This window comes from Pseudophryne corroboree, chromosome 8 (genome assembly GCF_028390025.1).
Source record: "Pseudophryne corroboree isolate aPseCor3 chromosome 8, aPseCor3.hap2, whole genome shotgun sequence".
Taxonomy (NCBI): domain Eukaryota; kingdom Metazoa; phylum Chordata; class Amphibia; order Anura; family Myobatrachidae; genus Pseudophryne; species Pseudophryne corroboree.
In genome coordinates, this window is record NC_086451.1 from 460,547,805 (window position 1) to 460,691,983 (window position 144,179).

The 144,179-nt window shown below is 46.8% G+C and overlaps 1 pseudogene; it reads right to left on the reverse strand.

The window, feature by feature from the left end:
- Positions 1-104,187: 104,187 nt before the first annotated feature.
- LOC134950169 (5S ribosomal RNA) lies at positions 104,188-104,306 on the reverse strand (annotated as a pseudogene).
- Between the last annotated feature and the right edge of the window lie 39,873 nt (positions 104,307-144,179).

The window sequence follows — 144,179 nt, forward strand, 5'->3', positions numbered from 1 at the left end:
ACCACCTCACCATCAGAATCCTCCTGGTCAATTTCCTCCCCAGCGCCAGCAACACCCATATCCTCCTCATCCTGGTGTACTTCAACACTGACATCTTCAATCTGACTATCAGGAACTGGACTGCGGGTGCTCCTTCCAGCACTTGCAGGGGGCGTGCAAATGGTGGAAGGCGCATGCTCTTCACGTCCAGTGTTGGGAAGGTCAGGCATCGCAACCGACACAATTGGACTCTCCTTGTGGATTTGGGATTTCAAAGAACGCACAGTTCTTTGCGGTGCTTTTGCCAGCTTGAGTCTTTTCAGTTTTCTAGCGAGAGGCTGAGTGCTTCCATCCTCATGTGAAGCTGAACCACTAGCCATGAACATAGGCCAGGGCCTCAGCCGTTCCTTGCCACTCCGTGTGGTAAATGGCATATTGGCAAGTTTACGCTTCTCCTCCGACAATTTTATTTTAGGTTTTGGAGTCCTTTTTTTACTGATATTTGGTGTTTTGGTTTTGACATGCTCTGTACTATGCCATTGGGCATCGGCCTTGGCAGACGACGTTGCTGGCATTTATCGTCTCGGCCATGACTAGTGGCAGCAGCTTCAGCACGAGGTGGAAGTGGATCTTGATCTTTCCCTAATTTTGGAACCTCAACATTTTTGTTCTCCATATTTTAATAGGCACAACTAAAAGGCACCTCAGGTAAACAATGGAGATGGATGGATTGGATACTAGTATACAATTATGGACGGGCTGCCGAGTGCCGACACAGAGGTAGCCACAGCCGTGAACTACCGCACTGTACTGTGTCTGCTGCTAATATATAGACTGGTTGATAAAGAGATAGTATACTCGTAACTAGTATGTATGTATAAAGAAAGAAAAAAAAACCACGGTTAGGTGGTATATACAATTATGGACGGGCTGCCGAGTGCCGACACAGAGGTAGCCACAGCCGTGAACTACCGCACTGTACTGTGTCTGCTGCTAATATATAGACTGGTTGATAAAGAGATAGTATACTCGTAACTAGTATGTATGTATAAAGAAAGAAAAAAAAACCACGGTTAGGTGGTATATACAATTATGGACGGGCTGCCGAGTGCCGACACAGAGGTAGCCACAGCCGTGAACTACCGCACTGTACTGTGTCTGCTGCTAATATATAGACTGGTTGATAAAGAGATAGTATACTCGTAACTAGTATGTATGTATAAAGAAAGAAAAAAAAACCACGGTTAGGTGGTATATACAATTATGGACGGGCTGCCGAGTGCCGACACAGAGGTAGCCACAGCCGTGAACTACCGCACTGTACTGTGTCTGCTGCTAATATATAGACTGGTTGATAAAGAGATAGTATACTCGTAACTAGTATGTATGTATAAAGAAAGAAAAAAAAACCACGGTTAGGTGGTATATACAATTATGGACGGGCTGCCGAGTGCCGACACAGAGGTAGCCACAGCCGTGAACTACCGCACTGTACTGTGTCTGCTGCTAATATATAGACTGGTTGATAAAGAGATAGTATACTCGTAACTAGTATGTATGTATAAAGAAAGAAAAAAAAACCACGGTTAGGTGGTATATACAATTATGGACGGGCTGCCGAGTGCCGACACAGAGGTAGCCACAGCCGTGAACTACCGCACTGTACTGTGTCTGCTGCTAATATAGACTGGTTGATAAAGAGATAGTATACTCGTAACTAGTATGTATGTATAAAGAAAGAAAAAAAAACCACGGTTAGGTGGTATATACAATTATGGACGGGCTGCCGAGTGCCGACACAGAGGTAGCCACAGCCGTGAACTACCGCACTGTACTGTGTCTGCTGCTAATATATAGACTGGTTGATAAAGAGATAGTATACTCGTAACTAGTATGTATGTATAAAGAAAGAAAAAAAAACCACGGTTAGGTGGTATATACAATTATGGACGGGCTGCCGAGTGCCGACACAGAGGTAGCCACAGCCGTGAACTACCGCACTGTACTGTGTCTGCTGCTAATATAGACTGGTTGATAAAGAGATAGTATACTCGTAACTAGTATGTATGTATAAAGAAAGAAAAAAAAACCACGGTTAGGTGGTATATACAATTATGGACGGGCTGCCGAGTGCCGACACAGAGGTAGCCACAGCCGTGAACTACCGCACTGTACTGTGTCTGCTGCTAATATATAGACTGGTTGAAAAAGAGATAGTATACTCGTAACTAGTATGTATGTATAAAGAAAGAAAAAAAAACCACGGTTAGGTGGTATATACAATTATGGACGGGCTGCCGAGTGCCGACACAGAGGTAGCCACAGCCGTGAACTACCGCACTGTACTGTGTCTGCTGCTAATATATAGACTGGTTGATAAAGAGATAGTATACTCGTAACTAGTATGTATGTATAAAGAAAGAAAAAAAAACCACGGTTAGGTGGTATATACAATTATGGACGGGCTGCCGAGTGCCGACACAGAGGTAGCCACAGCCGTGAACTACCGCACTGTACTGTGTCTGCTGCTAATATATAGACTGGTTGATAAAGAGATAGTATACTCGTAACTAGTATGTATGTATAAAGAAAGAAAAAAAAACCACGGTTAGGTGGTATATACAATTATGGACGGGCTGCCGAGTGCCAACACAGAGGTAGCCACAGCCGTGAACTACCGCACTGTACTGTGTCTGCTGCTAATATATAGACTGGTTGATAAAGAGATAGTATACTCGTAACTAGTATGTATGTATAAAGAAAGAAAAAAAAACCACGGTTAGGTGGTATATACAATTATGGACGGGCTGCCGAGTGCCGACACAGAGGTAGCCACAGCCGTGAACTACCGCACTGTACTGTGTCTGCTGCTAATATAGACTGGTTGATAAAGAGATAGTATACTACTAATATTATATATACTGGTGGTCAGGTCACTGGTCACTAGTCACACTGGCAGTGGCACTCCTGCAGCAAAAGTGTGCACTGTTTAATTTTAATATAATATTATGTACTCCTGGCTCCTGCTATAACCTATAACTGGCACTGCAGTAGTGCTCCCCAGTCTCCCCCACAATTATAAGCTGTGTGAGCTGAGCAGTCAGACAGATATATAATATATATAGATGATGCAGCACACTGGCCTGAGCCTGAGCAGTGCACACAGATATGGTATGTGACTGACTGAGTCACTGTGTGTATCGCTTTTTTCAGGCAGAGAACGGATATATTAAATAAACTGCACTGTGTGTCTGGTGGTCACTCACTATATAATATATTATGTACTCCTGGCTCCTGCTATAACCTATAACTGGCACTGCAGTAGTGCTCCCCAGTCTCCCCCACAATTATAAGCTGTGTGAGCTGAGCAGTCAGACAGATATATATAATATTATATATAGATAATAGATGATGCAGCACACTGGCCTGAGCCTGAGCAGTGCACACAGATATGGTATGTGACTGAGTCACTGTGTGCTGTGTATCGCTTTTTTCAGGCAGAGAACGGATTATAAATAAAACTGGTGGTCACTGGTCACTATCAGCAAAACTCTGCACTGTACTGAGTACTCCTAATGCTCCCCAAAATTAGTAAATCAAGTGTCTCTCTAATCTATTCTAAACGGAGAGGACGCCAGCCACGTCCTCTCCCTATCAATCTCAATGCACGTGTGAAAATGGCGGCGACGCGCGGCTCCTTATATAGAATCCGAGTCTCGCGATAGAATCCGAGCCTCGCGAGAATCCGACAGCGTCATGATGACGTTCGGGCGCGCTCGGGTTAACCGAGCAAGGCGGGAAGATCCGAGTCGCTCGGACCCGTGAAAAAAAACATGAAGTTCTGGCGGGTTCGGATTCAGAGAAACCGAACCCGCTCATCTCTAGGTAACAGCAGACCAATATTTAAAAAAGAAAAGGAAGAAAGATTGAGCTGTGAGAAAAAAAAGGTCAGCAAACTCTATTCCATTTGGATCTCTGTTTCTGTGTGAATAGTAAAAGTGTAAATGGTGGCATAAGCGCTGCTTCCCAATGACACCTGTAGTAGGGTGAAAGATTGAAGTTGCGGATGGGGCCTAAAATACCTGCAAGCCTAATGGGCCATCCATGGGTTAAATTGGCCCTGTCCCCTATTTTCAGTTGGATAAACTCCCTGCATAAGTTCGAGGGATGTGCCATAAGTTTCCGTATGTGCAGTAGAGTAGATAGAATCTCTATGTCTGGTTGTGACCTGTAATCTCTGACTAAAGTACTTGTGAAATGTCAGAGCCCAGAACCGTATATAAGTAACACTGCACACCGTAGAAGTCAACATGGTCCCTTCCTTCACAAACTCATTACGGAGATCAACAGAGGCCCCTGGAGAGCCTTGATCTTCTATGACTACTAGAGTGGCCTGCGACAGCAGGAGAGGTTTGACTGACTGTGAGCAGCTTTTGGGGAGAAAGCACCGTCCCGAACCACTGTGTTTGAGTGGTTTGCAGAATTTCAGTGCGGGAGATGAAATTCTGAGGAGGAGCACTGCGGCCGACCTGTGTCCACCATCACCGAGGACAACGTTACTGCCATGCGAGCCATAGTTGAGGTGGATGCCAGGGTGACCATGGCCCAGTTAGAGAAGGAGATAGGTATCTCATCAGGTTCCATCCATTTGATACACCATGAAAAGCTTGGCCTGAGCAAGGTTTCTGCACGCTGAGGCCCATCAGCTGACTCTAGAGCAGAAGGAGGCTCGGGTGACTTGGTCCTGCAACATGCTGGCCAGGTTTGATGGTGGTCACTCAAACTCTATGTGGGAGATCATCAGTGGTGCCCCAGTTGGAGGTGTGCCCCACCAGTGACCTGTAGTGACGTGAGGCAGAGCCTTTCCTGTACTGCTCCAGTGTACTCCAGAGTTTTGACTTTAAAAATTACATGAAAAATATATTATAAATACCTTCCTTGTATTATTCTAATTATTTTTATAGCCAAAACCCTGGAGAAACAAGTTTATGGCAGTGCCCCCCCCCCCCCCCCCCCGCCCCTCACCTGCCTACCTTTTCTGCGCGTCTGATCAAAATTATACTGCTGCACCTTTGTATAATGCACACATGAATCCTTGAGCTCACATATTGTGTGAAAATCTGGATCTGGTACTAGCCAGTGCCTCCACAGCCATTTATCTCACCGCACGTCACTGGCCACCGCAGACGTTCCAACATAATTGTAGCGTGGCCAAGCAGATGGTGGCTGTTATTGTGGCCAAGACTAGTCATGTAGCTACCATACCACTCAGCTACGCACTGCCAGTGGGGACTGGTACACTACTAACCAATGCCTGCCCCAAGTACTGCAAGGCAATTTTCAGGTGCCATCCAAGTACTCGCACTTGTCTTACCCTTCTCCATCATGACAATGCACCTGCCCACAAGACCAGGAAAGCAGTTGATTTTCTGGCTCATGAATGCATCCAGGAGCTTGGTCATCTGCTGGCCGTATGCGACTTCTTTGTGTTCCCACAAATCAAGGTGCGTGGTATTCATTTTGTCACTGGAAGCTGCAGTGGAGACCTTCATCCTGCATGTATACCTTCATATCTGCTTCAGACAGGGTCACCTTAACGTATAGGCACACCGGGCAGCTGCCCAGCACCTCACTGTTGTCTGGTGCCTCCAGAGCTTCTTGGGAGACGTGTAGAGAATGCTGACCAGCTGCTCTGATTGTGAATTACACCCAGTCAGAGTGGCCAGGCAGTATTCTCTAACAGTGAATGTTTGACAGCATGCTGATTGGTGGATGGCTGAAGCTATCCACCAATCAGAGTGCTGACAGCCTATCACTGTATGGAAGCATGTGAATGGATGTGTAGGGGCCAGTGTATTGCTTTGCCCAGCGCCTACAGTGCTGTTAAGGCCGCCCTGGTCCAGCTGTTTCACCAAGTGGTTTGAGTGCATGCAACTTTGCATAGACCCCTCTGGTGAATACGATGAAAAAATTTAATATTCACTTTGTAAATGTGTTTTTTGTGCATCCAGAAACTCATTGCACACTCCTCAAGGCTGCGTTTGTAGGTGCAGCACCACCATGTTTTTGATTACAGGAAACCCAGCTGACGTCATCAGGCCCCGAAAAAAGCCATGTCATGCTTGCGTTTCATGCTCCACTCCTCCATTGCCTGTCAATCACTATGCGAACGCATCCTTCCGGGATGCCATCAAGTAGTATAAGCTTGCGCATGCGCAATGTGATTGCTGCGCATGTGCAGACAGCTGATAATCAACCATCGGCAAATTCACGGCAATAGGAGCGTTCACCTGTGAATACCCCCCTATGTACTATAACACATAACCAATAGGATATACTGTATAGCTGCTCCACAGAAACCGCACTATAAAAGTGATAAGATTCATAGGTGGATGCAAACTGTTAGCAATTCTCTTGTTTGCGCAGTTGGGCGATTATTGGTGTAGTATGCATGCATCTGAGTCGCACTGCGTATTTATCCCGATGGACTTGCAATGGCGACGCTCGCAGTGCTAATTTTGGCACAGTTTAATTGACAGTCAGTGTGCCTTTGTGGAAGGTAACAGGGGTGTGAGTGAAATGCAAGTTTATTGCGACCATTTAGGGGGCGTATCTCAGCCTGCAACTGCGTCGTCATATGCAGTTGAAATGGCTCCGAGGGTCTGTCCAATTTGCGACCAATGGGGCATCTTTGTACACAGGCAACGGATTACAGATGCCGCCGGTCGGTATCTCAATACAAATCTACGCGGCTGTGACTGCATATTTTTGCGGAACCACCGAATACGGATTTGCCTCCGCCCCTGAATCAGACTGTCAGTGTTGCAGGTGCCCCCCTAATAACTAGTACCATAGGCAACTGCCGGTGTTCCCCCTAACACTGGCGCCATCGCTGTGCTCTAGTACATAGCCTGAAAGCTAAGACAGCTTGAGTCTACGTAAAAATAAAAAAGGTATAAACATAACATGCAAAACAATCTAGAAACTCTGCTAAAAAGTGGCTGATTTACTCATTATAATCAGTAGGTTAATTGTCAACATTCAGTTGGCGGCATATACATTATTTTCCAGCTGAAAGGCGCCGCGCTGCAGTGTCAGATCTGGCGTCTGTGGTTTCCTTTTCATTCTCTGCCCAATACACAATGTACAGAAACTATTCAGCTCCAGTATTTTTGTATAAAAGTCATTATCTAGTAATTAAACCATGCAGTATATGAAACAAAGCCTTTTTTTAATCCTCACAATTAAACATAGTCTTGTTAACAGGCGATAATTCATGGAAAGAAGCCTTGTTATTGTGTGTGGAAGAGAAAGGTTACCATCTACAATACATCACCCAAATGAGTAAGTACAGTGGGAAATAATTATACAGTATAGCCACGGAGCATTAATTTACCGCCTTCCTACAAAGGCAACAAGATTATTATTACTATCGTAATGCATATCGCATTACTGGGAATACAATAGATTATCAAATAAATTCAATAATTACATTTAAAAAAAATCTACATATTTCTCCACAATATAAGCAAGTCTCCCCCGAGGCCACCAGCTAATAAACACAGAACATATTTATAAAGATGCCTTCTTCCCTATGTACAGTTATTACAGCCTTGGTTTTAATTGGTTTAGTATGTATTCCTGCTGCCAGACTTGTAGTCGGTGGCAGTGCAGGGCTGCTGACTGCAACGTAAGAATAAAATCTAAAACATTGGGTCCACAGCTACCAGCGAAGGTGGGAAGCCATCTGTATCTACTCCATCAATGGTAAAACTATCTACTATCTATGGATGAACAACATGGTTTATAATCATTCATTGCTGGTTGATGGCCATTCCTGATACTGTAGGTCTGTTTCAGCTGCTTGCTCTCCCCAAATATACAGTACTAGGTACAAAAGCCACGCCTCCAAACAAGTTTATTTTCGCTTTACTCAAGCTTTGCATTAGGGATCAGTGGCAAACGCAGGATTTTCATGGGGGGGTTGCCAGAACTGGGTGGAGCCAAGCACGAAGGTGGGGACTGAGGTGACCCAGTATATGCTGGGTCCGTAAAACTAGTGTGTCTGTGTATATATATATATATATATATATATATATCTACGCATATATATACTGTATATACACCTATATATATATATATATATATATATATATATATACATAGCATATTAAACATGCATATATATATATATATATATACATACAGTACACGTATATATACGCATGTATATATATCATGTGTGTGTGTGTGTTTATATGTATGTATATACATGTGTATATATGTATGCACAAATTGCACATGGATATATATGTACTATAATTAAAATAAAGTAAACTTTTATTAAGCACTTACAAGTGCCACCAGGAAGAGAGCAAGCTGCAGAGGACTATAGACTGCCATTAACAATACTCATGCAGCAAAAAAAAAAAAAAACAATTTTGGTGGAGGGGGGTTTCTGGGTGCTCGGAAACCCACCTGCGTGCGCCACTGGGGATAGCCTATTGGCTGTCCCATAGCAATCTTTTTTGATTGATAGGGGATTGTCGTCTTTTCATTTAATACTGAGAAAAATCAGTAGAATCACACATGCTCAATGGTGGAAGAGACGCCAGGGACCAGGTAAGAAAGATTACCACAAGAAGTGCAATTTTACGATCGATCCTGATGATACATCAAGTCTCCAGGATGAATCCTAAAATCATGATATGATCGATCTTTATGAATGATTGAGTATCATCCCTACTCTGCATTGCCTGCATTTGGGCGAACACCCCTTCACTGAACTGTCCTTATGAGAGTGGAACCCAGTTCCACCTCTTCAGTCATATTTGTAGTTGTGACCTAAATGCATGTGACACTTGCGTGCAACCATTGGCCGAGCATGCGTGGTACAAATTCATCTGTGACATGTTCCATAAACAGGGATATGGTCAACTCTGCATAAGCTCCTTAGAGAGCAACATGGGGGAACTGGAGAATCATGAGCACTTGGCCGAGATGAAGAATGAACCCGAGGTGTTAGAACCTTGTTTGTGGAGCAAAGCTCAAAAAACCTCAGGATGAACTGAGTGCATTGGACTATGAACACCTAAGTAAAAAAACATGTGGACTGCAGCCTGTTCTTACTTACCTGCCTATTGGGCCAATAGCAAAGAAGTCCCAGTTACATCATGTGGCTGTATAGAGGGTTGTGAGAGTGGTGTTGGCCTATGTGGTCTGGAAGTAAACTCACTCTGGACTCCAGCATTGTGCTGCCTGAGTGAGTGACTGTGCCATATTCAAAGGTTTGCTGTATATACATACAGAACCACTGAGGTGTTTGACAGGACCTTTCTACTGGTTTAAGAGTAAACTGCCAAGATAATATCCATCATAGAGCTGAGGCTACAGTATTCCCTCGCCTTGTGCCAAGATTGTCCTCTCCCTGAGCAAGAGAGGAAGGAGGACACTAGTCTGAACAAGTCTCCCGTCTAGTGTGATAACTTGGGAAAAGTGACAGCAAAGCCTTGGAGTAAGGCATTGCCGGAAAGACATTGGAGAGAGAGAGTTAATAGGGAAACCTTTCCAGACTGCTAGGAATTCAATTTATTTTATGGAGCAGATAAATATGGCTTGATGTCAGTACCCATTATGGGGAGACAATAGAACAGCAAGTGGTTCCACAGGTGCTCATTGGTACTTGTAATTCCACATTCTTATTTATGTAGGAAGTATCTTGAAAAGGACAAAGCATGTAAGCAGTATTGAAGAAGATTCTACTTCTACCTTCCATGTGACAGAGATGTTACTGGTCTTACAGACAGAGAGGGGCAGGGGTGCAAATCCCCACCCCTAAATTTCCCTTCAGCACACTAAAAATTACCTGTAACCATGGCTGAACCTATCTGGTAATAGAAATTCAGAGAATTAGTTTACACATGTTTGCAAACGCATGTTTAAGCTGCTGAGCCACTTCACGGCTTCTCTGATATCAGCAGTCCTAACACTACATAATAGCGGTGCCCACATAGGGCCATGTAATTTGTCACAGTAGGCCTCATGATAAAGGCTATTACTAAAAAACATCCAGACAGAGAGCTAACTTACACGGGAGCCACCCCCGGGATCTCCCATTGGCACTACAAGGAACAGCATGCCTTCCAAATACTGCTCCCATTCAAATTACATGGCCCTATGTGGGCACATCTGTATATATATATGAAAAAAGGGGGGATGAGGGATCTATAGCGACCACGGTGTCAGTGCAATAAGTATAAAATTGCCAATTCTATACAATAAAATATATTTATTAACGTACAATTAAGCATAAAAGAGACATTTAAAAAAATGGGACAACAATAAAAACACAACTGAACTAAAAGCACTTAAATGAATCATATAAAACTACAGTAAAAACAAGTATTAAGGTTTGTTCCTTATCTTAAATGAAGTAGGTGAACCTTCACCTACCTCATTTAAGATAAGGAAAAAACCTTAATACTTATATATATATATATATATATATATATATATAGACAACTCTGTTCCATTCAGCGGCACTCGGAGACTTGTGCAATATCATAAAAAGTGCTTTAATAAGTCATAGTGACAATCTGCATATTATTAAAGCACTTTTTATGATATTGCACAAGTCTCCGAGTGCCGCTGAATGGAACAGAGTTGCCTATGGAAATGGATCTCCAGAGGGCACCGGAGCACTACATCACCAGCTAGGTGAGTGCCGATCCGCCCGCAGCAGCTATATATATATATATATATATATATATATATGTATGTATGTATATATATATCAAGGGGGGATGTGGTCAATATGCCAGCTGTCGGGATCCTGGCAGTCGAAATACTGACGCCGTAATCCCAACACCCATCAGAAAAGGTCATGAACCTAGCAGCAGAATCCGGACAGCCGGCATCGCAACAGCCCCCATGGGAGGGTTAGGGTAAGGCTGCGTTGAAGGGATGGTTAGAGTAAGGCTGCAGGGAGGGGAGGGTTAGATTTAGGCAGCGGTGAGGGGGACTTAGGTTTAGGCACCACTGCAGAGAGATTAGGGTTAGACACTAAGGGGGGAGGTTAGGGTTAGGCTGCGGAAAAGGGAGGGTTAGGGTGTATTAGACAGGGAGGAACACCCTTACCTCACCCCTTTTGGGATTGCTGTTGTTGGGATCCCGGCATCTGTATTATGACCGCGGGGATCCCGTGCGTCGGGATTACATACTGAACCCATATAGGGTGTCATCTGTGGTTAATGTGCTTGGCCGGATGGATTGCCGCTTATCTGGAACATCTGTCCTGACGTTCTCAAAGGCAGTGCACCAAACCTGACATGCCGTTATCACTGTACACCTGGACAAGTTGGCGGTGAATGTCAGCAGCTGATGCGCCCTTTAGACGAGGAAACCTGATCACACTGCGCACCTGAATGTGTGACCATGTGTCCGCCAGCCCGCCACCTTACACCTGATGCTGGGACAGTATGGCCAATATGAGGCGCAGTCTAGTGGCCGTGAGGGGAAGCAGCGGTCTACCTGCTCTGGCCTGGCGGGAAGTTAGAAGGACACAGAGAACATTGCACATGTCAGAGGTCTTGTTACATTAATTATTGAACCACCCTGGATTATTATTTAAATGAACATAATATGAAGGGTCGGTATCGGGTGACCGTCGACGGGGATCCCAGCGGTCAGCGTACCGACGCCGGGATCCCGGCCACCAGATTGCCAGCAGGGGAGACGAGCACAACAAAGCTACTTGCGGGCTCCGTAGCTCGCTGCACTCTTCACAGGTTCTATTCCCAATCTACGGGTGTCATGGACACCCACGAGTGGGAATAGTCCCTGTGTGTCGGCTTTCCGTCGGTTGGCATTTCAAGCAGTCAGTATCCCGGCGTCAGTATACTGGTCACCGGGATCCCGACCGCTGGTAACGTGGCTACATCCCAATATGAATAACATTGCAGCTTGGTTATATGTTAACTAGCCACGATTGTGTAGAATGTATAAGGACTTTCTTCATGATATTTCTACTGTATTTTGATTTTCTGCTGTATTCAATTATGCCAGCGGGAAACAAAATGTTCTTCTGTTGCATTAATTATCTGAATCGCCTTTGTTGATTTATTCAGCCACCTTTGCCTCGTGCGTGACCTTCTTACCTGTAAGAGACTTTCTTATTAGCCTTGCAGCAACCTGCCATTTATAGAACGGATAAAGCTTTGATCATATTTGTTGCTGTTTGATTTGTATCACTTCATGCAGCTCTAGAATGTGCCCCCGGGGGTGGCAGAGAGTTTTCAGAAGCCATTGTTCTGGTAGGATTGAGTGAGGCTGAGGACAAGGTCACTGATCTTGCTGTAAGCAGGACGTGAGCGACTATGAAATGTCAGCTCATGACACAGAATATATCACCTTAATTGGCAAGACAAGCGTCGTCATACGTCTATGCGAAGAGGTCACCGCAACCGTAAATGAACGTGCCTAGAAATGTTACTGGGGAAATAATGATATTTTATATGATGACGTACTCGCTTATTAAATGATACCAAATAGAAAATCATATTTCGCAATTAGATGACGTGCAGTATTCTTTGATGTATTAAAAATTGCATTTAGGGATAGAGATGAGCAACACAATTCATTTCCGATTTCTAAGAGGTTGCTTTGCGGTAAAAAAAATAAATGTATTTTTTTGTAATGAAAAGAGAACTAAAAATGAGAATTTGAAAGAAAAGTATATTTTATTTGTAAATAAAAAGAGCTCAGTATAAGAAATTGCTTCTTAATAGATCTCTACTCTGTCCCTCAGCTGGTAACATAAACATCACATTATAAACAACAAAGTCTACAAAATGATGAAAAATGAAGCACAATGGAAATATAATCGATTGTGAACTGAATTTATTAGTACTGTAGCAATGATTACATAATAACAAAGAAAACAATGGTGGGGGGGCAGTGGTATATCTCTCAGAGACAATGAAGACATCTGCCTCAGGGCTCCAGCTGTCAGAGGGGTGCCAAGAAAGAAAGACCAAGGGTGCTGCTGAACTAGAAAAGCTCTCTCTCCACTTATTTCATAGTCATTTGGGGCAGTCACTGCTGACTGCTGTCCAAGCTCAGAAATCCCCCTTGAATACCCCTTTAGCTGAAGAGTCTGAGATGTGTCTCATGACAGATCAAAGTGTGTACAGTAAGCTACAGCTCTGCTGCTGTATCTAATATGAGGAAAGGAGAGCAGAAGTTGGTTTTAAAAAAATGTGCAAATTATTATAATTAAACTTTTAAGGGGAATATTTATCAAAGCTTGGCGAGTGATAAAATTGTGAGAGATAAAGTACTAACCAATCCGCTCCTGACATTTTTCAAACACATCCTGTAAAATGTAAGGCAGAAGCTGATTGGCTGGTACTTTATCTCTCACATTATTAGAAATTAAAGACTTAGGGGGACTTGTATTAAGCAGTGATAAGTGTGGAGAAGGGAGCCAATGGAGAAGTTGTCCATGGCAACCAATCAGCTGCTCTGTAAAATTTTAAAGTATGCAAATATAAATGTTACTGCAATGCTGATTGGTTGCCATGGGCAACTTCTACACTGGTTCACTACTCCACTCTTTTCACTGCTTAGAACATATCCCCCTTACTTTGATAATTATCTCTTCTTTAAAAAAAAACAATGTTTTCAAACTTTTTAGTTTTATTGGCCTTTTTTGGTGTGTTTAACTAGAGATTACTAATAAAAGTTCTTACCATCAGCCACAGCTCACACTAGCAGCAGCAGACCTTGAGATACTATAAGAAGATTGCTGTCACACAGGCAGGCTGTGTTCTCCCCTGCTAGGGGACCAACAAGGGGTTGCAGAGAGTCGACAGCAGGGGTTGCTGAACATTGACAGCGGTCATAGTGACTGCAGCAAATCACTTCCTTGCCCGGAAACTTCTTGGTGTTCCCCAAGTAGGCTGATTTTGAGCTTCAGTGACAAATCTGAAGAATCCAGGGGTTTTGATTTGCAATGCGGGGCAGCAGGAGAATCCACACTGAATCGGGAGTCTCCCGCAGGATGCGGGAGGGTAGGCAATTATGAACTGGAGTAATACCTGTATCTAGGGGATTGAGTGAAAGAGGGTGTGTGAAAGCCTACAAACTATGAGCTTGTGATGCAAGTGTGACTGGTGCACAGATACAAACATGCCTGTCTGGTGACAGGAAAGACATTGTTGTTGTTCAATAATACATGGCACAAGTTATGAATCGATGATGAAGACTAGCCACATATGTATCCAGTTAGATCATATATAACTAGTTTACATCCATTTATTACATTTTTAAAATGCTATTTTTTTTGTTCCCAGTTCCTTGTCACTTCGTTTTGCTGTATGTGACTTATTTAGTGAGTTATATAAAATGTGCTGGGATTTTATAAACAATAGCTAAGTAATGACTGTGATATTTGGCTATGTGCTGTGAAAGGACTGAAATATTTGAGCTTCGTACCGCATAATCGTCTTACTCTGCGTATTTATCTTATGACATTGCTAATGATTTGCTGCGGAGTGTCAAAATATTTGATATATTTGAAATGTAACAGTGTAATTAATCTAGGAGAATGTTACAGCAAATATACTGAAATCATAAGTGATAATATAGCATTTACGGGAAGATGCATTCGTAACAGCATGGATTTGATAGCCAAATAATCTGCGATATTTATAGCTTTCTGGCAAATGGAAACAAATTGGATTTAATAAGTTTGTAATTGGATTCACTTTGAAAATGTTATTTCATAGTTCTGACTTTAGTAAAATACTTATAGATATATTGGTTACATTTATAAAACCGGTTGCACAGGTAATTGTGACATGTCACATGAGACATAATTTCAATCAGATTCTAACGTTCATTTTTCCAGTACACTTTACAATGGTCATACGCTTCCTGATACGCCATATTACCTTTAATCTCAGCAATATAAAACATGACCCAATTTATCAAATTTTTTTGCTATCAAAAACTTGTTATCAGTGATAATTATCTGCTTTGCTTATTTACCATGCCCCCATATTGTCATCGCTATTTGTTTTTCTTTACAACATAGAAATGACAAGTTTATTTAACAATAAGATTAATTCAGCGCAGATAGTAACTGCGGAAGAATGCACACTGATTGCGATCGCCTGTCAATCAGGCAGAGGCGTTCGCAGATGTGAGATGCCATCCCACAGTGTGCCGTGCGGCCGCTGTGTGTGCGTGCGCACACCTCCAAAGGCCCCAGCATGCGAACACTGCTGCAGCAACGTTCCATGCTGAATCGGGCCCTAAGGGTCATGGTGTACACACAATACATACAGTGCATCCGGAAAGTATTCACAGCGCTACACTTTTTCCACATTTTGTTATGTTACAGCCTTATTCCAAAATGGAATAAATTAATTTTTTTCTCTCAAAATTCTACACACAATACCCCATAATGACAACGTGAAAAAAGTTTTTTCTGTTACCTTTACAAATTTATTAAAAAGAAAAAACTAAGAAAACACATGTACTGTACATAAGTATTCACAGCTTTTGCTCAATACTTTGTTGATGCACCTTTGGTAGAAATTACAGCCTCAAGTCTTTTTGAATATGATGCCACAAGCTTGGCACACCTATCTTTGGGCAGTTTCACCCATTCCTCTTTGCAGCACCTCTCAAGCTCCATCGGGTTGGATGGGAAGTGTCGGTGCACAGCCATTTTCAGATATCTCCAGAGATGTTCAATCGGATTCAAGTCTGGGCTCTGGCTGGGCCACTCAAGGACATTCACAGAGTTGTCCTGAAGCCACTCCTTTGATATCTTGGTCGTGTGGTTAGGGTCATTGTCCTGCTGAAAGATGAACCGTCGCCCCAGTCTGAGGTCAAGAGCGCTCTGGAGCAGGTTTTCATCCAGGAAGTCTCTGTACATTGCTGCATTCATCTTTCCCTCTATCCTGACTAGTCTCCCAGTTCATTTTTTTTCCCATCAATCGTTTTTTATTGAAAGTTTAAATTTGTGAATCACGGAAGGATAGGGGGTACAGAAAGAAAGCAAACAGGGGGGGAGGAACAAGAACAAGGAAGGGGGAGTCCAAAATCCAATTTCCATAACAGTTACTGATACATAAAACATAAACAATACAGTATATCATACAAAAAACAAAATAGACAGGCACAGCATGGAATGTCAACAAAAACAAATAACAATGAGGAACTCAATAATTCCAGGTTCTGTGATCAATCTGGATTTGAAAGCAAATTAGCTCCGTCTCGAGATGTTGAATACTCATGCCACCGGAACCATTTTACTAATGGAGAATTAGCTGTAAAGGAGTAGGGTATGCCAGAGGTCTCCATTTGAAAAGCATGGTGGACCTTCCGGACAATTTTTAGGAGCGTAGGAAGAGAGGGACTCTTCCAATCCTGTGCTATTGCCGCCCTCGTAGCAATAAAAAAGTGTCCCACAACATATCGATCTGTATTAGATATATCCTTTGGGTAAATATGTAATAAGGCCAATGAATGCGACTCTGGAAGGGGGGGTGTGGAAAACCTTGGAGGCAAGTGTAAATACCTCCTGCCAGAGCTGGCAGAGTATGGGACATGCCCAGAAAATATGAAAGAGGTTGCCCACCTCTGCACAGCTTCTCCAACATAATTTGGACACTGTAGGCCAGATCCTATGTAGTTTAGTGGGGGTAAAATAAAAGCCATGTAGTAGTTTAAAATGCATTTCGATATGGTTGGTACATTTGGACATAGTATGTGACGAAAGGTAGATCAACTCCCATTGTTGCTGAGTAAATGAACAATTAAGGTCCAATTCCCATTGGAGTTGAGCAGGTGTTTTAGTCCCCCTCCCAGAGCTATACTCCAGAGCATACCAGAATCGTATAGAGCCCTTGGCATTACTAGAGGTGATTTTCACTAAGATGGTGGGGGGCGGCAAGAGCACTGGACCTGAAGATCGTAATGAGCTGGTTATCCAATGGGCAATACGATAGTAGGAAAACATTTAGCTAGTCGGGAGGCCATACTGAGCCTGTAGAGTACCAAATGGAGTAATTGTTGTACCATCTACCATTTCCGAAACGGTGTCAATACCACATGATATCCACCTATAGAGATTCAAATCTGGAATAAGGCCAGAGAGAGCAGACAGTGATAGTATACGAGAAGGGAGATAGACAATTTTAGAAGAAACCACTAATGTGTGAGAGCGGTTTCTGCTGGACCGGAATCCACAAAAGATCAATTAGCGAGGCATGTGCACATAACTGCTTTTCTAGATCTACCCACTGTTTCCTGCCCGCAGGTAAAGACCAGTCACTTATTTGTGCTACAAGGCAAGCAAGTTGGTATTTCTTTAAGTCTGGCACCTCATGCCCTCCAAATCTCCGTGCTCTAGTTAAGCGGCTATACGGGGAGGCTTCTTATTCCAAACGTACTTAAGTATCACAGAATGTATTGGACTAATGACCCACTGTGGGACTAGATAAGGTATCGAGCTAAAAAGATACATCAAGTTAGACAACACCGACATTTTAAATGTTGCTAGTCTACCTAACCATGACACCTCCAACCCTAACCACCTTTGTAAAAGCGCTTCTATGTGTGAGAGTAGTGGGGTGTAATTGATGACTGCAATTTGCATTAGGGAGTTTGGGATATTAATACCTACATATAAAATATAGTCCTTCTTCCAATTATATTTGTAAAATCTCTTAAACATAGATAACCTCTCTGGCGATAAATTAAACGGCAGAGCTTCCGTTTTAGACGTGTTGCTGTAGTGATTGATAATTTCATGAAGGGCCGGTAATGCAGTGTCAGGGTGAGTAACAAACATATGGAGTCATTCCGACCCGTTCGCACGCAGCGGTTTGTCCCTGCGGTGCGAACGGGTCTGGAATACGCATGCACAGCGGCCGCATTGCGCACGCGCGTCGTTGCCCGGCGACAGGGGTCACCGGGTTACATCGCGTCCAATGAAGAAAGCGGTCGCAGAGCCGACTGCAAGAAGATTGACAGAAAGAAGGTGTTCCTGGGCGGATCCGGACCATTGGCAGCCGTTTTCGAGGAGTGGAGAAGAAAACGCAGGCGTGTCCAGGAGAACGGAGGGCGGATGTCTGACGTCAAAGTCGGCTCCAGCATCGCAGAGATCGTTGCACAGGGTAAGTATGTCCAGGGCTGGTCAACTTCTGCTTGAAAATGTTTTAGCTTAGCAGGGCTGCAGAAGCGATCGCAGCCCTGCTAAGCTAAAATACACTCCCCCATAGGCATGGACTAGTTGATCGCAGCAGCAGCAAAAAGTTGCTGGCTGCGATCAACTCGGAATGACAACCATAAGCACATCATCTGCAAACAAGCCAAGCTTATGCAGAGATGGCCCAACCTGTATGCCTGGGAAGGATGAAGATTGGCGTATTGCCAGTGCAAGCGGTTCTATGGTGAGAACATACATGAGGGGTGACAGTGGGCATCCCTTTCTAGTGCCATTTGAGATCTAAAAGGGGGGAGATAGAAAACCATTACTGAACACAACAGCCATTGGGTAGCTATATAATGCTAATATAGAGGACAAGATTGCACCATTGATACCAATTTTCAATAAAATCTCATGGAGGAACCCCCAGTGCAACCTGTCAAATGCTTTTTCAGCATCTAAGGAAAGGAAAACAGCTCCCTCACCCTTGACTGTGATATGTTCAGCAAGGTCAAAAACCCTTTGCGTATTGGGGGTCATTCCGAGTTGATCGCACGCTGCCGATTTTTTCAGCGCAGTGATCAGGTTACTACTGCACATGCAAACAGCATCGTTGCTGGGCAATGCTTCTAGCGACGAATCCATTCGCATGGGTGATTTCAAGGAGATTGACAGGAAGAGGGCGTTTATGGGTGTCAACTGACCGTTTTCTGGGAGTGGTAGGGAAAACGCAGGCGTGTCTAGGCGTTTGCAGGGCGGGCGTCTGACGTCAATTCCGGGACCGGACAGGCTGAAGTGATCGCATGGGCTGAGTAAGTTCAGACCTACTCTGAAACTGCAAAAAACTTTTTAGTCCCGTTCGGCTGCACATGCGATCGGCGACTATGCGTTTGCACGGCTGCAAAAAGGACTAGCGAACGATCAACTCGGAATGAGGGCCATTGTCCGTCGATTGCCTACCGCTGACGAATCCCACCTGATCCGGATGGATAATGTGAGGGATGAGAGGGCATAGCCTGTTTGCGATGAGCTTGGAAAATTTTTTTAGGGCCGTATTGAGCAATGCAATGGGTCTGTAGTTTTGGCATAAGGAGGGGGTCTTTACCTTGCTTAGGGATAGTGATGATACATGCCTGCAGCATTTCTTCAGGTAAAAGAACCACAATCTGTGGCATAGTTGTATAAAGAGGTGAGGGTCGGAAGAAGATTGGTGGCAACTTTTTTATAAAAGGCATTAATGAATCCATCCGGACCAGGGGCCTTCCCTGATGGCAGGGATTTGATAACCAACGCTATTTCCTCTTCCAACCATTGTACATTAAGGGAGTTCAAAGTTTCCGCAGACAGCTTGGGGAGGGGTAGGTCTGACAGGAAGCAAGCTGTTAGAGAGGGAATTGGTTGCACAGTGTCGGGGTCAGATTTTAGATTGTATAGTTGTGCGTAATATTGAGCAAATGCCTCTGCAATATCAGATGGGTTTAGAAGTTTCTGGCCTATCGATGTCTGGATGTATTTGATTTTGTTTCTAACCTGACATAGTCTCAACCTGCGAGCTAAAAATGTACCAGATTTATTACTCAGTGTTTAAAACTTTTGTTGTAGTTTAGAGTTAGCATGTTTCATATGTTGTAAAAACAATGTATGGAGTTGGTTTCTAATGGATACTAGTTCACGTTTCAAAAGACGGGAAGGTTGCGCTCTATTTAAGGACTCCACTTGGAGGAGGAGTCGCTCTAAATCTTCCCGCTGGTTTAAGTACTGTTTCTTAAGTCGGGCACCCGTTTGAATTGTTACTCTACGTAGGACCGCTTTCAAGGCACACCAGTGTGTGGGGATTGACGTGTCGAGGGGAGAGTGGCTAAATAGGTCTCCAAAGCAGTAGCCATGGCAGATGACTCCTCAGGAGAAGTCAATATATATTCTGGGAGTCTCCACGGTCTAGGAGACATAGAAGAGTAATTAAGGTTCTAAGTCCAAGTCACTGCTGCATGGCCAGACCATACTACGGGGCTAATGGTAGATCTAGACGTGTGTTGTAGTGACCACTTGTCTAACAATATCAAGTCAATACGGGAATAGGAATTATGCACATGGGAGAAAAAGGTATAATCCTTAACCATTGCAGACTGTATACGCCAGACATCATATAAATCAAATTCACATAATAAGCGGCTCAGACTATCCTGGGGACATATTCCTCTAAGGGGCTTCGTAGGAGAGAAGGATTTATCGAACTTTTCATCTGGTATCACATTGAAGTCTCCCATAATCAATAAATGGTCTTTTTGAACCTTTTGACCGGATTCAAAGAGTTTCCATAAAGAGTGAATCTGATTGGTATTGGGAGCATATAAGCAGACAAGGGTTGTGACTTTATCTTCTAATTTCCCCACTAAAATTAAATAGCGTCCATCTTTATCTGAAATTTGGGAAATAAGGTCAAAGTGGACTGAGTTGTGAAATAAAATAGCCACTCCTTGTCATTTATGAGGGCCGTTAGCATAGTAACTAGTGGGATAACGTCCATTATAAAAGGCAGGGGGCACCTTGGCTGAGCAATGAGTCTCATGAAAGCCAACTACCCTAGCCTTTGCCCTCTGAAAGGACTCCAAAGCAAGTCGCCTCTTATTAGGTGAATTAAGACCATTAACATTTAACGAATAAAACTTAACCATTGAAAAAAGAAAACTGAACATTTTAGACTGTATCAGCTGAAACATACAAGTGGACTCCATAAGGGAGGGGTGAACCGGGAAAGGACAAAGAAAACAAAAATAGGAAAAGAGAGAGACAGAAGGAAAAAAGGAGGAAAAAAGAAAAGAACTGAAATGGCACAACAATGAGGGCTACAGTGTTTGTCACAAACAAAAACTGGTGACAAAACAAAAACCATCCGGGAAGTGGCCGCTGATGGGTCTCACTCATGCAGTAATATATAAGTATACTAGCATAGAAGCATAAAGAGAGCACACTGAACTAACAATCACAATTAGAACTGGTTACTCATTAAAGAACAGCGTTCAAAAGAAAAACACAGGATATATGAAGTCGGCAGGGGGATCAGGAACGGATCTGCAAACCAAAGATAACACATAACAATATACATCTAGAAATCATAGAGACAGTGTTTCCTCACTCTATCGGTGTTGGGATGGAGACAGCTGATTTTGGTAAGGAGAACACAATGTCCCAGTCCACGAGGAGTTTCACCCCAGCATCAGGGGAAGATATCACATAGGATGATTAGTCATACCTGATGATAAGTTTGACTGGGATATCATTGTCCCGGAGAGCTGCTATAATCGGATGGAAGGAATGTCTCTTAGCCAAAGTGAACGGAGATAAATCAGGGTATATTTGTAGTCCTCCCAACAAGTCGGATCCTTCCACCTGTCTGGCGGCCTTGAGAATGTCCTCCTTAATGTGGAAGAAATGAACCCTCAGCAGGTATCCCTCGGATAAGTAGAAGCAAATCCTCCTTTTGGTTTTGATAAACGGTAAATGCGGTCTACGATTAGATCTTGGGGCGTTTCTTGTGGAAGAAGTTTCTTGAAGAGAGTATTGACATAATCCCTCAACTCCGCCGGCAGAACAGAATCAGGAATGCCCCTGATCTTGAGGTTGTTTCTCCTAGATCTGCTAGTTTTTCACGCATTGAAGACATCTCAGAGTGAGAGGTGAGCAAGTCATTGTGTGACGTCACCAGTTCTTGCATCTTATCCTCCAAATGTTCCATGTGGCCCACAATACCAACCAGGTCAGTCCTGAGGGACTGGATTGAGGAGTCCAGCCCAGAAAGTATATCAGTGCGGAAGGCAGTAAACATTTTGAACGGGTGGTCTTCAGTATGCCGGCGGTCGGGCTCCGGCGACCAGCATACCGGCGCCGGGAGCCCGACAGCCGGCATACCGACACTTATTCTCCCTCGTGGGGTCCACGACCCCCCCTGGAGGGAGAATAAAATAGTGTGGTGCGCGTAGCGCGCCACCGTGCCCGTAGCGTGGCGAGCGCAGTGAGCCCGCAAGGGGCTCATTTGCGCTCGCCACACTGTCGGTAAGCCGGCGGTCGGGCTCCCGGCGCCGGTATGCTGGTCGCCGGGAGCCTGACCGCCGGCATATCGTAGTGAACCCATTTTGAACATAGACTGAGTGGTGAGGGGGGCCTGCGGATCGAAATCCATCCCCAAATCAGTTGGAGTTTACGGGGCAGAAGATTTGGATGAAGCCAAGGCAGTCATGTGGAGGCTGTTGAGATGGAGGCAGAGGATTTTGAATTGGAGGACTTAGGGAAATGTACAGGAACCAGTAGGCGGGGGTTTTACTGCCACGTCTTGTCGGCATATCACTCACTGGAATCCTATGTAATGAAGGGATCCCTTGATGGGGAGGAAAAGCGTACAATAGAGGTGCCAAGCAGGGGGTATCTGTAGCAATAGGGAGGAAGCACACTTTCTGAATCCTGACCAGAGGTGAGACACCTGCACAAAACAATAGGAGCACAGCTGTACCCGCATCTAGGATGGCTGATGCCTATGGCTCTATCCCCTTCAGCTACGGTACCTGAACTCTGACTCTCCAGTTGAAAGGATCCAGGGAGCACAGGTGGAGGGCTGCTGGCCTGGAGAGTATACATAGCCTGCCAGGGTGCGTGAGTGGGACCTGCGGGTCAGCTGGGAGTATAGCAGGCCATCTCCACCGATCCCAGAAGCGCAGCCCGGGTCCACGTCCCGATAGAGGGCCCCAGCCTCCGGCATCTGTGAGGCCACGGCTGGCAGTGCGGCTGGGGCTGGAGCTGAGAGCGGACAGGGAGGAACCTGGCACTAGATGCTAGGGGATGGGGGAGGCGGGAGCTCCATCTACGCTTCCGCAACCGAGGATCCGGAGCCCCGCGCCATCCACGGAGCCCGGCCGGGAGCAGCCTGTCACTTGAGGCCGCGGCTTCATCCGAAAATGTAGGCCCCGACTCCCGGAAGCCGAAAACTGGGTCCCATCGCTCCACAAATAGCGCCCTCAACAGTAGAGAGGGCCCCAGCAGTGATGCCAGCGAGTTAGTAAATAGTAGTGCAGGGGAATAAGGATATTAGGGGCACTACAGCAGGAGCTCAGAGATCTGCAATCTACCCCATTAGCCAGTCAGGCCACACCCCCTAGTCTCCCAGTTCCTGCCACTGAAAAACTTCCCCACAGCATGAAGCTGCCACCACTATGCTTCACTGTAGGGACGGTACTGGCCTGGTGATGAGCGGTGCCTGGTTTCCTCCAAACATGATGCCTGGCATTCACGTCAAAGAGTTCAATATTGTTCTCATCAGACCAGATAATTTTGTTTCTCATGTACTGAGAATCCTTTAGGTGCATTTTGGCAAACTCCACGCAAGCTGCCATGTGCTTTTTACTAAGGAGTGGCTTCCGTCTGGCCACTCTAACATACAGGCCTGATTGGTGCATTGCTGTAGAGATGGTTGTCCTTCTGGGAGGTTCTCCTCTCTCCACAGAGGAATGCCGTAGCTCTGACAAAGTGACCATCGCGTTCTTGGTCACCTCCCTGACTAGGGCCCTTCTCGCCCGATCGCTCAGTTTAGCCGGTCGGCCAGGTCTAGGAAGAGTCCTGGTGGTTCCGAACTTTTTCCATTTACAGATGATGGAGGCCTCTGTGCTCATTGGGACCTTCAAAGCAGCAGATATTTCTCTGTACCCTTCCCCAGATTTGTGCCTTGAGACAATCCTGTCTCGGAGGTCTAGAGACAATTCTTTTGACTTCATGCTTGGTTTGTGCTAAGACATGCACTGTCAAGTGTAGGACCTTACTGTATATAGACAGGTGCGTGCCTTTCCAAATCATGTCCAATCAACTGAATTTACCACAGGTGAACTCCAATTAAGCTGTGGGAACATCTCAAGGATGATTAGTGGAAACACGATGCACCTGAGCTCAATTTTGAGCTTCATGGCAAAGGCCGTGAATACTTATGTACATGTGATTTCTTAGTTTTTTATTTTTAATAAATTTGAAAAATCACAAAAAAAAACTTTTTCACGTTGTCATTATGGGGTATTGTGTGTAGAAGTTTGAGGGGAAAAAATAAATGTATTCCATTTTGGAATAAGGCTGTAACATAACAAAATGTGGAAAAAGTGAAGCTCTGTGAATACTTTCCGGATGCACTGTACATGTAAAATGCTTAAGTAACAAATGTTAACAATAGTAATAAGATATGCACAACACTGTGCTAAAATGAGCACACACTTACAAACCTAAAGAAAAGTGTTATTTTGTCAATTGTAATAAGCTAATTTATGTAATTAGGCATGCAGCACACAAACAGGATTCCCTGCCTCAGCTGCCTGTGATTCTGCAATTATTAGCTTGACCATCGGAATTTTTGCTGCTGCCATCAGTATTTCCACAGTCTCGCAGAAATTGCGTACCCATCCCACTGACACGCCCCCTCCACTACTTTTTATCGTTACAGATACCTATGTACGATCACAAAAACCAGACTTAGCATGTGCTCGCTGTCTTTTGTTTGGTTGTGTTACGCACTATGCTGATAATCACTCATTGGGAGTCATTCTGACCCGATCGCACGCTGCAGTTTAACGCAACAGTGCAATCGGGTCAGTACTGCGCATGCGCCGTTGCCACAGTGCGCCGGTGCATGCCAGACAGCCGAAGGCCGTCGTTGCCTAGTGATCGCCTCTGCCTGATTGACTAGCCCTGTGCTGGGCGTCCCCCCGCATGTCTGACTGCCTGATCGTAGCTGTGCTAATTTTAGCACAGCTACGATCAACTCGGAATGACCCCCCTTTTGCAGTAATTCGAATTTGTAGCTTATGCTGAATGAGGCCCGTTAGCCCCACTATAGCTCCTTGTGCTGATTCATGCTCGCCAGGTTCGCTGTCTGTTAAATAGTGCTCACCGACGCTGCGGTCCCTGAAGCAGCGGGGACGAGGTATTGGAGCCAGAAAAGAGAGAAGAGAAGGATGGAAGTAGTGCTACTTCTCCCCAGCTCACTCCCTCTTCCAACACACGGCATGCAACAAACACAGACACACGCACACACGGACACACTGACACACACTGACGGCAGAGGATAGATGCCGGAGGCAGGAGGTGCATGGGTACCAGGAGAGGAAGTCCGCTGCAGTGCTGCTACTGTCTTGGCCGCTCTCAACCTGCACCCACTGTGACCACTGCTGCATGTGACGGAAAGCCGCACACGGGCGCATGTGCAGTTTTCACAAATTAACACACCTCTTCATTCGTCAGCTCAGTTTGGACTTTGCAAACAGCGTTGCCAGGGGTTTTAACATTACCGCTCGAAAGCGGCAGCTTCATTGCTGAATTCCACAGCGGGCGGTGATGTTAATTAACTTATAAAAAAAATAACATTGATTAATGGGTCCATTACTCACCTGTTGTTTCCGTACTGTGGAGAATTTAGTTGAACGGAGACGACTAAAGGGCCCTACACACTGGGCGAAAATATTGAAAGATATAAACGATCTCGTTCATTAATTATCGTGATACCGTTCATATCTTTCAGTGTGGAGGCATCAGCGATGAACGATGCGCGGCCCCGGGAATTGGAAATGGGTCCTTCCTGGGTGGGACCCAGCATTGGACCTCTACACACTGCCACCCGGCAATATGCCAAGAGGTTGAAGAAGGACCTGAAGAAGCTTGGGTGTCAACCACACAGAGCCCCACCCCCGAGGTTCTCTAATGTGCCCATACTACTGCTGGGCCCCGCAGCAGCTGATACAGCCATTATTTATCCATACGTGTGACATATACAGATTGTATGATATCATAATTGTGATTCTCTAGTGGGTGTGCAAATACAGATTCTCTAAAACAAATGGCGTTGCACATTTCTCCTGAAAACCCAGGATCGGCTAGTTACTGTGCCCATATATTTATACCTTTGTAAATCCCTTTCTGTGTATAGTTAATGACATTTTGTTTATTTGACATGCTGCCCACTTTGCTTTACCTCATTGCCATTCCAAGCAGACATTTTGTTTGCTGGCGGCTCATTATCTTTAGGTGGGTGTCATCATGCAGAGAGCAATTTAAGGCTGGCAGGGAGAAAACATCAATTCCAGAGGACAATTTAAACATGTACTGTAAGCAGACCATATGGCTCTAGAACACAGCTGTTCTCTACGCATTAACGTACTGCGGATAATAAATTTATTGTCATTTATCAGGCAGTGAAATGTATTATTTAACATTGAATGATGTGACATTACTGGAGAAGATTTATTAGAAATAGAATGATTACAAGTTTTTTGGGCAACCAAAATTGACAAAGCCAAGTCAATAAAAACCCAAAATGACACTAATTATAACTAATGATGAATGGGGGTAATTCCAAGTTGATTGCAGCAGGATATTTTTTAGCAGTTGAGCAAAACCATGTGCACTGCCGGGGGGGCAGATATAACATTTGCAGAGAGAGTTAGATTTGGGTGGGTTATTTTGTTTCTGTGCAGGGTAAATACAGTCTGCTTTATTTTTACACTGCAATTTAGATTGCAGATTGAACTCACCACACCCAAATCTAACTCACTCTGCACATGTTATATCTGCCTCCCCTGCAGTGCACATGGTTTTGCCCAACTGCTAAAAAATTTCCTGCTGCGATCAACTTGGAATTACCCCCAGTGGCAGAAGTTGTAGAAAGCGACTTATTTGAATATTTTTAGAAACTTTTTAGTAGAGACGAGTGAAGTTGCTGCAAAATTTGGCTCAAACTGAGGGGATGATTAAGACCTGGTCACTTCTGAGCATTTTTGCACAGCGGGCAATCAGGTCCTAACTGCGCATGCGTATGCACCGCAATGCGCACGCGTGTCGGCCAACAACAACGACCATCGCTGGTCAGCAACAGGATGGTGCGAAAATTTTATTAGCACGGGCGTTCACTAGGTGATTGACAGGAAGAGGCTGTTTGTGGGTGTTAACTGACCGTTTACTCTCCGGAAAAACGCAGGTGTTCCCAAGCGTTTTCAGGGAGGGTGTCTGACGTCAGCTCCGGCCCCAATCAGCCTCTTCTCATCGCACTGTAGGAGTAAGTTCTGGGCTGCGCAGAGACTGCACAAAGTGGATTTTTGCAGCTCGGTGTACACATGTGATCGCACACTTGCACGGCAAATTTATACTCCCCCTGGGGCGGCGACTATCTGAACGCAGAACAGCAAAGTTAGCAGCCGAGCGATCAAGTCTGACTGTTGCAGTGATTTGGACCGCGCAGGCACGAATTGGTGGCGGCGCAACATTGGTGTTGTGTGGATTTCCACTCCCCAATATTTTTGTAAATTCAACGTCCCATATTTTGTGCAATTAATATATTTTAAATAGAGGTGAAATGGTGACAGTTTCAATTCTTTCTCCTGCGCTGTATAAGCGAGAGATCCTAATGGTACCCAAATTATATCAGCACCAAAATTTAGAGGGAAGGACAATTCCACAGGGGACATCGCAGGTTAAATTGTCACCTAACATGCAACATGTTACAGCCAGATGTGTAATAAGGCAAATATCCAACAGAAAATTGGCTAATCTCTGTTCTTGTCCTAAGAGCTTACATTCTAATTTGAATTAACTAAAATTCTAAAAAAGTTCAGGTGCTGTAATTATTCTGACACAATCACACATCCAGTTTGCTGGATATATAAACGTGGAAACATAGAAGAAAACAGCTGAGGTTTAAAGATTACAATTTGCCTTGGAAAATGATACAATGTAAATGCCAGGAGCGATTCCCTGCGCTGATTGTGGAAGAGACAAAGAAGATTATTATCCAAATATGCTACAGCAGCTTTCCCTCATCAGTCTCTAATAGCAGCTGGGCAGAAACAACACTGCAATGTACGCTGCTTCCATAGAATTCAGTGAATACAGTAGCAGACTAATACATTTTTATTAACCCATTACATATAAAGCTATATAACAAGCATATTAAGTATAACTACTAATATATCGATTTTATTCTACGGGTTCATCCAAGTTCTGGAAACTCTATGGCAATCCTCTGTCTGACAATTGTATGGTATTTGGTCTTTAGGTCGACCCCACTTACGTCAACAGTCATTAGGTCAACCACTATTGGTCGACATGCGTTATGGCGACATGGTCTTTGGGTTAACATGGGGGGTCATTCCGACCCATTCGCACACAGCGGTTTGTCGCTGAAGTGCGAACGTGTCTGGAACGCGCATGCGCGGCGGCCGCACTGCGCGTGCGCGGCATTGCCCGGCAACAGGGGTCGCCGGGTTACGTCCAGGAGTACGAAGAAAGTGGTCGCACAGCCGACCGCAAGAAGATTGACAGAAAGAAGGCGTACCTGGGCGTCACCGGACCGTTGGAGACTGTTTTCGGGGCGTGGAGAAGGAAACGCAGGCGTGTCCAGCAGAACGGAGGGCGGATGTCTGACGTCAAAGCCGGCCCCATCGTCGCACAGGGTAAGTATGTCCAGGCCTAGTCTACTTCTGCTTGAAAAATGTTTAACTTAGCAGAGCTGCACAAGTGATTGCAGTCCTGCTAAGCTAAAATACACTCCCCCATAGGCGGGGACTAGTTGATCGCAGCAGCAGCAAAACGTTGCTACGTGCGATCAACTCGGAATGACCCCCCATAATTCCAAGTGTTTGACTCATGTCTACAGAGCAGGGTTTCGGCATACCTGTAGGTGAATATGTTACTTTATATTCTTTCATGCAAATAGCCATTCTCTATAAAGAAACTGTCAACACAATTAATTGAATACAAGGGTTTTAAATAGACTAATAACAGTAACAATTGCAAAAAATTATGGGGGTGATTCAGACCTGATTGCACGCAGGCGGTTTTTTGCAGTGCTGCGATCAGGTAGTCGCCGCCTACAGGGGGAGGGGGTAATCGCTGGGCTGGGGTGCGAACGCTTGTGCAGAGAGCTGCACAGACAGCAGTCTCTGCACAGCTCAGGACTTACGCAGCCGCTGCGACGATCCGGCCTGAAGCTGACGTCAGGATCCCTACCTTGAAATGGCTGGGCACGCCTGCGTTCGCCAGGACACTCCATAGAAATGGTCAGTTGACACCCACAAATGGTCTCTTCCTGTCAATCTTCTTGCGATCGCCGGTGCGATCGCTTTCTTTGTTAGATCTGTCGCTGTCCGGCGATCCCCGTCGCCGGCGGCCGGCGTGCCTGTGCATTGCGGAGCATACGCATGCGCAGTTCCGACCCGACCACACCGCTGCAAAAGAAGCTAGCGTGCGATCGGGTCTGAATGACCCCCAGTATACTGTTTGTTTTTAGGTTAGTGTGGTCACATTCTTATCAATTGATACAACAATGTACCGCCTGGGTATTTTCATAATTACAGTAGGTCTTTCTTCGGAGATGAACGCAAACTTGATAGTTTTCATACAGTACATCTCTGAATGTTAGAGATAGGGGCTGTGCTGCGCATTCGCCCGTCTCCTTTTACGAGATCTAGAATTGTGTGTGGATCCAGTGTTTTAGTCTTGGTTCTAATTCATCATTGTGTTTTGGTTTTGGCAAAACCACCCTCAATTGTTTTGGTTTGAATTTGGATTTCGGTTCAGTTTAAAGTCAATAAAAAAAAAAAAAATAGAAAGTCATTGATAAAAATCAATAAAAACAGCTAAAATCATGTAATTCCAAAACCCAAAATCTGAATTTAAAATTAAAATTCTGAACTGCGGTAAGATTCAAACCAGCACTCGGTTTGGATGGGCTCTCCTTTGGGGATATGGACCGTGTTTTGGTTAAGAGCCACAAAATTTGGGTGGCTTGAGACTTCTGAAGAGTGAAGAACTGAACCCACATCTCTATCGAGATCGCTCGCAGTCCCCCCTTAGCTGCAGCATTATTGACATTCTCATGATTTGATTGGCTAAAGGCTATTCTATCCACGCCCACTTCAAACCATACCTGCCTATACTCCTACAACAGACGAGAGGCTACCGAACCTTGTGTGGCACACCCGGCTGCCTGGAGTAGCATTCAAGTCTCATGGAGCTAGCCCTAATCTGCCTGGTGCCGCCCACTTCCCCAAAAAAGTAAATATGGGCTGAATTGTGTCATCCCAGTCACGCCCCCACGTCATAATGCCTGTAATTTCGGCACTGTACAGCAGGGGTGGAGCCATGATCACTTTGACATGCCCTTTGCACTGCCCACCTATGCCATGTCACGCCCCCGCGGTGCCTCCTGGACAACAAATAGGCAGAATATGAAAAATGGTTAAAAATACCCTATTTAATTACACGCATATTAATAACGTTATTCAAATATAATGCAGTTACCACTGATAGAGCTAATCAGGTTATTTTTGCAAGATATTAAAATAGTCTTTATTTATTATTCTCTCTTTATTTCTAAGTACAAAAAAAAAGTTAAAATTGGATATTGTGAAATTCTGAGTTTTGTACCTTTCAAAAGTTTCCCTCACTTTGCATTTCTCTGCATCCAAAGTCTGAGCGCTTTAGGCATCTTTGGCAAAGCGGAGGAAAAAAAAAAAGAAAGAAAGAAACAGAAATAAATGATTCCCAGAATACTAGCATGTTATAAAATAAATTGCCTTGTAAATCTCGGTACTTTAAACTTTGCTGTAGTTTTGCATGAAAACAGCTATATTTTGGCTGTAATGTGTAAGTGTTTCACACTAAGCAAAACATCTGAGTGCAATAAAACATGGCAGCAATTCCCGTTCTGAAGGGAAAAACTTGAATAGTGGCTCGAAAATATAGCTAAGCACGTAACCATTCCTAATTTTCTTATGACCGTAAATCTTTCCGGGGCTAAATTACCACCTCCAGTTCTGCAGACAAGACATATGTGCCGAAATAGGACCTCGGAGTGTTGGCCATTTATTCCTTATATGTTCCCCTTAAATCTCAACTGGACAATTGAGAACTATATTTCAAAAACAAATGGTCGCTGGAAACAGTGTTGTTGTGGGTAAAAAATGTATCACAATTCATGGAATGTACAAACTGTTTTGAAAGCTAAGTTACAAGGAACACTTGAGGGATTCGGAGACCCAGTAAATACGAACTGCGGATTGTTATTCTGGTAACAGCGTAGAGACCTTTCTGTGCCGCACAAGTTTCAATTGTTGCCGGTTCTCACGTGTGTTTTGCTAAAAGCAAGATTCCGCTAATGACCGTGCACCATTACTCTGTCTAGTCTTTCATCAAAAACACACGGGAAGACAATGGAACCGTAATGAGGGCCGTGACTGAGGCAGAACTGGGTCACCTGCTCTAAAGCACGGGTATCCTTAAAACCTAGACTGTCAGGTTGACTTATGGAATAGAGTTGGGAAACACTGATTTAAAGAAAGATTTCCTATTACTGCTTTATACAGAAAATCTTTTTTTCCAGCCAATTTACCATAAAAAAAAATCACCGGGATGGCTGAGAGACACTGGTTGGCAGTGGTAAGAGAACTCTTACTGTTTTCCTGACCGGTCCTGGTTCCACTGGCGTGCCAATGCTTTGGGGCAGAGAAGCCTAGTGTGCCCACCTATGGGGCCTGACTCAACTGCACCTTGGTCATAAAGGTTTTTTTTTTACCAGGTTCCCGGACATGCTATCTAAGCCGGGATAATGTGACCTTGGGGAACTGTGTGACATGTGTACTGGAGACAGTACAATGCGGCATATTGTTGACTTGGGGCATAATATGAACTTGGGGTACTGGGCCTCATTCAGATGTGGTTGGAGGTGCTATTGATGCTGCTTGCATGTAAGCAGCAGCGATAGCACTAATATGGTAATGCAGCAGGAGACGTCCTTCCCCAACAATGAAGGCGACACATCTCCGTTTTGAGACAGAGGCAGTTGCTGCCCCCTCCCCACCCCCAAATGGCATCGGACTGATGCCATGGCGTGACCAACATGGCAGACCCATACCGCACATGCACAGTGCGGGTCCAGCGCATGCACCAAGTACCGGATAGGGGGACTTTGTGGCTTGCACTGCAGAAGCATCGGGACCTGAATATGGCCCACTTGTGATAAAAATGTGCTCTAGGGTAACTACTATAGGATGTGATATTACCTTGGGCACCCCTATAGTTCATAAAATGAGCTAGGGCACTACTATGGGGCATAAAATGAACAACTGTCGTGAGGAGAGGTATCTCTCCAGAAGGCGGAAGGGGCCACTTTAAGATGTCACTATGGGGCACACAAAGTTTTGGCTCTGTCCCTGCCTGGTCCCCTGCTCCATGCATGTGAAATTCTTTGCAACAGAGCCGGAGGAAAACGCCAGTCAGGGGACTATTTAAATAGGGGGATGCCCTATCCTCCCCCCCACACCCCCCACACCCCTCCACCCTCCCCCCCCCCCCCCCATCCCCCACCCTCTTCCTCATTCCAAAACATCTGAAGATGGGGCTTTTCACTCAAAGGGGCCTATGATGTTTGAATTGAATTTGTAGGGAACTGGGTTTGCTGGTAGCTTTGTCCATCAGGGTTACAATGATTCACTTTGTACAGTCGCATATAGTATGTAGCCTCATTCACTATCATTTATGCTTAGACTGTATTCCATTTACGGATGTATTGTTATATTAAGGCAAAACAAATTGTTTACACCACTGTATGGTACTTGTCAGTTAATGGAGAACAATTTATGTTTTGTAGCTCTGTAGCATAAATGTCTTTAATGATCATGGCAAATGCAGAAGTTGTTACATTGTAACTCCTCTTGATTGATGTGGATTAATGGTCACGTTGCAGCACAATCCTGATTTGCAGCTGAATATTTGAACATCGATTATATCTCTCGCTCATTTGCACTTATCTCAGGTCCTCGCAGGACGGGAAGAGTTTTTTTTTTTCTCTCAGAGGCATAATTATGTCAGCCGAGAATGATTTTCTGTGTTACGGGCTAGAGAAGACACGCGCGGTTTGGCGACTTCGTTATTTTGTAGCTGTAGAAAAGGAAAAGCAAATTTTATATCCTGCATTCAGTTATTGAAAGCAATCTGTTCCTTTCACTGTGCAAGATTGATTCTCTAACCATCATAAATAAATGCAACATACTGAGGAGAAAATGAGGGGTGTTTGTGGAGCCTCACGCACAGCAAAGAAAAAAGGTGCTGTATCCCGCGGCAACCAATTACACTCTGCTTTCTTTTCAAAAATGATGCTACAAAAATGACAGAATTTTATTAGCTGCTATTGGATGTAGGATCTTCTCCACTATGTGCAGTTTTCATATATATGTCATACAAATAAACAAATAGATAGATAGATAGATAGATAGATAGATAGATAGATAGATAGATAGATAGATAGATAGATAGATATGAAACAATTGTCACAATTAGATTATTTAATATAAAATAAATACATTAAATCAGGATAATATTATTATTACCATTATCAGAACTGTGTCACGGAACATAATCCGTACCCAACAACAAGTGGTAAATAAACTGAAATCGCTGAAAAAGCAGTTTAATCGCATCCATGACCACAACAGGAACAAAAGTGGTGTTGCAAGGCGCAACTGGATGTTTTATGATCAATGTGCATCTATTTTTGGTAGCACTGCACTCACTGACCCCATCAGCCTGTCATCCTCCAGCACAGCCACTCCCTCACCCTTTGTGGTTGCTGATGAGAGTGAGTCCAGCATGGAAAGTACCCAATGTGGGCCACCATCATCATCCCCCGTACTATTCCCAGATGACCCTGACCACCCCGATCTGGACTCATCTGTCAACCAGACTGATGACAATATAGTCGACATCAGTGATGAAGCAGTGATTGTGCAGGAAACAAATGTGGATGCGACACTCCAGCTAAATCCCCCTGTGATGCGCACCAATAGTAAGTATTAGTGATGAACGGGTTCGGTTTCTCGGAAACCGAACCCCCCCGAACTTCACCTTGTTTACACGGGTCCGAGGCAGGTTCAAACCTTCCCGCCTTGCTCGGCTAACCCAAGCGCGCCCGAACGTCATCATCCCGCTGTCGGATTCTCGCGAGATTCGTATTCTATATAAGCATCCGCGCGTCGCCGCCATTTTCACTCGTGCATTGGAGATGATAGGGAGAGGACGTGGCTGGCGTCCTCTCCGTTTATTGTAGAAGACAGTTGATTGGTTGCTTATTGCTTAATTGTAGGGAGGATTGGGGAGCAGCTGTTAGGAGGAGTACAGTGCAGAGTTTTGCTGATAAGTGACCACCAGTTTTTATCCGTTCTCTGCCTGAAAAAAACGCTCCATACCATATCTGTGCTCAGTGTGCTGCATAATATATCTGTGCTGAGTGCTCACACTGCTTAATTGTGGGGACTGGGGAGCAGCTATAGCAGGAGTACAGTGCAGAGTTTTGCTGACAGTGACCACCAGTATACGTTGTCTGCCTGAAAAACACTCCATATCTGTGCTCAGTGTGCTGCTTTATTGTGGGGACTGGGGACCACCAGTATAATTAATATTATATGTCGTCATCCATTAAGTCCATCTACATTCTATATCTGTGGTGCATTTTAGTTTTGCAGTTTGCTGACAGTGTCCACCAGTATACTATATATAGCAGTACGGTAGGCCACTGCTGTACCTACCTCTGTGTCGTCACTCGTCATCCATTAATTATACTATCCATCTACATTCTATACCTGTGGTGCATTTTAGTTTTGCAGTTTGCTGACAGTGTCCACCAGTATACTATATATAGCAGTACGGTAGGCCACTGCTGTACCTACCTCTGTGTCGTCACTCGTCATCCATTAAGTATACTATCCATCTACATTCTATACCTGTGGTGCATTTTAGTTTTGCAGTTTGCTGACAGTGTCCACCAGTATACTATATATAGCAGTACGGTAGGCCACTGCTGTGTACCTACCTCTGTGTCGTCACTCGTCATCCATTAAGTATACTATCCATCTACATTCTATAACTGTGGTGCATTTTAGTTTTGCAGTTTGCTGACAGTGTCCACCAGTATACTATATATAGCAGTACGGTAGGCCACTGCTGTGTACCTACCTCTGTGTCGTCACTCGTCATCCATTAAGTATACTATCCATCTACATTCTATACCTGTGGTGCATTTTAGTTTTGCAGTTTGCTGACAGTGTCCACCAGTATACTATATATAGCAGTACGGTAGGCCACTGCTGTGTACCTACCTCTGTGTCGTCACTCGTCATCCATTAAGTATACTATCCATCTACATTCTATACCTGTGGTGCATTTTAGTTTTGCAGTTTGCTGACAGTGTCCACCAGTATACTATATATAGCAGTACGGTAGGCCACTGCTGTGTACCTACCTCTGTGTCGTCACTCGTCATCCATTAAGTATACTATCCATCTACATTCTATACCTGTGGTGCATTTTAGTTTTGCAGTTTGCTGACAGTGTCCACCAGTATACTATATATAGCAGTACGGTAGGCCACTGCTGTGTACCTACCTCTTTGTCGTCACTCGTCATCCATTCAGTATACTATCCATCTACATTCTATACCTGTGGTGCATTTTAGTTTTGCAGTTTGCTGACAGTGTCCACCAGTTTACTATATATAGCAGTACGGTAGGCCACTGCTGTGTACCTACCTCTGTGTCGTCATTCGTCATCCATTAAGTATACTATCCATCTACATTCTATACCTGTGGTGCATTTTAGTTTTGCAGTTTGCTGACAGTGTCCACCAGTATACTATATATAGCAGTACGGTAGGCCACTGCTGTGTACCTACCTCTGTGTCGTCACTCGTCATCCATTAAGTATACTATCCATCTACATTCTATACCTGTGGTGCATTTCAGTTGTGCGCAGTAAATATAGTAGTAGGCCATTGCTATTGATACTGGCATATAATTCCACACATTAAAAAATGGAGAACAAAAATGTGGAGGATAAAATAGGGAAAGATCAAGATCCACTTCCACCTCGTGCTGAAGCTGCTGCCACTAGTCATGGCTGAGACGATGAAATGCCATCAACGTCGTCTGCCAAGGCCGATGCCCAATGTCATAGTAGAGAGCATGTAAAATCCAAAACACAAAAGTTCAGTAAAATGACCCAAAAATCAAAATTAAAAGCGTCTGAGGAGAAGCGTAAACTTGCCAATATGCCATTTACGACACGGAGTGGCAAGGAACGGCTGAGGCCCTGGCCTATGTTCATGGCTAGTGGTTCAGCTTCACATGAGGATGGAAGCACTCATCCTCTCGCTAGAAAAAAGAAAAGACAAGCTGGCAAAAGCACAGCAAAGAACTGTGCGTTCTTCTAAATCACAAATCCCCAAGGAGAGTCCAATTGTGTCGGTTGCGATGCCTGACCTTCCCAACACTGGACGGGAAGAGCTTGCGCCTTCCACCATTTGCACGCCCCCTGCAAGTGCTGGAAGGAGCACCCGCAGTCCAGTTCCTGATAGTCAAATTGAAGATGTCACTGTTGAAGTACACCAGGATGAGGATATGGGTGTTGCTGGCGCTGGGGAGGAAATTGACAAGGAAGATTCTGATGGTGAGGTGGTTTGTTTAAGTCAGGCACCCGGGGAGACACCTGTTGTCCGTGGGAGGAATATGGCCATTGACATGCCTGGTCAAAATACAAAAAAAATCAGCTCTTCGGTGTGGAATTATTTCAACACAAATGCGGACAACAGGTGTCAAGCCGTGTGTTGCCTTTGTCAAGCTGTAATAAGTAGGGGTAAGGACGTTAACCACCTCGGAACATCCTCCCTTATACGTCACCTGCAGCGCATTCATCATAAGTCAGTGACAAGTTCAAAAACTTTGGGTGACAGCGGAAGCAGTCCACTGACCACTAAATCCATTCCTCTTGTAACCAAGCTCCTGCAAACCACACCACCAACTCCCTCAGTGTCAATTTCCTCCTTACCCAGGAAAGCCAATAGTCCTGCAGGCCATGTCACTGGCAAGTCTGACGAGTCCTCTCCTGCCTGGGATTCCTCCGATGCATCCTTGAGTGTAACGCCTACTGCTGCTGGCGCTGCTGTTGTTGCTGCTGGGAGTCGATCGTCATCCCAGAGGGGAAGTCGGAAGACCACTTGTACTACTTCCAGTAAGCAATTGACTGTCCAACAGTCCTTTGCGAGGAAGATGAAATATCACAGCAGTCATCCGGCTGCAAAGCAGATAACTCAGGCCTTGGCAGCCTGGGTGGTGAGAAACGTGGTTCCAGTATCCATCGTTAATTCAGAGGCAACTATAGACTTGATTGAGGTACTGTGTCCCCGGTACCAAATACCATCTAGGTTCCATTTCTCTAGGCAGGCGATACCGAAAATGTACACAGACCTCAGAAAAAGACTCACCAGTGTCCTAAAAAATGCAGTTGTATCCAATGTCCACTTAACCACGGACATGTGGACAAGTGGAGCAGGGCAGACTCAGGACTATATGACTGTGACAGCCCACTGGGTAGATGTATTGCCTCCCGCAGCAAGAACAGCAGCGGCGGCACCAGTAGCAGCATCTCGCAAACGCCAACTCGTTCCTAGGCAGGCTACGCTTTGTATCACCGCTTTCCAGAATAGTCACACAGCTGACAACCTCTTACGGCAACTGAGGAAGATCATCGCAGAATGGCTTACCCCAATTGGACTCTCCTGGGGATTTGTGACATCGGACAACGCCAGCAATATTGTGCGTGCATTACATCTGGGCAAATTCCATCACGTCCCATGTTTTGCACATACCTTGAATTTGGTGGTGCAGAATTATTTAAAAAACGACAGGGGCGTGCAAGAGATGCTGTCGGTGGCCCGAAGAATTGCGGGCCACTTTCGGCATTCAGGCACCGTGTACAGAAGACTGGAGCACCACCAAACATTCCTGAACCTGCCCTGCCATCATCTGAAGCAAGAGGTGGTAACGAGGTGGAATTCAACCCTCTATATGCTTCAGAGGATGGAGGAGCAGCAAAAGGCCATTCAAGCCTATACATCTGGCCACGATATAGGCAAAGGAGGTGGAATGCACCTGACTCAAGCGCAGTGGAGAATGATTTCAACGTTGTGCAAGGTTCTGCAACCCTTTGAACTTGCCACACGTGAAGTCAGTTCAGACACTGCCAGCCTGAGTCAGGTCATTCCCCTCATCAGGCTTTTGCAGAAGAAGCTGGACACATTGAAGGAGGAGCTAAAACAGAGCGATTCCGCTAGGCATGTGGGACTTGTGGATGGAGCCCTTAATTCGTTTAACCAGGATTCACGGGTGGTCAATCTGTTGAAATCAGAGCACTACATTTTGGCCACCGTGCTCGATCCTAGATTTAAAACCTACGTTGTATCTCTCTTTCCGGCAGACACAAGTTTTATTTTATTTATTATTTATTAGCAGTTTCTTATATAGCGCAGCATATTCCGTTGCGCTTTACAATTAGAACAACAATTATAGAACAAAACTGGGTAAAGACAGACAGACAGACAGAGGTAGGAAGGCCCTGCTCGCGAGCTTACAATCTATAGGGAAATAGGCATTGATACACAAGGATAGATGCTACTTGTCACATAATGGTTCCCCAGGTTGCTAGGTTCTTAATGGGTTGTATATGATATGATCACCCAGCAATGTTGGAAGACAAAATGTGAGTTTATGTGGACTGTACAGAGGGGATGTAACTTGATAGGGAAGCTGTGAAGGTTATGTGTGTGGGTCAGAAATTTGGTAGGCTTGTCTGAAGAGATGAGTTTTCAGAGAACGTTTAAAGGTTTGGAGACTAGAGGAGAGTCTTATTGTGCGTGGGAGTGCATTCCACAGAGTGGGTGAAGCCCGGGTAAAGTCCTGTAATTTTGAGTGGGAACAGGTAATACATGTGGATGAGAGACGCAGATCTTGTGCAGAGCGGAGAGGTCTGGTAGGGAGATATTTTGAGATGAGTGAGGAGATGTATGATGGTGCAGTTTGGTTAATAGCCTTGTATGTAAGTAAAAGTATTTTATATTTGACACGGTAGAATACCGGTAACCAATGGAGGGACTGACAGAGCGGATCAGCAGATGAAGAACGTCTGGCGAGGAAGATTAGCCTCGCAGCTGCATTTAAAATGGATTGAAGTGGTGATAGCCTATGTTTGGGAAGACCAGTAAGGAGACTATTACAATAATCAATGCGGGAGATGATGAGTGCATGAATTAGAGTTTTTGCAGTGTCTTGTGTAAGATAAGGGCGTATTTTGGCCTTGGATATGTTTTTAAGGTGCATGTAACATGATTTAGAGACAGATTGAATGTGTGGAACAAAGGACAGTTCAGAGTCAAGGGTGACACCTAGGCAACGAGCTTGTGGGGTGGGGTGGAAAGTTGCATTGTCAACAGTTATAGAGATATCAGGTTGGTAACTACTCTTAGCTGGTGGGAAAATAATTAATTCGGTTTTGGAAATGTTGAGTTTGAGGTGGCGAGATGACATCCAAGATGAAATGGCAGACAGGCATCCAGTGACACGAGCCAATACTGGTGGTGACAAATCTGGGGAGGATAGGTAGATTTGAGTATCATCAAGTCTGCAGAGGTTCAAAGACCTGCTGGTGAGAAAATTGTCAAGTCAAGCGGAACGTGACCCGTCACCATCTCCTCCTTCACATTCACCCGCAACTGGGGGTGCGAGGAAAAGGCTAAGAATTCCGAGCCCACCCGCTGGCGGTGATGCAGGGCAGTCTGGAGCGAGTGCTGACATCTGGTCCGGGCTGAAGGACCTGCCAACGATTACTGACATGTCGTCTACTGTCACTGCATATGATTCTGTCACCATTGAAAGAATGGTGGAGGATTATATGAGTGACCGCATCCAAGTAGGCACGTCAGACAGTCCGTACGTATACTGGCAGGAAAAAGAGACAATTTGGAGGCCCTTGCACAAACTGGCTTTATTCTACCTAAGTTGCCCTCCCTCCAGTGTGTACTCCGAAAGAGTGTTTAGTGCAGCCGCTCACCTTGTCAGCAATCGGCGTACGAGGTTACTTCCAGAAAATGTGGAGAAGATGATGTTCATTAAAATGAATTATAATCAATTCCTCCGTGGAGACATTCACCAGCAGCAATTGCCTCCAGAAAGTACACGGGGACCTGAGATGGTGGATTCCAGTGGGGACGAATTAATAATCTGTGAGGAGGGGGATGTACACAGTGAAAGGGGTGAGGAATCGGAGGATGATGATGAGGTGGACATCTTGCCTCTGTAGAGCCAGTTTGTGCAAGGAGAGATTGATTGCTTCTTTTTTGGTGGGGGCCCAAACCAACCAGTCATTTCAGTCACAGTCGTGTGGCAGACCCTGTCACTGAAATGATGGGTTCGTTAAAGTGTGCATGTCCTGTTTATACAACATAAGGGTGGGTGGGAGGGCCCAAGGACAATTCCATCTTGCACCTCTTTTTTCTTTCATTTTTCTTTGCATCATGTGCTGTTTGGGGACAATTTTTTTGAAGTGCCATCCTGCCTGACACTGCAGTGCCACTCCTAGATGGGCCAGGTGTTTGTGTCGGCCACTTGTGTCGCTTAGCTTAGTCACACAGCGACCTTGGTGCGCCTCTTTTTTTCTTTGCATCATGTGCTGTTTGGGGACAATTTTTTTGAAGGGCCATCCTGCCTGACACTGCAGTGCCACTCCTAGATGGGCCAGGTGTTTGTGTCGGCCACTTGTGTCGCTTAGCTTAGCCATCCAGCGACCTCGGTGCAAATTTTAGGACTAAAAATAATATTGTGAGGTGTGAGGTGTTCAGAATAAACTGGAAATGAGTGGAAATTATGGTTATTGAGGTTAATAATACTATGGGATCAAAATGACCCCCAAATTCTATGATTTAAGCTGTTTTTTAGGGTTTTTTGAAAAAAACACCCGAATCCAAAACACACCCGAATCCGACAAAAAAATTTCGGTGAGGTTTTGCTAAAACGCGTCCGAATCCAAAACACGGCCGCGGAACCGAACCCAAAACCAAAACACAAAACCCGAAAAATTTCCGGTGCACATCACTAGTAAGTATATGTCTTTGTTTAGCATCATTTATGCATAAAAAAGCCTTATTGCTTTGAACATTAATTCTGCACTATATGACATCGTAACCGCCCACAATTAAGTATATTCTATATAGTTTACAGTGTATCTAGTGAAGGTGGTAGGAGGCCCCAAACGCGTACTAAAACAACACTGCTTGTTCTTATATGCCCTTTTATTCCCCTTGCAGTATATACAGTTCCCAAGAGGAGACGCAGAGTCACCAAAGTGGAGCTTGCTGCACGGGCAATGACCTCTGTACTGGTTGCAGAACTGCGCGACATGGATACCAACATGCAGCACCAGGAGGATGCCCGCCAACTCTGTTTTATAGAGGCAGAAAGAGAGCTGCAGCAATCCTTCATTACACAGATAATGGGACACCAAGAACGCATCTTGTGCCAATACCAAGAGCGGCAGTTTCAGTTCATGGAACGCTTCTTGCCACACAATCAGGGCCACAAATGTACCCACATAACCACCCCAACCAGGCCACCCCTGTCCCAGAGCACAATTATCCTTCATATTCTGTAGGTCACAACTATGCCCCCCCAAACCATAACCCCAACCCCACCCCTAACCCGACTCCTAGCCCTAATATTTCATCTCCAAAATACAAAATCTATAGGCAACTGCCATAGTCTTAGGAATGTATACTAGTCATTATCGTTCACAGTTTTGTGCTGTTATAGGTCACACTTTCCATGTTTGGGTGTGTGTGTGTGTGGGGGGGGGAGGTTGTGTTTGAAAGTGTTTTTTTTAATTTAACGTTTGTATTGTGCTCCATACATGTTGGCATTTTATGCCAAGTAGAAACCTATATATGCCTGTGTATTTAACAGGTTACTTTTGCACTATTAAAAAAAAGTCTAAAGCTTGACAAAACTTTTGTTTATGTACAATTATTTATATTAGGAATCACTTAACATTTCTTTAAGGACGGTACAAATGTTTTCACTGTTTGCCACTCATCTTTGTGACCATTAAAATGGGCATTTCTAATGGTATTCTTCATAAAATTAAGGCCCATCCCGGGTTATGTATGAAAGGTGCAGACCCGGGATGTCTCAGCAAAAAATGCTGGTGTGAAAGGTGCCAACCCGGGAATGTCCCTGCATGAGCCCCTGGCAGAATTCCCGGGTTTTGTCCCTGCATTTCTGGTGTGAAAGGGGTATAAGAGGTGCGGGCAGCGCAGGGCTGGCGGCTAACAGTCTAGCAGCTCTGTGCCGCAGCAGCTTCCACCGATGACGGCAAATTACCTGGTTCTCTGCCATCAATGGTAAAAGTATTTGACATCAGTCATAAACAGTGGGGGCTCCAGGTGTGGGGGCTGCAGCGCAGTCCAAAATTCAAATAGGGGAGCCGCACCAACTGCCAGTGAGTCTCGGCCGGCGATGTTTGGCAGTGTTTGGAGTGGCAGTTGGTGGAAGTTGGTATGGCTCCCCTATTTGAATTTTGTACTGTGCTGCAGCCTCACCTCTGCAACTGCTACTGGTCATAAACCATCGATTGTTTGGAATCATCGATGGACAGTGGCCATCCCTAGTCCAGGTTCTGGAAGAGTTTTTGGAAGTTTCTGCTCATGAGCAGTTGCAAAACATTGCTCAGTCGTCTAGGGGGAGGTCAAACAAAATGTTGGGGTCCTACAGTACCTGGTCCAATGCTAAGTAGCACTGGGCCCCTCCTGGTACCCCTGGCTGGTGTGTGGCATGGGTAAAATGTTTAAATACAGTATAGTGTCCACTACTTTGGCACTACAGGTGCCACCATGCACATGGGTGGCAGTGAATACTGTTACACGCAGTGGCGTAACTAGAAATTTTTCTCCCCCAAGCCAAAAAATTCTTTGGCGCCCCCCCCCCCCCCCCCCCACCCGCCGCATAATTGGGAGCAAGAAAGGGATAAATATGCGCGCGCCTTCGGCGCGCGCTGAAAAAAAAGGGGCGTGGTTTTGTTGGAATGGGCGTGGTTTCTCATAAAGGGGCGTGGTATTGCAGGAAAAGACTACCTATACCCCAGTTTTGCAACCTGCACGCCCAGACGTTAGCCACCACAGAAAAGAAAAATAATCCTGATTCATGCCCCTTACATTATTTGTCATTTTTCCTCCTTATAGTAATGCCCAGTATACATTATGCCACATACTGCAATGGCCCTTAGACATTATTCCACACACAATAATGCACATGACACATTATGCCACACACCATAATGCCCCCGACACATTATGCCACACACCGTAATGCCTGTGACACATTATGCCACACACCGTAATGCCTGTGACACATTATGCCACACACCGTAATGCCCCCGACACATTATGACAGGAATCGCAATGCCCGTTATACATTATGCTATACACTGCAATGCCCCTGATACATTATAGCACATACAATGCCTGTGACACATTATGACACACACCGCAATGACCTTGAGACATTATACCACAATGCCCGTGATATAGTATACCATACACCGTAATGCCTGTGACACATACCGCAATGCCCTGCCCGTTATACCCTATGCCACACACCGCAATGCCCGTTATGTATTATGCCACACTGCAATGACCCTGAGACATTATACCACATACCACAATGCCCGTGATATAGTATACCACACACCGTAATGCCTGACACATTATGACACACACCGCAATGTCCGTGATACATTATGCCACACACCGTAATGCCCATTACACATTAAGTCCTACAGTAAGGCTTCTAATTACTTTTCAATTACCTTCTCGTTGTCAGGGGTTTCATGCACTGGGTGTCATGCTCGTTGCCAGGTGTTTCATGCACTGGGTGTCATGCTCGTTGTCAGGTGTTTCATGCACTGGGTGTCATGCTCGTTGCTAGGAGGTAGTCCTTGTTGCTATGGCTGTGCTCCCAGTGCCACATATGACCCCAGTGCCAGATATTCCCCCACGGTGCCAGGTACTCACATGCCCCCGGTGCCAAATATAGCCCCCCCCCCATGTGCCAGGTACACATATACCCCCCCCAGTGCCACATATGCCCCCAGTGCCAGATATTCCCCCCCAGTGCCACATATGCCCCCAGTGCCAGATATGCCGCCCGTGCCAGATATGCCGCCAGTGCCATATATTCCCCCCAGTGCCACATATGCCCCCAGTGCCAGATATTCCCCCAGTGCCAGATATCCCCCCTAGTGCCAGACATCCCCCCCCCAGTGCCAGACATCCCCCCCCCCAGTGCCATATATGCCCCAGTGCCAGACATCCCCCCCCCCAGTGCCAGATATTCCCCCCAGTGCCAGACATCCCCCCCCCCAGTGCCATATATGCCCCAGTGCCAGACATCCCCCCCCAGTGCCATATATGCCCCAGTGCCAGACACCCCCCCCCAGTGCCAGATATCCCCCCCAGTGCCAGACATCCCCCCCCCCCGGTGCCAGATATCCCCCCCCCCCGTGCCATATATGCCCCAGTGCCAGATATCCCCCCTAGTGCCAGACATCTCCCCCCCAGTGCCATATATGCCCCAGTGCCAGACATCCCCCCCCCAGTGCCAGATATCCCCCCCAGTGCCAGACATCCCCCCCCCAGTGCCATATATGCCCCAGTGCCAGACATCCCCCCCCCAGTGCCAGATATCCCCCCCAGTGCCAGACATCTCCCCCCCAGTGCCATATATGCCCCAGTGCCAGACATCCCCCCCCAGTGCCAGATATTCCTCCCAGTGCCGCCGTCGCCGCCGCCGCTTATTGGAGGGACACGGAGGGCACAGATCGCCTCTCCTGTGTCCCTCCTGCTGCATCATCTCCGGCGGCCGCGGGTCTAATAGGGGGAAGTGCCGTCCGTGAGCCAATTAGAGCTCACGGACGGCACTTCCCCCTATTAGACCCGCGGCCGCCGGAGATGATGCAGGAGGGACACAGGAGAGGCACACGCTGTGCCGTCCGTGTCCCTCCAACAAGCGGCGGCGGGAAGGAGAAAGCAGTCTGACATGCGGGCGCTCGTCCGCATGTCAGTCTGCTGTAATCAGTGGCGCCCCCGCAGCCCCTCGCCCCCAAGCCACCGCGAGGACTGCGGGGGCAGTAGTTACGCCACTGGTTACACGTATTGCCACAAGATCAGGAACTACAAGTGTTTGTCCCCTTTGTATAATAAACTTATGAGCGTGTCCTCAGTCCAATGGGTCATTTATGTGGCCTCTTTGGACTGGAATGAAATAATGGTGCCCCCCTTAGGGGTCTATGTACTAAGCCTTGGAGAGAGGTAAAGTGGAGAAAGACAAAGTACCAACCAACCAGCTCCTAACTGCCATGTTACAGTCTGTGTTTGAAAAATAACAGTTAGGAGCTGGCTGGTTGGTACTTTATCTACATATACTTTATCTCGCTCCAAGTTCTAGTACATAGCCCCTAAGGGGGAGATGTTCTCAGCAGTGAAAAGAGTGGAGAAGTAAGCCAGTGGAGAAGTTGCCCAGAAGTTGTCCTAAAGAAATACTCTTCTACAATCTGCTTCTCATCCTGTTCCAACATAGTCTTTATAGAAGAAAATGAAACTCTCAGAGAATAACAGGTCTACCACCAAGTATAGTAGCTCCCATCAAATAATTAGTATCTTTCTCTTTCCCACTGGCCCCATATGTCTTTCTTTCTCATCTCAGCCCCTTAAACCCCCTATCTCTCTTTCTCATCTCTGTCCACCCCCTGACTCAAGTCTGCCAGTTGTGCTTGATGGGAGCTGCAGGTGAAGGGGATAGCTGGCTCTGGGAACAGTCCTCCTTACATCCATACAGGAATCACCGGGGGAGAAGAGACGCTGTGCACGTGCATGAAACACGATTAACTGCATGTGTGCAAACTTGCACACTGGCCACATCTTATATTTGTGCCCACTTGCATTTGTGGATGCAAGCCAGGGGTCCTCACAAGCAAGATCAGTACATTAGGACCGCTGGGATGCAAGCAAGGGCTGGCTGGGCAGGGGGGCAAGGTGCGATCTGCCCCCTGGGCCAGTGCAATTTAAGTATTCCAGGGCCACCTGATTGCAGATTCCCTGTGAAGAGCTGGGCCACTTACTTGAGTCTGCCCCCCCTGGATGAAACTGCCAGCCAGCCCCTGGTTGCAAGTAAACCAAGCCCCATAGAGATATGGGGTTGGGCATGCATTGGGCATTCTGACAGCTTGCATTTTGATCGCTCGGGATTCCGGCATTGCCATGGTGACCGCCGGGATCCCAAGTTCCGGTCACATGACCACATCTTGAGATATGCTTGATCTGAGTTACACATATCTTTTAGGATATGTATTTTTGCGCACCCTTACGCCTGGTGCCAGTTTCCGAGTTGATGATAAGGATGGATGCATTTTTTAATCTGATATATATGTCAGATATCTTAAGATACATGCAACTTAAAATACAGCCATAGAAACATAATTGTATGGACGCTATTTTGCTTACAGTAGATGCAAAAGTCACAATTTTATGTTAAACACTAAGGGAGTCATTATGACCCGTTTGCTTGCTGCTTTTTGTCGCAGCCGAGCGAACGGGTCCCTAGTGCGCCGGCATCATAGTGCGCCGGCGCATGCCAGTCGGCCAAAGGCCGTAGCAGGGCTACGATCGCCTCTGCCTGATTGACAGGCAGAGGCGATCGCCGGGAGGGGGTGGAACGGAGGCTTCTGGCCGCCGTTTTGTTGGAGCGGTCCGGCCAACGCAGGCGTGGCTGGACCGAATGGGAGCGGGCCGGGCTGCGTGATGTCACACGCAGCCGCTGCGGGCCGGGAGCGATGAGTATCTCCTGGCCAGCACGCTAAAGCTGCGCTGGCCGGGAGCTACTCTTGAAGTGCAAAAGAATCGCCGCTGTGCAATGCCTTTGTACTTCTGCGGGGGGGGGGGGGGGGGGGGGGGGGTGGCACTGACATGCGGGGCGGACTAGCCCTGTGCTGGGTGTCCCCCCGCATGTCAGTGTGAATGATCGTAGCTGTGCTAAATTTAGCACAGCTACGATCAACTCGGAATGACCCCCTAAATCCGGCGTTGTATTATACAAACTATTGTGTGTTTTTTTTACATACTATGTTTATTTTAGATTTAATTGAATCATAAATGGGATTGCGTAACATTCCTGATATTATATACAGTACGCTGCACTACATAACACAATATATTACAGCATTAACTTGCTCTAATGAAACCCTGCAGTCATCGTATTAGCAGTTCATCTCTTTTTTCTATTTGGTCATAATATTTGCTCCCACTGGGTTAATAATGAAACTATAAGTCCTATGGAATAATGTCACTATGAATTATTAGCAGTAATAACTGCAGTATTAAACCATCATTCACCCAGCAGTTTAATTATCCTATCCACAGATATTTTTTATTATTTGTAAATATCTATTTTTTGCAATTGCTTCTCAGTGGAGGAAATACCTCGTTTTACTGGAAAAAGTCATTTATGAAAGTTTCAAATACAGGGTCACGTAGAACTGTTCTAACTGCACGACCGCGCCTGTTGTCCTAGTCATCCACTGGTGTTCAGCCACTTACGTTCTCTTTTTTTGGGAACTGCCCATGGAAAATGTATATGGAGTTACTTTTGGGAAATCTCCAGCACCACTGGAAACACTCATAGTGGAAAGCGTCACCTGCTCAACCCACTACCGTTTTACATAATAAACTGATGGTGAGAATGACAGACAGTGGTCGTAGTGCGTCTAGAAATATGCTCTCCTGTATAAGGTAAGTTTAGAAATAGCTCTCTGCAGGGCGTGGTCTATTTTGTCGACATTGATCATGTGAACATTCGTAATGTCTACACTGATGAAATGTTGAGACAATCAGAATGTCGACAAAAGGCTCCTTCTTGGTCTAGTCGTGACTTCCCGGAACAGTGCTTCTGGTTGAGCATCATTAACCTCTAACACTAACTCTCCCTGTAGTGCCTAACCCTAACCCTCCCCTCCCATAACCGAACAATAACGTCTCCTCCCATAGCCTAACCCTAACCCTCCCCTCCCATAGCTGAACAATACAGTCTCCTCCCATAGCCTAACTCTAATTCTCCCCCTAGTGCCTAACCCTAACCCTCCCCTCCCATAGCTGAACAATACGTCTCCTCCCATAGCCTAACCCTAACTCTCCCCCTAGTGCCTAACTCTAACCCTTCCCTCCCAGAGCCAAACAATACCGTCTCCTGCCATAGCCTAACCCTAACTCTTCCCTTAGTGCCTAACCCTAACCCTCCCCTCCCATAACCGAACAATACCGTCTCCTGCCATAGCCTAACCCTAACTCTTCCCCTAGTGCCTAACTCTAACTCTCCCCCTAGTGCCTAACCCTAACCCTCCCCTCCCATAGCTGAACAATACAGTCTCCTCCCATAGCCTAACCCTAACTCTTCCCCTAGTGCCTAACCCTAACCCTCCCCTCCCATAGCTGAACAATACCGTCTCTTCCCATAGCCTAACCCTAACTCTCCCCCTAGTGCCTAACCCTAACCCTCCCCTCCCATAGCTGAACAATACAGTCTCCTGCAATAGCCTAACCCTAACTCTTCCCTTAGTGCCTAACCCTAACCCTCCCCTCCCATAACCGAACAATACCGTCTCCTGCCATAGCCTAACCCTAACTCTTCCCCTAGTGCCTAACTCTAACTCTCCCCCTAGTGCCTAACCCTAACCCTCCCCTCCCATAGCTGAACAATACGTCTCCTCCCATAGCCTAACCCTAACTCTCCCCTAGTGCCTAACTCTAACCCTTCCATCCCAGAGCCAAACAATACCGTCTCCTGCCATAGCCTAACCCTAACTCTCTCCCTAGTGCCTAACCCTAACCCTCACTTTCCATAGCCAAACAATACCGTCTCCTCCCATAGCCTAACCCTAACTCTCCCCCTAGTGCGTAACACTAAACTTCTATCCTGGAGTCTAACCTTATCCCCTCTAGTGTCTAACCTTAACCCTACCCTCCCATAGCCTAACAATACCCTCTCCTGCCATAGTCCAACCATAACCTTTCCCCTAGTGCCCAATCCTAACTCTCCCCTCCCATAGCCTATCAATACCCTCTACTGCCATAGCCTAACCCTAACCCTTCCCCTAGTGCCTAACCCTAACCCTCACTTTCCATAGACTAACAATACCCTCTCCTGCCATAGACTAACCCTTCCCATAATGCCTAACCCTCCCCTCCCATAGCCTTACCCACACCCACCCCACAGTGCCTAACACTAACCTCCCATCCTGGAGTTTAACCTTAACCCCCCCCCATAGTAACTTACCTTAACCCTCCCCTCCCACAGCCTAAAAATACTCCAACCCCCAGTGCCTAAAACTTAACCCTTGCCTCCTGTAGACTAACCCTCCAACTAGTGCCTACCCCTAACCATCACCTCCCTAGCCTAATCCTAACCTTCTGCTCCTACAGCCTAATCCTAACCCTTCCCTCCTGTAGCCTAATCCTGCCAGTGCCTGCAGAATGTTATTTCACATGTATAAATTTCATATGTCAACACTGTGAACTTCTACAGGTGCTGACATGCTGAATGTCAACATTTCAACAAAGTGGTGTCGACATAATGAATCCCCTTTCAGTAGGGGGCGGGTTTATTTTCCCTGTAGGAGAGTTACATATAGTTTAGCAGGCCCGATTCCTAGGGAATTCAGCCCCGTGTGGAAGAACAGGCTGGGGTTGTATGACATTGTGGCAGGGGGGGGTCACACTATTACATTCCCTGCTAGAGAAACACACAAAGACCAGACAAAAATGTTGTCAATTAAAGCTAGTTGGAACTGTTTTGGGAGGGGCAAAACTGTTCCCCAAAACCAGCATACAGTAGGCTATGAGTGAATTTTCTTGAATCACTTAGCTGGAGTGTGTGTGTGTGTGTGTGTGTGTGTGTGTGTGTGTGTGTGTGTGTGTGTGTGTGTGTGTGTGTGTGTGTGTGTGTGTGTGTGTGGCGCTGTGAGTGCCATTCCATCCTTTACTAACTTCAGTAGTCATTTCATTACTGATATTACTATCAACGTTAAAATGAGTTGTGGTCCTTCCACATTCGGTCCACCCCCAGCCTCCCCTTCCCCCAGATGTCAATCACATTGCGGTTGCATCCATCATGAATGCAATCGCAGTTTGCCAGGTCTCAATGACACCCTTGATCCTTTTACAACATTTTACCTCCCAGTATAGTTCATCATAATTTCCTTTTACTACTACATTTTTTTGACTCTACAGTACAGCATGATCAGTCTCTCTCCTCCTTGGAGTCATATGTTCAGCATTATCCTTTGTACTATATGAATAATTACCTACAGTACCAAGTGTCATTAATATACTTGAGCTTGAACAAGGAAATCCTGATAACAAGGCCTGCAGGTAGAAGGGGGTACGTGTACGGTGGGTTGGAAAGTGTAATAGGCTCTCCGCTCCTTTGAGATAGAAAGAAACGTCCAACAATATTTATTCGTCATTTTCTTCCGTATTTTATTGAAATGTAATATAAACGGTACAAAATCCAATTTCATTTGCCACAATGTATATCCAGCGGAACTGCAGAGAACTGCACTTTTCCAACAAATTGAATTTGTCTCTTCCTATTTCTGTTCTTGTTTAGCGGCTCCCGTACATGGGCGCTTGTTAACCTCGGCTGTAATGTTGCTGTTCAGAATGTTCCCTTCAATTATACCTGTCAGGACCTATTGCGAGGCATCTTCTCAATAATTACTCCCCTGACAGCAATATTTCAGTCTGGAATTTCAACCTATTATCAAATGCAGATCTTCCAGCTATTCCTTACCTTGCCTTGGTAATTAAAATAAAGCTGGGAGCTTTGGGTTATGTTAAGAATGTTTGCTGCGCTCTAAGTGCACCAGGTGAGGACAAGTCACTTACTGTACTGAAATCATTTACCGCTTGTAGTGCGGAATTCTGCAGAACATTGGCCCTCATTCCGAGTTGATCATAGCTGTGCTAAATTTAGCACGGCTACGATCAGTCACACTGACATGCGGGGGGACTCCCAGCACAGGGCTTTCCCGCCCCGCATGTCAGTTCGGCCCCCTCCCGCAGAAGTGCAAAGGCAGCGCACAGCGGCGATGCCTTTGCACTTCAAGAGTAGCTCCCGACCAGCGCAGCTTTAGCGTGCTGACCGGGAGCTACCCATCGCTCCCCGGCCCGCAGCAGCTGCGTGTGACGTCACGCAGCCGCTGCGGCCCGCCCCCCTGCGCTGGCCGGACCGCTCCCATGAAACGGCGGCCAAACGCCGCCGTTCCGCCCCCACCTGCCCAGCGACCGCCTCTGCCTGTCAATCAGACTGAGGCGATCGCATCCCTGCTATGGCCTTCGGCCGTCTGGCATGCACCGGCGCACTACGGCGCAGGCGCATACACAGTAGGGACCCGTTCGCTCGGATGGGGACAAAAAGCAGCGAGCGAACGGGTCAGAATGACCCCCGTAGTGCGGAATTCTGCAGAACATTAAACGGCTGCTCAGTGATTAATATGGAATTATGTCCTAGTTATGGTCAGATTAGGTAGTATAGTAAAATGGACAAATGTCACTGGATGTAAAGGAAAAGTTTGTTTGCAAATATAACCACTATCTCATGAATAATTAGCTGCTATCAACACTCCTATGGGTAGTACAGGATGTAGTCAATTTACCTACAATCAAAACCCGACGGTCAAAATTCCGACAAGGTCAAAGTACCGACATGGTCAAAATACCGACATTTAAAATACAGACAAGGTCAAAATACCGACATTAAAAATGTCAACAGATCAAAAAGTCGACACACGTTTTTCATGATTTTTTTCATCGAAAACCGACTTGTTCATACTTTACCATCCCAGTGGAGCTGGAGGGGGAATATAATAGTGTGCCGAGCGCAGCGTGCCATGCAAGGGGACGCGGTACACTTATACAGTGTCCGTGTCGACCTATGTTGACATATACAAACAAAAACAATGAAAACTTGAGTTGCCCTTTTGACCTGTCGACATTTTAAATGTCGGTATTTTGACCGTGTCGACATTTTAAATGATGGTATTTTGACCTTGTCTGTATTTTGACCATCGGTCAGTTGTTGTTGGTATTTTCACCGTAGGGATTTTGATTGTAGGTATTTCATACTGACACCTAGCAGCTGATTATACATAGAACAGTGATTATAGATGCGTACAAAACCTGTGGGTAAGAAGAACTTGATACAGTGCTGCATATGCTATTAAGGGGTGTAAGTCTCAGTTTTGGAGAATGATAAAGTGGACGGAGATAAAGTACCAGCCAATCAGCTCCTAACTGCCATGTTACAGGGGGCCAGATGTACTAAGCCTGAAAAGTGATAAATATCACAGAGATAAAGTACCAGCCAATCGGCTCCTAACGGTCATTTTTCAAACACAGCCTGTGACATGGCAGTTAGGAGCTGATTGGCTGCTACTTTATCACAGTGATATTTATCACTTTTCAGGCTTAGTACATCTCCCCCAGGGTGAGTTTGAAAAATGTCAGTTAGGAGCTGATTGGCTGGCAGTTTATACCTCTCCACTATATCTCTCTCCAAGGCTCAGTACATAGACACCTAAGTCAGAAAATATCATTGGGGTTATAATACAGTAGGTACAGTAAAATATACACAAAGACATAATAGGGAGGATGTCTTGAAAGCTTCCTTATTTCTTATTATTCTTCCTTTCATCTGTAGGATGAAACATTCTGCAAAACTTTCAAGGGAGCTTTCAAAATTTAGATTTATTAAGCCTTGGAGAGTGATAAATTGCATGTGATAAAGTACCAACAAATCAGCTCCTAACTGTCATTTTTCAAACCAAGCTGATTGGCTGGTACTTTATCACCATGCAATTTATCACTCTCCAAGGCTTGATAAATCTGGGCCTTAGGATAATTTTATAACTTTATTAGTGAAAATATAATAATGCATTTTCCAATGGAGTAATCGTTAAATATCACAAATAGAAACACTGTTAATCAGACTTCGGGGTAAATTTGCTAAAGTGAGGATTTAAATAAGTGTAGGGGTTACCAATGGCAACCAATTGTACTGTGGCTAACATTTATCTGGTACATGCTGGAAAAGGAAAGCTAGAATTTGATTGATTGATTGATTGATTGATTGATTGATTGATATGATATGATTTTGTAAACCTGGCCTTTGGTAAATTAATTTATCCCTTCAACTCTATAAACCAGTGGTTCTCAAACTGTGTGCTGTGGCACCCTGGGGTGCCTCAGGACACTTGATGGGGTGCCACGGGTGGTGGTCCAGGACCAATTAAAAAAAATTGTGGTCAATGTAATAGGCAAAACCAGTGCTGGTGGCTTCCAATCATAACATATGTGGTTAAACAGAAGCAAATCTTGTCCCTCACCACACAACTGAACCTAAGGATGACATATAAACACAATTTACTTAATTTAATATTTCTTTCTAAATTTCTCAATAAGACACTTTTGGCCTTGGGGTGCCATGAAAGTAATTCTGATACTCTAGGGCGCCATGATTCAAAAAAGTTTGGGAACCACTGCTATAAACCCTTATTTTTGTATGTGATTCCTTAGGAATATTAGGGTCAATGATTGGGGCATCACTAGAACTTTGGAAGCCTAATAGAAAACTGATAACATTCCTCACTTCCTCTGTCCTCTCTCCTCGTACCTCATTACTGCCAGGACACGCCTAACTTCCTGCTCGGACAGGAAGTGAGCACCTGAGCTATCTTCCACTTTCATCAGAATTTAGGGGGTAATTCAGATCTGATTGCAACAGCAAATTTGTTAGCTAATGGGCAAAACCATGTGCACTGCAGGTGGGGCAGATGTAACATGTGCAGAGAGAGTTAGATTTGGGTGGGTTATATTGTTTCTGTGCAGGGTAAATACTGGCTGCTTTATTTTTACACTGCAATTTAGATTGCAGATTGAACACACCCCACCCAAACCTAGCTCTCTCTGCACATGTTACATTTGCCCCACCTGCAGTGCACATGGGTTTGCCCATTAGCTAACAAATTTGCTGCTGCGATCAGATCTGAATTAGGCCCTTAATTTGGAGCCCTAGAATGCTGACTGTAGTAGTTCACATCTCTCTGTTGTGTTGGTGGACATACTACAGGGAGTTCACTAAGATCCCTGCTCACCACAGACACATAGAGGGAAGAGGGGTCTGGAGCATGGCGGGTTGGTGTTATAGTAGGTTCAGTAGATGAAGGGCACCCTCAACTACCAGGCCATGTAGCTGCCAGTATCCCTGTTACACCAGTAATTATGTCCTTGGTTAATGAGGACAGATTCCTATAATTACTTCACTGTATTTGCCAAGCAGTAAAGAAGGATGGAATGGCTTACATGCGATATATAGGATGCTATTTTGACACCCCATGCTAATTGCCCACACCTTGGTTGTTGGTGTGGTTCATCAAATCGGCACCATCTAGGTTGACAATGTTTTAGTCGACCACTGAAGTTCGACAGGCAATAGGTCGTCAGGGATGGAAAGTCGACATGGTTCCTAGGTCGACATGTTCTATGTCGACAGTTCACAAGGTCGACATGAGTTTTAAATGTTTTTTTGGTGTTGTTTACTCCGTACAGTGACTGGGAAGCCGAATTAGTGCACCGTGTCCCCTGGTATGGCTCGCTTCGCTCGCCATGCTTCGGGCAAGGTGCCTCGCTCCGCTGCCACTGCACTTGGCACGGGTTACTATTCCCAATTGTAGTCCACGTGGATCGTTACGTATGAAAAAGTTCAAAAAATGAAAGAAAATGTGAAAAACTCATGTCGACCTTGTGAACTGTCGACATAGAACATGTCGACCTAGGAAGCATGTTGACCTTCCATCACTGTCGACCTATTGCCTGTTGACCTATAGTGGTCGACCAAAACATTGTCGACGTAAGCAGTGTCGACTTTCAGACCGGATCCCCTTGGTTGTTACCTATTGCAGCTTAATTATTAGTTTGATTTTTAAAAGGAAACTTTTTTAAATCTAAAGATTTGTTGTGGAAATGACCGTGGAAATTCATGTAACAAAAAAGACTTGAGGCAGGGGCATATTAAGAGAGGACGGAGCCCGTGTGCAATCCCCTTGTAGATATGTCACTGCACTGAGGTGTCCCAACTTACTATAGATTAGAAATGGAAGAACATGACCTGATCAGGTTGCTTCTACAGCAAAACACTCACTTCAGCACTGGAGAGTGGCGATCCATCCACTATCTCTGATGATCCAAACCTGTTGAGCACCACTTGAGGAAGTTCCCCAATTATGTTGATTTCCCCCATTCCAACTTCATCCATTCATCCATTCTGTCACAGTCAGGTAGGAATAGTATTCCAATTCACAATCTGAACCCCGGTGGCAGGAATCAGCAATTACAATATGTGAGCAGTAAGAGGGGAATATGCCTTGCGAGTGGTCACATGACCTCCACCAAAACCCCGCCCCCTCAATATCCCAATGGTCGGCATGCCGACCAACAGGGACTATTTCCACTCGTAGGTATCCACGACACCCAAAGAGTGGGAATAGAGCCCATGGTGACCGCAGGTCGCCACCGAGCCCGCAAGGGGCTTGCTGCACATGCCCCTCCCCGCCGGGATCCTGGCGTCAGTATGCTGCCTGGATCCTGGCGTCGTTATGTGATCAGCCATACTACACCCATGCAGTACTGCTCACCTTTTTCAGAGGCTGTAAAAAGATTCCTCTGGTTCAGTAGATGGCAGTAGCAAACAAATGATTAAGGGTCTATTTACTAAGCCTTCGATGGAGATAAAGTGGATGGAGATAACGTCCCAGCCAACCAGCTCCTAACTGTCATTTTTCAAACACAGCCTGTAACATGGCAGTTAGGAGCTGATTGGCTGGTACTTTATCTCCATCCACGGCTTAGTAAATAGACCCCTTTGTCCAGTAAACAATCCAAATTCTGTGCAAAACTTAACAGTCCTTTCAAAATCCAATAAACAAGCTTGGTCAGTAACAGGTATTCAATCAGTAGAGAGACAGATACAGGATAGAGTCTGGGAGCAAAACGTACAGTAATCACCTAGCAATGAGTGCCAGGTGATTTTCCATTTAAAGTAGAAAGGGGCATGTTAAAGGGCTGGTGATACTTGTGGACAGTGTAAAAGACGTTGAACCATATTGCCTCCCCAGTTTCTCGAAGATAGTACTCTTTATAGCGAAATAAGCATAATGCTGTCGCATGAGAGACCAGAGTGTGACACTTTCATATTACAGCATTGCCCATTCACTTGCCAAGCAAACATACACACAATCATCTAACTCCCATTATTTCTTTGCCAACTTTAACCCAGTTCCCAACTTGCCCATCCTTCCTCCCAGGTTATTATTTTGTCACCTACTGTAGTTCAAAGAAAAAAGTGAAACCATTCAACAAGATATTTCCTTGGCCAAAGTAGGCACCTTCCACCCACTGTCTCCTACAGTCCTAAAACACACTCAGAACATTGTCTTCAGTAACCAAAGATTAAATCCATGCGCTCGTCTCATCATCTCAACCTACAGTTTGCCCCCCTGGTTCCTATTCCTTTCCAACTTCTTCTTTCCCAACCCCTCACAGCATAGTGCCACCTCAACACTGATAAAACCCAAATCTACCCCTCTTCCTGTGATCTCTGCTCTTCTGTCCAATCTCATGAAACCAACTCTCTGTTATCTCCATATGGATGTCCCAATGCTACCTAAAGGTTAGCATGTCCTCTCCCAATCCTGTTGTCTCCACCTTAGAAATAGTGCCAGAATATGCTACTAAAACTCTTATTCACTCTGTCATCATCTCCCGCTTTGACTTATGTAACCTTCTGCTATCTTTTATTTTCCTCACGCAGTTGCTTCTATCTTAAATTCCCTAGCAAAATGAATCTTCCTCTGCTGCACAACTTGGCAACTTGCTAATTTCTACACTGTCTCCCTGAGTGAGTCCTTTAGTATCCAATTCAGATCACCCGCTCTTACATACAAGACACCACCTCCCCTGCATACATCTCAAATCTCTCCTCTTGCCCCCTTACATCTACTTCTGGCAAGCGTCTTGTCTCTGGTAACCACATCTCACACCAGACTGCAAGACTTTTCCCATGCTGCCGTCCAAATATGGAACTCACTACCGTTGCTCATCAGACTCTCTTATGGCCTTAAAATATTTAAACACTCTGAAAGCCTTAGAGCAGGGGTCAGGGAACTTTTGCACCTTTTATCCCAAAATATATTTAGATACGCCGACGTTACCCCCTTGATTTGAAAGAAAGGAAATCATATAATATTGTGCATATACTGTATACTGGTTAACACTGTTTATATGTCATTTCTGAGATACTGTGTATATATATATATATATATATATATATATCTCCTATATATTAGCCCAAGTCTGTGATTCTGTGCCTAGCCGTAACGCCGGGCGGAGTCACAGCAGTGGGCGGAGTCACAGAGCCCGCCCACCACATGTGCAGCAAGTCTCTGCTCCTGCTGCCTGTCTATCTCACACCCCTTCCCCCCTTCCCCCAGCAACTCTGACTCCCCGGCCACGGCGCTGGCCGAACAACAACAGCTGCTGCCACAGGCATAGACATTAGGAGGGTGGCGCAGGAGAAGGCTTCATAGCCCTCCCTGCCCCGCGTACACAGACCCGCCGCCTCCTCCGCACACATCCAGCTGTCCGCTCTCCTGCTGTGACAGGAGCCGAGTGCTGCAGTGACGTCATCTCCTGCAGCACTCGCCTCCTGTCACACAGCCGGCACACACACTCCAGTCTTCGGGGGCTGCCAGCATCTACAGGCAAGCTGGAAACACCCCCGGAGCGAGAGAGAACATACCTGTGAGGCCACGCCCCTTTTACTTTAGGCCACGCCCCGTTTTGCCGTGCGAGGGGGGGGGGCGGGGGAGGAAATGTCATAGTACAGACTGCTCTCCCACACCTGGTGACGCCTCTGGATACTGGACTATTTCACAGCCTGCAGCAGCCACCCACAGCCCCAACGGTGAGTCCCTCCAACCATCCTAGCCACTGTATCTATGTGTGGTCGCCACTTTACACAAGTACACCCCCTCCACTACTTCCCCCCTTTCTTCATCAGCTTCCTCACTGGGGACCCTCCCTACCGCCCCGCGTGTCTCTATCCCCTCCCTACCGCCCCACATCTCTCTGTCCCTTCCCTACCGCCCCGTGTCTCTGTCCCCTCCCTACCGCCCCGTGTCTCTCTGTCCCCTCCCTACTGCCCCACCTCTCTGTCCCCTCCCTACAGCCCCGCGTCTCTCTGTCCCCTCCCTACCGCCCCACATCTCTGTCCCCTCCCTACCGCCCCGCGTCTCTCTGTCCCCTCCCTACCGCCCCACCTCTCTGTCCCCTCCCTACCGCCCCGCGTCTCTCTGTCCCCTCCCTACTGCCCCGCGTCTCTGTATCCCCTCCCTACCGCCCCATGTCTCTGTATCCCCTCCCTATCGCCCCATGTCTCTGTATCCCCTCCCTACCGCCCCATGTCTCTGTATCCCCTCCTCCCTACACCTCTGTATCCCCACCCTACCGCCCCGCTTCTCTCTATCCCCTCCCTACCGCCCTGCGTCTCTCTATCCCCTCCCTACCGCCCCGCGTCTCTGTATCCCCTCCCTACCGCCCCGCGTCTCTCTATCCCCTCCCTACCGCCCCGTGTCTCTCTAGCCCCTCCCTACCGCCCCGCGTCTCTGTATCCCCACCCTACCACCCTGCATCTCTTTATCCCCTCCCTACCGCTCTGTGTCTCTCTATCCCCTCCCTACCGCGTCTCTCTGTCCCCTCCCTACCGCCCGCATCTGTCTGTCCCCTCCCTACCGCCTGCCTCTCTGTCCCATCCCTACCGCCCGCGTCTTTCTGTCCCCTCCCTACCGCTCTGCGTCTCTCTGTCCCCTCCCTACCGCTCTGCGTCTCTCTGTCCCCTCCCTACCGCCCCGCATCTCTGTATCCCCTCCCTACCGCCCCGCCTCTCTCTATCCCCTCCCTACCGCCCGCGTCTCTGTATCCCCTCCCTACCACCTAGCATCTCTGTGTCCCCTCCCTACTGCCCCGCGTCTCTGTATCCCCTCCCTACCGCCCCGCGTCTCTGTATCCCCTCCCTACCGCCTAGCGTCTCCGTGTCCCCTCCCTACCGCCCCCCGTCTCTGTATCCCCTCCTTACCGCCATGCCTCTCTCTATCCCCTCCCTACCGCTCTGCGTCTCTCAATCCCCTTCCTACCTCCCTGCGTCTCTATATCCCCTCCCTATGACCCTGCGTCTATGTGTCCCCTCCCTACCCCCCTGCGTCCCATACAGGGTCCATACCACCGGCTCCTTGATACCTCCCTGACAAACCCTCACCAGGAGGACAGGAGCCGTAACCCCCTGCGGTGCTCACCGTAGATACCGGTATATTGGTGATGCTCCGCTCTGCCGCCTCCTCCCTATCCCTCACTCAGCAAGCGCAGGGCGCAAGCCCAGCACCAAGCAGATGATCGCGCTGCCCATGGCCATTGGCCCTGGGAGCAGCTCCAGCCTGCGCACCCCCCTCCTACTGCACCTTAGGGGGGCGCGCACATAGCGCATGCAGAGGGGGGACTGGTGCACCTGTGGCCGCGTGGAGACATTGCGTGCGCAACATGTCCGCGTTGCTACACCTGAAGGATCAGACGGTGTAGAGAGAGGACACAGCTGCCTCTGTTCCGCATTGTACCAGCACTCCCCTCTGTGTCTAATGACACCATTTACCTCTTCATGCCGGTATGTCTATACCACATGCATCCTTATCCGTGTCCTATATATTGTTACACATAGAATCACATAGTTATAGGTCCTGCACCCCCCCCACCTGCATCCACCGCCACCCCCCTCCACCCACAGCATCTACATACTCCCTGCCTCATCCGCGCACCCCCCGCACCCGCTACATTCTGTACATCGTGCCCTGCAGGCACCGTTATCGCCGTTGCAAGGGCCTACACCCCCTTCACCATCTGAAGCCCTTTCGTCGTGCAATATTTAACCACTAACAAACCTAGGAATGCAGGTAATACTCATACAAATATTGAACCCCAGCAAGGCGTGCAGGGGTTAAGGGGGCGTAGCCACTTTCGACGGTGTGCAGAGCGCCCGTAGGGCGCGATGAAGCGCCTAGTATATATATATATATACAGTATATATATATATATATATATATATATATATGAGAAAAAGTTTGTGTGGGTGGTATTGGCGCTACTCCTCTCCTTAAAGCTTGATAAATGTCCTTTTCCCTCCTCTAGGGTAGTCGGACTTCTTAAAAATGCACTCCCACGTTATAATGGGATGGCAGCCCTTTTCTCCCGTGGTTTGCTGTTCAGGCTAACCAATTTAAATCTAAAAGACAAAAAATAAGAATAGGCGCCTCCTAGTGCATTATCTCACATAAATTGTGGCCTCCACCTATAGTAACACCCCAGTGAATTCAATGTGTACCTTGGATGGTGGAATTCCAACCACCTAATTGAATCGCATGATACCACGTATCTCAATGTGTAATAGGGATACTTTTCATCACAGTAATCCTGGTGGTACTGCTCCCCGGTTTAAACCGGTTGGCCGCTCGGAGGCTCAGGTAGAACAGGAGGATCTAGGAGGAAGCAAGGGGGAGACACAGAGCGAGGTTCGGGTGCCCGGCTCAGCTTGTATCATTACACTCCTGAGGAAGTCCAGGCCATGGGCATCGGACGAAACGCGTTGAGTGTTTACTCGTATGGACGACTACTAACAGATAAGCTGTCTTTTAGTTTTTACATTGTACGGGCAACTATTTTATTATTAGGACCAGTTTTTTGAATAAATGTGTTTAATGTTTACAAAACATATTGCACTATTGGTCCTTTCTGCTTTCATCCCATATATGTCAGGTTTAAACCGGGGAGCAGTACCACAAGGATTACTGTGATGAAAAGTATCCCTATTACACATTGAGATACGTGGTATCATGCGATTCAATTAGGTGGTTGGAATTCCACCATCCAAGGTACACCTTGAATTCACTGGGGTATTACTATAGGTGGAGGTCACAATTTATGTGAGATAATGCACTAGGAGGCACCTATTCTCATTTTTTGTCTTTTATATATATATATATATATATATATATTATTATTTTCGCTAATTCTTTTTTGGCAATGAATGGGTTAATTAACACTTTCTCCCCAAATGGGGGAAGTGGGGGGGGACACGACTTTTAGGAGACAGATGGTCACATCCTCACCTCAGTAATGTCTGTGGGAATTTCCCACTGTTATGTGGCCACTGTCTGATCCTGCGGAACTCCGTCAGCGGTCAGCCACAGAACACTTCAAGTTCTGTGTGTGGGTTGGCGGGCGGCGGGCAGGAGGACAGGACAGTGCAGGAGGACGGCGGGCGGGAGGGAGCGCGGTGTGATGTCAGCACATCACACCGCAGCCAGGAACACAGCACAGGGTGGCCAGGAGCACAGCGCAGGGCGGGCAGGAGGGAGCGCGGTATGACGTCAGCACGTCACATCGTGAGCCGGCCGGTGCTGGACGGGGCTGTGTCTCAGCAGGGCGACCGTCCATTACCCCCAGGAATTTCATTTTTACCCCATTTGGGGTAATTTACCCCTGTTCCCTGATCACTGCCTTAGAGCTTACCTTACTTCCATCTACAGTATTCCATACACACTAATACATCTTCCCAACTGTCTGAGTCTCCACTCTGATCCTTACTTGCTCCAATTGTCTGAGCTGTGTCTTTTTCCAATGACAATCTCAGCTTTCTCCTGAGCAGGACCATCCTAACCGTTCTCTTCACATCTGTTTTTACCGACATTGTACATTCCTGTTTTACACGTGCTCAGTTCTTCCCTAATGTCCTGTGCTACGGAATACTGTGGTGCCTTACAAATCGATGATGATGATGATAATAATAATAATAATTTGCTGAGAGAGCAGCGCTCTGCACTGCCTTCTCTCTCTCGCAATACATGCTAGGCACTAGGACACAGAGTCGTGACCTCCAACTCAATGTGCTGCTGTACTTATGCAGACTGCAGCCATCTTTACTGTTCCCAAACTTTTTTGAATCACTGCGCCATAGAGTATCAAAAATGATTTCACAGCACCCCTAGCCAAAAGTTTATTATTGAGAACTTATGAAAAAAAATATTCAATTATTCAAATTGTGTTTATATGTTATCCTGAGGTGCAGTTAGATCGTGAGGAACAGGATTCACTTCTGTTTATCCACATTTGTTATCACTGGAAGCCACGAGCACTGGTTTTACCATTACCATGACCATAAATAATTTGATTTGGTCCTGGACCCCCCAACCTAGGACACCCTTGCAAGTACCCTGAGGCACCCTAGGGCGTCACAGGACCCAATTTGGGAACCACTGGTATAGAGTGATGTAGTGCTTTGTAGACACATAGTACTTGGTTTCTAGGTGAAATTCCCATTAGTTACTATTAGTCTGTGTTTGAGACCCACTGCTATTATCCCCTACATTACCAGTGTGTTTTTGCATGCCCTGTTACTGATATGTATCAAAGCTTGGAGAGAGATTGAGTGGAGAAAGAACAAATTCCTACCAATCAGCTTCTAACTGTAATTTTACATGTGGTGTTTGAAAAATGACAGAAGCTGATTAGTTGGTACTTTACCTCTCTTTAAGGTTTGAAACATCTCCCCCTCTGTGTGTCCTCACAGTCATTTTTACATCTTTCTTCTTTTTCTTCTTCTTCGTCTTTTTCTTCTTCTTCTTCTTCTTCTCCTCATCCTTCTTCTTTTTCTTCTTCTCCTCATCCTTCTTCTTCTTCTTTTTCTTCTTCTTCTTCTCCTCATCCTTCTTCTTTTTCTTCTTCTCCTCATCCTTCTTCTTCTTCTCCTTCTTCTTCTTCTTCTCCTCATCCTTCTTCTTTTTCTTCTTCTCCTCATCCTTCTTCTTCTTCTTTTTCTTCTTCTTCTTCTCCTCATCCTTCTTCTTTTTCTTCTTCTCCTCATCCTTCTTCTTCTTCTCCTTCTTCTTCTTCGTCTTCTTCTTCTCCTCATCCTTCTTCTTTTTCTTCTTCTCCTCATCCTTCTTCTTCTTCTTCTTCTTCTTCTTCTTCTTCTTCTTCTTCTTCTTCTCCTTCTTCTTCTTTTCCATCTATCCTGCATTTTGTTAAAAACCCGTGACAGCTTAATCAGTCTGTACAGAGGTCTTCTGATTCTCCATGCAGAATTACCTTGTATGATGTAGCATACTTTTATTCCTGTAAAAATATATAACTCTCGGAAGTTGGGTCATGTCAGCAGAAAGTCCAGGAAAGATTCCATTATGACTGAGCACTGTATAAAAAAAAAGTCAGTTCTATCAAAAGAGTATCCGAGGACAAGCCAAGAATCCGAGAGGGGAAAAAAAGGCATCAATATGAGTGTTTACTGTAAATAGAAAATGCAAACTTAGGTTAGCAAAAATGTTTCCAGAAAAAGGCAACAGGAGTATATTTTTCAAACCATATTTGCATTTTTATTGCATGTAAGTTGTTACAAAGTGTTTGACTGTTGGCTCCTATTCGGCATAATATAATACTATTTCGGTGTCATTTTTTTTGCTCACTCTCTGAAGAACCCAACAGGAAATTCAAATCCGTATTGTTGAAAGCCACACAACTCTTTATTGAAAATTAAACTAAGACTTGCGCTGGGCATAAATAGGACATTTCTTAGTCTGTATGCAAAGTTTGTGATTTACATGTTGATGATAGGGCATGTGCCATCACAAAGCAGGCTTAGAATTTCTCTGTAAGTGTGAAATGTTCATACAGAGGTAACAAAATCAATTCTCTGTGGAGAGCTGAATACAAATGCGGTTTTAGACACTTAGCTGAAATTTTCCACAGTTCATAAATACTCTAATGATCCTTTTAGACAAATTAAACTGAAGTGTGACATTAATGAAAGTACTTTAATAAACTGGCAGCGTGATCCACTTTATACATTTTTGTTCCTGGTTTCAGAATATGTAGGTGAGGGGTGAGGTCTTGTAACAGCTTGCTGCAAAGTGGGGGGTGGAATTGTCTTCTGCAGGGCATCCACTTGAGGGCACACTTATGCTTTAAGTTAAGACTGCAAAAGCTCCCTTGTGTGCATTGAGTAAGTGGGTAAGTTAATTACAATAAGAGTGAGTGTCAGACTTGTAGTACTACTGGCACAACTGGAATAACAGTTATAAAGGTAATCTGAATAAAATCTATAAGTAACATAAACATGGCAGTACGGATGGTGTAATGGTTAGCATTACTGCCTCACAGCACTGAGATCATGGGTTTGATTCCCACCATCGCCCTAACGGTGTGGAGTTTGTATATTCTCCCCGTACTTGCGTGGGTTTCCTCCGGGTACTCCGGTTTCCTCCCACAATCCAAAAATATACTTGTAGGTTAACTGGCTCCCAACAAAATTAACCCTAGTGTGAATGTGTGTGTGTGTACATGTGGTAGGGAAAAAAGATTGTAAGCTCCACTGGGGCAGGGACTGATGTGAATGGCCAAGTATTCTCTGTAAAGCGCTGCGGAATGTGTGCGCGATATATAAGTAACTGGTAATAATAATAATGCAGAGTTTCACACACAATATTAAAAGTCGTCATCATGATTTTGTAGCACTGTACAGAGACTGATTTGACATATAGGGAAAGCAGTATATATAGTGCACAGATGCATTTAATGACCAAATCGGAAGGTATACAGACAGGAGTCAGATAATGACCGACATGAAAGTTGTAACTGAGCAGACAGAAGCATATGGTGTGACTGAACATAAGATGGAGAGTGGACAGACACAAGTCAATGGGATCTAGATGATCCTGTATATAAGAGCTTACAATCTACAAAAAAAGGTCAAATACATCAGGTAGATAGTGGACTAGTGGCCAGTGTGAGGAAGAGGAGATTAAAACGTCTGGTGGGGAATGGTTGCTGCATGGTGTGAAGGGCCGAGATGGGACAGAGGCTTACAAGATGTAAAGTCTTGGTGGGGTGGTGGCCTGAACCAGGCATGGTGGTGCAAAGTTCTGAGTGTCAGCCGATGCCTGGTTCCTGTGGGGTGCACATAAAGTGTGGAGGGCCAAGAAAGCCAAGAGGCCTATGAATTGTAAGGGCCAGGTTTTGAGGAGATATGGATGAGCCAAATGTTCAAATGGAGTAAAGGTCCAGCCAAGGCAGCGTCTTGATGCAGAGACCCAGGTGAAAAGGCCAGCAAGGGCCAAGATGGAGTATTTATAGGGCTCTACCATGCCAGTTCTCAAGATGAGCGTAGGGACTGTGCAGCTTTGTAAGCTAAAGATTTGATAACCTTAGCCGAAAAGCACCGGAATATTCACAGTAAGCCAGGGTTATGTATAGAAGACATTGGGGATCTATGTACTAAGCCTTGGAGAGAGATAAAGTGGCCAGAGATAAAGTACCAACCAACCAGCTCCTATTATTTTTCAAATACAACCTATAACATGTCAGTTAAGAGGTGATTGGCTGGTACCTTATCTCCGTCCACCTTATCTTTCTTCAAGGCTTAGTAAATAGACCCCAAATTTCTGGTCTTGGAGGATAGCAAGTGGCATCCTATGTGTAGTCTATTTTACCATGCTGTAGGTGGTATCTCACCACCTGGTATTTGGGCTACCTCAGTCCACTCTTGCCATCTGTCCACACTTATCCTTGGGCTATCTCAGTCCACTCTTACCATCTGTCCACACTTATCCTTGGGCTATCTCAGTCCACTCTTACCATCTGTCCACACTTATCCTTGGGCTATCTCAGTCCACTCTTACCATCTGTCCACACTTATCCTTGGGCTATCTCAGTCCACTCTTACCATCTGTCCACACTTATCCTTGGGCTATCTCAGTCCACTCTTACCATCTGTCCACACTTATCCTTGGGATATCTCAGTCCACTCTTACCATCTGTCCACACTTATCCTTGGGCTATCTCAGTCCACTCTTACCATCTGTCCACACTTATCCTTGGGCTATCTCAGTCCACTCTTAAATTCCGTTAACTCTTACCCATGTGCCACTGTAATTGTTAGGATCTCCTGCTCTGTGCTGCCACGTCGCCATGGCAACCGGGAGGCAAGTGTTAGCGAAGTAACCTGAGCGCAGCTGATACTCCAGTCCGGGTTTTTACTGTGTAGTGGTTACAGGCTCTGTGCACGGCAGGGAATCCGGCGCTGGTTTTGTGCTCACAGTCTGTGAGGTCTGAGTGGGGCGTGGACAGCACCTGCTATATAAACCATCCTCTCAGGCTAGGCAAATGCTGCTGAATCTTTGTTTGTTAGTCAGTTCCAGAGAGTTAGCTAGTACTGTGTGACTTTGTATTTACTTGTTGCTTACTACGAATAGGCCTTTGGATTCGGTACTTCATTCTGCCAATCCGGACCTAGCAGTAAGACTGGAGTCAGTTGTTTGACCTGCTGGGGTTCTTTTGCTATTCTGTGAACCCAGCAGGTTTGCGGCTGTACTCTCAGACCTGCTTGCTTAATCCTCCCTCACTGTGCAGGGCGTCCAGGTGTCAGTTTAGTGGCAGTAAGCTGAACCTGTGCCCTGCAAGTGGGGGTTAGGATTGTGGATACTCTCCTTGTGTCTATATTTCTATCTCTGACCAAGGAGTTTATTCCCACACCCGTTGGTAACCCTTTGGGGTTTTTTCTGTTGCTCTTAGCAACATCATTTCAGGTGCTCCACATGTGAAATCACTACACCTCGCTTCATTGTCCGCTCTATTCCATTTGAGCATTCCTGACACTAGGGAGACACCCAATTCCTGAGCCTTTGGGCTTCTCCGTTCACTTTGTGTTTATTAGTTATTCCATCACCTCCTGTGTATGTTATGTTATACTGTATGTGAGTTCGTTTGCTTCGCTTCCCTCTCTGTTCATACACCGGTATACTCCTGTTAGCACTGGTGTGCGTAACATATTCAGCAGCCCTACTCCTGTTGAAATTTTGTGGGAATATGGAGCATACCCCTCAAAATACTTTGCAACAGGTGGTCGATCAGGTGCAGGTCCTGACTCGACAATTTAATGAGATGTCCATTAAAATGAACACCCCGCAGGCCGCTAGCGGAGCTCCCGCAGCAGCAGCGGCAAGTTCAGGGGTTAAGGAGCCGAAAGTAAATCTCCCGGATCGTTTTTCTGGAGATCGCTCGCAGTTCTTTTGTTTCAAGTAGAGCTGTAAGCTATATTTCAGGCCTAGGCCCCAGTCTTCTGGGTCGGAGATTCAGCGGGTGGGCATGGTGATTTCCTTGCTACAAGGAGACCCACAGGTCTGGGCATATGGGTTACAGCCTGACTGTCCGTCGCTTAAAAGTGTTGATGCTTTTTTTACGGCACTGGGCATTTTGTATGATGACCCTGACAAGATGGCTTCAGCCGAGACTCAGATTACGGTTCTTAAGCAAGGGCGACGGCCAGCTGAGGTTTATAGTGTGGAGTTTCGGAGGTTGGCTCATGATACCCAGTGGAATGACCCAGCCCTGAGAAACCAGTACCGAAGGGGCCTTTCTGACCAGATAAAGGACCAACTGGTACAATATCCCTCTCCTGATAGCTTAGATCAGCTCATGCAGTCATCCATCCGGGTGGATAGACGGCTGAGAGAGCGTAGGCTTTAAAGGGAGACCGCAGTTTCCTTTTTTCCCAAGGGAACCTCAGACTCTGAGGAATATTCCGAGGAGCCTATGCAGATTGGGGCTACCCGCCTCTCCTCGCGTGGGAAGACGCGGAGGAGACAGCAGGGTTTGTGTTTGTACTGTGGGAATAAAGGTCATGTTGTAGTATCATGCCCAGAAAAAACTGAAAACTTCAGGGCCTGAGGGTGATGGGAAATATCCTGTCAGGCCAGAAGTCAGAATTTCCCAAAAAGACTTTTCTCATTCCGGTGACTTTGGAGATCCTCGGTCAAACTGTCAAGACTGAGGCCTTTGTTGACAGTGGGGCCGATGGGGTTTTCATGGACCGTCAATTCGCCCTGGAACACTCTGTTCCCTCAGTACCTTTGGCATCAGAGATTGAGATCTGTGGGTTAAACGGGGAACCATTGTCCCAGGGTAAAATTACCTCCTGCACCAGCCAAATTCCTTTGTTTATTGGAGCCACACACTCTGAAAAATTGTCTTTTTATGTGACTGTCTGTTCTTTTGCCCCATTGGTTTTGGGGTTACCCTGGTTAAGGGCCCATAACCCTCAATTTGACTGGGTCTCTGGGGAGATTCTTAGTTGGGGTAGTGATTGTTTCAGGAGTTGCTTGAGCCTTCCAGTCAGGCTCTCGCAGCTAAGTTTGCCAGGATTGCCAGGATGTTATGCAGATTTTGCGGATGTGTTCTCCAAAAAAGTTGCGGAGGTACTACCTCCCCATCGCCCCTATGACGGTGCCATTGATTTGTTGCCGGATGCTAAGCTTCCCAAGAGCAGGTTGTACTCCCTGTCACTTCCTGAAACTCAGGCTATGGCAGAGTACATTCAGGAGAACTTGGCTAAGGGATTTATCAGACCCTCACAGTCCCCAGTTGGGTCGGGGTTCTTCTTCGTGGGTAAAAAGGACGGTTCGTTGCGACCTGCATCGACTTCAGGGAATTGAACCGTATCACGATTAAAAACTCGTACCCACTGCCTCTCATTTCGGTTTTGTTTGACCAGCTTCGTACTGCCACCATTTTTTCTAAGATTGACCTACGCGGTGCTTACAATCTAATCCGAATAAGAGAGGGGGATGAATGGAAGACTGCCTTTAATACCCACTCAGGGCATTATGAATATTTGGTGATGCCTTTTGGGCTCTCTAATGCCCCGGCAGTCTTCCAGGAATTCATGAACGATGTGCTCAGGGAATATTTGGATAGATTCTTAGTTGTTTATCTAGATGACATCCTAATCTTCTCTCATTCCCTGTAGGAACATCGGAAGCATGTACGCTTAGTCCTCCAGAAACTCAGAGACCACCAGCTTGGGGCGAAGCTGGAGAAGTGTGAGTTTGAAGTCCAGCAAATCGCATTTCTAGGGTATATTATCTCCTCAGAAGGTTTCCAAATGGAGGGTTCTAAGGTACAGGCAGTCCTGGTTTGGGTGCAGCCCACTAGTTTGAAGGCGCTTCAGCGTTTTCTGGGCTTTGCAAATTTTTATAGACGGTTTATCGCTGGATTTTCGTCTATAGTGGCCCCCTTGGTGGCACTCACTAAGAAAGGGGCGGATGTTGCTCACTGGTCTTGTGAGGCCAAAGCGGCCTTTGCCCGTCTCAAAAGGGCATTTGTCTCGGCCAAGGTGCTGCGACACCCAGATCCAGAGCGTCCTTTTGTGGTAGAAGTGGATGCCTCTGAGATAGGTATTGGGGCAGTGCTCTCTCAGATGGGGGTGTCTGATAATCGCCTTCATCCCTGTGCTTACTTTTCCCGTAAATTTTCGTCTGCCGAGATGAATTATGATGTGGGTAACCGGGAATTGTTGGCTATAAAGGATGCACTCGGGGAGTGGAGACACTGGCTTGAGGGGGCTAAGTTTGTGGTCTCAATTCTCACCGACCATAAGAATCTGGCATATTTAGAGTCAGCGAAGCGGCTCAATGCCAGGCAGGCACGATGGGCTTTGTTTTTTGCTCGCTTTAATTTTTTGATAACATATCGTCCTGGGTCAAAAAACATCAAGGCTGATGCACTCTCGCGGAGTTTTGCTCCAGTTCAAGAGACCACCGAGGAGCCATTGCCCATTGTGTCCCCATCATGTATTAAAGTGGGCATTACCCAGGACCTCTTGTCATTAGTCCTTAGAGCACAGGAACAGGCTCCTCCAGACCTTCCGGTAGGTCTCTTGTTTGTGCTTCCTAGGTTAAGACAGCGATTGTTCCTGGAATTCCATGCCAAGAGGTCGGCAGGGCATCCGGGTATTGCCAGAACTCGGGAGTTACTGTCTAGGGCGGTGTGGTGGCCCTCGGTGGCTAGGGATGTGGATCAGTGGGTTCGGGCATGTGACGTTTGTGCCCGAAATAAAACTCCTAGAGGGGTTCCTGTCGGCCCATTACATCCACTCTCTATTCCGTCTAAGCCATGGACCCACATTTCCATGGATTTTGTGGTGGACTTGCCCAAATCCTCGGGGATGACAGCCATTTGGGTTGTCGTTGACAGGTTTTCGAAGATGGCGCATTTCGTTCCACTGGTTGGGTTGCCATCGGCCAGATGCCTGTCTGAGTTATTTATGCAGCATGTTGTGCGCCTCCACGGGTTGCCACTTGATGTGGTCTCTGACCGTGGATCCCAGTTTGTGGCCAAATTCTGGAGGGCATTTTGTTCTGATCTCCAGATTTCTGTGAGCTTGTCGTCAGGCTACCATCCACAGTCTAATGGGCAGACTGAGAGGGTGAACCAGTCCTTGGAGCAGTTCCTCAGGTGTTATGTCTCCAAGTGTCATACTGACTGGGCTGCTCATCTGTCCATGGCGGAGTTTGCCTATAACAACGCGGCTCACTCTGCTACAGGGATCTCTCCCTTCCTTTGTGTGTATGGGCATCATCCTAAGGCCAATTCTTTTGACCCCCTGGATTCCACGCCTGGTGGTTCCTCTGTTGTTTCGGTCCTTAGGGGTATTTGGAGGAAAGTGAAGAAAGCCCTTGTGTCTGTGTCATTAGTGACCAAAAGGGTTTTTGATAAGCGGAGAAGACCCTGCAGCTTCAAATTAGGAGACTTCGTCTGGTTGTCCACCAAGTATTTGAAGTTGAGACAGCCATCTCATAAGTTAGGCCCCCGGTTCATCGGCCCTTATAAGATCACCAGGGTTATCAATCCGGTGGCATTTCAGTTAGATCTGCCCCGTTCATTGGGTATCAATAAAACATTTCATTGTTCCCTTTTAAAACTGGCGGTTAGTAATCTTTCTTCCAGTGGAAGACCTTCTCCTCTTCTGATACGGGGTCAGAGGGAGTTTGTGGTTGAAAGGGTTCTTGACTCCAAGATGGTTCGGGGTCGGCTATCATTTTTGATGCACTGGAAGGGGTATGGCCCGGAGGAGCGGTCGTGGGTGCGCAGTTGTGATCTTCATGCCCCCAGACTGATACGCTCTTTCTTCTCGCAGTTCCCCGATAAACCCGGTGGTAGGGGTTCTTTGACCCCTCGTCAGAGGGGGGGTACTGTTAGGATCTCCTGCTCTGTGCTGCCACGTCACCATGGCAACCGGGAGGCAAGTGTTAGCGAAGTAACCTGAGCGCAGCTGATACTCCGGTCCGGGTTTTTACTGTGTAGTGGTTACAGGCTCTGTGCACGGCAGGGAATCCGGCACTGGTTTTGTGCTCACAGTCTGTGAGGTCTAAATGGGGCGTGGACAGCACCTGCTATATAAACCATCCTCTCAGGCTAGGCAAATGCTGCTGAATCTTTGTTTGTTAGTCAGTTCCAGAGAGTTAGCTAGTACTGTGTGACTTTGTATTTACTTGTTGCTTACTGCGAATAGGCCTTGGGATTCGGTACTTCATTCTGCCAATCCGGACCTAGCAGTAAGACTGGAGTCAGTTGTTTGACCTGCTGGGGTTCTTTTGCTATTTTGTGAACCCAGCAGGTTTGCGGCTGTACTCTCAGACCTGCTTGCTTAATCCTCCCTCACTGTGCAGGGCGTCCAGGTGTCAGTTTAGTGGCAGTAAGCTGAACCTGTGCCCTGCAAGTGGGGGTTAGGATTGTGGATACTCTCCTTGTGTCTATATTTCTATCTCTGACCAAGGAGTTTATTCCCACACCCGTTGGTAACCCTTTGGGGTTTTTTCTGTTGCTCTTAGCAACATCATTTCAGGTGCTCCACATGTGAAATCACTACACCTCGCTTCATTGTCCGCTCTATTCCATTTGAGCATTCCTGACACTAGGGAGACACCCAATTCCTGAGCCTTTGGGCTTCTCCGTTCACTTTGTGTTTATTAGTTATTCCATCACCTCCTGTGTATGTTATGTTATACTGTCTGTGAGTTCGTTTGCTTCGCTTCCCTCTCTGTTCATACACCGGTATACTCCTGTTAGCACTGGTGTGCGTAACAGTAATTCAGTCCACTCTTATCCTTCTAAGGCTTTGAGAAGTGAAGTTAACTGTAAACCTTGAATCACTCTGTTTCTTCACTGTCTCTTTCTCACTCTGCCACTTGGGGGGAGATGTATCAAATTTTGGAGAGAGAATAACTGTCATCTATCTAGCACAGACTATGAAATGAAACTTAGAAGCTGATTGCTTTGGGCAACTTCTCCACTTTATCTCTCTCCAAGGCTTGATACATCTCTCTCCTCTCTCTCTCTCTCTCTCTTATTCCCCTTTCAGACTGACAGAGCCGTGTCACACACGAGAATGTGTTCCCGGACGCATCCCAGGACACAACCAAGGAATGACCCCTTTCACACTGCACTTAGACATGAGAGCGACCCAGGACAGCCCCGTTTACACTGATCCCGGGAAATCCCTGCAAATACATATGTATGTCATTAGAAATGGACATTTTTCTGGCTCACATAGATGAGGTCACAATAGGCAAGTAAAGGGAGGGGTGGGACTTGCTCACAGCATTGCAGCAGTCATGACCAACGGAGTACCAGTGTGTATGCCTGAGCTCGTGATTCTTTCTGCTTTACAGTTGTTTGATGCAGCCAGTGAGAGCATGATGCAGCTTGTCACACTGTGCAGTATACTGCACCTGTATTTTATGAGGAGGAGGAGTGGGCAATTTATGGTGGAGAGGGCTGCTAGTCGCCACCAGTATTTGGGCAGGAGGAGAGGCCTCATATTATCCAGAATAAGTACCATCCTGAGACTGAACATGGGGACCAACCGATCATTGTGGTCCAGAGATCACCGGCACGGAGAAGCCTTTATGAGGACCGTGGAAGCTTAGCAGGATGATGAGTGGATGGCTAACTTCCGTGTCTCTCGTGCAACCTTTAACTACATCCTGGAATAACTTACCCCAGCACTTGACATGCAGACCACCAGGCTTAGGAGACCCATTGAGGCAAGCAGGTGGCTAGCCATTGTATTGTGGTGGTATGCTACCCCGGGAGAGTACCGCTCAGTCTCCTGCTTGTTCGGTGTTGGGATCTCCACGGTCTGTGTCATAGACCACCAGGTGACGCAGGCAATGGTGTCTACCTTATACAAGCGCTTCATATCTTTATCACAAGGACAGCGCTTACAGGATACCATAAAAGGATTTGTGAAGCGAGGCTATCCGCAGTGTGGAGGAGCGATTGATGGGACACACACAGGGGTGTAGCGAGGGTGGCTCCAGTGGAGCGCGAGCTCCGGGTGCCACAAAAGTTAAAGGGCGCGCTGCCAGTAACCACCTTCCTACCTTCCTGTGAGCCACTGTACTGGCAGCTGCAGCGCAGGAGAAGTAGATGTGGCACACACTGACTCGGACTCGGAGACTGTGCAGCAGGGTTACTTTTGTCCTGCAACACCACTATCTGCCTCAGTTGCTGCAGCACCTCTCTCTTTCCTGAAAGCTGTAGCACGTCTCTACTTCAGATGCCGCAGCACCTCTCTCTGTCCTAGCTGCTGCAGCACCATTCTCTGCCCCAGCTTCTGCAGAACCACTCTCTGCCCTGGCTGCTGTAGCACCTCTATCTGCCCCAGCTGCTGCAGCACCTGTATCTGCAGCAGCTGCTGCAGCAGCAGCAACTCTTTCTGCCCCGACTGCTTCGGTGAGAGGTTTTCTGCCTCTCCCTGCCCCGGATGCTTCAGCACTTCTCTCTGCATTGATGCTGCAGTACCTCTCTCTGCCCCTCAGGCAATTCTGGGACATTATTTTCATTGAAGCATAGTGGGATTATCAGGACTGGGATGGCAGTTTTAGGGTATTATTTTCATTAAGGCTTTGTGGCATTATCAAGTCGGGGGGGGGGGGGGGGGGCACACAATTTTGATGCATTATTTTCATTGAGAGTTTGGGGATTTCAGGTCTGTGGGGGATCACATTTAGGGCTTTATTTTCATTGAGGAATTGGGGGGTTGTGAGGTCAGGTCAGTTGGGACATATATATAGTGTTTTTAATTAATTTGAATTAAACAAGTAAATAGTTAAATACAGCTACTTCCATGGCGGCTCTACCTTGGTGTAATGTGTATAAGGGGCTCAACCATAGTGTAATGTGTATAAGGGGCTCTACTGTGTAGCGTAATGTGTATAAGAGGCTCTACTGTGTGGCATAACATGAATAACGGACACTACTGTGCGGTATAATATGAATTGGTACTGTTCTGTGGCCACACACATTCCTAATGAAGCCATACACCTATATTGTTGTTTCAAGCCTTTCGCAAGCACTGACCATATTTTAAACATGGGGCCACCCAAAGGAAACTTTCACCCTGACCTCCAAAAGGATGCAAAATTATGTTGACCTAAAGATCATGCCTAATGTAGTAGCTGCGTGCTGTATATTGCACAACATAAGCAAACTTAAAAATGAACTATTTCTACCTGAGTGGACTGTGCAGGACCCTGAGGTTGGAAACCCATCTGTTGAATGTGCATTTCTTGGTGCTGACACAAACTCCACAAACTCAACAGCAGAAGGAGAAAGAATTGACTGCATAGGAGAGGAATGGGTTAAACATCCTGTGAGGGGGTGTACCCAGAAGTGAGGTAGTACAGCCTTAGGAAAAAGGGGAGGGTGAGGTATATATATAGACTGCAGCGGCCATTTTAGGCCTCTTTGCTGCTTGAATCTCTTTGGGGTAAGTCTGCCTAGCAGATCGTTTTCCCCTTTCATATTTCAAATATTGTGATGGCCTCCAGCCGCCCTCGTCGTTCTGCAGGCGCCCCGGCCCGTTATCAGGCCAGCGAAGCCGAACCCGGGGCCGGGAACTCCGGTGCGGGGGAGGCTGTGTCTGGGCTTGGGGCTACCGCGGGACCGTCGGATGCACGGCGCCGGACGCGCTCATCCGGCGGCACTGCGGTCGCGAGTGAGGCTACTGGCGGCCGCGGTGGGCGGCAGGGAACGGCCCGGAGGTCTGGTATCCTGGAGGGAGGGGACCAACGGTCCTCACCTCCGGGCTCAGCTGCGGGCGTTGGGGCGGCGGTGGCCCGCGGGCGCGCGCTGGCGCGCCTCGCTGGACGCCGCCCGGCTACCGCTACAGTGTCCATCAACCAGTCTCCCCTGCCAGGGCCGCTTGTAGTGGTTACAGTGTCCACCTGCAATGTGTGTATCCTGTGTTCAAATCCTGGTGAGACTAGAAAAATTTTAACGTGTGCGCGCAGCGCTGCCGCATGGATCAATGTCCCCTCATCCCTCCCCGCAACGGAGTAATTCCGGCGGGGCGAGGGGGTCAAATAGGCCTGGCAGTGATCAACCAGGTTTGCGGCGCTTGTCCGCCAGCAGTGTAGGAGGGAGGGACAGCATGGCACCGCGGCCTACACATGAGGCAAGGAGCAGTGCCCTCATCGCCGCAGGGGTCCCTGGGCGGGCAGGCTCGGCAAGCGGGGGGGGGTTTAGGTCCGGGGTGAGGCACCCTGTCAATACGGACCTTTCCCCGCAAGGCCGACCGGTTTGTGGTCCTGATGGGTCATGGCTTCCCGTGCCCATCAGTGGGTCCACACGGCGCGTTCCACCCGCTCGACACCCAGCGGGGGACGCTCCGTCGCCAGGGGGTGCGGATGTAAATCAGGACGCTTTCACTACGGCCCTCGCCACGGTGGTCGCAGCTTTGGGCCCGCTCTCAGCGGCCCCCGACCGCGAGGTCGGGTCAAGGGGGTTTCCTAGCGGAACGGGCGCGGGCTCAGCCGCGCAGAGGGTCGCGCGGGCGTGCCGTGAGCTTGGTGCGGCCGCGGCCCAGCTGCAGCAGCAGCCACGGCTAGGTGGGAATGTGCGTTCACGTAGCACGCCATCGCATGGTAGGGCTAGGCCCTCGCCACTTTCTGTCTCTGGGTCCTTTTCCCCCTTTTTGCCCGCAGTTGATCGGAATGATACGGAGGGAGCGGAATCGGAAGTTGAGGACGTTTCATACATCGCCCCGGATGAATCTGGATCCGATCATTCTACGGCTTCAGGTGAGGCGGAGCAGTCACTGTCGGTCGCGAGTACTTCCTCAAGTTCTCGCAGCTCGTCCTCTTCTTCCTCGTCTTCCTCCTCCTCCCTTTCCTCGGCAGTATCCAACATAAGTAGCACGGCCAAGGCGAGGAAGCAGGCGATCAAATACGCCAAAAAGGCAGCCGGGAGACAGGAGCGGCATAAGAGGCGAAGGCGGGTTAGCAAAGAATCTCGCAAGGCTAGGAAGCGACGCGACTTGCCGGGCGTGGTCCGCTGCGAATATACAGCTGTCATGCGAGGGCTCAGGGATAGCTGCAGCAAAAGCATCCGCAAAGGAGACTTCGTAGATATCTTCGTCTTGACGAAGGGCGCGAAGAAGGAATTCAAGGCAGCTACCGCTAAGGAGGGCATAGGGGCCGAGGCATTTCGCACGTTCGATAATTGGCTTGCAGGGTTCTGGGTTTTCGCGGCTTGTTACCTCGAGGACAGGCCAGACGAGCACATGAACATCATCCGGTACCTGCACCTCGTGCACGACATGCAGCGCACGTCGGCGGATGATGAATGGCGTAGGTATGACGAGGAGTTCAGAGAAAAACAAGATGGGTTGTACATTATGGACTTTGGGTTCAAAGACGTGGAGGTCTGGCTTAGGGTCACCAGGGCTTCGCAGCAGACCACGGAGCCCCGGGGCGCTGGGGCGGACGGACCCCGGGTTGGCCCGTCCGCCCAGGCGCTCGGCGGGGTCGGGGGGTCGGCCAAGCAAGTTAGGTCGGCCTTCCGGACTGGTAAACAGGCAGGAAATAAAGGGTTATGCTTCGCGTTTAACAACGCGGCATGTACATACGGCAAGCAGTGTCGGTTCCGCCACGCTTGCCTGCATTGCGGGGGTTTCCACCCGGCCTCCTCCTGTTTCAAGAATGCTCGGCAGGGTCCCCGCGCTAAACAACCCTATTCGAAGGGAGCTCCCGGCGGGAGTGCTCCGCAGGGCACCAACGCCAGTTAGGATAGAGGCTATGCGAAAATGGCTCAATTGGTATCCGAATAAGGTCGATGCCAGGTTTTTGTTCGAAGGTTTTAGTTTTGGTTTCCGCTTGCCTGTTGCAAGCGAGGTTACAGTTAGGGCGCAGAGGAACCTTCAGTCGGCTAGGTCCTTGCCTTTAGTGTTGCGCGAGAAAGTCGATAAGGAGGTCAGGCTGGGCAGGATGGGGGGGCCTTTTCCTGCTCCCCCCGTGGCTGACCTCGTCATCTCCCCGGTGGGGGTGGTGCCCAAGAAGACACCTGGGGCCTTCCGTCTGATACAGCACCTTTCCTACCCACCGGGGGCCTCGGTAAACGACGCTATACCTCAGGGCCATTGCTCGGTGGTATATCAATCGTTTGACGAGGCGCTTAATTTGGTCCGCAGCTACGGAAATGGGGCCCTCATGGCTAAGATTGACGTCGAATCCGCTTTCAGGTTGCTACCCCTCCATCCGGACTCATTTCGTTTTATGGGATTCCGGATTGGAGCGGAATATTTCATCGACAAATGTTTGCCGATGGGATGTTCCGTTTCATGCTCGTATTTTGAACGTTTTAGCACCTTCCTGCACTGGTGCGTGGAGTCTTCGTCGGGTGGGCACGGAGTTGCCCATTACCTCGATGATTTCCTTTGTACGGGTCCGGCAGGTTCGCCGCGGTGCGGCAACCTGCTTTTCAGTATACGAGCTTTGTTTTGTCACTTCGGAGTGCCAGTTGCCGAAGACAAAACGGAGGGGCCGATCTCTTGCCTGTCATTTCTGGGTATCGAGATCGACACAGTGGCGGGCGAGTGTCGCCTGCCTTTAGACAAGGTGGCTAAGCTTCGCGAGGTCATTGGCCACTTCCTGGGCTCGCGTAAGGTTAAGCTGCGACAGGCGCAATCCTTGCTGGGCATGTTTAACTTTGCTTGTCGGGTCATCCCGATGGGCAGGGTTTTCTGCCGGAAGCTGGAAAGAGCAACCGCGGGATGCGCCCGGCCGCACCACTTTGTAAGGTTGTCAGCCGAGATAAAAAGAGATCTGGCAATCTGGGCCTCGTTCCTGGAAGGTTTTAACGGGGTTCGGATATGGCTAACACCTACGACAGATAGCGCCAGATTGCAGCTTTTCACAGACGCGGCGGGAGCATCCGGTTTTGGATGCTATCTTGAAGGAGCTTGGTGCGCAGCAGCATGGCCAGCGGAGTGGCATCGGGCTGGTCTCACTAGGGACCTGCTGCTCCTGGAGCTTTTTCCCATCATGGTTGCGCTGGAGATTTGGGGCGAGCGGCTAGCGCATCGCAGCATCCTGTTCAGATGCGACAATCTGGGCGTGGTGCATGCGATTAACAACCAGAGGGCTAAATCGCTCGTGGTGCTGAGGGTCCTGGGGCAGTTGCTGCTTACTTGTTTGCGCAGGAACGTGTGGTTCCGTGCGCAGCATGTGCCGGGTCTGGAGAACGGGGTCGCTGATGCGCTATCGCGAGGACACTGGGATAGGTTTTACTTGCTGGCTCCCGAGGCCGATCAACAGGGTTTTCATTGTCCCGGTTATGTCTGGCAGGTCATCGAGCCGGAATGGAAGGGCTAGCGCTGCGGTCGGTCGCGCCATCCACGCTTAAGGCTTACGAACAGGCCTGGAGCGAATGGGAAGACTTTACCAGAGGACGGAAGCAGCGAGGTAAGAGCGGGCAACGGATGATGCTTTCTTTTATTTGGCAGCTTTATGTTTCGGGTAGGTCTAGAGCAGTGGTGTCCCGGTACCTGGCTGGCATTGCGTTTTTCTGCAGAATTAAAGGTGTTCCCGATCTGACAAAAAGCGGGATTCTGCTTAAAGCTATGAAAGGATGGGCGCGCGTTGCACCTACGCCACCAGACAGAAGGAGGCCCATCGATGCAGCAATGTTGCCGGGCATCATTGGGTCGGTGGGAGCCATAGCATCGTCTTTGTTTGAATCGCTGCTTTTCAGATTGGCTTTTTCTATGGCCTACCATGGTGCCTTTAGGATTTCGGAGTTGGTAGCGCCTTCTAAGCGTACGGATTCGCGCATGCTGGTGGGTGACGTGGTGGTGAGTGAGGGGTCCGTGCTGTGCAGACTGCGACGCTCTAAGACGGACCAGGTGGGAAAGGGCCGATGGGTCACCCTGGTCCCGGCATTGGATGAGAACATATGCCCAGTACGGTTGGCGGTACAATATGAAGCAGTAAGGCCCGACTGTCAGGGGTCGTGGTTGATGCACTATAATGGGCTGCCAGTAACTAAGTTCCAATTTCGGTGGATCATGGGTCGCTGTCTGTCGAGCTTGGGCCTTTCCCCCTCCCACTTCGGTACACACTCCTTCCGCATTGGGGCTGCTACGGCGGCAGCGGCAGCGGGTTTTTCGGGAGCCCAGATCCAGGCGGTGGGACGATGGAAGTCGTCCTGTTATAAACGGTACATTCGCCCCGTCGCCTGAGATTCTTTGCATAAACGTAGCTGGCGGCGATAAGTTAGAGTAAGTTAAAGTTTTGCTTGTTTTATGCAAATGTTATGTTCACTATATGTTGGTTCGTTTACCCGTTTGTGATCCTACTCAGGGATTAGCCACTTGCCGCTGCGGGCGTGAGCCGGCAGCGGGGGTCTGGAGTTATTTTGCTATTTTTGCCTGACTTGACGGACTGAATTCTAATCATTTAATTCGGCTAATCTGTGCTATCAAAGTCCCTCAGCAGGTTTTTTATGCTTTCACCTCCAGCTGAGTTATTTCATGTTTTACCCTCTTTTTTCATACCCCCTCCCCCCCCCCCCCGTTTTTATTTTCGTTTATTTTACCTTTCCCCTAAAGTCTTAATTGCTTCGCTCTAAATTTATTAGTATATCGGGAGATCGGCTAGGCCGTGACTACTGCGGCTTAGGAACTATGAACAAAGAAATTTTTCTTTTTTGGCAGATCCTTCAGGTTAATGCAATTTCTATCTTCTGGTATAGATTTTAGTAACACATTTTACCCCTTTTTCCTTCCATTCAGGTTGTTGCGCTGATGGCTTGCGCGTTTGGGTGGTTGGCCACTCTTATGTCTTTTGGGCAGCTAGATCCTTGGCCTCGGATACGGCTCAAAGGTTCCCTGGAGGTCAGGGAATCAGATGGCTTGGTTGGCGAGGAATGATGTGGACAGATCTATTGAGTAGATTAGTCAGTCAAGCTAGGAAGCATGGTGTTCCCAAGGTGTTGGTTGTCCACTTAGGTGGAAACGACCTTGGGAAGAGGACTTCTTTGGAGCTAAGGTGGGCCATGATACAGGATCTGGCAAAGGTGGCCGCAGCATGGGCCAATTGCGTATTGGTTTTTTCCCTGATGGTGCCAAGGTTGAATTGGCGCGGTGTGGAGGACGGACGCGTAATAGATGAGGCCAGGATAAAGGTGAATGGGGCGGTGGCGAAGTGGGTCTTGGCTCACGGAGGCAAAGTGGTTCGCCACCCCAGGATTCGGTTCCGAGACAAACACCTTTTTCGGCCTGATGGTGTGCATCTATCCGATGAGGGGATGATGTTTTTCCTGGAGGATCTGTTTCTAGTGTTGCAGGAGTTAGGGTAGCTTATGGTGGCGGTGCGAGGACTCTGGGTGGGAGTCCTTCGCTGTTGGCGGAAAAGAACGGCAGTTTGTAGTTGTATCGCTTATATATAGGTAGTAAGTTTCAGTTTATTTGGTTTAGGTGCACTCACCTCCATCGACTTAATGGCCGCTCGACCACCCATCCGGGAGGCAGCGGCAGGGCACCCAGGAGCGGTGGGAAGTCACTGTGGTGGTTGTGTTGACACCTATTACCGGTTTTTGATAAGGTGTTGGACGGTTTCGGTCAGTTTAATAATTTAACCTTACCAATAGTTAATTGAGCCGTTCTTTTTTCTGCCACCATTTTGCCGGCTGATTCGGCAGCTTAACAAATTTTCCATTCACAGGTTTGCTATGGTTAGGGTCAAATAAATAGCTAGCAATTTTTCTGCCAAAATCATGTCTCCGTGTCTTTATTTACTGAGTTTTAGAAGGTAACTAAGGTTTACTTTAAGAAGGGGGTACACCAATTACTACTAGGATGTTTAGGAGAAAGAATTGACTGCATAGGAGAGGAATGGGTTAAACATCCTGTGAGGGGGTGTACCCAGAAGTGAGGTAGTACAGCCTTAGGAAAAAGGGGAGGGTGAGGTATATATATAGACTGCAGCGGCCATTTTAGGCCTCTTTGCTGCTTGAATCTCTTTCCCGCCCTCCCGCCCTATGGGGATGAAGGTTGTCTTAAATCATGCGGAGTGCATTGGCGTTTTGATTGCTGGCTGGTTTTTCATTCGTTGGCTATTTATTGGCGGAAAAGAACGGCAGTTTGTAGTTGTATCGCTTATATATAGGTAGTAAGTTTCAGTTTATTTGGTTTAGGTGCACTCACCTCCATCGACTTAATGGCCGCTCGACCACCCATCCGGGAGGCAGCGGCAGGGCACCCAGGAGCGGTGGGAAGTCACTGTGGGGGTTGTGTTGACACCTATTACCGGTTTTTGATAAGGTGTTGGACGGTTTCGGTCAGTTTAATAATTTAACCTTACCAATAGTTAATTGAGCCGTTCTTTTTTCTGCCACCATTTTGCCGGCTGATTCGGCAGCTTAACAAATTTTCCATTCACAGGTTTGCTATGGTTAGGGTCAAATAAATAGCTAGCAATTTTTCTGCCAAAATCATGTCTCCGTGTCTTTATTTACTGAGTTTTAGAAGGTAACTAAGGTTTACTTTAAGAAGGGGGTACACCAATTACTACTAGGATGTTTACAAATCCGTGACACTATTATGGAAAACCTTGCAGCACTGGTACAATAGTAGTTACAACCCTTTCATCATTATTAGAAAAGTTGAGTATTAGAAGAGTAATCACAACATGTTTGGTTAATTACATTTTGTTTATTTTGTTTACCACCTTTGTGTTTTAGGTGCAATTTGTAGCCAAAAAAACAAAACACATTAGCAGCATGCATATATCGGGTGAAACAATAGTTTTTATTTGTTCCCAAACAAGGAAAACATGGTCTACTTATGATACGCACATTTGGGTACATTGGGGGTCATTCCGAGTTGATCGCTCGCTAGCAGTTTTTAGCAGTCGTGCAAACGCTATGCCGCCTCCCATTGGGAGTGTATTTTAGCTTAGCAGAAGTGCGAACGAAAGGATCGCAGAGCGGCTGCAAAAAAAAATTGTGCAGTTTTAGAGTAGCTTCAGACCTACTCAGCACTTGCGATCACTTCAGACTGTTCAGTTCCTGTTTTGACATCACGAACACGCCCTGTGTTCGGACAGCCACGCCTGCGTTTTTCCTGGCACGCCTGCGTTTTTTCACACACTCCCTGAAAACGGTCAGTTGACACCCAGAAACGCCCACTTCATGTCAATCACTCTGCGGTCAGCAATGCGACTGAAAAGCTTCGCTAGACCTATTGTTAAACTACATCGGCCGTTGTGAAAGTACGTCGCGCGTGTGCATTGCGCCGCATACGCATGCGCAGAAGTGCCCTTTTTTTGCATCATCGCTGCGCAGCGAACATTTTCAGCTAGCGATCAACTTGGAATGACCCCCATTATGCATATAGGGGGTAATTCCAAGTTGATCGCAGCAGGATTTTTGTTAGCAATTGGGCAAAACCATGTGCACTGCAGGGGAGGCAGATATAACATGTGCAGAGAGAGTTAGATTTGGGTGGGGTGAGTTCAATCTGCAATCTAATTTGCAGTGTAAAAATAAAGCAGCCAGTATTTACCCTGCACAGAAACAAAATAACCCACCCAAATCTAACTCTCTCTGCACATGTTATATCTGCCCCCCCTGCAGTGCACATGGTTTTGCCCAATTGCTATCAAAAATCCTGCTGCGATCAACTTGGAATTACCCCCATAGTTTCACATAACTTTTGAATTCCCCCCCCAAAAATAAATAAAATGGACACTGGTAGGCTTTGAGATACAATTACTCCAATGTATAGCCATAGTATCCCTGCAGTATATTGCAGGATAAAATACAAAAATATGTGATTGTTTTGAGGTTTGTAGACACTATACAAAATAAACACAACAGCCATAAGAAACCCTCACTCCTTCCGTACCACCCCCATCCCTAACAAAAATTTCAATAAAGTAAACCACTAGAATTAAACATAATGCACAAACAGTTGTGCATAAACACTTTGTTATTAAACACACTGTGGTTATTTATCAACAAGTTATAAATTTCACTGCGAGTGATAAATTGCTCCAGCCAATCAGCTCCTAACTGCCATCTGTTTAAAAAAAAAAAAACATCTGGGAGCTGTTTGGATGGTGCAATTTTTGACTCACAGTGAAATGTATCACTCGTTGATAAATGTGCCCATAAGTTCAAGTTAAGTTGCGGTATACGCTGAACTCTGAACTTTGTGCATTAGATGCTGCAGTACTTGGGGCATAGTATGGGCCAGGATTAAATGTGGAAAAACCCTGCTCAGGGTATTGGCCCTCATTCCGAGTTGATCGCTCGCTGCCGTTTTTCGCAGCTCAGTGATCAGGTGAAAAAACGTAATTTATGCGCATGGTACGCAGTGCGCATGCGCTAAGTACTTTCACACAAAACTTTGTAGTTTTACAGAGGCTTGAGCGACGTTTTTCAGTCGCTCGAGTGTTCGTTGTTTGACAGGAAGTGTGTGTTTCTGGGCGGCAACTCAGCGTTTTCAGGGAGTGTGCTAAAAAATGAAGGCGTGCCTGGCAAAAACGCAGGAGTTGCTGGGGAAATGGGGGAGTGGCTGGCTGAACGCTGGGCGTGTTTGTGACGTCAAACCAGGAACCAAACTGTCTGCAGTGATCGCAAGGAAGGAGTAGGTCTGGAGCTACTCAGAAACTGCATGAAACGATTTCTGTGCAGTTCTGCTAACCTTTCGTTCGCACTTCTGTTAAGCTAAGATACACTCCCAGAGGGCGGCGGCTTAGCGTTTGCACTGCTGCTAAAAGCAGCTAGCGAGCGATCAACTCGGAATGAGGGCCATTGTGAGCTGTGGTGTTGTGTTGGAGCTTTCGAAGTATTGATCAAACGTTCAAAGAACGCCATGTTCATTTGTTGCAATTCCCTATGACGCTCATGCTGCTCTCTATTCATGTGTTCCTGCATTGTCATGTGTCTTGCATTTGGCACTCGGCCTCTATAAACCTGTCGAGCCTTGCATCCTCCTGTGCGGACGTAGCAGCGTCCATCTCTCTGAGTTGTTCAACAAGCACATTTGTCATGGCTTTAGCTACTTGCTCCGCTTTGTTCAGTTTCTTTCTTCTAGGCGGGACGTTGAAAACTGTGACGATAGATAAAAAAAATGAGCGTACATAAAAATAGCAGCGTTAGCAAACGTGTTTGTGGCATTAACCCACCTTCACACTAGCTACTCTGCAACTAGTTACATTGATGTATATATAAAGCAGTGGAAACTATATCCCATGGTTCTCAATGCAGGAATTCTGAGCGTGGCAATCCAGACCATAATTGGTCATTATGGTACCCCACCTACCCTGTCACCAACCCAAACCCTTCCTCCCCACAGCCAAAACCTAACCCTCCCCGGTAAGTACATAACTCTAAGTCCCCCTGGGTAGTGGATAACCCCACAGCCCAACCCTAAGCTTCCCCCTCCCTACCCTAACCCCCTTCCATGACTGCAGCATACTCAACCCCCGTGGTCAGATGTTCAGGATCCTGACTGCCAGTATCGACACCACATGTTGTGAAAAAATTGGGGACATGCAGCAGTGAAGAAAACAGCCACCTACCTTTTACACTAGCTCATATTTAACCCTATACTGTGCTATATGTGTTTAAAATTGAAAAAATATACTTACTGTTTTTCTGAAAAGTTGGGGTGACGGTGACGGCACTTTGCACATTCCCACTGTCACTGGGCTGAGCTTCCACGACCTCATCAATGGTGCCAGATATGCTGTCATCATGGCTAGATGTATGCGTGGACAGGTGGGTGGATGTGTCATGTTTATGTTCACTGTTCTCAGGTGTGTCCTCAATTAACAGCGGTGATGGCGGGCAGATGTCACTGCTTGTCTGTGTCTCTTCTGGAGTGTCTTCTGTAGCAGTGTACTGTGACCTGGAGGACAGACTCACAGGATTGCAGATAGCTGTGTGTCCAAAGACATTTGCACAGACATCATAGTATTGCCACTCGATCCGGCCAGCCCCACTCTTTATGGTTGTTGTCATGCACATTCAAGAACAGCTTGTTCAGAGTCTTCATTTTATTTACAACTTGCTGTTGTGTCCGGATAATTCCTCTGGCTTCAAGCAGCTTTGCAATGTTCTTATAAACAATAGCATCCTTCACTGTGCCTGTGATCTGTCTCTTTATTTCCTCCTCGCCCCTTATGCTGAGCAGCTCTCTGACCTCCTGATCAGTCCAGATCTCCACATTGCCTGTCTCCTCCACTTCCAGGGCTTCTCCTCCGATTCCCCGGGCTCTGGATGAGGACATCATCTTTTCTGAGCCCAAGAAAGCTCCAATGAGAGGCCTTCGAACAGTCTCGTGTACTGAATACCGGGTAGGGCCCATTCACACTACACCGCATCCCGGGACGATTCTGGATTCAACCCAGGTCAAGACCTGGGATGAAATGCCGGGACACTCCACCCGGGATATTCTTTCAGGACCCTTTCACACTGAGCAAATTCCCGGGATGATGCGCGTTCGTGTGCAATAACCTGGGACATATTTGTCAGTCTGAAAGGGGTATTAATGTATGAGCACACAAGGTAGAGATCAACCCAGTTCTGGGGTAATTATTGTAGTTCAAGGATTTTAAACTGGATTTTTGGAAAGCTCGGGTGTGTTTTCACACTTGGCAAATCAGTATGAGGACTTGGTTTCATAGGGGCAGATGTATTAAGCCTGGAGAAGTGATAAAGAAGTGATAAGTGGAAGATGATAATGTGATGCCCAGTATCTGCCCCAGCCACTGCTGGATGCCTTGACCCCCCAGGGACTGCAGGGGTTAGTGTGTCCGGTCGGCTGGTTGCTAGGCAACCGCATCTAGCTGGAGGGCACTAGGACCCAGTGCCTCCTAACTAAAGAAATGCGGGGATTGGCTGCCCGCAGAGCGGGACAGTGGAGGCGGGGTTGGCGCCCGTTCTGGGGGAGAGCGGGAAGAGACTGACGAGAGCGGGAAGAGACAGGAGGAGAGAGCCGTGACTCTCCGTCGCCAAGGGAGACCTGCCTTCCTGACCGGGGAGTGAGGAGCCTCCGCCGCTGCTGCACTCAGCAAGCAGGAGAGACAGTGCCGTCATCAGCGCCGGGCTGAGGAAAGAACCGCCGGCCGCAGCAGCACATAGAAAGACGGGAGCCACTGCCGCTGACCAGCGAGCAGAAGAGGAAGGAGCCGCAGCCAGCAGGGAGCCGAGCCGCCAGTCGCAGCAGTGCCAAGGAGAGCCCAGCAGCTGCAGCAGCATCAATACTATACTGCAGTAGCACTACGCAGCTATTTCAAGAACTGAGTTATCTGCAAAGCTGCACGAACTATTTCTTTACAACTCTGAGCCACCACTGGTGATCGCCATTAGACTCTTAAGTTGAGCCAATTCTTGTCGGTTGCCATATACAAGGTTTACCTGACCAAATTGTGGAGAGATAACTCTAATAAGCTTCCATGTACGTTATGTACCTTACTGGTATGTGAACTCCTGCGGAAAATGCATTTGTGTCATTATTATGCCATGTTCATATTACTTTTGTGAATGATATGTGAGAAATGGTAATGATCCTAACTGAAATGTACTAGGTTTACTAACCACAAATCCAGTTTCCCTGAACAGGGATTAGTCGCTGTTACAATAAATCTTTGTTACCGTATCCCACCGTAGTGATCCTTACACACTTGGGGGGTGTTGTCTGTACTTTGGTATCTCCGTCCTTCTGCCCAGGTCCTACACAGGTGTCCTCCGCAGATTCCAACCGGCTCCGCCCAAACAGGAACTGGACGACCGGACCAGCAACGGGACCGACACAAGACTTCAGGTACGCTTCCCCACATATTACACTAACGCACCAGCCAATCATTACAGGTTTGAAAAATGACAGTTAGGAGCTGATTGGCTGGTGCGTTATCACCTTCCACTTATCACTGCTTTATCACTTCTCCAGGCTTAATACACCTGCCCCATAGACCTTTATTCTTGAGGATGAGAAGACTTTGACAAGATGTTTAGTATAAAGGAAGCAGGGAAAAGCTGAGGCTACCTCAGGATAAATCCCGGAATATTGAGATTCAGATCTTAATAAACGATCCCCCCCCCCCATGGATTTCTTGAAATGTCTTTTATAGGCGGCTTATAGGAAGAGACTGCACTGCTTGTGAACTAACCCTACAAAGAAGACAGAACGTTTCTTTCTGGCCCCTTGTAAATATTCTAAACATTTTATCTCACAGGTGGGAGGTCCAAGGTGGGAACGTGATAAACCTGCTCAAGTTCTCATCTTCACCCTGCAGACAGGGAATAATTACATCTGTATTTTCTATGTCAGCAGTGTAGCTGCACCTTTCTGCAAAGTAATACATATATAATATTACCCATGCTCTATTGCCTTAAGTCAGAGTTTCCCAAAACAGTCCAGGTTTCAAGGATATCCATGTTTGAGTCCAAATTGGCTTTGGTACTTATTAAGTCATCTGTGCTTATATAAATAAAAATCAGAAAGACAGGGGCAGACCATATGGATGTGTACCGGGAACTACGCTAAGGATCGCATAAGGGATCCAAGCTGAATAACCCCCAATATCTTTTTCCTGTAATTACTGATGTTACATAGAAGTGGTTTGTGTTTACACTGATATCTTCAGGCTGCGTACCGGTAACTTCCACAGTTTCCGATGTTTGTCTGAGAAGACGCGAACCCGCCCCCGCCTCATTCCGATCATTTAAATAGGATTATGCCATATAAATAAATCAGGGAGATTGCAATATTATGCTGATATGATTAATGTGATATATGATCAATGTCTTTAATATCATAAGGTATAGCTATGCCTGGGGTGAGAAAGCTTTGTGTAGGATCTATAAAACGCCTCTACGTAAATGTTCATTGTGTAACATCTGTATAGTTTTATCTAGTTCAGAATAATTTGCTGTACAATGAATGCAAGTGGCTTGTGATGTAATCATTCTGGGGAATAATGGAATAAATGCCTATATTCATACAGGGGTATTGGCTCCAACTTACCAACACGGGCTGTGGTTCCATGCAGGTTTGCTCTTTGATACAGTATGTTTAATTTGAAGTGCTTTTACCCTCAAAGTAAATGTTATGAAGTAGAGGCTCCAGAGGTGGGGGCAGTCCAGAACTTCAAATAGGGGAGCCGCACCAACTGACTCCAACTGCCACTCCAAACACTGGCAAACATCACCGGCCGGGACTGACTGGTAGTTGGTGCGGCTCCTCTATTTGAAATTTAGACTGTGCTGCGGCCCCACCTCTGGAGCCTCCAGTGTTAGGAACCAATCTTTACCGAGTAAAAGCAGGAAGCAGCAGCGCCGGGATGTAATAACATCTCGAATACCGATGTGGAGGAATGAAAAAACTCTCCTCTCCGGCGATCGCTGCCGGACCCCCACACAGCGCATCAGCCTAGTGCTGATGCATTGTTTCTCTCCCCCGGCCGGCTCACCGGGCCCTGCATATCGGTATAGCGCACATAATGTGCACTGATACCGCTTCTCCCCCATAACGGAGCATCATACATTTCCCCATGAGTCTGATCTGTATATGAAGTGCTACAATGCAGCGGCCGCTGCTTTTCCTTACATTAGATTCCTTTGACCTTCATCTGCAACTTTGTACGAGTGTAAAACAAATTCCTCTGCAGAGAGAGTCACAGCCCAGTGTCTCTAGTACACTGTGAGAGGTGTTTTGTGAATAAGGTGCAAAATTGACTCCTCTCGGAGCACCTCAGTAGTGCCGGACGCTAGGTGTAAGAGGACACATCCATATACAGTGGCTTGTATAGGTATTCTGCCCCCTACAAAGTCAACAGATTTATCTATATTATGAACAACACCTGTACAGATTGTTCCAGACAGTATTTTTTATTGTAAACCAAACTCGTTATTGTTAATCTGAAATGTAAAATTTTTTTTACAAAAATTAAAACGTCTCAGCCTAATGTCCTACGTATATATCAGCAACAATTATGACCCCGGCGCTCTCCTCTACCCTAACCGTACACGGCGGAGTCAGCCGATATAGGAGCAGGGTCACATGATGCCCCTAGTACATAGGGATTGCAGTGATCCTATCACCACCAGGGTTTCTCCATTACCAGACCATCTCAGCAAAATTAATTAAAATAATAAAAAATACAAAAAGCACTTTGCAAAACATGACAACTCATATTCATCATATGAAGTCAATGTTTAGGCACAGACACTTGTATACCAATAGGGATGCTTGTTGGCGTCTGAGGAGGTCCCCGGGCACCATGCCACGCCACTGAAGGCCTGAAATGGAGTAGAAACGTTATTCTCTAATGCAGCTTATTCTACCTTCTCGCTTCATATATAAAATCTTACATTTGGATGTGAAGTGATTCTTCAGTAATCAGAATAAAAGTTAGGAATGATCACAGTTTTGACTTTTGTTTGGTCCATTTTTACTTTGCAAATCATATAATCTGGCCGTTTCCCAAGGACAAGTTTGTAGAGCGCTGATTGCTGAGTGTAATATTAACGGAGCTGAGAGCCAGGTAGAGAATCTATTGAATCACAGACTTGTACCATCCGTTTTTATGAGTGGATTTCAGATTAAAGAAGAACGTCCAAAACAAATAAAAAAAATATTGTTTTCTGTTAAGCGTACAGCTTTGAAATATCAAAATGCTGCTTAATTACTTGTGAGGTTCCACATGCTTTTGTTTCTTGGTTCATCTAGCTAGGTAGCTCATGGGGAAGGTCCTTGACATCCACTCGGGACAGTAGAGAAGGAGAGCGGAGGGTGGTGACGGTCATCCAACCAATGTGGAGCTGGTGACTTCTTATTTTAATTCTGTGTACTCTATCCAAATTTGTAGTACTCCTCTATATATTTGGGCAATATGAATTTGTTGAACGTGAGTCAGTTTTGTGGACACAGTTGTCTGCAGGGAATTTCCAAGTCCTACGCAAGTGAGCCGCAACTCCACTGGGGCTAAATGGGATAACTGGATGGTAACTGGTCTTTGGAACCTAGACTAAGTTAAGCAGAGTATGGAAGTATTAAACTACTCAACTGAGATTCTCTGGTGACTCTGGGGTCTATTTACTAAGCCTTGGGTGGAGAGAAACTACCAACCAACCAACCAGCTCCTGTTATTTTTCAAACCCAGCCTGTGACATGGCAGTTAGGAGCTGATTGGCTGGTACTTTATCTCCGTCCACTTTATCTCCATCCAAAGCTTAGTAAATAGACCTCTCTGCCTGTATATTTCTCGCCAAAGAGATGTATCAAGGGTTATAATGGGTGTGGTATAGACGGTCAACAATGTTAAGGTCGACAGTCAATAGGTTGACCCTAAGTGGTCATCAAAAGGTCAACATGGCAGTGGTCGACACAAAAATGGTTGACACATGTTTTATTTTTTTTATTTTTTTTTGGGGGGGGTCAAATATTGTATATTTCATGTTCTATAACCACCATCATTACAAACATAGATGTAGCTGTCATGGATATCTCTTGCTTACCTTTCACTCCCGATCTGGCCAGTTGTCACCATACACAAGAGTGGGGAGCTATATTAAATTCATCAAGCTCCAAAAATATTGCATTTGACTGTGGGAACATTCGCCATCTCCAGATGGCATTTGTTCCCAGACCCCAGTTCCTCTGGCAGGAGTCCTGGTTGCAAAGAGAGATCCATTTGCATGTGTGAACCCTCTCCTTCTGCCGGAGGGTTCCAGCATGAACAATAGCACTGTTGAGGTTGGTGAAAAGATTTGTGGGGACAGACTTTTTTTGGATCAGCTGACTCCGTGCCGGAGAAATGATGAATTGCTCTGGCAGCCAAGGTGAATTGAAAACATAATTACTGGTATTGTGACTATGCAGTAGCGGCTCTTGTCACGGGCAAGCAGGCTTTTTGCCCGGGGCACCGCTGTCCCGAGGGCGCCGCTGCCGCCGTGGCAAGAGCCGCTATTACTGATCCCCGCTCCCCGGCTGCAGCAGGCGCCACTGACACACTATAGGTCATAACTGACCTCTAGTGTCCGTGCGGCGCTGCTATGGGAGAGACGTCATGACGTCTCTCCCATAGAGAGGAGCCAGCGGCCAGAGACGGAGGGCAGCACAGCAGCGGTTGGGAAGCAGGAGCGGGGCTGGTAAGTATTGTGAGTTTTTTTGTGTGTGTTTGTAAGCGGCGCTACTGGGGCAAAGCTACAGTGGTCACAGCTACTGGGGGCACAGCTACTGGGGGCACAACTACAGGGGGCATAGCTACTGAGGGCACAGTTACTGGGGGCACTGCTACAGGGGGCAAATCAACTGGGGGCAAATCAACTGAGGGCAAATCAACTGGGGGCACAGCTACAAGGGGCACAGCTACAGTGGTCACAGCTACTGGGGGCACAACTACAGGGGGCATAGCTACTGGGGGCACAACTACAGGGGGCACTGCTACAGGGGGCAAATCAACTGGGGGCAAATCAACTGAGGGCAAATCAACTGGGGGCACAGCTACAAGGGGCACAGCTACTGGGGGCACAGCTACTGTGGCACAGCTACAGGGGGCACAACTACAGGGGGCACAACTACTGGGGGCACAGCTATTGGGGTCACAACTACTGGGGGCACTGCTACAGGGGGCAAAGCTACTGGGGGCACTACTACAGGGGGCAAAGTGCCTGGGGGCACATCTACAGGGGGCACAGCTACTGGGGGCGCTGCTACAGGGGGAAAATCTACTGGGGGCACAGCTGCTGGGGGCACAGCTACAGGGGGGCACAACTACTGGGGGCACAGCTACAGGGGTCAAAACTACTGGAGGAAAATCTACTGGGGGCACAGCTACTAGGGGCACAACAACTACTGGGGGAAAATCTACTGGGGGCACAGCTACTAGGGGCACAACTACTGGGGGAAATCTACTGGGGGCACAGCTACAGGGTGGCACAAGCCCCTTCCCTATGAAGAAGCCAAGCCCCTATTTTTGGATGCGCACCTTCGCCGTGCACCAACTCTATTTTACCTGGGGGGAGGATGCCACAGGAAACTTTCACCCTGGGCGCCACAAGGTCTAGAACCAGCCCTATGACTATGCCCCTAATACACTTTTCTCTTACGTCCTAGAGGATGCTGGGGTCCACATTAGTACCATGGGGTATAGACGGGTCCACAAGGAGCCATTGGCAGTTTAAGAGTTTGACAGTGTAGGCTGGCTCCTCCCTCTATGCCCCTCTTACCAGACTCAGTTTAGAAAATGTGCAGAGAGGAGCCGGTCACAGCTAGGGGAGCTATACAGAGTTTCCTTGGTAAAGTTTAGTTTTAGAGTTTATTATTTTACAGGGAGGCTGCTGGCAACAGCCTCCCTGCATCGAGGGACTAAGGGGGGGAGCAGTGTACTCCCTGCGTGGTCTGAGCCACTGTCTCCACTGACAGAACACTAAGCTCCAGAGGGGATAGATCGTTCCCCGCCACAGGGGACCGCTCACACCGGCAGCATGCCGCCACCCCCTTACAGAGCTGTAGATTGTGGCGAGTGAGTCACCGACCCCCCTAGCAAGCGGGGGGCCGGTGTGAAGTTGGAGGCATCAGTGGTACATAGTGCGGCGCTGTGAGGGGCGCCCTGAACCAGTGCCTATACCCTACAATGGGCACACAGCCTGTCGGGGTACCCGACTCAGCCAGCATCAATCCTCATTCCAGTATAATCCTGTGAAGAGCGGGAAGGGGATCAGTACTAAATCCCGCTGGACGGGATCCCGGCGGTCAAAATACCAACGCCGGAATCCCGACCACACAATACCGACAGGGGTGGCGAGCGGAACGCAGCCCCTTGCGGGCTCACTGCGCTCGCCACGCTGCGGGCACGGTGTATCGCTACGCTCGGCACACTAATTTATTCTCCCTCTATGGGTGTCGTGAACACCCACGGAGGGAGAATATTTCGGGATTGTAACGGTCGGGATTCCGGCGTCGGTATTTCGACCGCCGGGATTCCGGCCGGCGGGATCTTGACCGCATCCCACGGGAAGAAAGCACCATTTTTGGGAGTGGAGCTTCTCCTCAGAGTGGACCCAGCAGCGTTTCAGCGCCATTTTCCTGCCTGCACAGCGCTGTCAGTGAAGAGCAAGTCCCTCCACAGCAACTCCAGCTACCTATCACTGTACCAGGGGGTTGTAGAAGGGGGGGTGGGGGAGGCTGCAAAACAACTGTGTAACCTATTAAGGTGCACAGTCAGCGCTGATAGGGGGTCTCCCTTTATATTAAAAGCGCTGTGTGTGGGTTGGCTCCAATCTCTGTGTCTCTCTTGCCATTCTTGGGGGTGAAACTCTGTCTGCCCTCGTGTGTGTGTGTGTGTGTGTGTGTGTGTGTGTGTGTGTGTGTGTGTGTGTGTGTGTGTGTGTGTGTGTGTGTGGTCTCCATTACGCAATGTCCAGGGACTCTGTGTCATATGCTGCAGAAGATATGTCCTCTCGGGATGATCCCATTCCATGTAATCAGGATTGCACTGGTTTAGCACAGATTCCAGCAAGGGAGCCTGAGTGGTTATCCTCTATCAAATGTATGATTTCTCAGATTTCAAATAGGGTTGCACAAAATGAATCTGCAACTCAGGCTTTACAGAACTCTATGGCAGTCTGGCCCAGTTCTGGTACATCAGGGCTCCCCGCTGTATATTCACATAAATGTGCTCTTGCGCAGATCATGCAAGATGACACGGATACCGATTCTGACACGGCAGACGGTGACGGGGATGTGTTGCGGGGGGCTACATCTCTTGCTAAAGGGGTGCAGTTGATGATAGAGGCTATTAGGGATGTGTTGAATATTGCTGATACAACACCCGAGCAGGTTGAGGAGGCTTACTTCACTGAAAATAAGAAAGCCTCGCTAACCTTCCCTGTGTCAAAGGAATTAAATGCTATATTTGAAAAGGCTTGGGAAAACCTGGATAAAAAATTCCAGATACCTAAAAGGGTTCTGGTAGCGTTTCCTTTCCCAGTAGAGGATAGGAAAAAATGGGAAAACCCACCTATTGTTGACGCGTCAGTATCCAGACTCTCAAAAAACGTGGTTTTACCTGTTCCAGGATCTACCGCCTTGAAAGAGCAGGCTGATCGTAAAATTGATAATACGCTCAAATCCATATACACGGCTTCTGGGGCAATACTACGTCCTACTATTGCCAGTGCTTGGATTGCCAAAGCTATAGCAAAGTGGTCAGGCACGTTACTTGAGGACTTGGATACTATGGAGAAATGTGATGTTGAATTGTTTTTAAGTAACATTCAGGATTCGGCAGGATTTCTGGTAGAATCCATGAAAGACCTGGGTTCCATGGCTGCGGGATTTCCTCCATGTCGGTATCAGCTCGTCGAGGACTGTGGTTGCGCCAATGGTCTGCCGACGCGGATCCAGGAGAAGTGTGGAGACCCTACCCTACACAGGTCAGGCTCTCTTTGGGGAAACGTTAGATGCGTGGCTCTCCACGGCTACGGCTGGTAAGTCACCTTTTCTTCCCTCAGCTACACCTGCTCCGAAGAAGCCCCTTTCTTCAGTTACATCACAGTCCATTCGGTCTAACAAGCCCAGAAAGACCAAGCCGTCCAACACCTTCATTCGGGGAGGTCGGCCCAAGTTCAAAAAACCTGCGGCTTCAGGTTCTCAGGAACAGAAACCTGCTTTGACGGTGGACTGCACGCCCCGGAGGTGTGGCCGATGGGAGCGAGACTCAGATATTTCAGTCATGTCTGGGTGTCCTCTGGCCTGGACCCCTGGGTGCAAGAGATTGTGTCCCAGGGGTACAGGCTGGAATTTCATAATCTCCCTCCTCACCGATTTTTCAGATCAGGCTTGCCAGCTCTGCTGGCAGACAGGACTGTCCTGCAAGAAGCCGTCCAGAAGTTGGTGGAGGCACAGGTTATTGTACCAGTACCTCCTCATATGCAAAACAAAGGTTACTATTCAAACCTTTTCGTGGTACCGAAACCAGATGGTTCGGTCAGGCCCATTCTGAACTTAAAATCACTAAACCCCTTTCTGAGGGAGTTCAAGTTCAAAATGGAGTCTCTCAGGGCAGTGATATCAGGTCGAGGAGGAGGGGGAATTCCTAGTATCCCTGGATATCAAGGATGAGTACTTCCACATTCCGATTTGGTTGCCGCATCAAGCTTATCTTCGATTCGCATTGTTGGACTGTCACTTTCAATTCCAGGCCCTCCCATTCGGGCTCTCCACAGCACCGAGGGTATTCACCAAGGTGATGGCGGAAATGATGATTCTCCTCCGCAGACAGGAGGTGAACATAATTCCGTATCTGGACAATCTGCCGATGAAGGCATCGTCCAAGGAGAAGCTGTTACGGTCCATAACACTCACGTCCCAGCTTCTCAGGGAACATGGTTGGATCCTGAATCTTCCAACATCACAATTGGAACCAACCAGGAGGTTGTCCATTCTGGGAATGATCCTCAACACGGAGGTGCAAAGGGTGTTTCTCCCAGACGATGGTCTGGGATGTTCTGAAGCCAGCCCGGGTGTCAGTTCAGCAGTGCATTCGCTCTCTGGGGAAGATGGTGGCCTCTTACGAGGCTCTGCAGTACGGGAGGTTTCACGCTCGGTCCTTCCAACTGGATCTCCTGGCCAAGTGGTCAGGATCCCATCTACACATGCACCAGAGAATACGTCTGTCGCCAAAGGCCAGGATTTCACTCCTCTGGTTGCTGCAATTACCTCACCTTCTGGAGGGTCGTAGGTTTGGGATTCAGGACTGGATCCTTCTAACCATGGATGCAAGTCTCCGAGGCTGGGGCGCAGTCAACTAAGGGGAAACCTTCCAAGGAAGGTGGTCAAGTCTGGAAGCCGGCCTGCCGATAAGCATTCTGGAACTAAGAGCCGTATACAACGGTCTTCTCCAAGCGGCCCATCTTCTGAGAAATCTGGCCATTCAAGTGCAGTCGGACAATGTGACAACGGTGGCTTACATAAACCGACAGGGCGGAACGAAGTGCAGAGCTGCAATGGCATAGGTAACAAGAATCATCCTATGGGCAGAAAAGCACGCACTGGTGCTGTCAGCAATCTTCATTCCGGGAGTAGACAACTGGGAAGCGGACTTCCTCAGTAGACACGATCTCCTTCCAGGGGAGTGGGGCCTCCATCCGGAAGTGTTCAATGAAGTAACAGATCTTTGGGGCGTACCCCAGATCGACATGATGGCCTCTCGTCTCAACAAGAAGCTTTGGCGGTATTGTTCCAGGTCAAGGGACCGCAAGCATTGGCAGTGGAAGCACTAGTGACTCCGTGGGTGTTCCAGTCGGTGTACATGTTTCCTCCACTTCCACTCATCCCAAGAGTTTTAAAACTCATAAGGAGAACAAGGGTTCAAGCGATCCTCATTGCTCCGGACTGGCCAAGAAGGTCTTGGTACGTGGATCTTCTGGATCTACTGCAAGAAGAGCCGAGGCATACCGTGGCTACGTTTGACGGCATGGAGGTTGAATGCCTGATACTAGCTCGGAACAAGGTTATTCCTACCCTGATACAGGCTAGGAAAGTAGTAACGTCTAAACATTACCAACGAATTTGGAAAAAATATGTATCTTGGTGTGAGTCCAAGAAATTACCTGCGGTGGAGTTTCAACTGGGACCTTTTCTCCTCTTCCTACAAGCTGGTGTGGATATGGGCCTGAGAATGGGATCTGTGAAGGTCCAGATTTCGGCCCTACCCATTTTCTTACAAAGACAATTGGCTGCCCTCCCTGAGGTTTAGACCTTTTTGAAGGGAGTTCTGCACATCCAACCTCCCTTTGTACCGCCTACGGAGCCTTGGGACCTTAACGTGGTGTTGCAGTTCCTGCAATCGGACTGCTTCGATCCTCTACAGGAGGTTGAGGTCAAGTTTCTTACGTGGAAGGCTGTCACGTTGTTGGCTTTAGCTTCTGCTAGACATGTGTCGGAGTTGGGGGCTTTGTCCTGTAAAAGCCCATACTTGATCTTCCACGAAGATAGAGCTGAGCTCCGGACACGTCAGCAGTTTCTTCCGAAGGTTGTGTCGGCATTTCATATCAACCAACCTATTGTGGTGCCAGTGGCTACTGACTCCTCAATTTCATCAAAGTCCTTGGATGTTGTAAGAGCTCTGAAAATCTATGTGAAGAGGACTGCTCGTCAAAGGAAATTGGAGTCTCTATTTGTTCTGTATGATCCCAAGAAAATTGGGTGTCCTGCTTCTAAGCAGACGATAACTCGCTGGATCAGGTTTACTATCCAGCATGTGTATTCTACGGCAGGATTGCCGTGTCCTGCATCTGTCAAGGCCCACTCTACTTGTAAGGTGGGGTCTTCCTGGGCGGCTGCCCAGGGTGTCTCGGCGTTACAATTTTCCCTGGGTCGAACACGTTTGCAAAGTTCTACAAGTTCGATACTTTGGCCTCTGATGATCTGAAGTTCAGCCAATCATTTTTTCAGGAGCCTCTGCGCTCTCCCTCCCGTTCTGGGAGCTTTGGTACATCCCTGTGGTACCAATGTGGACCCCAGCATCCTCTGGGACGTAAGAGAAAATAGGATTTTGGTTACCTACCGGTAAATCCTTTTCTCGTCCGTAGACGATGCTGGGCGCCCGCCCAGCGCTTCGTTTTCCTCCAATTATCTGGTTCAGTACAACTTTGTTTTTAGTTAAGTACTGCATTGTTACTTGGTATGTAATGTTTTCAGCGGTTGCTGAGTTTTCAGGCTAAGTTAGCCTGATGTGCCTTGTATGTGTGAGCTGGTATGAATCTCACTATCTGTGTTAAATCATTCTCTCGAAGATGTCCGTCTCCTCGGGCACAGTTTCTAGACTGAGTCTGGTAAGAGGGACATAGAGGGAGGAGCCAGCCCACACTCTCAAACTCTTAAAGTGCCAATGGCTCCTGGTGGACCCGTCTATACCCCCATGGTAATAATGTGGACCCAGCATCCTCTACGGAGTACGAGAAAAGGATTTACCGGTAGCAGGACCGAAACTAGGATTTTCTGCACCCAGGGCAAGGCAGTAATTTGGCGCCCGCCCCCACCCAAAAAAATAATAATAATAATAATAATAATAATTTTAAAAAAAACTTTAAAAAAAAAGGGGGATACTACTGGATAATATTCTCCTATGTGCCTCAAATGCCCTAATCGTCACATGCCCCTCCAACATGTCGCACTACATGCCCCTCTGTGTGTCCCCATACATTGCACTATATCATAACACTTCATCACTGCACTACATTCCCCTATCCACTGCACTATGGGGGTAATTCAGATCTGATCACTCGCTAGCTTTTTTGCAGCACTGTGATCAGGTCAGAACTGCGCATGCGTATGCACTGCGCAGGTGCGTCGCATGTGTACAAAGTGGATCGCCAATCAGCGATCGGTTTGTGCAAAGGATCCATTCGCACGGCAGTTCGCAAGGAGATTGACAGGAAGAGGGCATTTGTGGGTGGCAACTGACCGTTTTCTGGGAGTGGTTGGAAAAACGCAGGCGTGTCCAGCCGTTTGCAGGGAGGGTTCCTGACGTCAATTCCGGTCCTGGACAGGCTGAAGTGATCGCAGCGGCTGAGTAAGTCCTGGGCTGCGCAGAGACTGCACAAAATCTGTATGTTCAGCTCTGCTACACATGCGTTCGCACACTAGCAAAGCGAAAATACACTCCCCTGTGGGCGGCGACTATCTGTTCGCACGGCTGCAAAAAACCACTAGCGAGTGAACAGGCCTGAATTAGGCCCTATATCACTATACTACATCCCCTACATACTGAACTACATCACTACACTACATGCCCCTATGCACTGCACTACATACCCTATATGCTACACAACATTGCTACACTACATCCCTTTATATGCTAAACCACATCAGTGCACTTCAGGCCCCTATATACTGCAATACATTACTACACTACATAACCTATATGGTACACTACATCACTACACTACATCCCCTTATATGCTATACTACATGCCCCTATATACTGCAATACATTCCTACACTACATACCCTATATGGTACACTACATCACTGCACTACACCCCCCTATATGCTACATTAAATCCCCCCATCTGGGAGGCAAAGCGGAGGTTGATACTGCTAAAAGGGAGCACAGTGCACTTCTATAGCTTGTACAGTGCACCACACACTAGTCGCAGCACTGCATGGCAAAAAAGATAATTTAAGACAGTAGCTGACATAGGAGAGATCCCAGGTACTGGAGCTCACCCGCACAGCGTCGGAGCCAGCTGCGGGCAGACAGGTGGGTCAGATACATTGCCCTGGAAGCTGTCTCCTGTCTCACTGGATCAGCATAGTACTGTCAGTAAAAAACAAAATAAAATAACTATGTATAGATTGTAAGCTTACGAGCAGGGCCTTCCTACCTCTATGACTGTTTGTTATTACCCAGTTTTGTTATATCATTTTATTTCCAATTGTAAAGTGCAATGGAATTTGCTGCGCTATATAAAAAACTGTTAATAAATAATAATAAATAAACCTGCTCCTCTGTAACTCTTTGGCACCCCTCAAATCCTGCACCTTGGGCGCATGCCCCCTTAGCCCCCCCCTAGTTACGGCCCTGACCGGTAGGTAACCAAAATCCTATTTTCCCTAAATACTGTACATACATTGGAAGGAGATAGAGAGCAGCAGTGTGTTTCCTGTTCATCAGTGTCATTTGCCAGGGACAGAATTGCAGACATATTACTGTATTGTATTATTGTTTGTGATCAACAAATTCATTATGAGAAAAGTATATTTTAAGCTCCAGCTTTTCTTTTCTTTCTTTTTTATTAATAGTATTATCATTTGGTTTTGCAAATACATGTGAGAGCCCTAAAACTGCAAACAAATTCTATAAAAAAATATTGTTTACTCCTGTCTATGGATAAAATAATAAAGGCTGCATATAACTTTCTATTTTGAATGTTTGCTGATCATTAGAACATAACTTCTTTTTTTGGAACAACTTGGTCCAGGGTTGTACTACCATTGTATCAGTCACCATGTGGTCCAGCACATGCCACCAACGGTTCTTCAGCCACCAGGGTAGGGCCATAGAGAGAGCTGGGCCGGATCATGGTACTTAGGGAGGGGGGGGGGGGGGCGCATGACCTAATGACCGAATGCCCGGTTATGATCCCTTAGAATAATATCATGAACAACAGGATTTGCTGTGCTGCTCGTTAAACAGGGTGGTGCTGTAAGCCTCTCAGCCAGGCGCAACTCCAGGAGGGGGAGACTGCTGCTGTTGACAGGTAAGAGGGGTGGGCGGCAGCGAACCAGTGCCCCTGCCAGGCCCCTTCAACAAGCCCGTGCCCCTCCAATAAGCCCGGGCACAGGTAAATACCTCCTCCCCCTCCCCTCTCTCGGCACCAGGGTGTAGGAGACTCCTAAAACACTGAATACGTGTCACAATGGATTCGGACGTTAGGAAGCTGGTTGTACAGTAACTATTAATGTGAACCTTGGATCATTCAACATGGTATACATGACCTGGTAGGTAATGTGTTGCAGAGCCGGCCCTAACCAATATGGTGCCCTAGGCAAGATTTTTGCTGGTGCCCCCTAGTACCGCCGCTAGTTCTGCCTCTCACCCTGCACCCCTTTCCCAGCACCATCACCCCTCACCCATAGCAATCCTCATTATGGTACTCCTACACCCTATATTTTAAATAGGAACAGTGCGCACATCCGACTCACAGCCCAAAAAGGGGCGTGTTCTTGCTGGGAAGGGGTGTGGCCACACAATAGCAACCCCAAATCAAATTACGTCACACAGTAGTGCAACTTTATTCACATTTATTATGCGATAGAGCCCCTTATTCACATTACAGCACACTGAATTGCTCCTTATTCACATTGTACCACACCACATTGCTCTTTATTCACATCAGTCCACACAGTAGTGCCCTTTCTATGTGTTATGTCACACAGTAGAGCACCTTATACACATAATGCCACACATTAGTAATGCCTTTATACACACAGTAATGCCCCTTACACATATGACACACATTATTAATGTCCTTATAAACATAATGCACCTTACACATTATGACAACCTTTATTAATGCCCTTATACACATAATGTCCCTTACACATATGCTGCACATTATTAATGCCCTTATACACATAATGACACACATAATGGCCCTTACAAATATGCTGCACATTATTAATGCCCATATACACATAATGACACACATAATGGCCCTTACACATATGTTGCACATTATTAATGCCCTTATACACATAATGACACACATAATGGCCCTTACAAATATGCTGCACATTATTAATGCCCATATACACATAATGACACACATAATGGCCCTTACACATATGCTGCACATTATTAATGCCCATATACACATAATGACACACATAGTGCCCCTTACTCATTTGATGTACATTATTAATGCATTTATACACATGACACACATAATGCCCCTAACACATATGATGAACACTACTACACAACCAACCCACCCACACACATGGCCACTACCACTGTGACCTCTGCTTGGCTACAGATGTGTCCTCATACATCTTTTCTCAATATGCAATGCAGCAGGAGATGCCTGGCGTGAGTCAGCTGGCAGCTCTGCTAACGTTGGGTGCCTTTTTTTTATGAAAATGCATCTAATTTGCATTACTATGTGGCTAGGATGCACAAGCATATTCTGCTGATTAAAGTGATATGTGGCATGCCTATATACTGTGGGTGACTGTGGCTGTATCTGCGTACAAAATGCAGATTTCCAAGAATACACTGTAACGTAGCATTTTGTATGCAGATACAGCCGCAGTATCACCGAACCCACCCGAACTTTGCAATACGAGTCCGTATTCGAGTACGGCTCGGGACTTCCCACCATACTTGGATCCCAAAGCGAGGCCGAACGTCATCTCCCGTTGTCGGATTCTCACGGATTTTGGATTCTATAAAGGTCCCCGGTGATCGGCACCATCTTTGCACTGGCTGTGTAGAGTATACTGGACAGACGAGTCCGTCAGTACTGTGTTATTTTGGCGTGGGGCGGGTATAGCTGAAAGGAGTGCTCAGTGTCTGCTCTGCTGTATCAGTTGGGGTGCTCTGTCTGCTGTATCTGAAAGGGGTACTCTGTCCATACATCCAGGGGGCTCTGCCCCAGTGTAAAATTTAAATAATAAAAGCTAAAAACAAAAAGTCTAAAATTATAATCATAAAAAATTAGAGATGTGCAGCGGGCATTTTTCGTGTTTTGTGTTTTGGTTTTGGATTCGGATCCGCGGTTGTGTTTTGAATTCGGACGCATTTTGGCAAAACCACCCTTTCGGATTTTTGTCGGATTCAAATGCGTTTTGGATTCGGGTGTTGTTTTTTTTAAACTCAAAAACAGCTGAAATCATAGAATTTGGGGGTCATTTTGATCACATAGTATTATTAACCTCAATAACCATAATGTCCACTCATTTCCAGTCTATTCTGAATACCTCACACCTCACAATATTATTTTTAGCCCTAAAATTTGCACCGAGGTCACTGGATGACTAAGCTAAGCGACCCAAGTGGCCGACACAAACACCTGGCCCATCTAGGAGTGGCACTGCAGTGTCAGACAGGATGGCACTTAAAAAATAGTCCCCAAACAGCACATGATGCAAAGATAAATAAAAAAGAGGTGCAAGATGGAATTGTCCTTGGGCCCTCCCACTCACCCTTATGTTGTATAAACAGGACATGCACACTTTAACGAACCCATCATTTCAGCGACAGGGTCTGCCACACGACTGTGGCTGAAATGACTGGTTGGTTTGGGCCCCCACCAAAAAAGAAGCAATCAATCTCTCCTTGCACAAACTGGCTCTACAGAGGCAAGATGTCCGCCTCATCCTCATCCTCCGATTCCTCACCCCTTTCACTGTGTACATCCTCCACCTTACAGAGTATTAATTCGTCCCCACTGGAATCCACCATCACAGGTCCCTCTGTACTTTCTGGAGGCAATTGCTGGTAAATGTCTCAGCAATGGGTTTGGGGTTTTGGAATCTGCACTGGTCCGGATTGTAAGTGAGTGTCAAACAAATGTTATATCATGAAGGACATGAATAATGACCAACATAAAGCTACCGACTTGGCCGTCTTGGCTTTTGCGGTAGAACTTAGTTGGTGGTGCTCCCGGACGTTAGTTCAGAGCAAACTACTGTGAGGGTTTTTTTGTTTGCGAAGAAGCAAAAAGAAAAGACTGTTTTGTTGTCTCTCTGGGGCACTCTTTTGTATAAATCAATGTGTTGATATGTAATAGTATGGAATACTCTATAAGTGTGGAATTAAAACTTAACTTTTATTTAATTTAACAGACGAAAAAATAGTTGTTAATATCAACAACAATTAGCTTTAAAAAATTATTAAATGACAATATAGAGGTATGTTACTCACTTATTGTGAGGTAGGTGGCAGGTTGTTTGTCTGCACACCCACTGTATTGTAAGTGAGTATTGATATTTGACGTTCATCAAAGCGAAAATATGAAATCTCTTGTTTTCTCTATCAACTTATGACTTGTTATATATATAAATATAATCATAAGAGAGAAACAAGAGACCCGGCTTTTCCAACTCTGGACTCCTTCTGAGTGAGTAAGCATAGGCACGTGATCCAATATTGGAGGTATTGGTTGCTGGTTCCTCGGGGCGTATCAACGGAAGGTATGTTCCTTGATACTACAGTACCCGGTATTCTCAGAGGGTCTCCCTTTCTGGTACTAGCCAGGCCCAACGCTGCTTGGCTTCCAAGATCAGACGAGATCGGGCATGTCCAGCATGGTATGACTGTAGCTATTTAGGCAAACCTCCAGCAGTGTAAAGGAGTACCCAAATAAGGAGTATTCAGAACCAAATGAAGATTTTACAAGTGTTAGTCGAGTGAAATTAGACCTAATGGTTCACAATTTAAATGTGGACAGAAATTATGTGGCACGTCTGCTGTCCACTAGGGAGCCCCTGTTGCCATGACTGGTATTACAGAGGATAACCCTTTGATTGGAAGAGAAAGTGAGCAAGAATGAAGAAATACAGAAAAAATTCCAAAGAAAATTCAGAAAAAATTGCAAAAGGAATGCAATTAAAGAAAAAGAAGGATTTTTCGGAACATAAAATTGCACAGAAAAAAGAAAGCAAGAAAATAATAATAGCGATAATATTGCTAATGCTAATACACCCTTTTTGTTGAGGTGTATTGTATTGCTAACAACATAAAATTCCTGTCTGTCCCAAAATAGGGATTTGTTTACATCAGATTGTGAAGAAACATAGAAGGCATAAATCATAAAGGAATAATTCCCAATTATTGAGGTATACTGCTTTACTGAGGACACGATTTTCTACGTCTATTCCAGACCTGGATTTGTTCGCATCAAATTATGTATTGTTCATGTAAACTACAAGGAATTTTTCACAGATAAAGGTACATATGTAAATCAGGAACCATTCATAAAATTGTCTGGTAATACTACTGCTTTAGTTATGAAATATAGATATCTGATAACAATTTAAAGATTGGAATTAAACAGCTAAATAAACCACGATATTACCTATATGCAATCTCTTAATAGAAAGACATGAAAATTCCACATTGGAAAACAGCACACTAATTATTTAGGTACACCCTGTTTCTCATACCCAATTCACTGTCTGTCTTTTTGCACAGAATTATTTGTATATCTAAATATATTATTTGTTAAATTTGTCACAATTTGTGAGGACAAATAGTGTGCAAAGGAACATATGTTGTAATGTGGAATTCTTTACACAGGGTTGTGCTTATATGCTTAAGTTTGTAGGTATTTATGTAAGCCTGCTCTCCTTCTCCTGGAGTTCTTTTAATCTCTTTAAGGTAAATGTCTCCACGGAGGAATTTATAATTCATTTTGATGAACGTCATCTTCTCCACATTTAGTGGAAGTAACCTCCTACGCCGTTTGCAGACAAGGTGAGCGGCTGCACTAAACACTCTTTCGGAGTACACACTGGAGGGGGGGCAACTTAGGTAAAATAAAGCCAGTTTGTGCAAGGGCCTCCAAATTGTCTCTTTTTCAATCCAGTATACGTACAGACTGTCTGACATGCCTACAGTGATGCTGTCACTCATATAATCCTCCACCATTCTTTCAATGGTGACAGTAGACGACATGTCAGTAATTGTTGGCAGGTCCTTCAGTCCGGACCAGATGTCAGCACTTGCTCCTGACTGCCCTGCATCACCGCCAGCGGGTGGTTTTGGAAATTTTATCCTTTTCCTGGCAGCTCCAGTGGCGGTAGAAAATGAAGAAGGAGCTGTTGGCGGGTCACGTTCCGCTTGATTTGACAATTGTCTCACCATCAGGTCTTTGAACATCTGCAGACTTGTGTCTGCCGGAAAGAGAGATACAACGTAGGCTTTAAACCTAGGATCGAGCACGGTGGCCAAAATGTAGTGCTCTGATTTCAACAGATTGACCACCCGTGAATCCTGGTTAAGCGAATGAAGGGCTCCATCCACAAGTCCCACATGCCTAGCGTAATTGCTCCGTTTTAGCTCCTCCTTCAATCTCTCCAGCTGCTTCTTCAAAAGCCTGATGAGGGGAATGACCTGACTTAGGCTGGCAGTGTCTGAACTGACTTCACATGTGGCAAGTTCAAAGGGTTGGAGAACCTTGCACAACATGGAAATCATTCTTCACTGCGCTTGAGTCAGGTGCATTCCCCCTCCTTTGCCTATATCGTAGGCAGATGTATAGGCTTGAATGGCCTTTTGCTGCTCCTCCATCCTCTGAAGCATATAGAGGGTTGAATTCCACCTCGTTACCACCTCTTGCTTCAGCTTATGGCGGGGCATGTTCAGGAGTGTTTGCTGGCGCTCCAGTCTTCGGCACGCAGTGGCTGAATGCAGAAAGTGGCCAAACAGCATCTCCTGCACGCCCCTGTCGTTTTTCAAAAAATTATGCACCACCAAATTAATTCTATGTGCAAAACATGGGACGTGCTGGAATTTTCCCACATGTAATGCACGCACAATATTGGTGGCGTTGTCCGATATCACAAATCCCCAGGAGAGTCCAATTGGGGTAAGCCAATCTGCGATGATGTTCCTCACTTTCCGTAAGAGGTTGTTAGCTGTGTGCCTCTTATGGAAAGCGGTGATACAAAGCGTAGCCTGCCTAGGAACGAGTTGGCATTTGCGAGATGCTGCTACTGGTGCCGCCACTGTTGTTGCTGCGGGAGGCAATACATCTACCCAGTGGGCTGTCACAGTCATATAGTCCTTAGTCTGCCCTGCTCCACTTGTCCACATGTCCGTGGTTAAGTGGACAGTGGGTACAACTGCATTATTTAGGACACTGAGGACATTTTTTCTGACGTCTGTGTACATTCTCGGTATCGCCTGCCTAGAGAAGTGGAAACTAGATGGGATTTTGTACAGGGGACACACTACCTCAAGCAATTCTCTAAGTCCCTGTGAACTAACGGTGGATACCAGACGCACGTCTAACACCAACATAGTTGTCAAGGCCTGAGTTATCCGCTTTGCAACAGGATGACTGCTGTGATATTTCATCTTCCTCGCAAAGGACTGTTGGACAGTCAATTGCTTACTGGAAGTAGTACAAGTGGTCTTCCGACTTCCCCTCTGGGATGACGATCGACTCCCAGCAGCAACAACAGCAGCGCCAGCAGCAGTAGGCATTCCACTCAAGGATCCATCGGAGGAATCCCAGTTAGGAGAGGAGTCATCAGACTTGCCAGTGACATGGCCTGCAGGACTATTGGCGTTCCTGTCTATGGAGGAAATTGGCATTGAGGGAGTTGGTGGTGTGGTTTGCAGGAGCTTGGGTACAAGAGAAAGAAGGGATTTAGTTGTCAGTGGACTGCTTCCGCTGTTACCCAAAGTTTTTGAACTTGTCAATGACTACTGATGAATGCGCACCAGGTGATGTATAAGGGAGGATGTTCCTAGGTGGTTAACGTCCTTACCCCTACTTATTTCAGCTTGACAAAGGCAACACACAGCTTGACACCTGTTGTCCGCATTTCTGTTGAAATAATTTCACACCGAAGAGGTGATTTTTTTTGTATTTTGACCAGGCATGTCAATGGCCTTATTCATCCCACAGACAACAGGTGTCTCCCCGGGTGCCTGACTTAAATAATCCACCTCACCATCAGAATCCTCCTCGTCAATTTCCTACTCAGCGCCAGCAACACCCATATCCTCATCCTGGTGTACTTCAACAGTGACATCTTCAATTTGAATATCAGGAACTGTACTGTGGGTGCTCCTTCCAGCAGTTGCAGGGGGCGTGCAAATGGTGGAAGGAGCCACCTCTTCCCATCCAGTGTTGGGAAGGTCAGGCATCGCACCCGCCGACACATTTGGACTCTCCTTGGGGATTTGTGATTTAGAACGCACAATTCTTTGCTGTGCTTTTGCCAGCTTAACTCTTTTCATTTTTCTAGCGGGAGGATGAGTGCTTCCATCGTCATGTGAAGCTGAATCACTAGTCATGAGGAACATAGGAGAGGGCCTCAGCCGTTCCTTGCCAGTCCGTGTCGTAAATGGCATATTGGCAAGTTTACGCTTCTCCTCAGACGATTTTAATTTAGATTTTTGGGTCAATTTACTGAACTTTTGTGTTTTGGATTTTACATGCTCTCTACTATGACATTGGGCATCAGCCTTGGCAGATGACGTTGATGGCATTTCATCGTCTCTGCCATGACTAGTGGCAGCAACATCAGCACTAGGTGGAAGTGGATCTTGATCTTTCCCTATTTTACCCTCCACATTTTTGTTCTCCATTTTTTAATGTGTGGAATTATATGCCAGTAATATATCTGGAATTAGACGGCAGTAATGTCTGGAATTAGATACCACTAGATAGATACCAGATACCACTGTGACTGGAATGATGATGACCTATGCACAGTGACAAGACACTACCACAGCACCCTACAGCAGCAAGATGCAGCACAAGACACTGAGCACTGACCAGTGATACTAAGCACTGATGATACTACTGAGCACTGATGATACTACGTAGAACTGACACTGAGCAGCACGATTAGTACAAGACACTGTATTAGTATTAGTAATGCAGTATTACTAAGCACCACAAGACAATGAGCACTGATACTGAGCACTGATGATACTGAGCACTGATGATACTGAGCACTGACGGTACTGAGCACTGATGATACTATGGAGAACTGACACTGAGCAGCACGATTAGCACAAGACACTGTATTAGTATTAGTAATGCAGTATTACTGAGCACCACAAGACAATGAGCACTGATACTGAGCACTGATGATACTACTGAGCACTGATACTGAGCAGCACAATTAGCACAAGACACTGTACTAGTATTAGTAATGTAGTATTACTGAGCACCACAAGACAATGAGCAGTGATACTGATCACTTATGATACTGAGCACTGATGATACTGAGCACTGATGATACTACGGAGAACTTACACTGAGCAGCACGATTAGCACAAGACACTGTACTAGTATTAGTAATGTAGTATTACTGAGCACCACAAGACAATGAGCAGTGATACTGAGCACTGATGATACTGAGCACTGATGATACTACGGAGAACTGACACTGAGCAGCACGATGCAGCACAAGACACTGTACTAGTATTAGTGAGCAGCACAAAAGCACTCTGGCTCTTGATATGGAATCCGAATATCGCGAGAATCCGACAGCGGGATGATACGTTTTGCCTCGTTCGAGTTTTCCGAGTAAGGTGGGAACAACCAAGCCAAGCTCGGACCCGTGTTTGACACGTGAAGTTCGGTAGGGTTCGGTTCTCAGAGAACCGAACCCGCTCATCTCTATAAAAAATATATATATTATTTTTGTTTGTGCTGTACCCCAGTGTACTATACAATTTTTATTTTATTTTCATAAGTACTGTGACACTGCCGGTCAGACCGCAGTATATTATTATTTCTTACTCATACACATATTGTGCGACACTGTTGGTGAAGGTCAACCACAGTGTTTGACTACCATTTCTGACTTATACACATATTGTGTGATGCTGTTGGTGAAGGTGGTACCCCAGTAATATTTTATTTCCGACTCATACACATATTGTGACACTGTAAGTGGTACATTTTTTGTACTAATTGTAGTGTGTGCTGTATCCCACTTGGTTCATGTTTGTTGATACTTGATAGATATGGAGGACAAACTATTGAGAGGAGAGGCACAGACAGATTAATTCAAATCAAGGAAGAAGTAAAAGTTGGATTAGTAAAAGTCAGATTAGTGCAATAATATAACCAATAAAAATAGTTGTCTATGCATTTAAGACCGTCACCAATGCCCCAATGATTAATTTATATTTTTAAAATCAAATTAAATTAAATTACTAATCAATCCTTCCTTCCACTACATACATACTCTACCTACCTTGGGCCCTTAATATAGTTATTGATAAAGATCTCTGTCAGACCATTTTTGCTGATTTTGGTTTCATTTATTTTTTAATTTACAAAGACAGCTAAAATCACATGATTTGGCCATTTTTTGTTCCTAGAGTATTATTAACCTCAATAAAATTAATTTCCAGGCATTTCCAGGCAATTTTGACCACAGTGCAAACAATGAAAAATATGTATTGTACAATATATATTTTTAGATGCTGTAATCATCTGTACAGATTATTTTCAGCCTCAATGTAGGATCAGTTCCTGAAAGTTATGTTCGACCTGGAGAAGGTTCCGCTCCATCCAGCTTTACACAAGGTATGTAGTATCATGTAAATGTTTTTTTTTTTACCATTATGCACAACTAATTTTTGTATTAATTCAACATATTTCTACTTTATTACAGACATCGTGGCTCCCTTATATGGAATTCAAAGCCTGCAAGATCCGACGCTGGATGAAAACAATATTGTGTAATTTGGTCCAAATTGACTGGAATGGAGTGGAAATGAATGTTATTGAGGTTAGCAATAATGTAGGAACAAATTCTGTGATCTTAGATGTTTTTATGATTTAAAAAAAAAAAAAGATCCAAAACCAAAACCCGCAAGGTTTTTTTTTTGGCAAACCCAATCCAGATCTAAAACACGAAGGAGATACAGATCCAAAACCAAAACATAAAACTCGAGAAAAGGGCCGGCGCACATCCCTAGTTCTGATACACAGACAGCGCTGATAGAGCTCAGGATACACCGGAGGTGGTGCGGAGCGTACAGAGGACCAGCCGGTCATGTATGTATTGTAAGCAGGATTACAGGATACACAGGTATATTAGAGTCCCCGCGGAGCTGAGTAGTACACCATAGGTGTACCACTGTGGTGCTCAAACACAGTGAACAAGATGGCGTCGCACCAGTGGAGTAACTAGAGGTTTGGAGGCCCCTGGCAATGGCTCAAAGTGGGTCTACTATTTGATAGTGATGAGCGGGTTCGGTTTCCGAGAAACCGAACCCAACCGAGCTTTACCTTTTTTACACGGGTCCGAGCAGACTCGGATCCTCCCGCCTTGCTCGGCTAACCCGAGCGCGCCCGAACGTCATCATCCCGCTGTCGTATTCTCGCGAGATTCGGATTCTATATAAGCAGCTGCGCGTCGCCGCCATTTTCACACGTGCATTGAAATTGATAGGGAGAGGACGTGGCTGGCGTCCTCTCCGTTTATATACGAGACAGTTGATCTGATTGCTTTGCTTTGCTTGTTTATTTTACTATTGTGGGGAGGATTGGGGAGCAGCTGTTAGGAGTACAGTGCAGAGTTTTGCTAATAGTGACCACCAGTTTTTTATCCGCTCTCTTCTCTGCCTGAAAAAAAACGCTCCATACCATATCTGTGCTCAGTGTGCTGCATGATATATCTGTGCTGAGTGCTCACACTGCTTAATTGTGGGGACTGGGGAGCAGCTATAGCAGGAGTACAGTGCACAGTTTTGCTGACAGTGACCACCAGTATACGTTTGTCTGCCTGAAAAACACTCCTGTGGCTTTTTTTTTTATACTAGTAGTTTAGCAGTTTGCTGACAGTGCCCACCAGGTCCATTATACTGTATATAGCAGTACGGTAGGCCACTGCTGTACCTACCTCTGTGTCGTCACTCGTCATCCATTAAGTATACTATCCATCCATCTACATTGTATACCTGTGGTGGCTTTTTTTTTATACTAGTAGTTTAGCAGTCTGCTGACAGTGTCCACCAGGTCCATTATACTGTATATAGCAGTACGGTAGGCCACTGCTGTACCTACCTCTGTGTCGTCACTCGTCATCCATAAAGTATACTATCCATCCATCTACATTGTATACCTGTGGTGGCTTTTTTTTTATACTAGTAGTTTAGCAGTCTGCTGACAGTGTCCACCAGGTCCATTATACTGTATATAGCAGTACGGTAGGCCACTGCTGTACCTACCTCTGTGTCGTCACTCGTCATCCATTAAGTATACTATCCATCCATCTACATTGTATACCTGTGGTGGCTTTTTTTTATACTAGTAGTTTAGCAGTCTGCTGACAGTGTCCACCAGGTCCATTATACTGTATATAGCAGTACGGGAGGCCACTGCTGTACCTACCTCTGTGTCGTCACTCGTCATCCATTAAGTATACTATCCATCCATCTACATTGTATACCTGTGGTGGCTTTTTTTTTTATACTAGTAGTTTAGCAGTCTGCTGACAGTGTCCACCAGGTCCATTATACTGTATATAGCATTACGGTAGGCCACTGCTGAACCTACCTCTGTGTCGTCACTCGTCATCCATTAAGTATACTATCCATCCATCTACATTGTATACCTGTGGTGGCTTTTTTTTTATACTAGTAGTTTAGCAGTCTGCTGACAGTGTCCATCAGGTCCATTATACTGTATATAGCAGTACGGTAGGCCACTGCTGTACCTACCTCTGTGTCGTCACTCGTCATCCATTAAGTATACTATCCATCCATCTACATTGTATACCTGTGGTGGCTTTTTTTTTATATTAGTACTTTAGCAGTCTGCTGACAGTGTCCACCAGGTCCATTATACTGTATATAGCAGTACGGTAGGCCACTGCTGTACCTACCTCTGTGTCGTCACTCGTCATCCATAAAGTATACTATCCATCCATCTACATTGTATACCTGTGGTGGCTTTTTTTTTTATACTAGTAGTTTAGCAGTCTGCTGACAGTGTCCACCAGGTCCATTATACTGTATATAGCAGTACGGTAGGCCACTGCTGTACCTACCTCTGTGTCGTCACTCGTCATCCATAAAGTATACTATCCATCCATCTACATTGTATACCTGTGGTGGCTTTTTTTTATACTAGTAGTTTAGCAGTCTGCTGACAGTGTCCACCAGGTCCATTATACTGTATATAGCAGTACGGGAGGCCACTGCTGTACCTACCTCTGTGTCGTCACTCGTCATCCATAAAGTATACTATCCATCCATCTACATTGTATACCTGTGGTGGCTTTTTTTTTTATACTAGTAGTTTAGCAGTCTGATGACAGTGTCCACCAGGTCCATTATACTGTATATAGCAGTACGGTAGGCCACTGCTGAACCTACCTCTGTGTCGTCACTCGTCATCCATTAAGTATACTATCCATCCATCTACATTGTATACCTGTGGTGGCTTTTTTTTATACTAGTAGTTTAGCAGTCTGCTGACAGTGTCCACCAGGTCCATTATACTGTATATAGCAGTACGGTAGGCCACTGCTGTACCTACCTCTGTGTCGTCACTCGTCATCCATTAAGTATAATATCCATCCATCTACATTGTATACCTGTGGTGGCTTTTTTTATATACTAGTAGTTAGTACGTGGTAGGTAAAATGTATTATTGCGCTTACACTGTATATGATGAAGCGATTCTAAGTTCTCATGTAGTCAAAGGCATGGAACACTGAGTCATAAGGGGGTAAACCCTTAGGAGATAGAACTATAAAAAAGAAAACACTACAATAGTGCAAATATGCTAGTAAACAAAAAAATTCCCTTTAATATTCTGTAGGTTCAACTCACAAACACAGGTTTAAAAGGGCGTATCACAATTGGGATGGTTCACAGGTAGAAGTAGTCGGGCAAACCCCAAATTTCTTTCTTGTGAGAGACACTAGAATGGAAAAAGTGCAATAGTGCAAAACCGGATGTGCAAATAAAACAAATTTAATTAGCACCAAATGCACTCACAAACATAGATTTAAAAAAGCTTGTAAAGAAAGACTGGATGGAAGGAGTCACAAATACTTATCGACAGATAAGTTCCGCAAATGTCCCACAGGGTTCCGGATACTCAGGGGGATTTTCCTCAGAGGTGCTCCAATTCCAAACAGTTCCAGAATAGCCACAGCTGCTTAATGCATTTCGAACCAACGGGTTCTTCCTCAGAAGCGGGACCCCGGTCTTATCGGACAGGAAGTGACGTATCATGCTGTGGAACGCATGTCGCCGCTTCCTGTCTATGTGACTGACGAAAAGTTTTGTTTAGATACACCTGTTATTAATTCGGAAAACACCTGAAAATGTTTTGAAAACTAAGAGGGGGTATATATATGCCCTCTAAATCAATCTAGCCACTAAACGCTTCTGAGGAAGAACCCGTTGGTTCGAAATGCATTAAGCAGCTGTGGCTATTCTGGAACTGTTTGGAATTGGAGCACCTCTGAGGAAAATCCCCCTGAGTATCCGGAACCCTGTGGGACATTTGTGGAACTTATCTGTCGATAAGTATTTGTGACTCCTTCCATCCAGTCTTTCTTTACAAGCTTTTTTTAAATCTATGTTTGTGAGTGCATTTGGTGCTAATTAAATTTGTTTTATTTGCACATCCGGTTTTGCACTATTGCACTTTTTCCATTCTAGTGTCTCTCACAAGAAAGAAATTTGGGGTTTGCCCGACTACTTCTACCTGTGAACCATCCCAATTGTGATACGCCCTTTTAAACCTGTGTTTGTGAGTTGAACCTACAGAATATTAAAGGGAATTTTTTTGTTTACTAGCATATTTGCACTATTGTAGTGTTTTCTTTTTTATAGTTCTATCTCCTAAGGGTTTACCCCCTTATGACTCAGTGTTCCATGCCTTTGACTACATGAGAACTTAGAATCGTTTCATCATATACAGTGTAAGCGCAATAATACATTTTACCTACCACGTACTGTATTTTCTGAAAATTTGGTGATTTTTTTCTTTAAATGTATATGCTGCTTTAATACTGTATGTTTTGCGCAGCCACCACAATACTTATCCACTAATATACTAGTAGTTAAGCAGTCTGCTGACAGTGTCCACCAGGTCCATTATACTGTATATAGCAGTACGGTAGGCCACTGCTGCACATACCTCTGTGTCGTCACTCGTCATCCATAAAGTATACTATCCATCCATCTACATTGTATACCTGTGGTGGCTTTTTTTTTTATACTAGTAGTTTAGCAGTCTGCTGACAGTGTCCACCAGGTCCATTATACTGTATATAGCAGTACGGTAGGCCACTGCTGTACCTACCTCTGTGTCGTCACTCGTCATCCATTAAGTATACTATCCATCCATCTACATTGTATACCTGTGGTGGCTTTTTTTTTATACTAGTACTTTAGCAGTCTGCTGACAGTGTCCACCAGGTCCATTATACTGTATATAGCAGTACGGTAGGCCACTGCTGTACCTACCTCTGTGTCGTCACTCGTCATCCATAAAGTATACTATCCATCCATCTACATTGTATACCTGTGGTGGCTTTTTTTTTTATACTAGTAGTTTAGCAGTCTGCTGACAGTGTCCACCAGGTCCATTATACTGTATATAGCAGTACGGTAGGCCACTGCTGTACCTACCTCTGTGTCGTCACTCGTCATCCATTAAGTATACTATCCATCCATCTACATTGTATACCTGTGGTGGCTTTTTTTTATACTAGTAGTTTAGCAGTCTGCTGACAGTGTCCACCAGGTCCATTATACTGTATATAGCAGTACGGTAGGCCACTGCTGTACCTACCTCTGTGTCGTCACTCGTCATCCATTAAGTATACTATCCATCCATCTACATTGTATACCTGTGGTGGCTTTTTTTTTATACTAGTAGTTTAGCAGTCTGCTGACAGTGTCCACCAGGTCCATTATACTGTATATAGCAGTACGGTAGGCCACTGCTGTACCTACCTCTGTGTCGTCACTCGTCATCCATTAAGTATACTATCCATCCATCTACATTGTATACCTGTGGTGGCTTTTTTTTTATACTAGTAGTTTAGCAGTCTGCTGACAGTGTCCACCAGGTCCATTATACTGTATATAGCAGTTCGGTAGGCCACTGCTGTACCTACAGTACCTCTGTGTCGTCACTCGTCATCCATAAAGTATACTATCCATCCATCTACATTGTATACCTGTGGTGGCATTTTTTTATACTAGTAGTTTAGCAGTCTGCTGACAGTGTCCACCAGGTCCATTATACTGTATATAGCAGTACGGTAGGCCACTGCTGTACCTACCTCTGTGTCGTCACTCATCATCCATAAAGTATACTATCCATCCATCTACATTGTATACCTGTGGTGGCTTTTTTTTATACTAGTAGTTTAGCAGTCTGCTGACAGTGTCCACCAGGTCCATTATACTGTTTATAGCAGTACGGTAGGCCACTGCTGTACCTACCTCTGTGTCGTCACTCATCATCCATTAAGTATACTATCCATCCATCTACATTGTATACCTGTGGTGGCTTTTTTTTTTATACTAGTAGTTTAGCAGTCTGCTGAGTGTCCACCAGGTCCTTTATACTGTATATAGCAGTACGGTAGGCCACTGCTGTACCTACCTCTGTGTCGTCACTCGTCATCCATTAAGTATACTATCCATCCATCTACATTGTATACCTGTGGTGCCTTTAAGTTGTGCGCATTAAAATATGGAGAACAAAAATGTGGAGGTTAAAAAAAATAGGGAAAGATCAAGATCCACTTCCACCTCGTGCTGAAGCTGCTGCCACTAGTCATGGCCGAGACGATGAAATGCCATCAACGTCGTCTGCCAAGGCCGATGCCCAATGTCATAGTACAGAGCATGTAAAATCCAAAACACAAAAGATCAGTAAAATGCCTCAAAAAATCAAAATTAAAAGCGTCTGAGGAGAAGCGTAAACTTGCCAATATGCCATTTACGACATGGAGTGGCAAGGAACGGCTGAGGCCCTGGCCTATGTTCATGGCTAGTGGTTCAGCTTCACATGAGGATGGAAGCACTCATCCTCTCGCTTAGAAAAAAGAAAAGACTTAAGCTGGCAAAAGCACAGCAAAGAACTGTGCGTTCTTCGAAATCACAAATCCCCAAGGAGAGTCCAATTGTGTCGGTTGCGATGCCTGACCTTCCCAACACTGGACGGGAAGAGCTTGCGCCTTCCACCATTTGCACGCCCCCTGCAAGTGCTGGAAGGAGCACCCGCAGTCCAGTTCCTGATAGTCAAATTGAAGATGTCAGTGTTGAAGTACACCAGGATGAGGATATGGGTGTTGCTGGCGCTGGGGAGGAAATTGACAAGGATGATTCTGATGGTGAGGTGGTTTGTTTAAGTCAGGCACCCGGGGAGACACCTGTTGTCCGTGGGAGGAATATGGCCATTGACATGCCTGGTCAAAATACAAAAAAAATCAGCTCTTCGGTGTGGAATTATTTCAACACAAATGCGGACAACAGGTGTCAAGCCGTGTGTTGCCTTTGTCAAGCTGTAATAAGTAGTGGTAAGGACGTTAACCACCTCGGAACATCCTCCCTTATACGTCACCTGCAGCGCATTCATCATAAGTCAGTGACAAGTTCAAAAACTTTGGGCGACAGCGGAAGCAGTCCACTGACCAGTAAATCCCTTCCTCTTGTAACCAAGCTCCTGCAAACCACACCACCAACTCCCTCAGTGTCAATTTCCTCCTTACCCAGGAAAGCCAATAGTCCTGCAGGCCATGTCACTGGCAAGTCTGACGACTACTCTCCTGCCTGGGATTCCTCCGATGCATCCTTGAGTGTAACGCCTACTGCTGCTGGCGCTGCTGTTGTTGCTGCTGGGAGTCGATCGTCATCCCAGAGGGGAAGTCGGAAGACCACTTGTACTACTTCCAGTAAGCAATTGACTGTACAACAGTCCTTTGCGAGGAAGATGAAATATCACAGCAGTCATCCTGCTCCAAAGCAGATAACTCAGGCCTTGGCAGCATGGGCGGTGAGAAACGTGGTTCCGGTATCCATCGTTAATTCAGAGGCAACTATAGACTTGATTGAGGTACTGTGTCCCCGGAACCAAATACCATCTAGGTTCCATTTCTCTAGGCAGGCGATACCGAGAATGTACACAGACCTCAGAAAAAGACTCACCAGTGTCCTAAAAAATGCAGTTGTACCCAATGTCCACTTAACCACGGACATGTGGACAAGTGGAGCAGGGCAGACTCAGGACTATATGACTGTGACAGCCCACTGGGTAGATGTATTGCCTCCCGCTGCAAGAACAGCAGCGGCGGCACCAGTAGCAGCATCTCGCAAACGCCAACTCGTTCCTAGGCAGGCTACGCTTTGTATCACCGCTTTCCAGAATACGCACACAGCTGAAAACCTCTTACGGCAACTGAGGAAGATCATCGCAGAATGGCTTACCCCAATTGGACTCTCCTGGGGATTTGTGACATCGGACAACGCCAGCAATATTGTGCGTGCATTACATCTGGGCAAATTCCAGCATGTCCCATGTTTTGCACATACCTTGAATTTGGTGGTGCAGAATTATTTAAAAAACGACAGGGGCGTGCAAGAGATGCTGTCGGTGGCCCGAAGAATTGCGGGCCACTTTTGGCGCTCAGGCACCGCGTACAGAAGACTGGAGCACCACCAAAAATACCTGAACCTGCCCTGCCATCATCTGAAGCAAGAGGCGGTAACGAGGTGGAATTCAACCCTCTATATGCTTCAGAGGATGGAGGAGCAGCAAAAGGCCATTCAAGCCTATACATCTGGCCACGATATAGCCAAAGGAGGTGGAATGCACCTGTCTCAAGTGCAGTGGAGAATGATTTCAACGTTGTGCAAGGTTCTGCAACCCTTTGAACTTGCCACACGTGAAGTCAGTTCAGACACTGCCAGCCTGAGTCAGGTCATTCCCCTCATCAGGCTTTTGCAGAAGAAGCTGGAGACATTGAAGGAGGAGCTAAAACAGAGCGATTCCGCTAGGCATGTGGGACTTGTGGATGGAGCCCTTAATTCGCTTAACCAGGATTCACGGGTGGTCAATCTGTTGAAATCAGAGCACTACATTTTGGCCACCGTGCTCGATCCTAGATTTAAAACCTACGTTGTATCTCTCTTTCCGGCAGACACAAGTCTGCAGGGGTTCAAAGACCTGCTGGTGAGAAAATTTTCAAGTCAAGCGGAACATGACCCGTCAACAGCTCCTCCTTCACATTCTCCCGCAACTGGGGGTGCGAGGAAAAGGCTAAGAATTCCGAGCCCACCCGCTGGCGGTGATGCAGGGCAGTCTGGAGCGACTGCTGACATCTGGTCCGGACTGAAGGACCTGCCAACGATTACTGACATGTCGTCTACTGTCACTGCATATGATTCTCTCACCATTGAAAGAATGGTGGAGGATTATATGAGTGACCGCATCCAAGTAGGCACGTCAGACAGTCCGTACGTATACTGGCAGGAAAAAGAGGCAATTTGGAGGCCCTTGCACAAACTGGCTTTATTCTACCTAAGTTGCCCTCCCTCCAGTGTGTACTCCGAAAGAGTGTTTAGTGCAGCCGCTCACCTTGTCAGCAATCGGCGTACGAGGTTACTTCCAGAAAATGTGGAGAAGATGATGTTCATTAAAATGAATTATAATCAATTCCTCCGTGGAGACATTCACCAGCAGCAATTGCCTCCAGAAAGTACACGGGGACCTGAGATGGTGGATTCCAGTGGGGACGAATTAATAATCTGTGAGGAGGGGGATGTACACAGTGAAAGGGGTGATGAATCGGACGATGATGATGAGGTGGACATCTTGCCTCTGTAGAGCCAGTTTGTGCAAGGAGAGATTGATTGCTTCTTTTTTGGTGGGGGCCCAAACCAACCAGTCATTTCAGTCACAGTCGTGTGGCAGACCCTGTCGCTGAAATGATGGGTTCGTTAAAGTGTGCATGTCCTGTTTATACAACATAAGGGTGGGTGGGAGGGCCCAAGGACAATTCCATCTTGCACCTCTTTTTTCTTTTATTTTTCTTTGCATCATGTGCTGTTTGGGGAGTATTTTTTTGAAGGGCCATCCTGCCTGACACTGCAGTGTCACTCCTAGATGGGCCAGTTGTTTGTGTCGGCCACTAGGGTCGCTTAGCTTAGTCACACAGCTACCTCATTGCGCCTCTTTTTTTCTTTGCATCATGTGCTGTTTGGGGAGTATTTTTTTGAAGGGCCATCCTGCCTGACACTGCAGTGTCACTCCTAGATGGGCCAAGTGTTTGTGTCGGCCACTAGGGTCGCTTAGCTTAGTCACACAGCTACCTCATTGCGCCTCTTTTTTTCTTTGCATCATGTGCTGTTTGGGGACTATTTTTTTCAAGTGCCATCCTGTCTGACACTGCAGTGCCACTCCTAGATGGGCCAGGTGTTTGTGTCGGCCACTAGGGTCGCTCAGCTTAGTCACACAGCTACCTCATTGCGCCTCTTTTTTTCTTTGCATCATGTGCTGTTTGGGGACTATTTTTTTCAAGTGCCATCCTGTCTGACACTGCAGTGCCACTCCTAGAAGGGCCAGGTGTTTGTGTCGGCCACTTGGGTCGCTTAGCTTAGTCACACAGCTACCTCATTGCGCCTCTTTTTTTCTTTGCATCATGTGCTGTTTGGGGACTATTTTTTTCAAGTGCCATCCTGTCTGACACTGCAGTGCCACTCCTAGATGGGCCAGGTGTTTGTGTCGGCCACTTGGGTCGCTGAGCTTAGTCACACAGCTACCTCATTGCGCCTCTTTTTTTCTTTGCATCATGTGCTGTTTGGGGACTATTTTTTTCAAGTGCCATCCTGTCTGACACTGCAGTGCCACTCCTAGATGGGCCAGATGTTTGTGTCGGCTACTTGTGTCGCTTAGCTTAGCCATCCAGCGACCTCGGTGCAAATTTTAGGACTAAAAATAATATTGTGAGGTGTGAGGTGTTCAGAATAGACTGAAAATGAGTGGAAATTATGGTTATTGAGGTTAATAATACTATGGGATCAAAATGACCCCCAAATTCTATGATTTAAGCTGTTTTTTAGTGGTTTTTGAAAAAAACACCCGAATCCAAAACACACCCGAATCCGACAAAAAATTTCCGGTGAGGTTTTGCCAAAACGCGTCCGAACCCAAAACACGGCCGCGGAACTGAACCCAAAACCAAAACACAAAACCCGAAAAATTTCCGGTGCACATCACTACTGTTTGATTTCTATAAACCCCTTAGATCTACATGTGTAGCTGCAGTACCAATGGAGTCAAACAGTAATGTAGAATGTAAGCTCTCACGAGCAGGTCCCTCAACCCCAATGTGCTTATCCTTCTCTTACTTAAACCATCCTCAGCAGCACCTAATTCCTCAGTTTTCTGCTACTCTGATACTTACAGTATATCAGTGTTATTTACCCTGTGCTTGTTCTACATTGTCTTCAACTGTAAGTCACTATTGTCCCATTTTGGGGGGCAGGCGGTCCCAGCAGGCGGCAGCGTCGGTCACATGAGACGATGATCCAGCAGTTCGTAAACCCAGGCTGCGGCTTCAAGTCTATCTAGATGCCAGAGCTCGGTGGTGCCCCCTTCACCTTGTGGGCCCTTGGACATCTGCCAGTCTAGCCACCCTGCAGCTACACATGCGTCGCACATGAGCAGACTAACTTAAGGCAGACAACTGGATAAAGGAGAATGCTTCAAGGTGTGGAGTAGTACCAGTGTCGGACTGGGACATGAAGGGCCCACCGGGGGAATGCAGTTATAGGGGCCCATATTTAGGGGTGTGGCCAGTCTACAAAGGGGTGTGGCCAGCCTCCACAGAGGCTTGAAATACACAATAGTCTAGTGCAGTGTAATGCAACATATCTACCATGTATAATACAAGTACACAGTCTGGAACCTGATCCCTAGAGGAAGGAGTGGGCCCACAGGCAGTGGGGCCCACCGCTGGTTTCCCTGGTACCCCTGTTGGCCAGTCCGACCCTGAGTACTACACTCCTATACCAACAAGAACATGCTGACATTATGAACATTGGCATATACAGTATACCACTCCTAATGTCACAGGACGCCCTAAAAAGTCATTGTACAGTATATAAATTTCCTAATTCACATTATCTTTATTTAAGACCCCATTAGGTAAGTCATACGTGAAGGCTTTAGAACCTGGAATACAGTATGCACGTCTCTAACAGAAACTCCTCCGACGCGTCTTTCCGCACAGCCCGGCGATACACAGTTTCTAGTTAAATGACTTTGGGAGTAATTCAGAGTTGATCGCTGGACTGCGTTTTCTCACAGCCTGCAATCAGATCTGACCTGCGCATGCGTATGTACCGCACTGCGCAGGCGCGTTGGAAGACTGCACAGGGCATCGGGGCATAGCGGCGGGTTGGTGCGAAAAAAGCAATCGCACGGGTGATCGCAAGGTGACTGACAGGAAGAGGGCGTTTGTGGGTGGCAACTCACCGTTTTCATTGAGTGTCAGGAAAAACGCAGGCGTGTCCAGGCGTTTGCAGGGCGGGTGTCTGACGTCAATTCCGGACCCGGACAGGCTGAAGTGATCGCAGCGGCTGAGTAAGTCCTGGGCTGCTCCGAGACTGCACAAGATCTGTTTGTACAGCTCTGCTACACATGCGATCGCAAACTTGCAAACCTAAAATACACTCCCCCTGTAGGCGGCAACTATGTGAACGCAGGACTGCAAAACAACCCTAGCGAGCGATGAACTCTGAATTACCCCCTTTATTTTTCTTTAGGACTGGGATTTCAGCGTTCGGCATGTACTAATGTCCGAATACACAGGAAGCACAATCTAATCCTTCAGTATAATGAACATGTTACACTAACAGTACCTGGGATCCACATTCACTGAGGCACGAGCTATGAATACCCCAGCCTCCTATAAACACCAGTATAGAGGCCTCAGCCCTAGGCCCCGTTTTTCTTTTACATTTAAAATATGCGATTTCTTCCCCTCGTCTCCAGCTAGGAAGACAAAAGTCATCTCGTGCTTCTGCCGTCGGTAGAATCCTCCGGTGGTTACTGTTCATCTTTACTTCTGGCGTCTCTATTACACACTTATTGCATCCAGCCGCTCTCTATCAGTACCTATGAGAGAGTCACAAAGTCTTGGCTGAAATGCACCTGAAACCTGTTGCTTTTAATAGATGCTGCCAACGGGCTTCAGAAACAAGGAGCGGGCGCTCCCTGTGCTGATGTTATAGTAGAGATGTGACTGCGTAATATTATGTCGCAGGGAAGCGTAGCAGCGGGAGACGTTCGTATGGGAAATAGACAAGCTTGGGCAGAGAGAGGAGATTACATTCTGCCTAGTTTCATATATCTCCCCTCAGACTCCTGACATGTTTTTGATGGACATCGTTTGATAAATTATTTTCTTTGTACTCTATATACTGTAGGTGACAGAAGAAAACTTGGTGAATACACAGTGAACAGGGGAGAAACACGGCATCACTGTGAGGTTGCAGCGGATGCGGGCTGCACCTGGGGGTCCCTGGCCGAGGAGTGTCACCAGGGCCGGTTCTTGCCCTTGTGGCACCCCGGGCAAAAGATAGGGGCATGGCTTAATACGGGGGCGTGGTCAGTCACGGCCCCATTTGTAGCGCCACTGAAAGGAAAAAAAAAAAAAAGTATACTTACTAACTAGAGATGAGCGCCTGAAATTTTTCGGGTTTTGTGTTTTGGTTTTGGGTTCGGTTCCGCGGCCGTGTTTTGGGTTCGACCGCGTTTTGGCAAAACCTCACCGAATTTTTTTTGTCGGATTCGGGTGTGTTTTGGATTCGGGTGTTTTTTTCAAAAAACCCTAAAAAACAGCTTAAATCATAGAATTTGGGGGTCATTTTGATCCCATATTATTATTAACCTCAAAAACCATAATTTCCACTCATTTTCAGTCTATTCTGAATACCTCACACCTCACAATATTATTTTTAGTCCTAAAATTTGCACCGAGGTCGCTGGATGACTAAGCTAAGCGACCCTAGTGGCCGACACAAACACCTGGCCCATCTAGGAGTGGCACTGCAGTGTCACGCAGGATGGCCCTTCCAAAAAACACACCCCAAACAGCACATGACGCAAAGAAAAAAAGAGGTGCAATGAGGTAGCTGTGTGACTAAGCTCAGCGACCCAAGTGCCCGACACAAACACCTGGCCCATCTAGGAGTGGCACTGCAGTGTCACGCAGGATGTCCCTTCCAAAAAACCCTCCCCAAACAGCACATGACGCAAAGAAAAAAAGAGGCGCAATGAGGTAGCTGTGTGAGTAAGATTAGCGACCCTAGTGGCCGACACAAACACCGGGCCCATCTAGGAGTGGCACTGCAGTGTCACGCAGGATGTCCCTTCCAAAAAACCCTCCCCAAACAGCACATGACGCAAAGAAAAATAAAAGAAAAAAGAGGTGCAAGATGGAATTGTCCTTGGGCCCTCCCACCCACCCTTATGTTGTATAAACAGGACATGCACACTTTAACCAACCCATCATTTCAGTGACAGGGTCTGCCACACGACTGTGACTGATATGACGGGTTGGTTTGGACCCCCACCAAAAAAGAAGCAATTAATCTCTCCTTGCACAAACTGGCTCTACAGATGCAAGATGTCCACCTCATCATCATCCTCCGATATATCACCGTGTACATCCCCCTCCTCACAGATTATCAATTCGTCCCCACTGGAATCCACCATCTCAGCTCCCTGTGTACTTTGTGGAGGCAATTGCTGCTGGTCAATGTCTCCGCGGAGGAATTGATTATAATTCATTTTAATGAACATCATCTTCTCCACATTTTCTGGATGTAACCTCGTACGCCGATTGCTGACAAGGTGAGCGGCGGCACTAAACACTCTTTCGGAGTACACACTTGTGGGAGGGCAACTTAGGTAGAATAAAGCCAGTTTGTGCAAGGGCCTCCAAATTGCCTCTTTTTCCTGCCAGTATAAGTACGGACTGTCTGACGTGCCTACTTGGATGCGGTCACTCATATAATCCTCCACCTTTCTTTCAATGTTGAGAGAATCATATGCAGTGGCAGTAGACGACATGTCCGTAATCGTTGTCAGGTCCTTCAGTCCGGACCAGATGTCAGCATCAGCAGTCGCTCCAGACTGCCCTGCATCACCGCCAGCGGGTGGGCTCGGAATTCTGAGCCTTTTCCTCGCACCCCCAGTTGCGGGAGAATGTGAAGGAGGAGATGTTGACAGGTCGCGTTCCGCTTGACTTGACAATTTTGTCACCAGCAGGTCTTTGCACCCCAGCAGACTTGTGTCTGCCGGAAAGAGAGATCCAAGGTAGGTTTTAAATCTAGGATCGAGCACGGTGGCCAAAATGTAGTGCTCTGATTTCAACAGATTGACCACCCGTGAATCCTTGTTAAGCGAATTAAGGGCTGCATCCACAAGTCCCACATGCCTAGCGGAATCGCTCCCTTTTAGCTCCTTCTTCAATGCCTCCAGCTTCTTCTGCAAAAGCCTGATGAGGGGAATGACCTGACTCAGGCTGGCAGTGTCTGAACTGACTTCACGTGTGGCAAGTTCAAAGGGCATCAGAACCTTGCACAACGTTGAAATCATTCTCCACTGCACTTGAGACAGGTGCATTCCACCTCCTATATCGTGCTCAATTGTATAGGCTTGAATGGCCTTTTGCTGCTCCTCCAACCTCTGAAGCATATAGAGGGTTGAATTCCACCTCGTTACCACTTCTTGCTTCAGATGATGGCAGGGCAGGTTCAGTAGTTTTTGGTGGTGCTCCAGTCTTCTGTACGTGGTGCCTGTACGCCGAAAGTGTCCCGCAATTCTTCTGGCCACCGACAGCATCTCTTGCACGCCCCTGTCGTTTTAAAAAAAATTCTGCACCACCAAATTCAAGGTATGTGCAAAACATGGGACGTGCTGGAATTTGCCCATATTTAATGCACACACAATATTGCTGGCGTTGTCCGATGCCACAAATCCACAGGAGAGTCCAATTGGGGTAAGCCATTCTGCGATGATCTTCCTCAGTTGCCGTAAGAGGTTTTTAGCTGTGTGCGTATTCTGGAAAGCGGTGATACAAAGCGTAGCCTGCCTAGGAAAGAGTTGGCGTTTGCGAGATGCTGCTACTGGTGCCGCCGCTGCTGTTCTTGCGGCGGGAGTCCATACATCTACCCAGTGGGCTGTCACAGTCATATAGTCCTGACCCTGCCCTGCTCCACTTGTCCACATGTCCGTGGTTAAGTGGACATTGGGTACAACTGCATTTTTTAGGACACTGGTGAGTCTTTTTCTGACGTCCGTGTACATTCTCGGTATCGCCTGCCTACAGAAGTGGAACCTAGATGGTATTTGGTAACGGGGGCACACTGCCTCAATAAATTGTCTAGTTACCTGTGAACTAACGGCGGATACCGGACGCACGTCTAACACCAACATAGTTGTCAAGGACTCAGTTATCCGCTTTGCAACAGGATGACTGCTGTGATATTTCATCTTCCTCGCAAAGGACTGTTGGACAGTCAATTGCTTACTGGAAGTAGTACAAGTGGGCTTACGACTTCCCCTCTGGGATGACCATCGACTCCCAGCAGCAACAACAGCAGCGCCAGCAGCAGTAGGCGTTACACGCAAGGATGCATCGGAGGAATCCCAGGCAGGAGAGGACTCGTCAGAATTGCCAGTGACATGGCCTGCAGGACTATTGGCATTCCTGGGGAAGGAGGAAATTGACACTGAGGGAGTTGGTGGGGTGGTTTGCGTGAGCTTGGTTACAAGAGGAAGGGATTTACTGGTCAGTGGACTGCTTCCGCTGTCGGCCCAAGTTTTTGAACTTGTCACTGACTTATTATGAATGCGCTGCAGGTGACGTATAAGGGAGGATGTTCCGAGGTGGTTAACGTCCTTACCCCTACTTATTACAGCTTGACAAAGGGAACACACGGCTTGACACCTGTTGTCCGCATTTCTGGTGAAATACTTCCACACCGAAGAGCTGATTTTTTTGGTATTTTCACCAGGCATGTCAACGGCCCTATTCCTCCCACGGACAACAGGTGTCTCCCCGGGTGCCTGACTTAAACAAACCACCTCACCATCAGAATCCTCCTGGTCAATTTCCTCCCCAGCGCCAGCAACACCCATATCCTCCTCATCCTGGTGTACTTCAACACTGACATCTTCAATCTGACTATCAGGAACTGGACTGCGGGTGCTCCTTCCAGCACTTGCAGGGGGCGTGCAAATGGTGGAAGGCGCATGCTCTTCACGTCCAGTGTTGGGAAGGTCAGGCATCGCAACCGACACAATTGGACTCTCCTTGTGGATTTGGGATTTCGAAGAACGCACAGTTCTTTGCGGTGCTACTGCTTTTGCCAGCTTGAGTCTTTTCATTTTTCTAGCGAGAGGCTGAGTGCCTCCATCCTCATGTGAAGCTGAACCACTAGCCATGAACATAGGCCAGGGCCTCAGCCGTTCCTTGCCACTCCGTGTGGTAAATGGCATATTGGCAAGTTTACGCTTCTCCTCCGACAATTTTATTTTAGGTTTTGGAGTCCTTTTTTTACTGATATTTGGTGTTTTGGATTTGACATGCTCTGTACTATGACATTGGGCATCGGCCTTGGCAGACGACGTTGCTGGCATTTCATCGTCTCGGCCATGACTAGTGGCAGCAGCTTCAGCACGAGGTGGAAGTGGATCTTGATCTTTCCCTAATTTTGGAACCTCAACATTTTTGTTCTCCATATTTTAATAGGCACAACTAAAAGGCACCTCAGGTAAACAATGGAGATGGATGGATACTAGTATACAATTATGGATGGACTGCCGAGTGCCGACACAGAGGTAGCTACAGCCGTGGACTACCGTACTGTACTGTGTCTGCTGCTAATATAGACTGGTTGATAAAGAGATGTAGTAGTAGTATGTATGTATAAAGAAGAAAGAAAAAAAAACCACGGGTAGGTGGTATACAATTATGGACGGACTGCCGAGTGCCGACACAGAGGTAGCTACAGCCGTGGACTACCGTACTGTACTGTGTCTGCTGCTAATATAGACTGGTTGATAAAGAGATGTAGTAGTAGTATGTATGTATAAAGAAGAAAGAAAAAAAAACCACGGGTAGGTGGTATACAATTATGGACGGACTGCCGAGTGCCGACACAGAGGTAGCTACAGCCGTGGACTACCGTACTGTACTGTGTCTGCTGCTAATATAGACTGGTTGATAAAGAGATGTAGTAGTAGTATGTATGTATAAAGAAGAAAGAAAAAAAAACCACGGGTAGGTGGTATACAATTATGGACGGACTGCCCAGTGCCGACACAGAGGTAGCTACAGCCGTGGACTACCGTACTGTACTGTGTCTGCTGCTAATATAGACTGGTTGATAAAGAGATGTAGTAGTAGTATGTATGTATAAAGAAGAAAGAAAAAAAAAACACGGGTAGGTGGTATACAATTATGGACGGACTGCCGAGTGCCGACACAGAGGTAGCTACAGCCGTGGACTACCGTACTGTACTGTGTCTGCTGCTAATATAGACTGGTTGATAAAGAGATGTAGTAGTAGTAGTATGTATGTATAAAGAAGAAAGAAAAAAAAACCACGGGTAGGTTGTATACAATTATGGACGGACTGCCCAGTGCCGACACAGAGGTAGCTACAGCCGTGGACTACCGTACTGTACTGTGTCTGCTGCTAATATAGACTGGTTGATAAAGAGATGTAGTAGTAGTATGTATGTATAAAGAAAGAAAAAAAAACCACGGGTAGGTGGTATACAATTATGGACGGACTGCCCAGTGCCGACACAGAGGTAGCTACAGCCGTGGACTACCGTACTGTACTGTGTCTGCTGCTAATATAGACTGGTTGATAAAGAGATGTAGTAGTAGTAGTATGTATGTATAAAGAAGAAAGAAAAAAAAACCACGGGTAGGTGGTATACAATTATGGACGGACTGCCGAGTGCCGACACAGAGGTAGCTACAGCCGTGGACTACCGTACTGTACTGTGTCTGCTGCTAATATAGACTGGTTGATAAAGAGATGTAGTAGTAGTATGTATGTATAAAGAAGAAAGAAAGAAAAACCACGGGTAGGTGGTATACAATTATGGACGGACTGCCGAGTGCCGACACAGAGGTAGCTACAGCCGTGAACTACCGTACTGTGTCTGCTGCGACTGGATGATAAATAATGATATAAAAAATATATATATATCACTACTGCAGCCGGACAGGTATATATTATATAATGACGGACCTGCTGGACACTGTCTGTCAGCAGAATGAGTTTTTTATAGAATAAAAAAAAAAACACCACACAAGTGAAGTCACACGACGAGTGTTTAACTTTTTCAGGCAATCACAATATAGTATACTATACTACTAACTATACTGGTGGTCAGTGTGGTCAGGTCACTGGTCAGTCACACTGGCAGTGGCACTCCTGCAGCAAAAGTGTGCACTGTTTAATTTTAATAATAATATGTACTCCTGGCTCCTGCTATAACCTATAACTGGCACTGCAGTGCTCCCCAGTCTCCCCCACAATTATAAGATGTGTGAGCTGAGCACAGTCAGATACGAGTGTTTAACTTTTTCAGGCAATCACAATATAGTATACTATACTACTAACTATACTGGTGGTCAGTGTGGTCAGGTCACTGGTCAGTCACACTGGCAGTGGCACTCCTGCAGCAAAAGTGTGCACTGTTTAATTTTAATAATAATATGTACTCCTGGCTCCTGCTATAACCTATAACTGGCACTGCAGTGCTTCCCAGTCTCCCCCACAATTATAAGATGTGTGAGCTGAGCACAGTCAGATATATACATAGATGATGCAGCACACTGGGCTGAGCAGTGCACACAGATATGGTATGTGACTGAGTCACTGTGTATCGTTTTTTTCAGGCAGAGAACGGATATATTAAATAAAACTGCACTGTCTGGTGGTCACTGTGGTCAGTCACTAGTAAACTCTGCACTCTCTACAGTTCTACAGTACTCCTAAGCTCCAGTAAATCAGGTCAATCTCTCTCTCTCTCTCTTCTAATCTAAATGGAGAGGACGCCAGCCACGTCCTCTCCCTATCAATCTCAATGCACGTGTGAAAATGGCGGCGACGCGCGGCTCCTTATATAGAATCCGAGTCTCGCGAGAATCCGACAGCGTCATGATGACGTTCGGGCGCGCTCGGGTTAACCGAGCAAGGCGGGAAGATCCGAGTCGCTCGGACCCGTGAAAAAAAACATGAAGTTCGTGCGGGTTCGGATTCAGAGAAACCGAACCCGCTCATCTCTATTACTAACCCCACTCCTGATTCCAGACCTGCAGACCTCCGCCGGCGCTGCTCCTCTCCTCAGATCTATGGGAGAGTCATGACGTCTCTCCCATAGCACAGCATAGACACTAGAGGTCAATTATGACCCCTAGCGTCTGTGCCACAATGCTGTGCGGTGCGCGATGACGTCATCGCGCACTGCACAGCAAAGGTCCTCTCCATGAAGGGAAACTAGACGCTTAGCGTCTGATTCCCTTCACAGCGGGGGACCAGCGCCACGAAGGGAAACTAGACGCGTAGCGTCTGGTTCCCTTCACAGCGGGGGGGGGCATTGCTGGGGGGCACACTGCACAGTGGCGGATCTTGCCATGGTGCGGTGCCCTCCGGAAGGCGGCGCCCCGGGCAAAAATCCTGCTTGCCTGTGGCAAGATCCGCTACTGAGTGTCACCAAAATGCCGGCTCCTCCTCAGTGACAGTAGGAGGGTGCATTACCTCTGTCACAGTGTAGGAGCCGGCAGTGTAGTAAAAGATGAGTCTCCAGAGTGTTGAAAATGGGATAGGGCCACAAGGCCACTTTTCAGGCACATACCATCGGCATGCAAAGTTCCACCACTGACTGTAAGACTTGTTGGTTCTATAACTGTATATACTGTACATATAGGGCCTGAGTCGGGGTTTTCCTGGGCGTTGACTGGGAGATGGCTATTCAGCAGCAAGGAGATAGTCTGACTTATGGGCATATGGGAGTTTGGCGGACAGTGGATGTGCATGCAGGTGCTCACATATTAACATAGGAGACTATATATGGACGGGAAAGCTACACCTGCTCAGCGTCCCCCTCACCCCCACTTTGTAATGTCACTATGTTACATGGTGGTGGAGGGGCCCAGGCAGCTGTGTCATTTGTTATAGTAAGCTGTGTTTCATTTCTTGGTCTTCTCACCCTGATCTGCAAGAAGAAGCAGTGGTGGTTTCCAAAACTGCACACATATACAGTAGCTGTGACATTGTCCTCTGTGCCTGCTCTGATCATCAGGCACAGCCAGATTAAGGGAGGGTGGGGCACAGGGCATACTGTACACTGGGCCCCCCTCTATCAGGGGGCTCCTCAGTCGGAGCACACTGACATCGCTAGCTCTCCCTCTTGTGCAGCAGCAGAGCTAGGCAGCCAGAATGTGAGTAGGACAGTATGCAGTATAGGGAGAGCCACAGGAGAATCAGGTTTCATGAGATACTGATGGAGCTTCCCAACAAGAGGAGTGGGGGGGAGCTGTAACTGACCCAGGGATCCTAGCTTTCCTTCTTACCACTTGGCTGTCTGGGTCCTGTGTAACCTGTTATCTAATAAGAGCACTCGGCTCTAGAGAGAGGGACACACAGAGTCCTCCTGAGTCCTGTCCCAGTGTGTAAGTAGTGCATAGGCTGCTGCTACTGCATTCTTGCAAGATAAATTATAGATTTTATTGTTCTAAGGTTGTTTAAGTTGTCTCTGTTCCATTACAGGTAAACTTATATAAACATATAAAATAGCTATCTTTCAATTAGGTGGAGCTATAAACAGTACCCAGGCTTTATTAAACTTTTAGTTTAAATCAAATATACACCATTGGTTTAAATTGAATATACACAATCCATACATCCCAACATGACCAATTCCAGGAGGGATAAAATGCTTTCTGCCTGGACTTCCCTCTTAATGTATTATTGCAATCACCTCGGTCGAAACACCTTTCTTATCAATTAAATAGTTCAGCACAGGTGACGTCAATCATATACTAAGAGGGAATTCAAGGTAGAGAGCATTTTGTCCCTCCTGGAATAGGATATGTTGGGAGGTATGCACAATCTAATATATACCCCCCCTCCCTCTTTCCCCCGGGCCCCCCTTTGTGTTAAGTGCTCTGTGCCCCCCAACGTTTAATCCAACCCTGTTATCAGGTCCGATTTTTCCTCAATGCTGTCTTCAGACTCGTCATAGAACTTTTCCTCCTTTACTTATATTTCTTTGCAAAGTAACTCCTTATCCACAATTTCCAGTCTGTGTGAATTGGATGCATTAGTAATCAGCCTCCTCTCCAGTGAGCTGTATGTTACAGAAACCTCAAAAGTGGATTTTGCAGCCATTATTGTGCTCAATTCTGGCAACAAAGGTGCGCTGTAAATAACACCTCAGACGTAGCTATAGCTCCCGCAGAGTAAAAGACAAATCAATGAATGAGGACGTCGCTGAGGCACGCGATGTTCTGCAGTGTTGTGGTGGAACGATGAACTTATCAGCGCATTGATGTGTAGAGTCACAATGGAACAATAAAGAGGAGGAAAAATCTCACAATGGGAGGGGAAGAGACAGACGATAAGACTTGTTTATTGTACAGGAGTCCCAGTAGCTCTAAGTAATTTCTGCAGCCGTTCTCAGGTGGGTTTACTGTAACAGATGGTTTCCAGTCCAAATATCCTCTCCCTCTTCCTTACCTGTACACAAATGACGAATATTGCTGTTTTAAAATAAATTTTACAGGTAAGTAACAGACACTGCTATAGCAGGGAATATTAGTTATTCCTTAACACAAAGTTGAACTTAATAAAGTGATAACAGAACAACAGAGCTGGCAGTAAACCCATAAGCAGGCAGGGCAGTGGGCCTAATTCAGACCTACTCGGGTTTGCGATCAGATTGTCGCCGCGCAGCGAGAGTGAAAATCCGCCCCATGCAAGTATGCATACGCCCGTGCAAAAAGCTTTGCAAACGGCGGTCAACTGCAAATCCGTTCGCAACTCGCTCACCATCTAATGATTTTTCCAGTGTGTGCAGTCTGTGCGCAGCCCAGGACTTACTCCTACCGTGCGATACAAAAAGGCTGATGGGGGCCGGATCTGACGTCACACACCCGCCCTGAAAACACTTGGACACGCCTGCGGTTTCCCTGACACTCGGAGAAAACGGTCAGTTACCACTCCGCCCGCTTCCTGTCAATCAGCCTGCGTATGCCTAGCAATCAAAAAAGATTTAGGATTTTTTTCGCAGTTTGGCCTCGCGTGATCCGTATGCATGCGCAGACGTTTGATAATTCGCACAACAGCAATCTTGTCTGAATTAGGCTGTGTCCCAGCAGTCCGTCTGCCCAGGAATTATTTGTTTCCAGGTGGCTCGGGTTGTGCTGTTCTACCTCTGGCCAGAGTCTACTGCTGTCGGAGAGCTGGGAGCATGCGACGGAGGCTGCACGTAGGTCCCCTCCTCTCTTAATATGGCCCTGCTAGCAGCCCTTCTGCTCTCAGTCAGAGGATTTCTCTCTCTCCTCTCTTAGTGTGGCTCGGGCCCGAAGAGTGGCGAGCATAGCGAGCCCGTGGGGGGGTTCACGCTGCTCTCACCGTCAGGATCTCGCCTGTCGGAATTTCTGTGTCGGTCTGGTGACCACCGGGATCACAACGGTCGGGATCCCATACTGATCCTGTGCACAATGCATCTGGAAAGTATTCACAGCGCTTCACTTTTTCCACATTTTGTTATGTTACAGCCTTATTCCAAAATGGAATAAATTAATTTTTTCCCCCAAAAATTCTACACACAATACCCCATAATGACAATGTGAAAACAGTTTTTGGATGATTTTTGCAAATTTATTAAAAAATAAAAAACTGTACATAAGTATTCACAGCCTTTGCCATGAAGATCAAAATTGAGCTCAGGTGCATCCTGTTTCCAATGATCATCCTTGAGATGTTCCTACAGCTGAATTGGAGTCCACCTGTGGTAAATGCAGTTGATTGGACATGATTTGGAAAGGCACACACCTGTCTATATAAGGTCCCACACTTGACAGTGCATGTCTGAGCACAAACCAAGTATGAAGTCAAAGGAATTGTCTGTAGACCTCACGGACAGGATTGTCTTGAGGCACAAATGTGGGGAAGGGTACAGAAAAATATTTGCTACTTTGAAGGTCCCAATGAGCACAGTGGCCTCCATCATTTGTAAATGGAAGAAGTTTGGAACCACCAGGACGGGATCAGTACGTAATCCCGCTGGACGGGATCCCGGCGGTCGAAATACCGACGCCGGAATCCCAACCACACAATCCAGACAGGGGTGGCGAGCGGAACGCAGCCCCTTGCGGGCTCGCTTCGCTCGCCACGCTGCGGGCACGGTGCCTCGCTACGCTCGGCACACTATTATATTCTCCCTCTATGGGTGTTGTGGACACCCACAGAGGGAGAATATATCGGGATTGTGGCGGTCGGGATTGTGGCGGTCGGGATTCCGGCGTCGGTATTTCGACTGCCGGGATCCCGTCCAGCGGGATGTTGACTGCATCCCCTCAGGACAATTCCTAGAGCTGGCCGATGTCTAAACTGAGCAATCGGGGGAGAAGGGCCCTAATCAGGGAGGTGACCAAGAACCCAATGGTCACTTTGTCAGAGCTACAGCATTCCTCTGGGGAGAGAGGAGAACCTTCCAGAAGGACAACCATCTCTGCAGCAATCCACCAATCAGGCCTGTATGGTAGAATGGTCAGATGGAAGACACTCCTTAGTAAAAGCACATGGCAGCCCGCCTGGAGTTTGCCAAAATGCACCTGAAGGACTCTCAGACCATGAGAAACATAATTCTCTGGTCTGATGAGACAAAGATTGTACTCTTTGGCATGAATGCCAGGCGTCATGTTTGGAGGAAACCAGGCACCGCTCATCACCAGGCCAATACCATACCTACAGTGAAGCATGGTGGTGGCAGCATCATGCTGTGGGGATGTTTTTCAGTGGCAGGAACTGGGAGACTAGTCAGGATAGAGGGAAAGATGAATGCAGCAATGTACAGAGACATCCTGGATGATAACCTGCTTCAGAGCGCTCTTGACCTTAGAGTGGGGCGATGGTTCATCTTTCAGCAGGACAACGACCCTAAGCACACCAGCCAATATATCAAAGGAGTGGCTTCAGGACAACTCTGGTAATGTCCGTGAGTGGCCCAGCCAGAGCCCAGACTTGAATCCGTTTGAACATCTCTGGAGAGATCTGAAAATGTCTGTGCACCGACGATTCCCATCCAACCTGATGGAGCTTGAGAGGTGCTGCAAAGAGGAATGGGCGAAACTGCCCAAAGATAGGTGTGCCAAGCTTGTGACATCATATTCAAAAAGACGTGAGGCTGTAATTGCTGCCAAAGGTGCGTCAAAAACAAAGTATTGAGCAAAGGCTGTGAATACTTAAGTACATGTGATTTCTTAGTTTTTTATTTTTAATACGTTTTACATAAATCTCAAAAACACTTTTTTCACGTTGTCATTATGGGGTATTGTGTGTAGAATTTTGAGGGGGGAAATTAATTTATTCCATTTTGGAATAAGGCTGCAACATAACAAAATGTGGAAAAAGTGAAGCGCTGTGAATACTTTCCGGATGCACTGTATTTCAGCATGGACCACAATTGAGATTTTTTTTGCACTTTGGCAAATTATCGAAAGACTGTGCACGTGCTGTGCACTCAATGCGCATGCACAAGAACCGTATTGCGATCGCGATGCGTTTGCAATATTACAGTGAAGCGATCGCACAGGCGTGTCATGGCCGTTTGGTGGGCGGGTCTTTGACAACATCTGCGATCACTTGCATGCAACAGTATGTGCAGATTTGTGGATGCACTGGCGTGGAGCAGATTATATTTACCCCTTTGATGTTCCCAATTGTGCCTATGGTTTGCGATGCATGTGCAGAACTGTGTATTCATCACAGTGGGCATCTTTTTCCATGCACACACCAGTTGTACCAAAATAAAATATTAGCTATGAGCTGCACTGCAGGCAGTGACAAAAAAAACGCCAGTATGCTGTGCACCAAGGGTTAATGATGCCTTTTATGGAGCTCTGGGCTGCAGCTGCACTGCGGGCACTGACAATAAAATACAACACCAGTGTGACACTTAGGGTTACACCACAGTACCAGTGTGACACACTTACTGTATCTGCATCTGTACTGCATCTAGCTTGGACAATATTAACACTAAGGGGCCGGAGCCCGAACTGAGCCCACCCATCTCTATAAAAAAGTAAACAGAAAACAGAGTAGCACAGCTACGATCATCTTCCTTGCACAGGGCTAGTCCGCCCCGCATGTCAGTTCGCCCCACCCCCTCCGCACAAATACAAAAGCATCGCACAGCGGCGATGCCTTTGTGTTTGCGGAGTAACTCCCGGCCAGCGCAGCTCCTGCGGCTGGCCGGGAGTTAATTGTCGCTGCCACTGGCCGCAGCGGCAGCGTGAGAAGTGACGCAGCCGCCACATCCCGCCCCACCAAAGGTCCAGCCACGCCTGCGTTGGCCGGACCGCTCCCCCTAAACAGCGGCTTAATGCTGCCATCCAGCCCCCTCCCGCCCAGCGACCGCCTCTGTCTCAGAGGCGATCGCTAGGCAATGAAGGTGCCATTTGCAGTTCCGACCCGATCGCTGCACTGTGACAAACTGCAGCGAGCGTTCGGGTCGGAATGACCCCCATAGTACAAATACATTTATTTCATACTCATGACTCAGTAATACACAGGCTTTGCTATTTTTAACCACCAGCTTTACTTGTCATATCTTTAGTTCTGCTTTACAGCAGGTTCAGTAGTGTTTTTAGGGTTCATGACATTTTTTGCAGAATTCCGTTCCCTGGAAAACTTGTGTAAATGGAGAATAATAGACTGTACCAAAGACAGAGTGATACTCAGAGCAACTCGTTAAGATGACAATGCAGAATTTCACACATATCGTTCCGCGTAACCTAACGTATATTTGTAAAAGCGACAAGATTTCTGTACATATTGGATAAACTTTTGTTTTAGTGTTTAGTTCATTTCATCCACATTAGAAGAGCTTCCTTGCGGACATAAAACATTGAGACGTAATGCTGGAGGATGTCACCCAGACAAGTGCGACAATAAAATGTACTGAAGTTGTGTTCCAAGCGTTAGTGCCGTGCCAGTAAGAGAATCCAAGACATCAGCCTGGGTAAGCTGTGCCACCTTATTCACACCATAAAATCTATTTGTTTTTTTGTACGGTACCAAAAGAAATAAAACTGTTCTAACAACTTAAGGTGGATAAATTAAACAACGTCACTCATTTTGACCCTTCCTGGGCGACATTATTTACTTTATTGCTAAGTGTGTATGCTGCCGTCGACGAGCGATGTGCAGCCCCACTGGTCGTTAATGACCCTTGCTGTCGGTCGTGCTTGTAGCTCAATTTGGAGTGTCATCCAAAAACTGCATGCCGCTGCGTGACGTCACTGAGCGATAGTGTTTGCATATCGCTCAGTGTGCAAGCACTGGCGCCGACCGCCCCGGTAGGGAAGGGAACACACTAGGCGACGTCGCTCATAGAGCACATCGCCTAGTGTGTACCCACCTTTAGCAATATTGTTCCTTTAATTCAGGTGTGTCTAAATTGTGAGGAAATAGGTATTGTGATAACGAGAGTTTAGAATGGAAAAAGGGGGCAATCCTAGAAAAAAGGGACTTACCAGAGATCAAAATAAATGCCACAGAAAGGAATATTCAACTGTGCGCTTTATTTATACAGCGGGGAGAGTCTGAGCACTAGAGCGCTCAGACTCTACTGCGCATGCGCAGATCCCCGGGAAAATGGCGCGGCGGCCATTTTCCCTGAGATTTCTCTACTGCGCATGCGCAGAACTCTGTGAAAATGGCCGCTGGGCCATTTTCACTGAGTTTTAACACCGCCGTGGACGTCGCCGCAGGACTCCGGAGGGGTGAGTATTCACAAAATGGGTGCAGCGTGTGCGGTGGGGGCCCCCCTCTGGACTCAGGGGCCCGTGTGCACCGTACACACTGCACCCATTATAGAAACACCAGTGGTACAGAAACGTAAATATCCCCAAAGGTAAGTTTCCGCAACACTCCCCTAACACAGCAATAAGATGGGCTGTCCCTGTGCGTCTGTCTAGCCACCGCCCTATCACTGCCCAGGAAGTCCCATCTCTTATACCATGCTTCCCAATCGCAATAGTATGTACACCCTGTGTAAGTGTTTAAGGGTTTTTGCGCACATTGCGTGCTGCCTTGAATCAAGCCCTTAATGCTCATTGTTACTGATATGCTACATTACTGGGCATTATTAGTACAGTATCATGGAACAATGTGTTGGCCAATATTCTGTAATAATCAGTCATTTTACATTTTCTTGGGCATTATTGCTTGGGGTCTGGGACTGAGGGTCGACAGCACAAAGGTCGACACACCTTAGGTCGACGCCAATTGGTCGACACACCTTAGGACGACATGGACAAAAGGTCGACATGGACAAAAGGTCGACAGGAACAAGGTCGACATGGAAAAAGGTCGACATGAGTTTTTTATGTTTTTTTGGTGTCGTTTTCTTCGTAGAGTGACCGGGAACCCCAATTAGTGCACGCGTCCCCTCGCATGGCTCGCTTCGCTCGCCATGTTTCGGGCATGGTGCCTTCGCTCCGCTACCGCTTCGCTCGGCACACTTTACCGTTCCAATCGTAGTCCACGTGGATCGTTAAGTATGAAAAGGTTAAAAAAAAGAAAAAATCGTGAAAAACTCATGTCGACCTTTTTCCATGTCGACCTTGTTCCTGTCGACCTTTTGTCCATGTCGACCTTTTGTCCATGTCGACCCAAGGTGTGTCGACCAATTGGCGTCGACCTAAGGTGTGTCGACCTTTGTGCTGTCGACCTGGAGTCCGGATACCATTGCTTGTATATCACTCGCTATGGGAGAATATTACTGGAACATGATGTTCTACTCGGGCGTAGGGAAGGCGGTTCCGGCGGAGCGTCAGCTCCAGGTGCCGAAACTGTCAGAGGGCGCTGGCAGGTCCTGGAACTCAGGAAGCGTGAGGAGAGCAGCGGGTCCCGTAGCTGCAAGAAGCATGAGGAAAGCGGCAGGTCCCGGAGCTGCAGGAAGCATGAGGAGAGCGTAGGGGTCCTGGAGCTGCAGGAGCGTGAGGAGAGCGGCGGGTCCCGGAGCTGCAAGAAGCATGAGGAAAGCGGCAGGTCCCGGAGCTGCAGGAAGCATGAGGGGAGCAGCGGGTCCTGGAGCTGCAGGAGCGTGAGGAGAGCGGCGGGTCCTGGAGCTGCAGGAGCGTGAGGAGAGCGGCGGGTCCCAGAGCTGCAGGAAGCGTGAGGAGAGCGGAGGGTCCCAGAGCTGCAGGGAGGGTGAGTAGTGGAGCGGCGGGTGAAGTGTCCCGGAGCTGCAGGGAGTGTGAGACACACACTCACACTCTTACTCTCTCCAGTCCTGGCTACCTGGCGCAGTGTGTTTTTGGGGCTACCTGGCGCAGTGTGTTTATGGGGCTACTTGGCGCAGTGTGTTTATGGGGCTACCTGGCGCAGTGTGTTTATGGGGCTACCTGGTGCAGTGTGTTTATGGGGCTACCTGGTGCAGTGTGTTTATGGGGCTACCTGGTGCAGTGTGTATATGGGGCAACCTGGCACAGTGTGTATATGGGGCTACCTAGCACAATGTGTATAACGGGCTACCTGGCGCATTGTGTAGATAGGGCTACCTGGCACAGTGTGTATATGGGGCTACCTGGCGTAATGTGTATAATGGGCTACCTGGCGTAATGTGTATAATGAGCTACCTGCCGCAATATGTATGGGGCTACCTGCCGCAATGTGTATATGGGGCTACCTGCCGCAATGTGTATATGGGGCTATCTGCCGCAGTGTGTATATGGGGCTACCTGCCGCAGTGTGTATATGGGGCTACCTGCCGCAATGTGTGTAAGGGGCTCTACTGAGGTGTAATGTGTGTAAGAGGCTCTAACTTGGCATAATTCAGGTTGCCGCTGCAGGGAAGGTGATGGAGCTGGGGTTTGTGGAAGGTGATGGGGGCTGAAGATGGAGCTGTGGCTGAGGAAGATGAGGGTCTAGTGGTTGAGGAAGGTGATGGGGGCTGTGTCTGAGGAAGGTGATGGGTATGTGCAGGGCCGGCTCCAGGCACGTTCGAATTGAGCGGCCGCGCGGGGCGCCACCCTTAATGGGCGCCGCCATTTTCGTTCCTGGAGCCGGCCCTGTGCTGCGCTGCCCAGCCTATTGTGTCCTTGTGCGCTGTGCGGCGCCGGCATCTGACGTCAGACGCCAGCGCAGCGCACATAGCGCACACCACCCGCACCGCCGCCACACCGCCCGCGGCCCTGCTCCCTCAGACAGCAGCACTCCTCCCCCTCCCAGCGCAGCAGGTATTGGGGGCATTATGGATGGCATTATGTGGGGGCTGCACTGTGGGGTTATATCTGCACTGTGGGGGCATTCATTTATCAGGCACTGTGCGGGCACTTATTTATCAGGCACTGTGGGGTCATATCTGCACTGTGGGGGCATTCATTTATCAGGCACTGTGCGGGCATTTATTTATCAGGCACTGTGGGGTCATATCTGCACTGTGGGGGCATTCATTTATCAGGCACTGTGGGGGCATTTATTTATCAGGCGCTGTGGGGGCATTTATTTATCTGGCACTGTAGGAGCATATCTGGCACTGGGGGCATTTATTTATCTGGCACTGGGGGCGTTTATGTATCTGGCACTGTGGGGGCATTTATGTATCTGGCACTGTGGGGGCATATCTGCAATGTGGGGGTTTAATGTATCTGGCACTGTGAGGGCATATCTGGCACTGGGGGCATTAATGTATCTGGCACTGTGGGGGAATATCTGGCACTGGGGGCATTAATGTATCTATCACTGTGGGGGCATATCTGGCACTGGGGGCATTAATGTATCTATCACTGTGGGGGCATATCTGGCTCTGGGGGCATTAATGTATCTATCACTGTGGGGGCATATCTGGCACTGGGGGCATTAATGTATCTGGCACTGTGGGGGCATATCTGGCACTGGGGGCATTAATGTATCTGGCACTGTGGGGGCATATCTGGCACTGGGGGCATTAATGTATCTGGCACTGTGGGGGCATATCTGGCACTGGGGGCATTAATGTATCTGGCACTGTGGGGGCATATCTGGCACTGTGGGGGCATATCTGGCACTGGGGGCATTAATGTATCTGGCACTGTGGGGGCATATCTGGCACTGGGGGCATTAATGTATCTGGCACTGTGGGGGCATATCTGGCACTGGGGGCATTAATGTATCTGGCACTGTGGGGGCATATCTGGCACTGACTGTGGGGGCATATCTGGCACTGGGGGCATTAATGTATCTGGCACTGTGGGGGCATATCTGGCACTGGGGGCATTAATGTATCTGGCACTATGGGGGCATATCTGGCACTGGGGGCATTAATGTATCTGGCACTGTGGGGGCATTAATGTATCTGGCACTGTGGGGGGCATTAATGTATCTGGCACTGTGGGGGGCATTAATGTATCTGACACTGTGGGGGGCATTAATGTATCTGACATTGTGGGGGGCAATAATGTATCTGGCACTGTGTGGGCACTTATGCATCTGGCACTGGGGGCATTTATGTATCTGGCACTGGGGGCATTTATGTATCTGGCACTGGGGGCATTTATGTATCTGGCACTGGGGGCATTTATGTATCTGGCCCTGTGGGGGCATATCTGGCACTGTGTGGGCACTTATGTATCTGGCACTGTGGGGGCATTTATGTATCTGGCACTGTGGGGGCATATCTGCACTGTGGGGGCATTTATGTATCTGGCACTTTGGGGGCATTTTTGTATCTGAACTGTGGGTGCATATCTGGCACTGTGTGGCCATTTATGTAGCTGGCACTGCTGGGGGGGCATGTCACGTGTAGCTGGCACTGCTGGGGGGCATGTCACGTGTAGCTGGCACTGCTGGGGGGCATGTCACATGTAGCTGGCACTGCTGGGGGGCATGTCACGTGTAGCTGGCACTGCTGGGGGACATGTCATGTAGTGTTCCCGCTAGGCGTCTGTGGCTAGGCAATGTGTCTCAGTGCTCTCCCTGGTGCAATGTGTCTCAGTGCTGTGCCTGGCGCAAAGTGTATAGGAGGTTCTACCTGGTGCAGTGTGTATTAGCTGCACTACTGTGTGGTGTAATGCAAATTGCCACTATTATGTGGCCACGTACCTTCCCCACGAAGTAACTCCCCTTAATTTTTGCTGCGCGCCTTCGGCGCGCACTGTCCATGCTTTGGCATATAGGTATGGGAACAACAAGCAGTATGTACATCATTTTGCCCTCCTAACTTAAAAATGTGCCCTCCCTATGATCAGCACCATGCCCTAAAAAGTGAACACTATCATGTGTAGCTGGCACTGCTGCGGGGCATGTCATGTGTAGCTGGCACTGCTGCGGGGCATGTCATGTGTAGCTGGCACTGATGCGGGGCATGTCATGTCTAGCTGGCACTGCTGCGGGGCATGTCATGTGTAGCTGGCACTGCTGGGGGGCATGTCATGTCTATCTGGCACTGCACATTATGTGTATCTGGCACTATACTGGAGACATTGTGTGTAAGGAACACTACTGTGGCTATGTGTAAGGCTGCTAATTGTGTGAAAATATATTTATAGTTTGATATGAAGTTACGAGGCCACGCCCACTTTTCCAGAGGCCACGCCCACTTTCCCGGGAGCGCACGCGCCTTCGGCGCGCGCATGAGAGGGGGGGGGCACTTTTACATTTTCTCGCTCAGGGTGCTAGTAGGCCTGGAGCCGGCCCTGGGTATGTGTTTGAGTATATATGGGGGGATGTGCTGCGACATGAGCTTGCTCCGGGTGCCATGGCTACACGCTGCGCCTCTGGTTCTACTGGATCATAGTGGTTCAGCTTACATCTGGACACTGACTTATTACACCTTGTGGTACTTTGGTAAAGTACATATATTAGTAACTCCTGAACCTGTAAACTGTGTACTGGCACACATTTTGAATTTCTTCCAAAATGTATCTTTATTGCTGGGCCATTTACCTATAGTTTTGGGAAGGATTGTGTTAAAAATAACTTTTGCTCTTTCAGGCACTTTGTAAAAGAGGCCTATAAGGGAATATATATATATATATATATATATATATATATATATATATATAAGAAGAACGCCCTGACATCCCGACACTCTGTCCCAACAAAAAAGATATACAATTCCCTTATTAGACTAATAAACAGGAGAATATATTTCCAGAGAACGCAACACATTTTACAAACATCTGTTCGTTAAGGGGTTAATGCAGTGGTTTCCAAACTTTTTTGAATCACAGCGCCCTAGAATATCAGAATTTTTTTCACGGCACCCCTAGGCCAAAAAGTTCTTATTGAGAAATTTAGATAGAAATATTACATTAAGTAGATTGTGTTATATGTCATCCTTAGGGTCAGTTGTGTGGTGAGGGACAAGATTTTCTTCTGTTTGGCCACATATTTTATGACTGGCAGCCACCAGCACTGGTTTTGCCTATTATATTGACCATGAATAATTTGAATTGGTCCTGGACCACCAACCCAGGGCACCCCTGCAATTGTCCCGAGGCACCCCAGGGAGCCACGGCACACAGTTTGGGAACCTCTGGGTTAATGTATAGTTGTGCATAAAAAACAGGCCCACTTTAATTATTAATTTAGCCACGCTTTGATATTAGGCAAATTGTAGTTTAGGTGTTGGATTGCTTTACTAAAGTTAGAAGGTGGTAAATATATTCCAAATTCATACTGTAAAGGATAAACTTTTTGTGGCCTGATATCTTTCCAACATGAAACAAACAATCCAAGTAGCCTGTGACAAAGCCCCCCCAAGTGGTTACACTATCGCACCCAGTCATGCGCGAGGCACAATGAACGACTGAGATCCACTCACAAACGTGTGCCAAGTCTGCCCAGAAAAACGCAGATTACATTTCTCTGTGGCAGAAACTCTAATTTGGAGTCAAATGTAGAACATTTAGAAAACTCTCCTTTGAAAAAGATAAAAAAGAAAAAAGTTGAGTTTTCAACTTTTCATGCCAAATTCTTCCCCCTTCTTTCCTTCCTTGCAGCAGCTTCTTAATTCTTATAGGTTCAATTAAAAACTAAAGCTTGTAGCAAATTAAAACGACTTGCCTCGTTGTCAGCATCTAGCTATCCAGCTGTTCACAATATTAGCATTAACACATTTCATGCAGGATCCTGTAATGTCCTCTGTAGGTTTTTTCTGTGCTGCGATTAATTACTTGTTGTGCATATGGTTATGTCAGGCCGCTTT